A 139,449-nucleotide genomic window follows, 5' to 3' on the forward strand; every position below is an offset into this window, starting at 1 on the left:
TTTCCCTTTCTAAGAAAAAACAATCAGTCTAAGACATTATTACTTTTCCCTCTTGGCTCTTTCAACATGCAGTGTGGCATCAGTTAATTGTTCAACTGTTTATGGAGATTCTATTTATCGTATGGCCATTGACATTCAGATCATATTATGATTTAAAAGAACACAGATAAAAATATAAAATATGAAAATAAAATCTAAAATGTTATAAAGGAATGTCTAGATTACAAAATAGAATTTTTGCTTCATTTGTCGCAGCCAGGAAATCAAATTTATGGAGAAAAGCTCATTAAACAGCTTTAGGGGTTCATGGAAAGACTAGAAAATGCTGACAAAGTGCTTATTTGTTCTTTTGAGATACGTGAGAGTATTTATGGCTCTACCACAAATACTTAAATACTAACAATTAAAAGAAAAGAGAAATGCATATCTCCATGTAACAGCCTGAAGTCTCTTCTTTTTACAAGACTTATATAGCCAACAATATAGTTGTTTATATTATACAATATAGTTGTAACAATATAGTAAGGGACGTGGTGACTCAGTGGCTAAGATGCTGAACTTGTCGATTGAAAGGTCGGCAGTTCAGCGGTTTGAATCCCTAGTGCAGCATAACTGGGTAAGCTCCCATTACTTGTCCCAGCTTCTGCCAACCTAGCAGTTCGAAAGCACATAAAAAACAAATGCAAGTAGAAAAATAGGGACCACCTTTGGTAGGAAGGTAACAGCGTTCTATGCGCCTTTGGCGTTTAGTCATGCTGACCACATGACTACGGAGACGTCTTTGGACAGCACTGGCTCTTTGGCTTTGAAACGGAGATGAGCACTGCCCCCTAGAGTCGGGAATGACTAGCACATATGTGCAAGGGGAACCTTTACCTTTTATATAGCCAACATGTAAACCCATGAAAAATATGCAGATCTAACATGTACAAAACCACTATCCTAAATAAACAGTGGTTGGGTGACTAGAACTAGAAAGAATGGTCCCTATTTCAAGATCAGAAATCACGTCATTAAAAGTTCTAAGAAGTTCATACAAAAATAAACCAAATAACTTTTATAAGAATGAATGGAGTCAATTATTATTTTTTTAAAAAAAAATCATTACTGCTGATCAATAAAACTGAATATATATATATATAAGTCTCATTCGTCATCTTCAGGCTGGTGTTCTCGGCTTCGTGCTTCCAGGAGCAATTTTGCTGGATGACGAATGAGACTTCGTCGAAACGTCGCCAAGACACTTCCAATTTTACGTGGGAGAAGACCCGAATAACCAAAGACCTACATATAAACACCCGCGAAAACCTGAGAAAACAAATATATATATATATATATATATATATATATTTAAAGGCTTCTACCCACCACATCAGAGGCAGCTCTTTAGAAGATGTCATTTAAGGATGAATTTGTTTTTAAATAAAAAAGATGTTAGCCTTGTCTTGCACAATTGCTATGTGGGAGTGTTAGTAACTCAAGCAAAATAAAGAAATGAAATCCAGCCATAATCATAAAAAACAATTTACAACAGGGTTGATTCACCGGAAAGAAAACCCAGAATTAATAAGATAATATCTTTTCCAGGTTACCAAAAGTAAACTTGAGAACCTCAGAACGCTCCATCAGACATGATATTAATCTTTTTAGAAAACAAAAACTAGAGCAGGGGTTGGAGAAGACGCAAGAAAAACCGAAATCATCTCAGACTTTTCAGTCACTTGATCTACCACTCAAAATCAATCCCAGATAAGAGACTGAAGACGAAAGGCAGGAGATCCTGACAGGCCTTCTGGGAACCTGCTCACACTTTGTATTCTGGCAGAAAGAAAATGGTGGATCTACTCCACTCAAAATTCAGACGCTGGGCAACTGACTCATCTTTATGACGGCTGCAGTGCCCTGGGGTCATTTGTGATTTTCTGATAAGCAAAGTCAAAACGGGGGAGCCAGATTCACTTACGTTAGTCAGCGTTACTAATTTAATAATTGCAGTGATTCACTTAACAAGTGTAGCCAGAAAATGGAGCAAAACAACTCTCTCTCTTAGCAACAGAAATTTTGGGTTCAACTGTGGTCATAAGACGAGGACCAAGGGTGAAATCCAGCAGGTTCTGACAGGTTCTGGAGGACAGGTAGAGGAAATTTTGAGTAGTTCAGAGAACCAGCAAATATCACCTCTGGCTGGTCCCAGAGTGGGGTGGGAATGGAGATTTTGCAGTATCCTTCCCCTGGAGTGGGGTGGAAATGGAGATTTTGCAGTATCCTTCCTCTGCCATGCCCACCAAGCCACGCCCACAGAACCAGTAGTAAAAAAAAATGAATTTCATCACTGACGAGGACTATCTGTAGCATGGACCGTCAAAATGCTCTGAATAGAATAGAATAGAATAGAATAGAATAGAATAGAATAGAATAGAATAGAATAGAATAGAATAGAACAGAACAGAACAGAACAGAACAGAACAGAACAGAACAGAATTTTTTATTGGCCAAGTGTGATTGGACACACAAGGAATTTGTCTTTGGTGCATATGCTCTCACTGTACATAAAAAGACAAGATACATTCGTCAAGAATCATAAGGTACAACACTTAATCATAGTCATAGGGTACAAATAAGCAATCAGGAAACAATATCAATATAAACCGTAAGGATACGAGCAACAAAGGTACAGTCATACAGTCATAAGTGGAAGGAGATGGGTGATAGGAATAATGAGAAGATTAATAGTAGTGCAGACTTAGTAAATAGTTTGACAGTGTTGAGGGAATTATTTGTTAAATGCTCTTAAGCTATTATTAAAAATGCCTTTTTTAATTAAAAAAAATGCATTGAACACCATCCTTTTCCTGTCAAATAGAAACCAAAGGACAAGATCACATGAAGTATTAGTGCCACTTTACAGAATCCTAGTAAGGCCACACCTGGAGTACTGCAACCAATTTTAGTCACCGTACTACAAGAAGGATGTTGAGAATTTGGAAAAAGTTCAAAGAAGAGCAACTAAGATGATCAGAGGCCTGGAGACTAAACCATATGAAGAATGGCTGCAGGATTTGGGCTTGGCTAGTCTAGAGAAAAGAAGGACTAGGGGGGACATGATAGCAATATTCCAATATTTGAGGGTCTGCCACAAAGAAGAGGGGGTCAATTTATTTTCCAAAGCACCAGAAGGCAAGACAAGAAACAATGATTGGAAACTAAACAAAGAGAGAAGCAACCTGGAATTCAGGAGAAACTTCCCAACAGTGAGGACAATTAACCAGTGGAACAGCTTGCCACCAGAAATCATAGGCGCTTCATCACTGGAGGTTTTTAAGAAGAGACTGGATGGCCACTTGCCTGAGATGGTATAGGTTCTCCTGCTTGAGCAGGGGGCTGGACTAGAAGACCTCCAAGGTCCCTTCCAGCTCTATTCTATTCTATTCATAATCTGACTATCACTGTGTGGACTGTGATAGAATCGTGGTAGTAGAATATAAACATACCAAAATCACTGGTCCTTCTGAAAAGTAGGAGGATCACAGTAGTGGATTACTAGGATGGATGCTGGGGTGATAATAGGATCCTGGAAGTGCTTTCCAAGCTCTAAGATCACATCTACCTAATATTTTTTTTTTAAAGTATGTATCTATTTATGGTCCAGGACCAAGGTACAGAATTTGCAAAATACAGCATGCTATTAATACACGTATAAGTAACTATAGTACAAAATCTAAAATTAAGTTTTACTGAACTCACAATAAATTGTAATGTTTTTACAAAGCTTGCTTGTTCTCCGGAGAACAATGATCAACCAAAAAAAAAAGAAGAAGAAGACTGAATTCACTTAAATGACTTTTTTTTAAGTATAAAATGATTTTATTTGCTCATCCTTGTGGGTATTTGTCAACTTAGGTGTATACAGGTAGTCCTCAACTTGCCACAGTTCATTTAGTGACAGAAGTTACAATGACTGTTTTTCACACTTATGACCATTGCAGCATTCCCAGAATCACGTGCGGTGTCCCAGGGTCATGTGATCCCTTTTTGTGACCTTCTGACAAGCAAAGTCAATGGGGAAGCCAGATTCACTTAACAACCGTGTGACTAATTTAACATCTGCAGTGATTCAGTTAACAAAAGTGACCAGGAAAGTCGTAAAATGGAGCAAAACTCATTTTCTCACTTAGGAATGTAATTTTTGGGCTCAGTTGTGGTTATAAATCAAGGACTACCTGTACACAACTGAGTAGGAATGTGCTTGTCCCTTTAACAGAAGATTATGACAGCTATAAATTACATTTCTTTTCCTTCCTTCCTTCCTTCCTTCCTTCCTTCCTTCCTTCCTTCCTTCCTTCCTTCCTTCTTTCTGGAATAAGGACTTCTCTTTGAAGATTTTACTGGATTATTTAAAATTATTGTTTATATTAGCCACTCATCTTCCAACCAACTCTTGGGTGGTTCCCAGACTTCAAAATGAATAAAAAACGTCAGTTCTTACCAAATACAGAGATCTGTGGGTTGATTGGGACACCTAGATTTACAGATATAACAAAGAACACAACTGGTTTGTTTAGTTTCTTCATGTGAAGTTGTGATGTTGCTATTTATCTCTCAAACCCTAAAGGTCCCAAGCATCTAATTCACTGCACATTCTAAAGTTTTCTTTATAATTTCTCCTTCCAACGGAATTTTATCTGCTTTCCAGTTTTGTGCAAATACAATTCTAGCCGCTGTTATTATATGAATAATCAGATAATACAAACATGCTTAGAGGGAACGTTGCAGCAACATATAGAGTTAAAACCAGAGATATTCCAGCATCTAATTCCCTATGGAATTTACTACCGGGCAAACAGGTAGTAAAAAAAAAAAGCTACCGGTTCCTCCGGACCGGTATTTCTGACGATCAGTTGTGCCACGCGATTTAAAATCGCTAGAAAGCAGGAAATCCTGCTTTCTAGTGAATCTAAATCAAGTGGCACAGCTGATTCCCCCTCACTGCTCTACTTACCTTCCCAAGCTTCCTTTTGTGCATGTGCATGAACGCAGCGCGTTTGGCGTACAGCGTGCATGCACAGACAGCGAATTGGTGGCAAACTGGTTCAGATTTCACCGCCGCTTTGTTCCCATGTTTATGTTTTGAAAGCATCAATGAAAGCCTTGGCAACAAAGAGGCTCTCTTTTTTGATGATGAAATATTCATCAAGAAAAGTGATGGCCAGTAGTGGGTTCCTCTTACCTTCGCTCCCAGTTCAGAATCGGGAGCACGCGGACATGCGTGGCGCTTCTGCACATGCGCAGAGTGTCCTTGATGACCTCTGGACAGGTGGGCTGAGCCTCCTGCCACCGCCTGAACCCAGGGCGAACCGATAGAAATCCACAACTGGTGATGGCTTAATGCCAAACATATATTTTCAGTTGGATTTATTTAGGGATGTCAAAAAGCTTTAAGTTATTTTTAATGGCTTTTATCCATTCTAGGTAGTCCTTGCCTTACCACCGTTCGTTTAGTGAATATTTGAAGTTACAACGGTACTGAAAAAAAGTGACTTATGACCATTTTTGCAGCATCCCCCGGGGTCATGTAATCTAAATTTGGACGCTTGGCAACTGACATGTACTTATGACAGTTGCAATCAGTGGTGGGATTCAGCCAGTTTGCACCTATTCGGGAGAACCGGTTGTTAACTTTCTAAGCAGTTTGGAGAACCGGTTGTTGGAAGAAATCTTATTTTGTTTTGTTTTTTTCACTTTACAGGGCTAATCCTGTAAGGAATTACAACATTCTGGTGTTGTTTCTAGCCTAATCTTTATTGCCCTGCTTACAGAAACTGCCTCTCTGGTTAACCGCTATTACATTGTAACAGCTAAGGCGAAGTGCCTATCGATGTGAGTGACATCGAGTTGGCCACACCCACACGGTCACATGACCACTGAGCCATGCCTACCCAGATGGTCATTAGGGCAGAAAACCGGTTGTTAAATTATTTGAATCCCACCACAGGTTGCAATGTTCCGGGGTTACATGATCAGCTTTGGTGAATCCTGACAAGCAAATTCAACAAGGAAGCCAGATTCACTTAACAACCATATTAGTAACTTAAACACGGCAGTGATTCACTTAACAACAGTGGCAAGAAAGTTCGTAAAATGGGGCAAAATTCACATGACAACTATCTTGCCAAACAACAGAAATGTTGGGATCAATTGTGATCGTAAATTGAGGATGCACCTATAATATGTGCTCCCATTCATTCATTCATTTTCTGATACCAAATTGTTCCAGGACCACTATATATACAATTGAGGCAAGGTTTATTTATCATACATGCTATAGTGTTGACACTGCAAACATAAAAACATAAAAAGTGAAATAATTGACCAAATGCTTTAAGGAAGCACTGGCCCCTCAGCCGCCATGAAATTGTTATACCATATCATAATGAACTACAAATAAAGAACTCAATTTAGACATGTGTATCACGTAAATTTGGTGTGTGTGTGGCTGTGGCTTAGCAGTTAACAATGTTGAGCTTGTCAGCTGGAAAGCTGACAGGTTTGAGATCCAAGCACTGCCCAACAGGGTGAGCTCCCGTTCTTTGCTGCAGCTCCTGTCCCCTAGCAGTTTGAAAGCATGCAAATGCGAGTAGATAAATAGGTGCCACTTTGGTAGGAAAGTAACCGCTTATAGTCATGCCAGCCACATGACCACAGAAGTGTCTTTGGACAATGCTGGTTCCCTCGGTTAAGAAACAGAGATGAGTACCTCCCCCGAGAGTCTGACACAACCGGGCAGGAGAAACCTTTATCTTTATCCCTAAATCCAGCCTGTGCATTTCGTTTGTGGTTGAGCGTGTTGAGCAAATCTAGTAACCCAACAAATCCAATGTTGGATTGAGCAAAAAAATGGTAAGTCATGAGTTTCCATGGGGGAACATGGGGACATGTTTTGCCTCAAAAAACCCAGCATCCCAGAGCAGCAGGATTAACTGGTCCTATTCATAAGGCAGAAGCAACTTCAGCAGTTATGCTGGAGCAAGTCATGTGTTTTGCATCAACGTAGTAACTTACTGGTTGAAAATGAGCAGGTCTTTAACTTCAGAGAAACAAGAAACTAAACCAGTTTTATCCTGAAGAAGAACGCAAGGTAACAGAAGTTGCAGCAACTAGAATAAGGAGTGTTGAATTATGTCGCATGAAATGAATAAGAAACGCAATTTATTATCATAAATTATATAGTGCAACTTCGTAACATCTGCCTTGGTGTTTTCCCGAGCCCTGATTTCCTAAATTGGTGCTCTAAATTCAATATTAATCTTTCTTCTGTAACTTTACTAACTTAGACCTGGAATGATTGCTGAACGTCATCAAATCTTTTTTTTTTTTTTTTAATTTATATGCCGCCTTTCTCCGGAGACTCAGGGCGGCTTACAATGCGTTAAGCAATAGCCTTCATACTTTTGTATATTTTATACAAAATCAGCTTATTGCCCCCACAATCTGGGTCCTCATTTCACCTACCTTTGAAAGGATGGAAGGTTGAGTCAACCTTGAGCTGGCGAGATTCGAACTTACTAATTGCAGACAGTTGGAGTTAAATTACAATGCATTAGTCTGCTGAGCTATCCAGTCTCTTCTAATCTAATTTTAAGATTATCCCAGAATACCGAGTTACTTTTATGTAGCAAGTTCATTCGCAGGTAGTAATTGCCCCCTTGGAAAATTTCCTGAAGTCACACAAGAGCTAATCCAGTTAAGAAGCGTAGTACTTTACTCTTTCGTTTTTAATGTCTTTGTGAAGAGAGGTGTAGTTTCCTTACTCATCCACTCTAGAGGACTGATTGGTTTTAATCGCTTAGGAGGTGGCAGGCATGAAATGTTAAACAGATGAACAGGTCCCCAAAGATTGATAAGGAGAGGTACAATGGCTGTGTTATGCAGAAAAACTAGTGTATCTGGAAAGGTAACCTCCTGGAGTGGAGATGTTAAGGCAGAGTTTCGAAAGTGTAGTCAGGAAACTTATACAGAAAGTTATAGTGCAAAGAATGTTCTTTCTGCACCAACTCAGGAAGCTCAAACTGCCCAAGGAGCTGCTGATCCAGTTCTACAGAGGAATTGTTGAGTCTGTCATCTGCACCTCCGTAACTGTCTAGTTTGGTCCTGCAACCCAACCTGTGTCTCTGAAGAAAAAAGACTTCAGAGGATAATTAGAACTGCAGAAAAAAACAATTACTACCAACTGTCTTCCACTGAGGACCTATATACTGCATGAGTCAAAAAGAGGGCTGTGAAAATATTTACAGACCCCTCGCATCCTGGACATAAACTGTTTCAACTCCTACTCTCAAAACGACGCTATAGAGCACACCAGAACAACTAGACACAAGAACAGTTTTTTCTGAACGCCATCACTCTGCTAAACAAATAATTCCCTCAACACTGTCAAACTATTTACTAAGTCTACATTACTATTAATCCTCTCATCATTCCCACCACCCATCTCCTTCCACTTATGACTGTATGACTATAACTTTGTTGCTTGTATCCTTATGATTTGTATGATTGTTTCCTAGTATGATTTGATTGCTTATTTGTACCCTATGGCTATCATTAAGTGTTGTACCTTATGATTCTTGATGAATGTATCTTTTCCTTTTATGTACACTGAGAGCTTATGCACCAAAGACAAATTCCTTGTGTGTCCAATCACACTTGGCCAATAAAGAATTCTGTTCTGTTCTGTTCTGTTCTGCTGTTCTACGGAAAGTTCTACAAACCACAAGAAGTAACTACAAGGGGATGCAAATGCTTAAACATTTGCATGTAACCAACCACTCATGCGGTCAGAGTGTTAAAGCAAGCACAGGTAAGGAATCTCACCTGTGTTAGGGAACAAAAGATGCAACTCAGAAGGAAGGAGAATCCAGTTTCATTGTTTACTTCACAAAGTTATGCTACTATACTACAGTAGGAAAGCTAGGTTTAAATTCTTTTCTCCCAAAAGAATTTATGCTAGAAGACTGGCCTATATTTATGGAGAACTTTTTAAGGGAGGTAGTTGAGTTCTCTCTGCCCAATCTTCCTTTTGGGTAAGGTGATAGGAGGACATTGTTTTAAATTCAGAATTGCCTTCCCTTTTTTAACATTTGTGTTTTGTTTTTGTTCCTTCCAGTCAATTTTTAACTCCACAGCTTTTTTTTAAATTTGTGACTGCCTGGACTAACCCCTGCAGTTTTCTTGGCAACTTTAGGAAGTGGTTTGCCATTGCCAGTTTCCTAGGGCTGAGAGAGAGTGACTGGCCCAAAGTTACTCAGCCAGTTTTCTTCCTAAGGTGGGTCTGGAACTTACCTTCTCCCATTTTCTGACCTGATATCTTAACCACATTAAACTGGCTCTATGCGGTTAATAAGGGACGTGGTGGCTCAGTAGCTAAGACACTGAGCTTGTCGATTGAAAGGTCAGCAGTTCAGCAGTTCGAATCCCTAGTGCTGCGTAACTATGGGTGAGCTCCTGTTACTTGTCCCAGCTTCTGCCAACCTAGCAGTTCGAAAGCACGTAAAAAACGCAAGTAGAAAAATAGGGACCACCTTTGGTGGGAAGGTAACAGCGTTCCGTGCACCTTCGGCATTTATTCATGCCGGCAACATGACCACGGAGACGTCTTCGGACAGCGCTGGCTCTTCGGTTTTGAAACGGAGATGAGGACCGCCCCCTAGAGTCGGGAACGACTAGCACATATGTGCGAGGTGAACCTTTACCTTTATGCGGTTACTGCTAGCAACATTTGAAGATTCCCCTTTAGGTTGCTTAGGTGACTTCCATATCACTCCCAAATATACTTACATTATTTATTGAGCCTACTTACATCACAATGAGAATTGTAATATACGCCCTTAGAAGACTTCACTAGAATAGAATACAGAATAACGGAGTTGAAAGGGACTTTGGAGGTCTTCTAGTTTAACCCCCGTTCAAACAGGAAACCCTGTATCATTCAGGACACAAATTTAATGTGAATAATACAGGTCCAAATCATAGATTTCTTTAGTAAGAAGAGGGGTGGAGGGGAACCTACCATGCAGATCATGTATACTTCGTGCTTAAATACTGAAACATGAAATTCCAGGATTTCAAAGCACAGATTCACTTCAGTCAGCAGTTCGGCAATGCAGTTTAAATACTGTATCAAAGCAACAGGTATTCTGCACTTCTATTAAAGTTCTAAAGTTGAGACTTCCCGGCGGTTGCAACATAATTCAAATTGCAGAATTAGTGCAACCTTCATTTCCCTTGCAAATTCATTCTGCCCAAAGGAAGACACCACGTTAGCAGTGTCTACAACCTGTATAGGCATATATACAATGCCAACAAGTCTGCAGGTTGTAACAGAAACTGAGAAAAAAAAACCAAACAAACCATTTTAAAAAAAAAATATTTTTTTTTTGGCTAAACTTAGGGTCCAATCTACTTGTCTGGCTTGGAGCCACAAACATAACTCTGTAGAATCCAAACACAGAACCCAGGACAAATAATCAAGCCTCACTGCGGTGAGTTATTAGGACTGCAGCCAAGAAATTAAAAGATGCTTGCTCCTGGGGAGGAAAGCTATGGCAAATCTAGACAGCATACTAAAAAGCAGAGACATCACCCTGCCAACAAAAGTGCGTATAGTCAAGGCTGTGGTTTTCCCAGTTGCAATGTATGTCTGTGAAAGTTGCACCATAAGGAAGGCTGAGCGCCAAAGAATGGAGGCCTTTGAACTCTGGTGCTGGAGAAGACTCCTGCAAGCTGGGGGGGGGGGGCAAAGCAGCGGCGGCGGCAGGCAATCCCGGAACTCCCAGAGACTTTTCCTGCACGGCTTTTGCCACTGCAGGCATCAGTGACACAGGAGCAGCGGAGGGGCGTCCCGGAAATCCCCTTGGCCAGGCCCACTTGCCCGCCTTCCTCCCCCACCACCGCCTCGTTGTTTAGGATGCTTACCTTCCACGCCTGGTCCACAGTCCAGAAGGCAAGCTGACTGTTATTTTTGGCAGCCCCCAGCCAGCCGCAACTGCTGGAAAGCAGCAGGCAAAAAAGCCTCTGAAAAGGCTTCTTTGGTAGTCGCTTTCTCTGCAAGCTGCCAAAACATACCGGCAGAAAAAGCTGCTGCTGTTGCCGCCATGTTCCTCGCGCATGTGCATCCCATTGGACTTGCAAGGCAATGGGATACGCGTGCATAAAGAACATGGTGGCAACAAGCATGGCGGCCGGGGCAAGCGACTGGCGACTGGGGGAACCGGTTCAGGGGTGTGGCCAGCTGGCCACCGTTACCGGTTCTGTGACCTTGGCCAAATTTTCGCCAACGGTTTGCATGAACCGGTGTGAACCGGGAGCAACCCACCACTGCCTGCAAGGTCCCTTCCAATTCTGTTAATATCTGTATCTACTGTAAGGGCTCTTCTCCAAAAGAATACTGGAAAAATGCACCCCTGTAGACAAAGAGATGCACTCCTATTTAAAACCTTTTAGACAGGAGGAGAAAATGACGCACACACTTATATTCATAAGTAATAACATAATAGATTTCATGTTACTTCTGTCCTTCTGTTACCAACAGAGAACAATGGTCTTAGTTAGAAGAAATATCTTCATCTTGAGATCCAGGAGTTGCTATGGAAATGTTCACAGTGGCCACAGGTTACCGTGAGCGACAAGGACATATTCTTTATGTCTTACATTTGTCTGTTCAACAATCCCATTCAAGTGAAAACTGATGTCTCCCCACAACTGAAAAAGCTGTAGGCTGGGGTGGGGAACCATGGTCCTTTTATGACTTGTGGACTTCAACCAGGGGTGGGCTGCTGGGGGTTCACAGGGGTTCGGGAGAACCTCTAGCTAAGATTCTGTGCAGTTCGGAGACTATGGTGGACTTGTCCAGAAACCAAAAGGTTCTGGTCAAAAATTCGATATTGGCTTTGTGAAATAACGGGACAGGTGATAGCTCTATCTCCAGAAATCTTCCTCCTGGGTATAACTGGAGACGGCCTAAATAACAACAAAACCCAACTCATAATCCAGATTACAACTGCGGCTAGATTAGCTTTTGCAAAATACTGGAAAAACAAATCCATACCCACAGAAGAAATACTAATAAACAAAATCCTAGAGTGCGCAGAAATGGCAAAATTGAGAGTGAGATAAACGATGAGGAGAAATCTAAACATTATGAAGTATGGGGAAATTGGTACAATTGGTTGAAGAATAAGACAAAAACATGATTTCAGGATATGACTTGTTATGCACTTGAAATACGAGCTATATTGTATAGAATATTGAATAGACAAAGATGAAGTTTATTTAACGTATGATTCCGTAAATTGTATAAACACTGTACCTCTGAAGGACATAGAGATTGTATATTTTCTTTTATAATGACAAAATTTAATAAAGTATATTTAAAAAAAAGAAAAAAAAAAGAAAAACAGACCTACCGGAAGTTAAGGAAGGCTGGAAACGGGCCCGTTTCCGGCCTCCAGAGGGCCTCCGGAGCCCAGAGGGAGGCTGTTTTTGCCCTCCCGGAGGCTTGAGGAAAGCCTCCGGAGCTTAGGAGGGCAAAAACGCCCCCCTCCACCAAGGTGCAGGAGGCCGACTAGGCCACGCCCACCCAGCAACTGGGCAGAGAACCCTTTGCTAAAGTTGTCGAAGCCCACCCCTGACTTCAACTCCCGGAGTTGAAGTCCACAAGTCATAAAAGGGCCAAGGTCCCTCACCTCTGCTGTAGGCCAATATTTCTCAACCTTGAACAACTTTAAGGAGTGAGGTCTTCCAAACTAACCCAGAATTCTCCAGTCAGCCATGGAGGCTGTGAATATCTGAGAGCTGGAGGAGTCCACACTTCTTCAGGTTCCTACGGTAGAGAAACATTGTTCTAGGCAGTTTTTTCCCATGGTGCTTAGAAGAGACAGGAAGTCTCCACCGGTTTGGAGGTGGCAGGATTCTCTGCCTGATATTGCTTATGTATGAGAGCTGAGTCTTGTTTATTTCTGATTCGTGTGCAGTATCCGTTAATCTGCCATCAAGCCTGCTAAGTAATCACTCTAGTGAAACGGGTCCTTGATTTCCCCACGATGGAATTCCTGCTTCATTCTATTGGTCAGCTCCTGGGCTTTTAAAGGGAAAGATGGATTGGAGATTTTACAGCTCTTTCTCATTGGAACTGGTTTTTTCCTTCCTTCCTTCCTTTTCTTTTGCATAGAACCAGGTGTGGAATTAGGATGTGGATAAGAAGGTGGAAGCAAGTTATTCTATTTTCCTTTTTCATGGACTGAGATTTGGATTGCTGCTGGGTCTACAGCAGTATGTAACTGTAACAGGAACAAAGTTGGGCGGGACCTTGGAGGTCATCTAGTCCAACCCCCTGCTCACGCAGGAGACCTATACTAGGGATTCAAACCGCCAAACTGCCGACCTTTCTGATCCACAAGCTCAGCGTCTTATCCACTGAGCCACCTAGCCAGGTAGTACAGTGAGGTTTGCTCTTTGTCCTTGGAGTTTCAAGGTCTGAGGATTCAGTTGGAACCATTTTCAACACTGACTGCTCTTTAGAAGGCCAGATCCTGAAGATGAAACTCAAATACGTTGGCCACTTAATGAGAAGGAAGGACTCCCTGGAGAAGAGCCTAATGCTGGGAACGATTGAGGGCAAAAGAAGAAGGGGACGGCAGAGAACGAGGTGTCTGGATGGAGTCATTGAAGCAGTAGGCATGAGCTTAAATGGTCTCCGGGGGATGGTAGAGGACAGGAAGGCCTGGAGGAACGTTGTCCATGGGGTTACGATGGGTCAGACATGACTTTGCAACTAACAACAACAACACCAACACACGAAAGGAATTACAAACATCAGAAAACCTACCATTTGATCCCAGGCCACACTTAACACTGACACACTTACAGATAGAATTTCAGACGTTCTGCTAGGCTTTTGCAATATTTTTCTAATCTCCTTTTAGCGTCATCTAGCATATTCTGCAACCTGGCTATGAAGAAAATTGCACATGAGGACAGCAGTCCAGTAAGAGAGTCCTGGACAAGCACTGCATCATGTGCACAGGGAAATCTCAGCATTGCTCCCTGCTCTTCAGCATCTTTTCTGCTCAGGATACGCATCTCATTCTGTCTCATTATAGGGCCAGATCTGCAAGGATGCTAATGTTTACATTGCTTTTGATTGAGTTTATTTATTGATTAGATGCATTTTCCCTCCTATCTCGCTACAGGTTCCTCAGCATTCTTCAGAAGGAGTCAATCATTCACCTTCCAAAATCCCTCGCCTTTCACGACCAACTGAAGTGAATTATCTGAAACAGAAGAATTTGGAAAGCTGCTTTCCAGATGCTCCTTCCATAGATGATAACTCCCATGTCTCATTCTGGTTTGTTTTCCCCTTTAAAAAAAAATCAACCCAATGTTTCCAGATAAAGCCTGAATCTTTCAGGAAATTTACATTGGGGTCTCCTTAATGCTTCTACAAAATAGGAGATCCACAAATATGTCTCCAGGCCCTGTTTGCAGGCAACTGAGAAGCATCTGGATGGATAGCAGGGGTGGGTTCTACTTACCTGTACTACCGATTTGCGTCTCGCCCGTGCGTGCTTGCTCGCTTCACTCACATGCGCACGTGATCTTCTGCGCATGGGCAGAAGCTTCTGTGCATGTGCAGATCAGTAGTGGGTTTCAAATTTTTTTACTACTGGTTCTGTGGATGTGGCTTGGGGCTGTGGCATGGCTTGGTGGGCTATAAAATCTCCATTCCCTCCCCACTCCAGGGGAAGGATACTGTAAAATCTCCATTCCGTCCCCAATCCAGGGGAAGGTTACTGCAAAATCCCCATTTCCTCCCGATCAGCTGGGACCTGGGAGGCAGAGAATAGATGGGGGCGGGGCCAGTCAGAATTTTTACTACCGGTTCTCTGAACTACTCAAAATTTCCGCTACCGATTCTCCAGAACTGGTCAGAACCTGCTGAAAACCACTTTTGGCGCAGATCACCTATGACGTCCAGGTTAGTGGGCAGAGACTCCCACCGGTTTTACTACCAGTTCTTGCGAACCGGTCTAAACCGGGGGCAACCCACCACTGATGGATAGCCACTGTGAGAAACAGAATTCTAGACTGAAATGGATCTTGTCCTGAACATATGTCATATTCCTTCTCCTTGTTCTATCCATGACCATGGTACAAAAAAGAGCTGAGATAATGCTGACTTTCTATGCTGTTTTCTCATGGAAATTCTCCCACGCTTTGCAGACATTACAAATATGGAGACATGGCATCATTTCCTCCCAATCTCTGGTATTCCAACTGCTGTAATCTGCCCATTTATTCCAAAAAAACAGACACCTTTGGAGAAAAGGAAGTGCCCCTTCAGGAAAATCCCGGTGTAACAAACTGGAATGTTGCCTTATTTTTCTTTGAACAACGATCTAAAATGTAGATTTCGGAAAAAAGACAAGATGTTTTTGTCAAAAAAATGCAAGCCAGCCTATGCAATGTCCTCCAGTTTTTGACATTAATTCCGAGCACGTGTGCACAGATGCCCACATGGGTACACATGTTTTGAACACAGAAATAGTTGCAAAACTCTTATTCTAAGATAAAACTATTTTGAAGAGCCATGATGGTGCAGTGGTTAGACTGCAGCATTGCAGGTTAACTCTGCTGACTGCCAGCAGTTCGATCATGACTGGCTCAAGGTTGACCCATCCTTCCATCCTTCCAAGGTTGGCAAAATGAGGACCCAGATTGTTGATTTATAGAGTCAGCAAGATGCTGACTCTGTAAATCGCTTAGAGAGGGCTGTAAAGCACTGTGAAGCGGCATATAAATCTAAGTGCTAGTGCTATAAGGCAATCATTCCCACACTTGACATCTTTCACCTTTGTCCAAAACTACATCCCTGACAGAATGCAAATGCCCTCTCAAATATCATGCCCTAATTGTCTTTTCCCACATTGAGGACTGAGGATAATCTACTCAACGTCTACATGGATACTCAAAACTGCAAAGACATAATTAATTTATGTCTTTAATTTAATTAATTATTAATTAATTAATTTGCCTAAAATGTGTAAAGCTCAGGTGTTCTTACCATACCTTGAGAGTGAATGAATTATGCATGGTGTGAACCTCTGAATAGATGATGCAGCTGTTTTACAATAGATTCTATCTCATGGTGTGGGATGCAAGCTCTTCCTTGTGTAACGAACAAGGTAGGCAACAGGACACCAGAGGAAAGTGGTTACATTTAATGCAAATTTGATTGTTGCGGCAAGTAATGTCCAACGAAACATCTCAAGAACGTAATATCTTGATAAACTAACTAGTTTCATCACCCTTGGTTCATGCTGCTATACATTTTTCTGACAATATTTCTTCAGATTTATTAGCTTGGGCTGTTCAATGATTGTGGTGAAGATTATTATTACCTGAGTTTAGTGAAGAATATACAGTATGTATATATGTATATGAATATATGAATATATTGAGTAAGGACTTGGATCTAATCCTCAGCATATTTCTAGGTGCAACTGGAGAAACTCCTAACTCAAACTCTGAGGATTGGCTAATCATTAGTCTTGACTCTGTTGGATGAGATGGACAAACGCCACAGGCTAATGTTCTGCCCCAGCTACGGACCTCAACGAACGCTGCACACACAAAGTCTGTACAAACCTTAGTTTACTAAATTAAATAAGGGTTTTTTTTTCCAAACAAAGGCTGTTAATTAACTTTCTTAACAGCCTACAGCAGTGGTTCTCAACCTGTGGGTCGGGACCCCTTTGGGGGTCGAATGACCCTTTCACAGGGGTCGCCTAAGACCATCGGAAAACACATATTTTCAATGGTCTTAGGAATAATTTTATGGTTGGGGGTCACCACAACATGAGGAACTGTATTAAAGGGTCGCAGCATTAGGAAGGTTGAGAACCACTGGCCTACAGAAATACAAAGAATAAATAATCTTAATCTTACTATGATTGGCCAGAAAGCCCAGAAACAATTTGCAAAGAACTAAGATCCAGACGTGAAGAAGAGTGAACTAAGTTGTTTCCTGCAAATTGTCTCAGTCGTCATTCTTTAAATAGGCTAGGGGAGTGGCCAATTAGCCCCAAGCCTTACTCTTGAGGAGACCTCCTCCTGAGGAGCCACTCCTGCCTTTTGGCAGCTCTGTGCGCCCGTGCATCGAGAAGAGGCTCCTCCTCTTCGTCCTCTTCACTTACGGGAGCTTCTGAAGGTTCTGAAGGCCCTGGCTGAATCCCCGCCTCTGGCACCACATCTTCTCCAGCCTCCTCATTGTCCGACTCAAGTGCCAGCTGCACAGGCTGCTGGCGCAGCACCACACCAGCCTCCTCGTTGTCGGAATCAACCACCAGCCGCACAGGCTGCATACAGGCCACAACAGCTAAAGCAGTTTAAGTTTCTAAAGCTGGATGTTATCAGATTCAACAAGGGCATGTATCTTTCTACATAATGGTTGTATGCACGTGATAGAAACATTAGTAGGTGACCTACTGATGCAAGGAAGAGTGAAAACATTTCATGAGCATAACCCTTAACCACAAACCAGTGGTGGATTGCCCGGTTTGGACCAGTTTGCAAGAACCGGTAGTAAAACTGGCAGGAGACTCCGCCCACTAACCCGATGCCATCAGGAAGCTTCTGCGAATGCGCGCAGCCCGTTGTGAACCGGTAGTAAAGGTAAGTAGAACCCACCCCTGCCACAAATGTACTATTTCAGCTACGCTATTACAGACATGAGATCATAATGACCTCAGTAGCAAAAAGACATTCGATGTTTTTATGGTTGGATCTAAAAATTAATGTATAGAGCAGTAAAGCAAAAAATGTATTGATCTCTATCAAATCCACATCGCGCAGGTCACTTGTTGTTTCTCCATCCTTGAACTTCAATCTTTCTTCTCTAATTTTTACATTGGTCCGCTGAATGATGGCGCTAATCATTTCTTTAGAAAATAATAATCTCCAAATCTCTAGGGGAGTCAGTGAAGTTCGGAGATTTCTAGCTGCTGGCCATAGTCCAGGTCATTGCAGTACAATATTGTGGCTAGTGGTTCTGGATCAATTGCTTCCAAAAGGTGCAGAAGACCATTTGAATTCATTCTTGCCATATAAATTATTGCACGACGTAGATTATACCTGGTCATCAATTTCATTGGGAGCTTCATGATATCGTTGATGTCAGAATCGGTGGCGGCGTGTTCCTCATCATCCATTACAAAAATTTTGTCACAATCCAATTCCACTTCAGTCAGATCACTCTCTGCTTCCCCATACCATTTCAGAACAGTTTCTTCGAAGTTTGGATCACCAAATTGCACTCTTTTTGGCGGAAAACGTGGCCCCGACATTATATATATATATAAAAAACATGAACAAAGATCTGCGGTCAAAATGACTGAAACTCAAATTCAAATTTGAGAAAACAGAAAACACCAAATAACTGATGCAAGCGCGATACACTCTTATTGGTGGGGAAACAAAAACTATTTGCAACCGGAATGGTCCATTTCTAAAAATAGGGGTGTTCCGAACATTTTGGAAAACTGTTGCAGTCACTATGACTGTAGGTCTGTGGTTGTGGGATAAATCAGGGGTGAAATCCAGCAGATTCTGACAGGTTCTGGAGAACGGGTAGCAGAAATTTTGAGTAATTCGGAGAACCGGCAAATACCACCTCTGGCTGGCCCCAGAGTGGGGTGGGAATAGGGATTTTGCAATATCCTTCCCTTACCCTGCCCACCAAACCACATCACGCCCACCAAGCCACGCCCACAGAACCGGTAGAAAAAAAATTTGGATTTCGCCACTGGGTTAAATCATGAAGGCAGAAGAAAATGAAAAGAAAAAGAAAAAAGGTGGAAGCCACAAGAACACAACCACATTAAATGGCTATTACAAGATGGATATATCACTGAGAACCAGCTTGGTCTAGAGGTTAAGGAACCAGGTTAGAAAGCAGGAGATTGTGAGTTCTAGTCCTGCCTTAGCCATGAAAGCCAGCTAGGTGGCTTTGGGCCAGTCATTCTCTCCCAAACCATCTCATGGGGCTGCAGTTGTTGGGAAAATAGGAGGAGGAAGGCATGTTGGCTATGTTTGCTGCCTTGATTTATTCATAAAAAATAGGTGGGATATACATTAATTAATTAAAACATGTAAAATATCCACAAAGAGGTCATGAAAAGAATGGAGAGATGCTATTTCATGAGTACTGTGATGGATACCATTGTGTATTTTGATATTCGATATCTATATTCTCTGTCTTGGACTTTCTATATAACTTAATAATCAGGCAAGGTATGACGTCTAATTTTGGGAGACAGATAACCGAGTTCATAAAAAATGTTGAAATTAACCACAGGTAAATTGGGGAAAGAAAGGTAAGTGAGGAAAGACGTGCCTAAATCTAAAAAGAAAATAAGGTCAAGAAAGCAATGTTGCAGCTGCTGTCTACAGCCATATACTACGCCATAGCTACTTTGGTTAGAAAGTGGCAAAACCAGTTTCTAAAACAATTATTATCAACAAATGAAGGGAATGGAGGAAAGGCTATGACTGGGCTCTCCACTTTTTCAAATACTTTATGGCCTCAGATATTTCAGTGATGCTCCCTGTCTTATGTCATGTCTGGTGAAAAGAAGGACTAGAGGTGATATGATAGCAGAGTTCCAATATTTAAGGAGCTGCCACAAAGAAAAAAGGGTCAAACTATTCTCCAAAGCACCTGAGGGCAGGACAAGAAGCAATGGATGGAAACTAACCAAGGACAGAAGCAACTTAGAAGTAAGGAGAAACCTCCTGACAATGAGAACAGCCCACCAGTGTTCCTCTTGCCTTCGAAAATTGTGGGTGCTCTATCACTGGAGGCTTTTAAAAAGAAACTGGGAAGCCACCTGTCTGAAATTGTATAGGGCCTCCTGCCTGAGCAGGAGGCTGGACTAGAAGACCTCCAAGGTCCCTTCCAAATCTGTCATTTCGTTACCTTCGTTGTGCTTCATCCAATAGTAGAAAGCTTACATTCATACATCTCCTCCAAGATGCTTTTTGCTGCAGGTACTTGTTTAATGGAACAGTTTGTCCTCTTTAGTTTAAGAAACAGAGATGTGTTCTGCCCCGTAAAGTCAGTCATAAGTATGATAACTTAAAATAGCTCTCCGTCTTAATGATTTAATAGCTCCAAATGAGATAATTTACCTTCTTCCTGGTTCTACTTAACACACCCCAACACTGGACAATTTGTCCTCGATGAAAGTATTGGGGGGAACAGGTATGGGCCACAGCCTTGGCCTAAGAGAAGCCAACAGCTGATCTTTCCAGAGACACTTAAAGAGCCATCAGTAAACAGCCCAACCAAATAATCTCTACGACCTCTCCCACCCACACAGTTAAGCATTTAATCAGAATATAAACTGACAGCAAACAGCACTCCTTACTAGCACTGCTGATACTCCCTAGTTAGGGTAAAGAAACGTCTGCAAGAAAATATCCAAGCTCAGAGAGCACCAAGGACCTCATAGTCCTCCTCCTCTTCCTCCTCCTCATTTATCTAGTTTAGTCTAGTTTAATGAAGAGAAGGACTAGGGGAGACATGATAGCAGTGTTCCAGTATCTCAGGGGTTGCCACAAAGAAGAGGAAGTCAAGCTGTTCTCCAAAGCACCTGAGGGCAGGACAAGAAGCAATGGGTGGAAACCAATCAAGGAGAGAAGCAACCTAGAACTAAGGAAAAATTTCCTGACATTGAAAACAATTAATCAGTGGAACAACTTGCCTCAGAAGTTGTCAATACTCCAAAACTGGAAATTTTTCAGAAGATGTTGGATAACCATTTGTCAGAAGTGGTGTAGGGTTTCCTGCCTAAGCAGGGGGTTGGACTAGAAGACCTCTAAGGTCCCTTCTAACTATTCTATTCTATTCTATTCTATTCTATTCTATTCTATTCTATTCTATTCTATTCCTCCTCCTCCTGAAAACAAGCAAGCTCAAAGAGCACCAAGGACCCCATAGTCCTCCTCCTCCTCCTCTTCTCTGCACACCCCCATTCTCTTCTAGCACTGCTGATGTTACCTAGTTTGGATAATGAAACCTCTGCAAGAAAACAAGCAAGCTCAGAGAGCACTAAGGACCCCTCATTTCACCTCTGAGCTACAAATAGTCTCCTTTACTGGTTACGCTTAAGTCTACCTCATTTTACTTTATCGGCCTGATCCTCTGCCTTCTCCAGATGAACAGATGAAAGGAAGGAACAGAGCTCTCTGCTTGCCTTTGCTTCCTCTCAATAAAAGTGGAGGCTTCAGCAAAATGAAGAGAGCAACATAATGATGGTGGCAGGGAGAATTGTCTCCTTGTTGCTGTTAGTTGCAAAGTCATGTCTGACCCATTGCAACCCCATGGACAATGTTCCTCCAGGCCTTCCTGTCCTCTACCATCCCCCGGAGTCCATTTAATCTCACACCGACTGCTTCGGTGACTCCATCCAGCCAACTCGTTTTCTGCCATCCCCTTCTTCTTTTGCCCTCAATCAAATCGTTCCCAGCATTCGGCTCTTCTCCAGTGAGTCCCTCCTTCTCATTAGGTGGCCAAAGTATTTGAGTTTCATCTTCAGGATCTGGCCTTCTGAAGAGCAGTCAGGGTTGATCTCCTCCAGGACTGACCGGTTGGATCGCCTTGCAGTCCAAGGGACTTGTAGGAGTCTTCTCCAGCACCAGAGTTCAAAGGCCTCCATTCTTTGACGCTCAGCCTTCCTTGTGGTCCAACTTTCACAGCCTTAGGACATCCTATTTAAGTAGCCTCAAAAATCTACTACTGACATTGGTGGTGGTGCAGGGATCTCCAGAGGCTCCCCATAATAGGAGCATCCCCATATCTGTGGCTCATAATAGCAGTAGCACTTAGACTTATATATCAGCTCATAGTGCTTTACAACACTCTCTGGGCAGTTTATAATGTCAGCCCATTTCCCCCAACAATCTAGGTCCTCATTTTTACCAACCTTGGAAGAATGGAAAGCTGAGTCAACCTTGAGCCCCATCAGGATTGAACTCCAGACTGTGAGCAGAGTTTGCCTGCAATACTGCATTCTAACCACTTCACCACCAGGGCTCCTGGCCTTATCATAAGACTTCTAAGACTACAATAATGGTCTTATAACAGACTTCATTTGTAATTGCTCTAAACCATTTAAAACAGAAATAAATAGCAATGATAAACACAAGTTACTGAAAGGAGCTGCAGTTCTACACACACACACAACCTCTCGAATACATGCAGGGATCCTTTATCTTGGACTCCTAAGACTATAATAATGGTCTTATAATAGACTTCATTTGTAATTGATCTAACAGAAATAACAGGCATGAACATGAATTCGAGCACCGAATACGAATATTTAATTTAATGGGACACTTATAGCATTCAAACCTCACACGAGTCACGTTATTCCCTGCATACAAAGAGATGGATTTTCAAACGAAGGTGCATTAAAATATTTCAGCAAGATCCAAACCATCACCAGAACGAGGGGAAAGGAGCCAAAGGAGCAGGAGTGGTCCATAGTTCTCACTCCTGTCAAGTTGATTTCAAGTCAATAAATGCCACAGTCATTCAAAACCGTTCTTTTTTGGTATGAAGATATTAACAGGCGTGAACATGAATTCCAGCACCGAATACGAATAGTTGACATTCTTTTAAAAGCTGTACCTTCAATTTCTGCAATTCAGACCATCAAAGTGTTAAAAGAAGGAGAGAGGCAAAAAAATTCTTACCTCTGTGCTTCACTCCAGAATGTTACAGTACATCTGCAGGTGAGCAGTGAGCAGCTACGCCTCTTCTCTGCAGACTTCCAGATTTTTCAGTGACCCACCCATGAAAGTTGCAATTCAGGATTTCTGACTAAGCATAATCCTTGTATTGTGCAAAGTTTGAGGATGCAATTCCAGTGGAATAATACTGATGGCCTTCAAGGCTGCTTGTCCCAATATTGTAAAATGAGAAAGAGTCGATGCTTTATGGCACTTTTGATCAGGAAGGTGAGGACAACACCGACAGTAGTCAATTCTGCGGGTTTATAGCTGGGTTTCTTCCAAACGTAATGACATCAAATCGGGCAACATGAGAAAACGGCACAGCACGTCAGCATTAGAACTAGAAAACTAGAGCTAAGACTAACACTAACTAGCTAATCAAACTAACACTAGAACTAAGGAGAAATTTCCTGATAGTAAGAACGATTAACCAGTGGAATGGATTGCCTTCAGAAGTTGTAAATGTTCCATCAACTGGAGGGTTTTGAGAAGGGACCGGACAATCATTTGACAAGAATGGTGTAGGGCCATGATGGTGAATCTATGGCAAGCGTGCCAGAGGTGGCACGCAGAGCACTCTCTGTGGGCATGCACACCGTTGCCAGCTGGTCTTCTGATTTCTGGCGGGAACATGTGCTCCGGCCAGCTGGTCTTCGCGGGCACCAGAGCACCTGAAAACGGCCAGAAAAACGGCCCAAAACAGTAAAAAAACAGGCATGTGCATGTCGGCCAGCTTGGCTTCAGGTTGTCGGTGCTCTGGTGGGTGTAAAAAAATAGCTGGCCGGTGCACATCAGGGGTGAAATACTCCCGGTTCGGTCTGGATCACCCGATCCGGTAGCGATGGAGGTGGGTGGTTCGGAGAACCGGTAGCAAAAATCCCTGCCCCCCCACTCCCATTGCCCAGCTGAGCCACACAATCATCAGAGGCTTTTTTTTTTTAAAGCATTTTTTCTACAACCTCTTTGGCCGAAAAAGTGCTTTTAAAAGTAAAAAAAAAAAAGCCTCTGATGATCGCGTGGCTCAGCCGAAGAGGTTATAGAAAAAATGTTTTTAAAAGGAAAAAAAAGCCTTTGCCGATCAGGCAAATCAGCTGGGATCGTCAGAGGCTTAAAAAAAAAAGAAAGAAAGCCTCTGCCCATCAGGCAACTCAGCTGGGATCATCAGAGGCTTTTAAAAGCATTTTTTTTACAACCTCTTCAGCCGAAGAGGTTGTAGAAAAAATGGTTTTAAAAGTAAAAAAAAAAGTTGGCCATGCCCACTCAGTCATATTACCACCCTCCCACCAAGCCACGCCCACAGAACCGGTAGTAATAAATTTTACATTTCACCACTGGCGCACATGCATGTGCTGGAAACCGGAAGACCAGCTGGCTGGAGCATTTATGTGCACCAGCCAGCTGGTCTTTGGGTTTTCAGCGCTCCGGCATGTGGGCATGCACGCGCTTTCCGGTTTGGGCACTCGATGCCGAAAAGGTTCGCCATCACTGGTGTAGGGTCTCCTGCTTGAACAGGGGGTTGTTAGACTAGAAGACCTCCAAAGTCCCTTCCAACTCGGTCATTCTGCATTATCTCAGCTCTTTTTGTCCTATGGTCATGGACAGAACAAGAAGGACTATAGCAGTGATGGCTAACCTTTTTGCCGTCGTGTGCCAAAAGCGGGGGGGAGCGTGGAGCGGTCGCGCACCCGCGTGCCCACACCATTTAACGGCTCCCCACTCCCGCGCATGCATGCTCCCCCCCGCTTTTGGCATGCAACGACAAAAAGGTCACCAGTGGGCCTAGTAGGTCTGTTTTTTACCCTCCCCAGGCTCCAGAGGCTTTCTTGGAGCCTGGGGAGGGCAAAAACAGCCTTCCCAACCTGCCCGGAGGCCCTCTGGAGGCCAGAAACAGCCCATTTCCTGACTTCCGGTGGGCCCAGAAGGCCTGAAAATCAGCTGGCCGGCGCATGCATGCGTGCTGGAGCTGAGCTAGGACAACGCTCGCGTGCCCACAGATATGGCTCCACGTGCCATCACGGGACTATAGCATATGTTCAGGGACAAGATGCATTTCAATCTAGCATTTGGTTGTTCCGAGGCTAACCAGATGCTTCTCAGCAGCCTGCAAACTGGAGATGGAGACCTATTTCTTGATCTCCTATTTGTAGAAGTATTAAGAAGAGCCAGATGTAAATTGCCCATCTAAACAACGTTTTGAAGGGGGACAAATTAGTTATGGCTTCATGGAATGTGTTTTAATAAAGTCGAGGGTATTTTGCCTTTGTTTTTTTAAAAGGAAGTGTGCTTTTCAGAAACTACATTTTTACCTAAATATCGAATGAAGGATGGATATACCATTCTACAGTATGAGTGTAGACCAGAAGCAACGACCCCCCCCCTCCCCTCTTATGTAGGGAGCATTAGATGAGGAAAAAGATATGTGATGTTTGTCATTTGATTGGAAAGCTAACATTAGAAACAGTAAGGAGGAAAATGTTCAGTTGTAGAGTTTGGGAAACAGAAATAAAAAGAACTGATCAGTTCCTGCTGATTCAATATCATCATGGCTAAAACAGTTTTCAGACAACTGCTTAAACCAGTGTCTCTCAATCTTGGCAACTTGAAGATGAATGGACTTGAACTCCCAGAATTGGAGTTCAACTTGAAGATGAATGGACTTGAACTCCCAGAATTCCCCAGCCAGCATAGCTGGCTGGGAAATTCTGGGAGTTGAAGTCCATTCATCTTCAAGTTGCCAAGGTTGAGAAACACTGGTTTACACAAATGGGCATCACTAGATGGAATATACAGAAATTAAACTGATTTATCTTGTTGGCACAAGCAGGTAGAACAGCAGACATAAGGGCAGACATTGGAAGAGAAAATGAAGGATTTGTGTGCCAGGTTCCAAGCCAATCAATTTCTACAATGTCATCTTAGAGAGGGGTGGGCTTCAAAAATTTTAGCAAGGGGTTCTCTGCCCGGTTCCTGGGTGGGTGAGGCCATGGTGGGCCTGGTCTAGTCAGCCTCCTGCACCACGGCGGGGGGTGGTGTTTTTGCCCTCCCCAGGCTCCAGAGGCTTTTTTCAAGCCTCTGGGAGGGCAAAAATAACCTCCCCAGGCTCCGGAGGCCCTCTGGAGCCAGAAACAGGCCCTTTTTTGAACTTCCTGAACTTCCGGTAGGCCTGTTTTTCACCCTTCCTGAGCCTCTGCGTGCGCCCTGCACTTACCTGCATCCAAAACAAGCCACGTGGGGACTCCCAGGAGGGGCAGGGCGGGGTGGGTGGAGCCAGCCAGGAGTGGGATTTGGGGGTTCTCCAAACTGCACAGAATCTTAGCTAGAGGTGCTCCCGAACCCCTGCAAACTCCCAGCAGCCCACCCCTGATCTTAGACATCTACAAAATCTACAATGTGATCTCATTTTCAAAGGGAACACCAGGAATCCCTTGAATTCCAGAACCTCACTGGTAGGAAGCCCAAGGAATTCCGGAATGAAAGCAAAGAGATTATAACGGATAAATATCCTTAATCTGCTGGTGGCTGAGCAGACTAAAAGCATTGTGATTAACACCAGCTGTCTGCAATTACTGTAAGTTTGAATCTCGCCAAGGCTCAAGGTCGACTCAGCCTTCCATCCTTTCTAAGGTAGGTAAAATGAGGACCCAGTTTGTGGGGGCAATAAACTGACTTTGTATAAATATACAAAAGGATGAAGGCTATTGCTTAATAACATTGTAAACCGCCCTGAGTCTCCGGAGAAGGGCGGCATATAAATCAAATTTAAAAATAAATAAATAAAAATGAACAGAGAGTACTGAAGACTAAGAAACTAAAGGAAGCAAACAGGTTGTCCGAACAAATGATAACTACCAAGGAAAGAAGTGAAGTTAAAACCCCAGAAGGGCAAACAACTCCGGGTTTTAACAAAGAATTCCAGGAATTCCATTAGAAGAGGCAAGGTGTAGTATTAAAATGGCATCTGTAATGACCCCGAACATAGAAAGAGACATAGAAATTCTTCATAAAGATCTTTGAACTTCAATCTGGTATGTTAAAGAATGTCCCGGAGCACGTGATTAATTATTCAAAGAAGATCAAAGAAAGCAGTACATAGAAAATATTCCTTGCTTTTTAGAATGTCTAGTAATAGCAAATGAAATTAGATCAGCATGCCAATTATTAGCAAGGAATTAGACTAATTAGCCAGATATATTAAAGTAGGAATCAACTCCATAAGCAGGCTATAACTTTTGTGGTTAGTGGCTTTAATAAAAGGGTTTTGCAAGTTAGTTGTGCTGTACCTCCTCCAGAGGTGGTATTCAGAAGGTTCTGACCACTTCTGGAAAACTGGTAACGGAAATTTCCATTTCAAAGAACCGGTAAATACCACCTCTGACCGGCCCCGCCCCATCTATTCTCTGCCTCCCGAGTCCCAGCTGATCAGGAAGAAGTGGGGATTTTGCAGTACCCTTCCCCTAAAGTGGGGTGGGAATGGAGATTTTACAGTACCCTTCCTCTGCCACGTCACCAAGCCAAGCCAAGCAAAGCCACGCCCACCAAACCATGCCACACCCACAGAACCGGTAGTAAAAAAAATTGAATCCCACCACTGACCTCCTCTTCCCTTTCTTATCATCATCATCATCATCATCATCATCATCATCATCATCATCATCTCATCCTCCTCATGTTAGCCATTGTCTTTCCGCTGCAGATGAAGGGCTCTACCGTACGTTTCCAAACCTATATGGTCCTGAGCTTCCGTTTGCTGATTGAGCCTGCCAAACCTGATGATGTCGTTGATCCATCTTGTTTTGGGTCTCTTTTGTGGACGCTTTTGATCAAGCGGGATCCATTCTATGACCGCCTTGGTCCACCTGCCATCGGTTTTTCTTCCTATGGGACCAGCCCATTTCCATTTCAATCCTTTTACTCTCTTGATGATATCCTATCCTTTTGTTTGTTCTCTAATCCAATCTACGGTTTTTTTTTATCGTCTTGTAATGCCAAGCATGTAGCTTAACATGGTTCTTTGCGACACTTGTAGCTTTTGTATCGATTGTGATTACTGGCATATGTTAAGAGCAGGTAGCACACACTGGTCGAAAGCTTTTCTCTTCAGGCACAGGGGGAGGATATTCTTGAAAATTATGCTCAGCTTGCCGAATGCCTGCCAACCACACTTAACAAGTCGTTCAATTTCCTTTATTCTGTCACTTTCCATTGAGATCCCTTGACCAAGGTTATATGTAGCGGTCTACTACCCTACATCTAGTTCTTCTCCAGATATATATAAAAACATTTCTTTGGTGAATTTATTAAACATAACCTGGTTCCTTTTCAGGTTTACTTTTAAGCCAAATGGTTCTCCTCCTTGTGCAACTTTTTCCTTTTCTTATATTCATGTGAATTTGGGGGAAGGCCTATCTAAGTTTCTTCCATATATGTTCTCCTTGTCGTGGACTTTAAATATGTTTTTACTTACTTCACTTTGTTAACACTTTGCCTATCGCCATCAAGAGTGGTGAAATTCAATTTTTTTTTTACTACCAGTTCTGTGGGCGTGGCTTGATGGGCGTGGCAAGGGAAGGATATTGCAAAATCTCCATTCCCTCCCCACTCCAGGGGGAAGGATACTGCAAAATCTCCATTCCCTCCTCATTCCTGGGGGAAGGATATTGCAAAATCTCCATTTCCACCCCACTCTGGGGCCAGCCAGAGGTGGTATTTGCCGGTTCTCCGAACTACTCAAAATTTCCGCTACCGGTTCTCCAGAACCTGTCAGAACCTGCTGGATTTCACCCCTGCATCAAGATCATCTATCTTCCTTACTCTCCAGAGGAAGCGATGTAATGGACACAAAACCGTAAAGGTTCTAAGCAAACTATCCTAGTAAATCTGAAGAATGAGACAGTGGCCAGCTGGTTGGAAGAGATTAGACTATATGTCAACGTCAAAGAAAGAAGACTCAATAGCGCAAACTACCATGCAATCTTTTTTCTAAGCAAAATGCTTAGGTTTGTCCAATGCAGATTAGAACTCCACGTGAAAAGAAAGATGTCAAGATATTCAAGCTGGTTTTAGAAAAGATCAAGGAACAAGATACATTGGCTCCGAGGTGCTCGGGATAACTGAGGAAAATAAAGAATGTCAAAAAGAAATCAATATACAATGATTATACCGTGAGGCACATATTCTTTTTGACATTCTTATGATTGATTATACAGTGAAGAGCCAGTGTGTGCCGTGGTTAAGGCACCAGCTTAGAAACCAGGAGATTGCGAATTCTAGTCTAATGGCGGGCTGCTGCCGGTTCGGGCAAACCGGTAGTTCCAACTATCAGCTGGCTCCGCCCACCCATCCCTGCTCTATCCTGTTCTATGTTTCCTTCTTTCTGGCTCAGCTGATTCACGCAACACAGCTCATTTCGGCGCCTCCGCTGTTCTACTTACTGGGGCTGCCTTAGAAGGAAAGCAGTTGAGCTTCAAATTGCTGTATCTTGAATGCTGCACGCAAGCAAGTTAGGTGCGTGCGTTAGGCGCACGCGATCGCGATCACCGAACCAGTTGTTAAACCGGTTGCAGCCCACCTGTTCTAGTTCCTGTTCTAGTCCTTTGTTAGGCACAAAGCCAACTAGGTGAACTTGGATCACTCCAAGTCCTCTCCTTCAGTCCTAGAAAGGAAGCAATAGCAAACCACTTCCAAAATCTTGCCAAGAAAACTGCAGAGACTTGTCCAGGCAGCTGGCAGGAGTCAACACTGTGTCAAAGGCACTAAATAAATAAATGGGGGAAAAAAAACCTTTTGATTGTGCGATTATGTAAATCTGGAGAATGTTTTTAGGAAATAAAGATCTCGAGGAACAGAAAACCACAGCTTGAACGATATGTGGCAAAATGGGCTGGTTTCTGGTAGGTTGAATTGGAAAGTGATGTGCTTGGGTTTTAAAATTGGAAGAAGAAACAGCAATAATTTAAAGTTAAAGCTAAAGACACTGTTCTGAGAGCTGAAAAGGTAAATGATCTGGAAGTTCTAGTATCAAGGAGTGCAATGAAAAAAAAATGGCACTCAGATTAAATATAAAGAACACAACCGGTTCAGTGACCAGCCTCAGAACTGACTTTACTGAAATGGTGAATAGCTGCTGTCTTTTAGGATCAACTCAAGAGCAAAGGAACCAGCAATCAACAATTATGTTGCAGAATATTTAAGGTTTTATCTTAGAATAAAACTGTTGTGGCCCGCCAGTGGCCTGTGCAGCTGATAGCTGATTCTGACAGTGAGGAGGCTGGTGTGGTGATTCGCCAGCAGCCTGTGCAGCTGGTGCCTGAGTCAGACAATGAGGAGGCTGGAGAAGAGTTGGTGCCAGAGGTGGGGATTCAGCCTTCAGAACCTCCAGAAGCTCCCATAAGTGAAGAGGAAGAAGAGGAGGAGCCTCTTCTCAATGCATGGGCGCGCAAAGCTGCCAAAAGGCAGGAATGGCTCCTCAGGAGGAGGTCTCCTTGAGAGTAAGACTTGGGGCTAACTGGCCACTCCCCTAGCCTATTTAAGGAATGACGACAACTGAGGCAATTTGCAGAAAACAACTTCGTTCATATTCCTTTGGGTATTGATTCCAGAAACGTCTGATCGGCTCTTGCTTCTCTCTTGTCATTTTTCCTGCAAATTGCTTATGGGCATTCTGCCAACCACAGTAAGCTTACAGTTAACTGAAAGACTGTGCCTCAGAATTGAGTTATTATTTCTTGGACTATTGTCGGCTGTTAATGAAGTTAAATTAACAGCCCTTGTTCAGAAAAGACTGATTTATTTTATTTATTTATTTATTTATTTATTGAATTTGTATACCACCCTACTCCCGAAGGACTCAGGGCGGTGAACAGCCATAGAATAAAACATATAAATACAAAATTTAAAATAGAATAAAACGAATTAAATAATTTGGCTGAACAAATTTAAAACCCCAATAATTTAAAACCAAATTTAAAATTTCCATTTAAAAAGGGGAAAAACTTAGGTTTTAAACTGTACTTGTGTTTGAACAACTACTAAGAAAGCTCATTAGTAGTCCTTAATTAGTAAACTAAGGTTTGTACGGACTTTGTGTGTGCTGCGTTCTTTGTGGTCCGTAGCTGGGGCAGAACAAAAACCTTAATTCCATGTCTTTATCCTACAAAGGTCAGAATTGTGCAGTCAATGGTTCCCCCTGAAATACTTTATGGAAGAAAAAGTTGATGAAAAGGGTATCCTGTTTCAGGTTTCCAACCAGCAAATAAGCAATGTACTCAAGACAATGGCAGGCAAGGAAAGGAATCAAAACAGAATCTTTGGAAAAAAAAAGCTTGCCCCAGTGGTTTTGCTTTCAATGGGAACACACAGAAAGTAGTCAACATTCAATCCAAAATTCAGAGAGCCAAGTCAGATTTGTGTAAAACAAACAACTTAGCCTTTTCTTCACTTAAAGAATTCTGAATTACAGAGACTGGAAAAAATTGAATTATTTGGAGTGAAAAAAATTAGAATTAAAATATCACAAAATTATAAGTAAGCTTTTAAATTCTGTAGACCCTTCATCAGACCAGGTGGGAAGTAAAATCAGAGGCAGAAAACAGAGGAAGGAGCAGAAAAAGTAATTCATCCATTTCCTACAACTTGGGACAGCTATTGCTAACCAAATGTAGGTGGAGTGATTGAGAGTTTTGACATCATGCAATAAGTATTTTTTGAGGAGGCGGGTAACAAAACTGAAAAGAGATGACAATGAGAGTTGACATCCATCATGTTGTAGAAAGAAAGAATTATCTTTATCTCTTTCCTACAGGCCCACTAAGCATTTAAGAGGTTTGTCAGCATAATTTCCTAACTGGTTTAAAAGGCAGCAACAAGTCAATTCATGTTTTGAGAAGGTACATTTTCTGTATAATTAGATCAACAACCTTAAACCTCATCTGTGATGCTCTCTTATCACTAGTTCTCACCTATCATTATGTGGTGTCTGATTCTTGGTGACTTTATAGGCAAGTGCTCTCCATCCTACCCTGTCAAGCACAACTTCTTTCCGTTGTTGGAGGTTCATCTTTGTGCAGCCAGTGTGTTCTTTGCTTGCCCCTTCTTCTTGTTCCACTAATCATTCCTAGCATCATTGCCTTCTCCAATGAATTTGCATGCAAGACCCGGCCAAAGTAAATGACCCTCCAGAACATCTTCCTTTGAGTCCACATCATTCCTACTAAGTGCTTAGTTTCTCCTCGTGCTGGGCAAATCCTTCTGTTTCAAATGTGTTAATTGAACAATTCAATTCATAATGTTGCCATTAGTTTTGTTGTCTTAAAACATACGAAGAACAGTTGCTGGAATTGGGTGCGTCTAGTTTAATGAAAAGAAGGACTGGGGTGACATGATAGCAGTGTTCCAATATTTGAGGGGCTGCCACGAAGAAGAGGGAGTCAAGCTATCCTCCAAAGCATCCAAAGGCAGGGCAAGAAGCAATGGAGGGAAACTAACCAAGGAGAGATCCAACCTAGAACTAAGAAATTTCCTGACAGTGAGAACAATCAACCAGTGGAATGGCTTGCCTCCAGAAATGGTGAATGCTCCAACACTGGAAGTTTTAAAGAAGAGATAGGACAACCGTTTGTCTGAAATAATAGAGGGTTTCCTGCCTGGGTTGGAGTAGAAGATCTCCAAGATGCCTTTCAACTCTGATATTCTGTCTTTATATTGTATGATTCGTTAGAACCTTCGGCATTGCAAATTTTATGCCATTAAGTTTAATTTGTTAAGAAAAATCCATCTTGATGCCACTGTGAGACATCTTGCACATTTTTTTTGAATGAAGGATCCAGTTGATTTTAATAAAGCTGAAAATAATTTCTGGGGCTATTGTTTTAATTCTAGTATCTAAGCCTGAATGGGCATGAGTAGTATTATTGAAAATGTCATATACTTTAGAGTAGAAGACCCCCTTCTATAATCCCTTATAATTCTATGATTTTATGATTTATTCATTCATTCCTCATCAAGATTCTTATAAGGATCTGGGCTTGCTAACACTACAAATAAAGACTATTTTTAAATAGAAAACTCTATTGGTTTAAGGCTAGATAATATTAAAATGATTTCAGCATCATTTCTCTCATGTGGTATTGCAAAATTGACTACATAGTTTTCAATTTGTGAAATCAATCTTTTCAATTCAGTGTTCATGTGTTAAAATATAAAGTATTTCTGCCATCAAATCTGTTTCATTGGAGACATTGTTAAAACAAGGGCTATTCATTTTGGACCTTAAAAACGGTGGTTTGTTGATACACCCTGCATGGTTACTTAATAGGCTTTTTTTCTGTAAAAAGGGACCTTTGAAATTAATTAACATTGGTCAAAAACTGCGTTTGGTACACCGTTCCATCTAGGTTAATGACTGCAATATTTAACATTCTTCCCGTAGTGTGTAAAATACCGCTGTGTTTGTTTCCAAGATTTATAGTAACCCTATGACAGATACTACAGATACTACAATGATACTATGGTGGATACTACATCTGATTCACTGGACTGCTCAGTGACTGATATACTGGGAACTCAAAACTGAATGACTGTGATGTGCTTTTGTGGGGAACCAGCTTTCAAGTGCCCAGTGCAGCTGGCCCAGAATGCGGCAGTATAAAATTAAGTGGAGAGGTCTTGCATTACCTTCAATATGAAACAGCTTTACCAGCTGCTAGTTATCTTCCGAAACCACTCAAGCTTTCACAGTATATGAAATCATATGCATTTATGCTGCCACCAGCACCATCAACTCCCATACAGTCCATCCCATCTCATGCCCTTATTTATGCATCAATAAGGCAACTTGCACAGGTCCAACAACTATTTGGTAATGTGAATGCCCGCTTTGGCTTTCTCCACAGCAAAGAGCATCCTTGTGGAACAAAGTGCTGTTGATACTGAAGCAAGCCACTTCCTTTTTTTGCTGTGTAGCAGGATCCCAAAACACACTTATTTCCTCAGGCTCCTTTTTTCTTTATTGACATGTTTACTGTGTTCTGTAGGCCACAGAGAATAATTAAGGAAGTCAGTTCTAGCTACCACTCTCTGCAAACAAATAGGCTGTTGAATAACAAGTTAATAGCAATAGCACTTAGATTTATATAGTGCTTCGTAGTGCTTTACAGCTCTCTCTCTCTCAGCAGTTTACAATGTCAGCAAATTGCCCCCAACAATCTGGGTCCTCATTTTACCAACCTCGGAAGGATGGAAGGCTGAGTCAACTTTGAGCTGGTCAGAATCGAACTTCTGGCAGTGGGCAGTCAGCCTGCAACACTGCATTCTAACCACTGCGCCACCAGGGCTTAAATTGTTCTGTTTATATCATAAGCAATATAACATTAGAGCATATGTCGATAAGAGGCTGAATGCTCTTATGACCCATTTTTGAAGAAAAAACTGTAAAAGTTGAATCTTTTCTCCTTTAGCTGTGCTTTCCCAATTCATACAACTTTAAATTATTTAATCGTGACGCACTTTCCTTTCCTCAGTACGGGAACACAGAGCTATTCTCTGTTCTCTTTAAAAAGAGCTATCCTCTTTTTAAAAACAGCGACTAATTCTTTCCAAGGACATATATCCTTCATATCAAAACTATCTCAGACAGAACAAGGTGCCAAAAATAAAATTCAGAATTTGCTGCCTTAAAAAAAAAAAAACCTCTGGGGGAAAATTCACACATAGCACGGACACCCTTTTGGAGTTAAATGTATCAAGGGATTTGAAGTGACAAGTGTTTTTTAACCAAGCAGACAATTCATAAACAACATGTACTTCAATCCCAAAGAACGCATTCGGGCCACATATTTCAGAGCTTATTAATTTTCTGGAAGATCCTTTTCCAATGCTTACAAATATATGGGTTTAACCTGGAGGACTATATTTCTTTACCATCCGACTAATCTCAAACAGCTCGGCGATCGTCACTAATTAAATGAATTTGATTCAAGAGCTTCAAGAGTGCGTTTGGATTGTACGGGAAGAGACCTTTTGCATGTAGCCTAGAAATCGACTTCTGCAATTGTTGGAAACATGCAGTTGCTTTCTGGAAAGTTTCATCTGCTAATTTAAATTCCGGGGGAGATAGTTTGCTGCCGGAATCTGATGAAATATTTAAATCTTGCTCAATGAAAAGGATCCCTTCTTGCTTGGAGGTTTTTGCCTTCTCATCAAGAACTGCTTTATTTGGGCAGGCCCGATAGTTTAAAGCTTCTTGTTCTGGGTCTGTCAAACATTCTTCTCTTACGCATTCTACATCGGAATCTTCTGAGCTGTCGTAATCAACCAGCTTCTGAAAAGCCCCCAATAAATGTGGGTCACTAGATGCGGTTACAAAATCAAAACGGTTGGGTTGCATGGCTTGGCTGTCTCCCTTATAGAGGGTAGACAAATTCAGGGAGGAAGGCAAAAGGGCCTCCGTACAAGGCCGTGTATCATATGCAGTGATCTGCCCAGTCAGATCTGAGTTGGGGACCTTTTCCTGCTGGCAGGATAAGTTCTCCCCCCAAATTCTGAGATCTTTGCCAACAGTGAACTTAAAGCATTGGGAAACTTGGACGAAGTGGTGCCAGTCTTCTACGAGAAGTTTCAAATATTGCACAAAGTATTCCAAGAAGCAGGTTTCCGATGAAATCAAGAAATCCAGGAGAACCGTGGCATCAAACGTGATGCTCCCTAACAGACATAAGAAGAGGCAGTGGGGATTATAACCGTTCTGATGTGTCCGATTGTCCTGGGTTCTTTCATCTGAATGGCAGAGGGTGAAATTAACGTCGTGGCGGAACCTCCAAAATAAGCAAGAAACGTTGCAAATTACAACATCGTTTTATCAAGAACTCTTTTAACAGTAGAGCTGAATTTACATTTATTATTTTTGGCTAAATAAAGCAAGACAGTTAGAATGATCACGGCGCTCAAGCATTCTCTCCCACTGTGTGCTCTAATTCAATGCACATTGTAAGAATAAAAGGGAAGAAGGTGGACCAAGTGAAGAAAGAGAGCATGCTTGTTTTCACCTCCATCAGCTGTAATTTGACATTAACTTATGAGATGGAAAAGGCAGCCATCGGTAATTAGTAATTACTAATTAGGAGAACTTGATCACTCTGTGGGCAGAGTGGACACAAAGTATGGTTTAAGGTAAAGGTAAAGGTTCCCCTTGCACATATGGGCTAGTCGTTCCCGACTCTAGGGGCCGGTGCTCATCTCCGTTTCCAAGCCAAAGGGCCAGCACTGTCTGAAGATGTCTCTGTGGTCATGTGCACCAAAGGTGCACGGAATGCTGTTCCCTTCCCACCAAAGGTGGTTCCTATTTTTTCTACTTGCATTTTTATATGCTTTCGAACTGCTAGGTTGGCAGAAGCTGGGACAAGTAACGGGAGCTCACCCCGTTACGCGGCACTAGGGATTCGAACCGCTGAACTGCCGACCTTTCAATCGACAAGCTCAGTATCTTAGCCACTGAGCCACCACGTCCCAAAGTATGGTTTAGATATATTTAAATAAATAACAAATATCTGCATTCGGAGTATAAGACGCACCCAGATTTTCACCCCCTTTTTTGGGGGGAAAAAAGTGTGTCTTATACTCCGAAAAATACGGTATGTCAAAATTTCAGAATACAATTCTCTCTGTTTCATTGAGAGTAATTAATGGACCAGGAGATTCCTTCACTGATCTCTCTGTCAATGTTTTTTTTTGGTCTTATTTAAAGGAGAGGTGCAGATTTGCTTATCACGTTTATGATACGGAAGAATGCTGTACATCTTCTTTGTACTGCTTGTCAAATTCCTTGTATATGGAAGAAAAGAAACTCTAGATAATACCTGATTCTAAATGTGAACATTATTCATGCATTACCATATTTGAGAGGAACAAGTAAGCTTGCTAGATTTGTCCCAGGAACTGAAGGAATTGGGAATAATTTTGTCTTAGAAGAAGTGAGACGCTGGAAGCAAAATGAAACGGAATGAGTGTTTCAATTTGAACGTTGTTTGCCTGAACTGTGTGTTCACTTTCAAGATATTTATGATGATCAATTAATTTTTAGCAAATATAAGTTGATGGCTTCTGAGAAAAGGGGCACTAACCTTTCCGAGTTTAAATAAATTGCCAGTAATGACTTTACAGCTTCTACCATCTCATCATCTTGTTCTATAAACAGAGAAATCCACATGCAAGGGTGTTCAAGTAAGCAGATACTGACAGGCGGCTTCAGGTGGCTTTTTAAGACTGTCAAGAGTAGACCCATAACACTCTCCAAATGAACTAAAATGAAGAAGAAGGAAAAAAATCAATGGCAGCCCAAAATCATATACATAAATACATTTGCTTTGGATTAAAAATTTACAATATCTGAGGAACAACAATTTTTTTTAGCATTACATGTTCTATTGAAATGTTTTACAGGGAATGCAAAGGAGAAACAATAGTGAAAATTCTATTTTGTAGGGAAGTCATTTACAAAACCTATAGGTGACCAAGAATGACAATATCTTGCTTGCCAACGTCTTTTAAATCTAAAACTCAGAAAGCTCAAACTGCCCAAGGAGCTGCTGATCCAGTTCTAGAGAGGAATTATTGAGTCTGTCATCTGCACCTCTATAACTGTCTGGTTTGGCTCTGCAACCCAACAAGAAAGACACAGACTTCAGAGGATAATTAGAACTGCAGAAAAAACAATTGCTACCAGCCTGCCTTCCATTGAGGACCTATATACTGCAAGAGTCAAAAAGAGGGCTGTGAAAGTATTTACAGACCCCTCATATCCTGGACATAAACTGTTTCAATTCCTACCCTCAAAACGACGCTATAGAGCACTGCACACCAGAACAACTAGACACAAGAACAGTTGTGTCTGCTAAACAAATAATTCTTTCAACACTGTCGAACTATTCACTAAGTCTGCACTACTATTACTATTAATCTTCTCATCGTTCCTATCACCCATCTCTTTCCACTTATGACTGTTGCTTGCATCCTTACGATTTATATTGATTTTGTTTCCTAGTATGATTTGATTGCTTTTTTGTACCCTATGACTATCATTAAGTGTTGTACCTTATAATTCTTGACGAATGTATCTTTTATGTACTCCGAGAGCGTATGCACCAAGACAAATTCCTTGTGTGTCCAATCACATTTGGCCAATAAAGAATTCTATTCTATTCTATTCTATTCTATTCTATTCTATTCTATTCTATTCTATTCTATTCTATTCTATTCTATAAAACCTTTAAAGAAGCTTTTCACTTCAAATTAAAACTTGCCACAAAAGGCAAGAGCAGCAAGAAAAAAAATATCCTAAAAATATATCAACTTTACTGTCTTTTTGTTTTTATTTTTCCTTCCATGTCTCCATTTACAGTGATTGCAAGCATTTGGTGGGATCTAACCAGCTACAGGTAGGATGGCAATAAAAAAATAAATAAATTAAAAAGGTATTTTTACTCGGGTGCCAAGAATATATAATATCACTACAGATAGTCCTTGATTTACAACAGTGCCTTTAAGTGACCGTCTGAAGTTACAACAGCACTGAAAAAAGTGACTTAAGGCAGTTGCTCGCACTTATGACCGTTGCAGCATCCCTGTGCTCCTGTGATCAAAATTCAGACGTTTGGCAACTGACTTGTACTTATGACGGTTGAAGCGTCCTTGGGTCACATGATCCCCTTTTGCGACCTTCTGGCAAGCAAAGTCAATGGGGAAGCCAGATTCACTTAACAACCACGACACTCACTTAACAACTGCAGTGATTCACTTAACAGCTGTGGCAAGAAAGGTCGTAAAATGGGACAAAACTCACTTATCAAATGTCTCGCTTAGCAACATAAATGTTGGGCTCCATTGTGGTCGTAAGTCGAGGACTACCTGTAGTCTTGGGAGACAAGAAGCCGTTTTTTTATACCAGAAAACGCTACTGGTACTGACTTAAAGACTTAGTGAAACGATGCAAAGTCTGGGCTCGGGGAAGAAAGGATCCATTTTCAAATTCAACACGGCACAAGCTTTTTGCCCATGCAACAGATTAAAAGTATTCACGCCTGCAGCTTCCATAATCCAGAAAACCGATCCTGTGTACATATAATTATCCACTCCACTGAAAACTCTCCACTTTAGCTGAGCCCAATCTTTTATGGACTGTATATCGAGACTTCTGGGAGTGGGAACTTCTTAATTAAGTTGGAAGACGCAATCAAACTGAATTTCAAATTGCACACTACACTGAACACCTCAATTCTCTAGAGAGCCTTTGGATTACAACATCTGCTCAAGTTAAACACAATCCTCCCACCTCTTGTACGATGTAACTTTGCTATAGACACCTCTCTATGCCACGATGGGAATATTCTGAATGTTCTGAAGCAACATTTTACTGAAATGCCAGATGAATGAATAACTGACATCTTCTCTTAAAAGTAATTTATTTCTCCGGCGTCTGCGAAACCAAAATTTGCACACCCATTCTGCAGTCACAGTTCTTTCTGTACATCTTTATGATTTGATTCTCAAGCTCTATTATATGGGATAAAAAAAAACACCATCTTTAATATTTTCTTATTAAAATATTAATAAGCGTTGCTGACGTTGCTTAAGATTCTCTAGGCAGTGAAAGGCAATCAACTTTAAAGCTTTAGTTAATCCGTAATCTAGTAGCTAAAGCTTGTGGTTTAAGTTATGGAACAAAAAGTTCTCGAATTACTATGATAAGTCCATGGATCTGTCTGGAAAAAATATTTCTCAAAGCATGTGTAACTTATAAGTAGATAGTAAATCCTCTTCAGCATACTGGAAGGAGAAGTAGTTCAACAAATAAAGGAGAGAAAAATTGGTGGATTAACACATTTCTCCCTTCCACTCAATAAAATATTAACTTCCATTCCTCTAAATAGGGGTGTCAAACTCGATTTCATTAAGGGCCACATCAGGGTTGCGTTTGACTTCGGGGACCAGGGCATGGCCATCTTGATGTCACTTGTGTCAGGGGCATCTGTGGTTGCCCGAATGCTCTGCCAGTGAAAACTGGCTCCGGAGCTCCGTTTTTGGCCACAGCAGCCTCTTGCCATCCTCTGCCAGTGAAAACGGAGCTCAGGAGGGTGCACACATGACCCTTTCAAGCTCCATTTTCACTGGCAGAGGCACTGTGGACCGGTCTTTCACTGTTCTCAGGGCAGCCCCACGAGCCAGATTTAAGCGCCTTGAGTTTGACGTCCCTGCTCTAAACTCCTATCACTTCAAAACCAAAAAAAAAAAAAATATTCAAAAATACGGTGGCAGCCCCATTTGTTTTCACCTTGTAGGTGGTCTGCTCACAAAACACTTTCCTGTGAAACTTTGAAGACACTTTAGGAAGCAAAATTACCTTGTGATTCAGTTTTGTAGGCAAAATCCTGGATCTTCGTCTCTAACGCTTTAAGCAGAAGCAAGCTTAAGGATCTGAAGATCACTACGTCGAAGTTACCCTTCGCCTGTGCTTGAGGTTCAATTGTGCTACCATCAAAATGGCGGGTGTTTCCACTAACACACAACCTGCCCAGCCAATCAGAATTCACAAAGTGTAGCACGGTGTCAGCCAATGCTAATCGATCATTGTCAAAATGAGGGTCCCGGGGTGAGGAAGGAAGCGCCTTTGTCTTGATTAGGTCTTCGCCAGCTTTGTGAAGAATGCAGTTCTTAAGCAACGCGATCGATTTCTTCTTGATGAAACCAGGAACCGGTGACGTGGCAAGGTAGCCGATATTGTAAGAGTTCAAAAACAATACCCTCTGGCATCCAAGGTTGAGTGGCACTTGGATCCTGGAAGCTACAAGAAACTCAAAGAGATCTAGAAAGCTATTCATGTCATTTGTTGATGTTGCAGATAGTGGAACATTGTGAGCAGATGAATAATAAGAAAGGATGGAACTGTGAAAGTCTTCCAGCATGTTGTCAAGGGGAGTAAGAAGTTTCTTCAGGTCACCTATAATAACAACACCACCAGCATCAAGCAGGGCTTAAATATGATAAGAGAGGCCTTAACTAAACTATCAGTCAAAATTAGAACTTTTTTCTCATTAAAAACCTATTTCTTCCCTGAAAATTTACAAGACAAGCGATATCCATAACAATGTAAACATATCAGCAACTTTCACGAAGAGTAACTGTGCATTGATCTTCTGTTAGCTACTTGCAACGTAATGCCAATTGAAACAGTACCTTTTTTGCAAGTGTTGTCATCATTCAAAATTTCTTTTATTATATTGGTCAAAGTCCAGAGGCATTCCGCTATCGAACTATTACTGGGAAATCCTGATAAAGTCTCTAAACAAAAAGCAAGCCAGGCACTATTTAATGAATTCTGGGGAAAGAGAGAGAATGCACGTTATTGAACAAATGATGACTTCTTGGACATCTGTCTGAAGGATAACCTTTAACCCTTCTCCAAAAATAAAGACAAGGGAGAAGCATGAAAAAGGCAAAGTTTTTCGCATTGGCCGTGATGAATTTCCTCATCATTTTGCATCCTTTAGTAAGTGACTAGCTAGCCAAACCAGTAACACAAAGCAAGGTCTATATATCTTATTGCCCAACTCTTATACCTTTATTACTCAACACTTTGTTTTACCAGTCCTAAAAGCAGAAAAGCACATAGAATAGACCAAATAAATAGACAGATCTAAAGATCGGATAAATGTTGGAAGTGTAATCAAACATTAGGTTCATATTATCACATGTAATGGACATGCCCAAGAGCAAGAAAATATTGGACAAAAATACACACATGGCTGGAAAAAAATGATAAAACAACATATAGACTTGAAACCAGAGATATTTCTGCTGGGCATTCTACCAGAAAAATATGATAAAAAGACTGCATATTTGATTCTGCATATATTAACAGCAACTAAAATTGTATTTGCGCAACAATGGAAAAGTGATGAGATCCCGTCTGAGGAGAATGTAATTAAAAAATATTTGATTGTGCAGAAATGGATAGATTAACACTTGCTATTAAGGATAAAGAAGAAACTGAATATTTTTTGATAGGGGACACATTTTATCAATGTCTAAATAACAGAAACAGAAGTTAGAAAGGAGGAGATATGAAGGGAGGTAATGGTATAGAGGAGAGTCGTTAAAGAAGATGATGTTAAATGTTAAGCATTAAGGTTAGTATATTATAATGTTATTATATTATTAATATGATAGTGATGGCTAAATATAATGAAGATGTATACATATGACTATTTAAACATAATAGTACCTAGAATACGCACTGTTTGATGAAAATTGAGTGTTATTTAAATAAACCAAGAAAAAAAAAGATACATGCAAAGCAACAGAGTAATAATAAGCATAATACGATATCAATAAGAGGTAGTAGAGAAGATGAGAAGGATGATAATACTAATATTACAGCCATACATCGGTAAATATACCTAGACATAAAACAATACTGTGAGGATTAGGTATATAGGCTCCCTTACTTAATTAATCCACATATAGGCCTCCGTACTTAATTAGGATAAAATCAGTTGTATACTGAATTAATTCAGATTGAAAATTAGAACTCATAAAGCAGCAAAGTTTATCTAAATAGCAATAGCAATAGCACTTAGACTTATATACTGCTTCACAGTGCTTTACAGCCATCTCTAAGTGGTTTACAGAGTCAGTCAATTGCCCCCAACAATCTGGGTCCTCATTTTACTGACCCTGGAAGGATGAAAGGCTGAGTCAAATGGTATGCTAAATGATCTAGGATGGCTTTACTAGAAACTGACAGCACACAGTTAGGTTCACATATCTCATTAACCTGTAAGATTGACATTTGGCTTAATATGGTAGCCAGTTTTTGTAATTACAGCTTACCACCTAGTATAGGGGTCTGCAACCTTAAACACTGAAAGAGCCATTTGGACCCGTTTCCCACAGAAAAGAAAACACTGGGAGCCACAAAACCTCGGTCGGAGTGGCCAACTCGACATCACTCACTTTCACCAGTCACGACCCCCCTAGCCACGCCTACCTAGCTGATCATTAGGGCAGAGAACTGGTTGTTAAAAAACAACAGGAACCACAAAACCCTTTTGACATCTCTCTCTCTCCCTCCCTCCCCCCTCCCCCCCTCTCCCCCCCCCCTCTCTGTATCTCTGTCTCTGTCCCGGCTGCTTCTCCATCCCCTGCTGTCACCCTTACCTTCTCAGGCCAGCTGAGGAGTGACTGGGAGGGGAGGGCGAGGGGTGGGATCATCCAACAGAGAGCCAGAGCAGAGGGCCCAAAGTGCTGTATGCAGCTCCGGAGCCGCAAGTTGCAGACACCTGACCTAGTACGTTGTGCAAATCCAGCCAAAAGTGATTTATTTAAAATAGCATTGTTAGCATGATGGGTGAAATCCCTCCCTCTCTCTCTCTCTATCTGAAAAGCTGGAAACTAGCATTCTCTCCAACCTGTTTTTATATGGAAATATGAGCAGTGCGGGTAGTCCATAATGGAGCCTAACTTTTTTGTTGCTAAGCGAGGCAGTTGTTAAGTGAATTTTGCCCCCTTCAATGACCTTTCTTGCCACAGGTATTAAAAGAATCCCTGCAGTAGTTAAGTTAGCCACACGGTGGTGAAGTGAATCTGGATTCCCCATTGACTTTGCTTGTCAGAAAGTCTCAAAAGGGGATCATACGACGCCGGGACACAGCAACCGTCATAACTATGAGTCAGTTGCCAAGCGTCTGAATTTTGATCACGTGACCAAGGGGATGCTTCAACAGTTGTAAGTGTGAAAAAATAGCCATGTCCCTTTTTTTCAGTGTCGTTACACCTTTGAATGGTCACTAACTGAATGGTTGTAAGTCTAGGACTACCTAAAGCACATGTTTTTCCCTTTATGCCTTTAGCAAGCTTAGAAGAAATTTTAAGTAATGTTTTCTAAGCACTGCAGTCAAAATGCTGGGCTGCCAATGCCTCCTCATGCTGAGGCATCATTGAAGGACATTCAGGGATCTATCTGAGAACACAAATGGTCTTACTTTATCTACCTAGACCTTTGGTTAAATTCTCTACTTTCATATTCTGTAGTGCAGGCTTTAAAGTTTAATGTCAAAGAATTTTTCCACCTACCTATTCTAGCAATCACTTCTATAAAGCTTAACTTTTAAAGCTCACCCTAACCCCCGTAACGTTTTGTTCTCCTCAATCAAATGAACAGATTATTTATTCTTCTAATTTAAAAACTTCCCACATTTTCATACTGCTGTAAATACCTTCATGGCAATCTTTTGACGGCTGAAGAAAAGGGGAAGGATTCTGTCCTAAGGAAAAGTACAATGGGTGGGAAGCCATAGATTTGGGTGGGGCGCTACCATTACTTTGAGTTCAGTCAATTCAGGCTAAAAAAATCTATTTTGGAGAATAGATGACAGAAGCAAACAGTCGCTTCCATACATACACTAGATCTGCAGGAAAATCTGCAGGCATTTTGAACAGCAGAATATCCAGAATGTGATTTCTCTTGTCCTGTGAAGCCCTCTGTCTGATTATTTTAGTACTGCATTATGACACCAGTTAGCAGGAGGAAACTAATGAGGTACAGTTGCACATGGAAAAGAATCTGCATAAAAATGCAGAATGTATACAGAGTGTCTGTATACTTAACATGGTCAGCACCAACTATTTTTTTGGTATAGAAAAGCAGCAAGTCTGGAAAAAAAAAAGGCCAGCCTAACAACCTCCTTCCTATTTTTTTTTTTTTTCATATTTTAATGATATATGTAAGGAACATTCAAGCGTATCTCCACTCCCCATCTTTTAAACCAATGATATGCCACAAATAACTGAAAATTACACGCATGGACTAATAATGCATCCTATGACATAGTGAAAAAAACAAATGAGGGTGGGCTACAGAATTTTGAGATGAGCTACTAATAGCGGCAAAATTACTGACGAAATATACTTGCACTTCTTTTTATTTTTATTCATCAATGTTTTTTAACTGTTTTATTCCACAGGGTTCTAGTTTTATACAGCTAATGTTTGTAAATAATCAAACACAAACATGGCATTAAAAGATTGCAAACACAGCACAATTAGGAAAAAGCAATCAGGAATTTAAAATGAACTGAAAGATAACCAAATGACTCAAATCTAAATACACTGGAAAAGCCTCCCCCACCCCCGTGGTTTGAAAACTCAGAGCTTTTCCTGGCTGGTTTTTTTTTTTGGGGGGGGGGATGTTTTATTCTCCCACAAAAATAAGAAATGTTAAAATTCTCTTGAAATATCATATCAGGTGGGGAAAAAAAACAGGAAATCATTCACTCATTTTTAAGATAAGCTAGCTAAAAAATTGTTACTCCATTAAAATAAAATAGTGGTTGAATTAGATGCATCATTAAAAACACTTAGCTATACATAATAAAAGTAAAGGTTCCCCTCACACATATGTGCTAGTCGTTCCCGACTCTAGGGGGCAGTGCTCATCTCCATTTCAAAGCTGAAGAACCAGCGCTGTCCAAAGACATCTCTGTGGTCATGTGGCCAACAGGACTAAACACCAGAGGCGCATGGAACGCTGTGACCTTCCCACCAAAGGTGGTCCCTATTTTTCTACTTGCATTTTTTACATGCTTTCGAACTGCTAGGTTGGCAGAAGCTGGGACAAGTAATGGGTCCCTGTTACGTGGCACTAGGGATTCGAACCGCTGAACTGCCGACCTTCCGATTGACAATCTCAGCATTTTAGCCACTGAGCCACCACGTCCTTTTTACAACCAGCTATACATAATACATATCCACAAAAAGTATAGTTTAGTGGAAGAGATATTTCCTTTGATATAAATTATGAAGAATGTCTCTTTAAAGAATATGCTTTGTCATTTATGGATTTATAGTATTTACATTTTTTTTTTTAAAAAAAGCTGGCCCTCTTTTCTAAGGGCAACATTTGGGAGAAAAGTACATGGCCCAATGAGGAAGGCAGAGACATCTGTCTGGCCAGCCCAATGAGTAAAAGCAACGTAATTAGAAGGGGGTAACAGATGGCACCACCAGGTATAAGCTTACCTCTTCTTTTACTAGGAGAACAAAACAGGTGCACGAGATGTAATTAGTATTTTTGCTGGGTGGGGATTTATAACATTAAAGATTAAATTTTAACTTCTGTACTACGTGCTCAATTACAAAATCCTGAACTGTTACTGTTGCCCACTAAAGTAAAAACAAAACTACAAACAAAGCAGATACATTTGGTTAAATAGTAACTCCAAAGCTCCCTTTCTGACTTACCTCTTCTCTTAACTGAAAATGCACAAGGGAAGCCAAACTTTTAGAAGCCATGTGAGAGAGCTGTTTATCTGAACTACGTAACAGATGAATCTAGGAGAAATGGAAACAGAAGGAAGTTGTAGCTATGTGACACCTTAACAAAGGAGTTGGAGGAAAATACCACCTTTGGGAAACTTACTAATTCAGAGACAATGTTTGATTCTTGCAGGATTCTCAGGATCTCAATGTATTTCTGTTTTATTTCAGTAGCCACCTCTTGCAGATGCAGTTTGGCAAGCATCATATCGATCAAAGTTAACTGAAGCAGAATAATTTCCCGGGCATGGCACTTCAGATGGCTAAATTTTTTAGAAATATCATGTTCGTTGTTTATTGGGTCTAAACTGGAAGAGATCTGAGCATCCAACTTACGGAAAAAATGACAGGCACATAACTCACAATTTTTTGCTGATGAAAAAGCCGAAGGATTTAGAAGAGCTGCACAATTGTAACTATCTTGGGATAACAAAGCACCAGCAATTATATCATTATACGTTTTTTGAAGGAAGTGAAAGTAAGTCTCCATTATCAGCAATTTTTATATATCCAGGGATTCTTTATATATTCAAATCAGCAGGATTTGAATTGATTTTTTTTTCAGGAACTGATTCTCATATAAGATGTAACTTTGTAAAGATTCCAATTCCATTGTTTATTTTCAGGAACTGACTCTAATATAAGATGTAACTTTGTAAAGATTCCAACTCTACTGTACCTAAAAAAAAAGATGACAAGAAATGTGAGGTCAGTAATGATTCTTAGTGAAAAGTCAAAACAATTCAAGTTACGTTACCAGATAAGAAACATTTCAGTACCAAGTACTATTCAAACATGGCTACTAATTACTTTTTTTATTAGATTTATATTGCATTATTTCCTCAGTCAAGGTAGTTTACATGGAGGCGTCTGTCTTTTTCATTCTCACAGCAGCAACCCTCTTGAAGCAGCCTGAGGGAGGCAATTATTCTCTCATTTGGCCTATTTTTTTGCATTTCTCTCTCTATATATATTTTGAAACCTTATATATTTTTACTACCCCAAATTATTAAAATAATTTTGTTGTCTGAGTCTAGGCCAGAACCTGGCTTTACCTAGTTGCAGTCTAACAACCTAACCATTAACATGGTTAAGTTGAGCCTTGGTGGTGCAGCAGACTAAAGTGCTGATAAGTAGCACTTAGCTGCCAGCTGCCTGCAATTACTGCGAGTTCAAATCTCCCCAGGCTCCAGGTTGACTCAGCCTTCCATCCTTCCGAGGTAGGTAAAATGAGGACCTGGATTGTGGGGGCAATAAGCTGACTTTGTATAAAAAATAACAACGCTTTGGGGGGGGGCAAAAGCCCTACTAAGCAGGCATATACAAAAGTATGAAGGCTATTGCTTAATGCATTGTAAGCCGCCCTGAGTCTCCGGAGAAGGGTGGCATATAAATCGAACCAATAAATACATAAATTTAATCATAAGTGATGTAGATGCCATATTCTAAACTAGTTGTACTAAAAAATAAATATTGAATTATCTAAAGTACCTTCAGATTTTTTTCTATCACATGTGGTCAATTCTGCTCAAGACCTCTCAAATAACTATCCTAATCCTATCACTTAAAAATCTATTTGAAAACAATTCCTGTCTCTTCACCTGTTTTTTTTACACTTCTCCATTTTTGAAATCTTAAATACTCATGCTGCATACAGGAATGTAGTCTAGAGGAAACAAATTACTTTATTCAGAGCAGCTCCCAGTATTTAACTTAGACTTGGAAGTTAAGCATCCTAATCCGCTTCTGTATTGTTACTAGGTAAATTTCTAATGCACGAGTACATCAATGTAATTAGCAGGAGTTGCACTTTAGGATTTTTTTTTCTTGGTCCCAACAGATGGCAGTTTGTGCAGTGGTTAAGGCACAAGGTGTGTACATTGGGAGACTGAGTTTTAATCCTGCCTCAGGCACAAAACCTCAAGAAGCTTCTTGGATGAGAAAAGAAACATCTTCAAAGAAAAACACGTTGTCCTATGGTTGCATCTCTGGGACAACCATGACCTGGATGACTGAGAATCTCCATAGAACATTGAGAACTACCTGTGTAGAGGTAGTCCTCGACTTACGACCACAATTGAGCCCAACATTTCTGTTGTTAAGCAAGATGGTTAAGTGAGTTTTGCCCCATTATACGACCTTTTGGGTCACCGTTGTGAAGTGAATCACAGCAGTCGCTAAGTTAGGAATCTGGTTGTTAAGTGAATCTGGCTTCCCCATGGGCTTTTGCTTGTCAGAAGACCGCCAAAGGGGGGGGGCATCACGTGACCCTGGGGATGCTGCAACCATAAATATGAGCAAGTTGCCAAGCAACTGAATTTTGATCACATGACCACGGGAATGGTGCAACAGTATGAAAAATGGTCCTAAGTCACTTTTTCCCTCAAAACTGTCGAAATATTCACTAAGTCTGCATTACTATTAGTCTTCTCATCGTTCCTATCACCCATCTCCTCCCACGTATGACTGTATGACTGTAACTTTTGCTTGTATCTATACAATTTATTGTTTCCTAGTATGATTCGATTGCTTATTTGATCCCTATGACTATCATTAAGTGTTGTACCTTATGATTCTTGCCGAATGTATCTTGTCTTTTTATGTACACTGAGAGCTTATGCATCAAAGACAAATTCCTTGTGTGTCCAATCACACTTGGCCAATAAAGAATTCTATTCTATTCTATTCTATTCTATTCTATTCTATTCTATTCTATTCCTAATTCTATTCTTCCATTCTACTCTACTCTACCCTACCCTACCCTACGCTAGATTCTTGATGAACGTATCTTGTCTTTTTATGTATACTGAGAGCTTATGCATCAAAGACAAATTCCTTGTGTGTCCAATCACACTTGGCCAATAAAGAATTCTATTCTATTCTATTCTATTCTATTCTATTCTATTCTATTCTATTCTATTCTATTCTATTCTATTATTCTATTCTATTCTATTCTATTCTTCCATTCTACTTTACTCTACCCTACCCTACCCTACGCTAGATTCTTGATGAACGTATCTTGTCTTTTTATGTATACTGAGAGCTTATGCATCAAAGACAAATTCCTTGTGTGTCCAATCACACTTGGCCAATAAAGAATTCAATTCAATTCAATTCAATTCAATTCAATTCAATTCAATTCAATTCAATTCAATTCAATTCAATTCAATTCTATTCTATTCTATTCTATTCTATTCTATTCTATTCTATTCTATTCCTAATTCTATTCTTCCATTCTACTCTACTCTACCCTACCCTACCCTACTGAACGTATCTTGTCTTTTTATGTACACTGAGAGCGTATGCACCAAAGACAAATTCCTTGTGTGTCCAATCACACTTGGCCAATAAAGAATTCTCTTCTCTTCTCTTCTCCTCTCCCCTCCCCTCCTTTCCTCTCCTCTCTTCCCTACCCTACCCTTTTTTATTCCTATTCCTATTATTTCTATTTCTATTCCAGTGCCGCTGTAACTTTGGTCACTAAACGAACTGTTGTAAGTCAAGGGCTACCTGTGTATCATAGGTAAATATAAGATGATATATTCTAGGCATAGGTAACACAGATATGAACAGGGGAACCCTACCTTTCCATTCTTCTCGGCTACGTTCCAAGATGGGGGGGGCGAGGGAGGGGAAAGACGGTCGTATTTCCATGAGGGATGATTTGCAAAATAATAATAATAATAATAATAATAATAATAATAATAATAATAATAATAATAATAATAATAATGTCCCCTTCCCAACACTGATCCTTACATTGGAGCAAGGACACCCACCCCCACTCCTATGCAACACCCCCCATCCCCTGCCCCCACAACCACTCCAATCTTCTCGGCCTTCCGACCAGACGGCACCGTTTTCCTGAGGAGATTCAAGCTGCCAACCACCCCTCCCCCACCCCCACTTGACAGCCGTTATCAGCCAAGCTCTCCCTGGCTCGGCTATCGCTACTTCCGCTGGGACCATAGAGGTTTTAAAAAAAAAAAAGCTTTACAACTTCCGGCGGGAAAGCCGTCTTCTCGGGCAAGAGCGGAGGTGTGTTGCCTGCGTGTGGGGAGGGGGGGAAAGAGGAGGAGGAAGTGGGTCGGCGTCGTTCTGCCCACCCGCCACTCTATGGTCGAGGTTCCTTTCTCTTCCTCCCCACCCACCCCCTCCCTCCCTCCCCGGAGAGCCCAAAGAGAAGTAAAAGTTGTCGAGACGGGGCCGAAAGTGTCTGTAGTTGTGGGGAGGGGGGCGCGCTCGGAGGACTCGCATCCCTTCGGGGGAGCCGAGGAGAAAGAGAGACGCCAAAAAACAAGAAGAGGAGGAGGAGGAGGAGGAGGAAACGCCAGGAGGGAGGCGGGGAGAAGGCGGGGCCTTTCCACTCCCTCCTTCCTTCCCTCCCTCCCTCCCTGTCGCGGCGTCCAATCAGGAGCGGCGGTGGGCGTCGGCCTTGCGTCGAGCGCGCCCGCTGATTGGCCGCGCGCCGGGGTCAGCCCAGGCCCGGTGACCCCGGAGTAAAGGAGCGGAGGTGGCTCCTACTCCCTCAGGCAGTCAGTCCAGTCAGTCAGTCAGTCAGGGCAAAGTGGCTCCCTTCCTGGCTGCCTTTCCTTTCCTTTCCTTCCTTCGGCGGACGACCCGCTTTGCTCTTCCCGACGCACCGGGCAGCCCCCTTTTTCTCCCCCCCCTCAACTTCCCTTTGCTTTCCCGGCAGCCGGGAAGGGAAGCGCCCGGGGGATCCCCGCGGCTGGGCCGGGCCGAGCCCTGAAGCGAAAAGAGAGAGAAAGAAAGAGAGAGAGAGAGAGACGGAAAGACAGACAGGTAACGGCCGGCGGGGAGGGAGGGGCTTAGTGGGGCCCAGCCCCCCCCCAGAACAGCAGGAGTGGGGGGAGGGGAATGGGGGAGCCACAGCTGTTGGGGGGGCGACTCCCCCCCTCCCAGAGGCTGCCGTGGCCTGAGGTGGGGAGGGGGGGGTGTCTCTCTCTGAAACTCCCCTTCCCGGGTGGGCCCTGGTTCCCCACCACCTGCACCAGGAAGGGAAAGGAAGGGAAGTTGCTGCTCCTGATCAAGGGAGGGGCATCATCCACCCAACTTGGGGGGGGGGAGCACAAAAGGCATCAAAAGCCCACCTCACCCAAAAAAGAATAGGTTGGTGGAACTTAACAGGAGCAAGCATAGAATCCCATGGGGATGGAAGGGACCCTTGGAGGTCTTCTAGTCCAGCCCCCCCCCCTCCCTGCCCCAAGAGGTGGCTCAGCGGCTTAAGATACGGGGTGAGCTTGTCGATCAGAAAGGCCGACACTTCGCCGGTTCGAATCCCTAGGAAAAGGTCTCCTGTGTGAGCGGGGAGGGTTGGACTAGATGACCGCCAAGGTTCCCTTCCAACTCTTTTACTCTTAACTGTAACCTCTTCTTCCCGGGTTTGGGGGGGGAGGGATCTGCTAGGGATCACCCCCCCTCCCCATTTTCTCCGGTGGGATTGAAAGGTGGCAAAAGAGGCTGAGATGGGGAGTTGGCAATTGTAGGGCTTAACCCCCCTAAGCTGGAGAAATCTGGGCTGAGTTGGGACAAGCTAGCCAGGGTACGTACGGTGGGTTCAGGCTGGAGTTGATGAGGTTGGGAAGGACTAGGCTCATTTTGCAGCTTTCCTCTAGGGTGAAGGATTGAAATGCGCGATGGCAGGGGTTGTTTAGCATGTCCTATGGGCCCAGCAATGGAGGTTCTATGGAGATTCTCCATCATCCAGGTCATGGTTGTTCCAAAGGTGCTTTTCAGACTTCCCGGTGGCCCATTGAAAAAGCAGCTTTGTTGACAACTATGACCTGGATGATGGAGAATCATCCATAGATGTTGTCCCAAAGCAGCTGGACTTCCTTGGTGTTTTGTTTGAAAAATGTTTCACTTCTCATCCAAGAAGCTTCTTTAAAACTGGGAAGAAAAACTGAAGGGGAAAAAAAACCCCCATCTTTAGGACACAGCAACGAAGTCAACCAACGGATAGATCTGGAGCCTGGTGCATTGTGTGGACCTGAGTTTAGGAGTTTGTTTCAGCCTGCTGTGGGCAATCTAGGGCATTGGGTTAATTGTGTGAACCAGGGTAAAGCTAAGGATTGAGTGTTTTGGGAGGAGGGCAGAGCAGATTATCTCATGTTAAGTTGCGTGTCTGCAAAATGCTAACCCATGGTTATCTGAACAGTGATTTTTTTTCTGATTCGCTTGTATGGCATCACCCAACATACTGAACCACGTTCATGTCTGACATGCAACCTTCTTGTTTAGCACACCATTCTCCCTCCACCCCCGCTCTCCAAAAACCAGCACTGGTGTTAGTACTGATAACAGCGTGCAGGCAGTTTTCATCTGGGTACATCCTAGTAAAAGACATTTTTAATCTTTGGGCAGAACATTTGTGAATTTGGAACACTTCAGGCTCAGCACACTGGTTTCAAGTTAGAAATGCTGTGTTTTGACTCTTCCAGGTATGTTGAGTTTTAAATATTTCCAGATTGAACTCAAAACAGACGTGTTTGGGGCTTTCAGTGATTCTGGAATGCTTGAGACAGTAGAGTGCATTTCCACTAAAATTGGAAAGCCCGTTTTGAACTGAGAGTAGCCATTTAAAACTCAAAACAGGGCAATTTGTAGTCTAAACGTTATATTTTGATGTAGTGGTTAAGGCACTGGGCTAGAAACCGGGAGATACTGAATTTTAGTCCCATCTTACGTACAAAGCCAGCTAGGTGATTTTGGACCAGTCACTTTCTCTCAGCCTTAGGAAGGCGGCAATGGCAAACCACTTCTGAAAAACCTTGTTAAGAAACAGTAGGGACTTGCCAAGACAGTTTCTGAGGGTGAGACCCAATTGAATGGAAGAAAAAAATAAACTTATTTTTCCCTCATGGTTCTGTAAAGTAATAGAATATAAAGAGTAGAAATAAGTTGGATATCATGGAGTCCAAATCCTGCCCAAAACCCTGCTGTAGCATCCCTAACAACCATCCAGTTTCTGTTCAAATACTTCCTGTGACAGTGTGTTCTATTGTTGAAGAGCTCTTATCAGAAATTTATCTGAATGCCCAACTGAAGTCGTCTTCTTAATTTAAGTCCATTGTGTTTTGTCATCAGGAACAACTGCAACAGTCCTGCCCAATTTTCTACATAATCTTGTATGAGGTTTCCACATTACACATAGCCATTGACTCCAATCATTCAGTTGCTCCATTCTTAAGACTCAGTTTGTCAATATCATTCCTAAAATTCTATGGCCAGAACTGGATGCAATATTTTAGGTATGGTTTGACCAACCTTTCTTTGCTTAGCACCTTTCTCCTGAATTAATCCTGTTTAGCACCTCCTAAATTAATCCTGTTTATTGGATTAATTTATTAATTTGTTTGTATGGTTTTGCATAATACTTTAAATTATAAACTAATCAAATAGTAGTCTATATAACATGGTAAACACATACATATTCAAAACCCGTTAAGGGTTAAATTAACCATACCTAACATCTTATGGAAATGCAGCTGCTTGGTTTGGAATTGACTGTAATGTCTCTTGTATGAACTAGCATTTTTGAAGGTTTAGTGGCCCATTAAAAAAATAATATTATACAAGTATTCTGATGAAGTGTGGCCATTAAAAAGCTGCAGTGTTCTTTGAAATACATTTTCTAAGTTATACCTCAGGATTTTCTCAACAATTATGAAAACAAATGCTTTTCTTTCGACCTCAAAAAGTAAAAAAGATTTAGTTCACATTCTGTACATGTTTCTTTTACTCAAAAGTATGTTCCATTCAGTTTAACAGGATATATTCACTGGTTGGCAAATTTAAAATGGCAGTTGCAGATTTCTTTTTCTTCTGATAATGTGTGGAGAAGGAAGGTATGAAGGACATCCACTTAATTTCTGTTGCTTGGAGGAATGCAATAGGCAGAGCTGATTCTTTAAAAATATACAGAAGAAGGAATCATGATGGGGAAGAATTAATGAAAACTCATTCTGGAAGGTTGGGAACATAATAGAATAGATTAAAAATGAACCATGCTGGATCAAACTAAAGATCCATTTGATCCAGCACAGTGGCCAGTCAGATCCTTTGTCAAACCCTCTATCAGAATATGAGTTAAGTTGCTTTCTCATACAGTACTTGTGTTCCCTGGCAACAGTGATTCAAAAACACACTAGCTGTGATGCTGAAGGTAATACATAACAATTCATTGAAATCTTTATCCTCCATGTACTTGTCTATTTTTGTAGCAGTCCGGGTTGGCAGGAATCACTTTATCTTGTGATAACAAATTTCATCAGTTGGTAACATGCTGTGTGGAATATCTCCTTTTATCTGACAAGCAACTTTCACTTTTTCAGTTTCGTCAAATAACTTCAGGTTTAATATTAAGAGATTAGTGGTGAGAGTTGGGGCTAGTGATCCCAAAAGTTGAGAAATTGTTGAAAAGCACAGTTAAATCATGGCGAGTTTTTCACAGTTCACCTCTACCTCATACCTATAAAGGGGAGAATGGCTTGAGGTGGGAGAGAGAAAGATTACATGAAAAGGGAAGAAGGCAGTTTATGTTGGCATCCCCAAGGCTTGGGTTGCAGGTGGGGAGGATTAGGTCAGACAAGGAATAATGGATGGAAACTGAACAAGGAAAGATTCAACCTGGAAATAAGGAGAAACTTTCCGACAGCGAGAACAATCAACCATTGGAACAGTTTTCCTTCAGAGGTTGTGGGGGCTTCACCACTGGAAGCTTTCAAGAAGAGACTGGACTGCCATCTGTCAGAAACGGTGTAGGGTCTTCTGCTTTGGCGGGGCGGGGCGGGGTTGGACTAGATGACCTACAAGGTCCCTTCCAACTCTGTTAATCTGTTAAAAGCTCTGGGGGGAGGGGAGGAAAGGGTATCTTCTTATTCTGAAAGGGTAACAACATCGATAACAAAACAAATAGTTGGAATGGCTAAGGAAGAAATACTATATAAAATGGAGAAGGACGGGAAAACCATATTTTAAATCTTCTCTAAAGATTGCATTGGAGAGTCAGTAGAAGTTGTAACTAATTGTTACCAAATCTAAGTTAGATTTAAGGAGGTTTTCCATGATTTATGTAAGGACAATGCTTTATTCACCATAGTGCAGAGAATTGGGAGATGAATGTTGCTGATCATCTATGTTTAAAGCAGAGGGATGACCTTTTTTTTAAAAAAAAAATTATATGCTGCCCTTCTCCGGAGACTCAGGGCAGCTTACAATGCGACCTTCCTTAAAATGTATGATGAAGGATCCCATTGTTTAATACCATTATATAGTATATTTAACTTTGTGCATCACACTGAGCCACAATGTGGTTTGGTTTGGTTTGGTTTAACTTAGCAGAGCCTGTGAATTTGTAAATCACATTTTACAGGTTGGAATAGAATTCTTTATTGGTCAAGTGTGATTGGACACACAAGGAATTTGTCTTTTGTGCATATGCTCTCAGTGTACATAAAAAAAATACATTCATCAAGAATCATAAGATACAACACTTAGTGATAGTCATAAGTTACTAAATAAGCAATCAAATCATACTAGGAAAGAAAACAATATAAATCATAAAGATACAAGCAACAAGGTTATAATCATAAGTGGGAGGAGATAAGTAATAGGAAGGATGAGAAGAATAATAGTAATACAGTCTTAGTAAATAGTTTGACAGTGTTGTGGGAATTAGTTGTTTAGGAGGGAGATGGCATTCGGGGGAAAACTGTCCTGTGTCTAGTTGTTCTGGTGTGCAGTGCCCTATAGCATCATTTTGAGGGTAGGAGTTGAAACAGTTTGTGTGCAGGATGCGAGGGGTCTGTAAATATTTTCACAGCCCTCTTTTTGACTCGTGCAGTATACAGGTCCTCAATGTAAGGCAGGTTGGTAGCCATTGTTTTTTCTGCAGTTCTAATTATCCTCTGAAGTCTGTGTCTGTCTTGTTGGGTTGCAGAGCCAAACCAGACAGTTATAGAGGTACAGATGACAGACTCCCATAATTCCTCTGTAGAATAATGTGTAAGGCAAGAAGATTCCACAAATCATTAAAAATTGTGGTGTATAATTTAGTCATAATATTGAACTATCAGGAGAGGGAAGGACTAGATTCAAATTCCCATTCATTCACAACAGTTTCTGACGTTTTTGGTCAACCCATCATCTTTCACCCTAAATTATATCGCAGGCTTGCTATTTGAACAGAGTAATATTGGGGATCTGAGGCTAATAATATAAACTGCTCTGCGCTCCTTTTCGGATGATAAGGGAAAATGTAATAAAAATTGAAAGGCCTAAGGAAAGGCTCCTGTATCTATTGTAAATCTGTTCTGCTTGTTTTCCAGGCTCATGTTGCTACATAAGAAATTGGGAAACTCTGAATGCAAAATAAAAACCAAGAAGCAAAAATGTAATAGAGGAACCTAGTATCCAGGTAACTGATCTAAAATTCTACTTTTAAAAAACCTTTTACATTAGTCGGTAAAGAATATTACTGGTAGTTTTGTTGGAAGTTAGAAACAAGATGTGTCATTTGTATATTGCGAAGCAGAGAAGACACTCCATACATTGGATTCTACATAGCTTAGTTACCTTAACGAACTGTATTATCTGCTTAGTGAAGGCAACTGTTTTAATTTTGATTATACGTGCGTATAACACATTGCAACGGTCTGGTTTCTAATTCATTTGCCCTCTTTTGAGAATCAATTCCTTTGAATTAGATACACTGGCCCACTTTGGGTATCCATGTTTTGGATTAATTAACTAAGAAACACACAAGATTTTTACCCCAATTGGTCCAGTCTTCTACTTCTCTTTCCCTGTACATAGTTGGCACCCAGAAAAGGGTTCAACTGTTTTGTATTGCAGATTAAACTATGTTTTCTAGGATCCTAAAGTTGACCATGATAACCAGATCACCTGCAACTTTTATTGAAGGTTTCCCATAGTGTCTTAAAGGAAGAATGTCATGTAGACTCTGCTTACTAAGCTGAGATACATACCGTATGTTTAAAGTAAACTTCCACCTTCAAGTCCTTGGAATTAAATGTTCTCTTTTAAGTCTATTTACAGTCACAAACAGTTCAATGTGTACTGGTCCCCGTTGATAGTTTTGCAGGGAAAGAGTCAAATACTGTTTTTGTTCAGTGAGGCTCAGTATGATTTCAGGGGCTGCTTGTGATTATAAGAATTTGAAAATATGTCACTGAGAAACAATTTGCAAGGTAAACAGCAAAGGGTGGAATATATTAGCCTTGGTGGTATTCCTAAGGTGAAGTTCATTTTTAGGTTTTTAAAATGTGATGAGCTTTTAAAAATGGTTAACATTTACAGCCAAGTGATCAAATACATTTAAATATTTATATTGCTTTTGTTATTTGAAGGTTTTATGACCTTTTAGATGAATGTTTTTGCTTGTTCAAATTGCTATCTCTGGGTCAAATGTTTGTATTTTTAAAATGGTTACATTACAACCATTTATGTTGATTTTGAGAGCAAGTTTGGATATTTTGTGATACTTTGGCAATAGCATTCATAATAAAAGAACATTTTACCTTCCAAGTAGTTTGTAGAAGAGGGCAAATCTCGTCCTTCTACAAACAGATTTCATTATGTGCACGTGCTTCTAAAATGATCAAAAGCTATAAACTAGAATGAAGGTCTTAATTTATATATACGTACAATATGCCTTTTATAATAGAACCTGCATACTACTTTACACTTGGTAAGCCATTCATTACTTGGCTTCAGTACATGTGCTGTACTGAAGTGGTCATTTATACCCATTTTACAGTTGGTGAACAGCAACTGTATTTCTATGGTATACGGCATGGAATGTGGTTCGTTTATTTTTGGCTTAGCACATTATGGAAACCAGACCATTATGATTTGTAAGTGAAAAGGAAACAGGCAGCATTGGTTTGGGTCTGGGAAAGAAATCTTCCATTTCTATTTACTAGCTGTTTTCATTATGTCATTTCATGAATGCAGTAGCATGACTGACTTTTATAGTGCATAGCAACACAAGGCATTGTGTCTTTGTATCTTTATTAATTTCCTATCTTGTTTTCAGATGCAATTATTGCAGGGAGATTAAATTTGCTTTTGAAAAATGTTTTTTAGCTAAGAGAAATTATGAAGCAATGCTACTTTTTAAAAGAAAGAATTTGGACTCCCCCAAATCTGATTTGTCTTGACCACATATCCCTCACATTCTTATTGTGACATTGGTTTTAGACAACAAAATGTTGCAAAATTGATTGTCCTGCTGTTGTCATATTCACACGGGTCAATTTTTTCTTTGCAACATTTGGTAATCACCAATTGAATTCAGTAACCCACATTTTATTCAATGAGATAAACCGGGAACAATAAATCCTGCAAAAATATTGGAAGTGCTAAAATGCAGTAAGCAGACACTTTGCTAATACATAGCTTGTTTTTTAGCCTTCTAAGATTATTAACCAAAACCATAGCAAGCTGCAGCAATTAAGCAAAATAGCTAAATTCAGAGGCATTTTAAAACCATTATAAAATGTGTTTGTTTTCTTTTGTTGTGCCAACTCACGTATTATGATTAATAAACTATGGTTTGTGGCACGTTGTGATTTGGGAATTGGCCATTAGTGACTCATTCACTGAAACATTATAAAATGAATCATAGCTTAGTGTACCGTGTGAACCTCTCATTCCGTTAGAGGGACAATTTCCTGTGAGATACAGCTTCCTTAAATCTTGGTATGATACAGAAAGATCTGAATACTCATAAAAAGAAAATGCACCCCATAGATGGCCATTTTCCTTGCTGAAAATGGGAAGCAAAGCAATGGCCATTCACCTCTGTAACAAAACATCGATAGCATTAGGAGAAATGAATGGAAATCCTTGGTGCTTCTTGAGAGAAATAAGCATCCAGAGAAAGAAACTAATAGGCTGAGAATGGTGTAAAACGATAAAATGTTTCAATTGAACTCTGAAAGAGGACAACTCGGTATAGAGTTTCCAAGTCTTCTGAAGTCAGCCCATTTATGGAACAGCAGAACATTCTGTGAAGTTCTCTGGACCTCTTCTGGAACATTGTTAAGAATGGATTGTTGGGAATGGATTGAAAAAATATGTCATTCTGAAAAATATTACGTATTAATATGATATTTTGCTATATTATTATATATGAAGTAAATTGTAATTGTAAAATTTCACTATATTGATTGAAGCAGTATCACAGAAGGAGTAAACCTTCAAGTGAGGAATAATAAGAAAGAAGATAATGTTCTTGGCAGCCCTGCTGGATGCTACATGCTCTGGTATGTAGCTGTCCTACATTCATTGTAATCTTGTCCTTTGGATATATAAGGTTATTTAAATCTAGGATTGCCATTGCCATTGCATAATCTTTTCCAATTAAATAACAATTCAAAATGTACAAAATAAATGGAAGGAGTATCTTTCCTGTCCCAAAAAAAGTCTGAATGAACTTTGGATATATTTCCATGGTATATTATGAGAGGCTCCTTGTTCAGCTGTCCTTTTTGCTTTTTCTGCCTTGCCTTGTCACTCGTTTAGAAGTATCTCTATAAAAACGCACCCACAATTCTACTTTTTCTTGCAATCCAGGCAGTATCAGAGATTAGATGAACGTTTCTTGCTTCTTGCTTGCTTTGATCTAACAGACATCTTCTTTGTTTCAAGCAGAAACCATTTGCTTGCCGTATTATGCCTGCAGACAAAGTAATGTATAATGAAGACGGAAAACACAACGTACAAAAACTGACTTTTGCCTATAAGGTATTTTTTTAATAGAGGACCTTAATCATTCTTTGTGGAAAATGTTACCTGCATCTTACTAAGGAATTGTCGGTGTGGTCATCCGGGAACAGTTTTTCCAGTGCTCCCTCCAAAGATAATTTTATGACTTAAATGTCCAGTATTTGAGAGAAACATTATGAAGTTGAGCCACGATGGTGGTTAGAGTGCAGTACTGCAGGCTACCTCTGCCGACTGCTGGCTGCCTGCAATTTGGCAGTTCAAATCTCACCAGGCTCAAAGTGGACTCAGCCTTCCATCTTTCCGAGGTGGGTAAAATGAGGAGCCAGATTGTTGGGGGCAAGAGGCTGACTCTGTAAACCGCTTAGAGAGGGCTATAAAGGACTGTGAAGCGGTATATAAGTCTAAGTGCTATTGCTATTTGCTGCTTTCCCAGAATAGTTTTTATGGAAAAGTAAAATGATTTAAGAGAAAGGACACAGACATGCTGTAATTGTCACTATTTTAAAAATGGGCATCAATAATACATATTTTAAAAACATTTTAAAAAACCCAGATACAGTTTGTATATATAAATACAGTGACACTTTGGTATAATGTTTAAGGCATCTGACTAAAACATGAAAGATCAGAAGTTCTGGTTCCCCCTGTTAGCCACCCATTTGGGTGATTTTGGGCCTATCCCCCTCTCAGCCATAGGAAGAAACTGCTTCCAAAATTCTTGCCAAGAAAACATCAGGGACTAATCCAGATAGTCGCTAGGAATTCACACCGACTTGAAGGTATATGTTCTTCATCAGCGTAATCCTTGCAAAATGCATTTTTTCTATTTCTTGCTCCATTTAAATGGAAGACTTGTGTTTGCAAGACGCAAGAGGAACTGTTATTCATACGTTCTCATAATTCTCATAGACTTTAATTGGAGATGGTCAGTTATTGGTTAGGCAGTCATATTTCATTGTTTGCAATTACAGGTAGTCCTCGACTTATGGCCACAATTGAGCCCAAAACTTCTGTTGCTAAGTGAGACATTTGTTAAGTGAGTTGTGCCTCATCTTACGACCTTTCTTGCCACAGTTGTTAAGTGACTCACTGCAGTTGTTAAGTTGGTAACCCGGTTGTTAAATGAATCTGGCTTCCCCGTTGACTTTGCTTGTCGGATGGCTACAAAAGAGGATCACAATACTCCACGACACCGCAACTGTCATAAATATGAGGCAGCTGCCAGGTGTCTGAATTTTGATCACGTGACCATGGGGTTTTTGCAACAGCTGTGTGAAAAATGGTCACAAGTCATTTCAGGGCCGTTGTAACTTCAATCGGTCACTAAATGAATTGTTGTAAGTTGAGGACTACTGGCAACATGTGGGAAGGAGAAAAACACCTCCTTTTCCTTATCCACCCTGGTGGTGGATTGTTCCTGTTGACCAGATCTTTTATTTTGCCTCTTCCCTGCAAATCTGTTTTTAGCCTGTTAAAGGTAAAGGTAAAGGTTCCCCTCGCACATATGTGCTAGTCATTCCCGACTCTAGGGGGCGGTGCTCATCTCCATTTCAAAGCCAAAGAGCCAGCGCTGTCTGATGACTATTCCATGGTCACGTGGCCGGCATGACTAAACACCGAAGGAGCACGGAACGCTGTTTCCTTCCCACCAAAGGTGGTCCCTATTTTTCTACTTGCATTTTTTACCTGCTTTCGAACTGCTAGGTTGGCAGAAGCTGGGACAAGTAATGGGAGCTCACCCCATTACGCGGCACTAGGGATTCGAACCGCTGAGCTGCCGACCTTCTGATCGACAAGCTCAGCATCTTAGCCACTGTGCCACCGCGTCCCTATCTTTAGCCTGTTGCCCTGTGCCAAACATGAATTGAGCCTTGAAATGTTACTCATATATATTTAGAGACAACTTTAGAGACAATAAAGCTTTATACTCATGCAGTTTGGCCTTGCTGCCATTACCCTCTCTTACGTTACTTGTCTCAAACTAGAATAGAAGATAAGAACAGTCTTGGCTCTTTATAATACATATTTGTGGCTACTTACTTAAGCTGACACAATCACTTACATAAATTATGTTGTTGGTTTTCTGATGGTCTCTTCGTCTCCACAATTGGATTTTCCTGTTGCTATGGGCTATGGAAAACGTTGGGCTAGAGATCACTGTGTACAGCTCTTCAGTTCATCGGAATGTATGTAGCCAATGCAGTAGTTCAGCGTTTCTCAACCGTGGCCACTTTTAAGACCTGTGGATTTAAGAGAACAGCTGGCTGGGCAATTCTGGGAGTTGAAGTTCACAGGTTTTCAGGTGACCAAGGTTAAGAAGCATTGCTGTAGTTGATAGTTAAGATGATCGCCCCCCTCCTCCCCCCTTCTCTCCCGTACACAATGAATTGTGTTTCATTCTTTATCAATTTCATTAGATCAATGTATTTTTTTTTATTTAAGGTGACCGCCGAGACTTCATGACCCTTCTTTAAAAGGAAGCAGATTCTGCGAGGATGTTACATCACCATTGCCGGAGGAACCCTGAGCTACAAGAAGAGTTGCAGATTCAGGCAGCAGTGGCCGCTGGGGATGTCCATACGGTGCGCAAAATGTTAGAGCAGGGCTACTCTCCCAACGGCCGAGATGCTAATGGCTGGACCTTGCTCCATTTTTCAGCAGCCAGAGGGAAGGAACGATGCGTTCGTGTATTTCTTGAACATGGAGGTTAGTTGACCTAAGCAGAGGGATGTATGGTTGCTTGGTGATGAAATGTTTCAGACCTTCTCTTTTAATACCTTGGCTTCCTTTTTTAAAAAAAAATAGAATTTTTTTTTCTTCTTCTTTTTTTTGCTGTTTGGACACCAACGTGATCTAGATAAAATTTAATTTCTGCATTTTTAGATCTCTAATAGGGTGTGGAAAGGAGAAAAAGAAAAACAGCAGACAAGCTATGTGACTTCAGAGTCAACCACAAGATGGCACTCGTTTGTTGTGTTGTTTTGAGTATTGTACAAAAGAAAAAACTAACTCATTCCACAACATAATTCTGCACGGACTGTTCTAGTAGATGGCTAACATCTTACTCTATATTGTAAATTAAATTGTGATTAAATTTATAACCTAAACGTAAATGTTCTGACATATAAATTCATTCTTGGGTTTAGGATAACTAACCACTTCTAGAAAATACACATAAAAATGCATTTGTAATAGCAGAACAAAAGGGAAGTTTGTAGAACAATTTAGCTTCATAATTCAGTTCTGCTAAATTAATGGCCATATGGAATTGTCACTTCTGGCAGTAGCATTCAGCTTTAGATTTCCCAATATCTATCAGAGTCTATTTCTCATTGCTTTAAGCTGCACTTGTAAAAAAATGAAATGAAAATGTTCCGTAGGTATAAGAATTAGAGTTTCTGTTCTTTAATATGGGCATCTTTTCCTTAAATTTTATAAATAATGTCCCATTTATGGATGAAGTTGATGGTGTTGAATATGCAACGGGGGATAAAAGAAGAGGTCTGGTTAGGGAAATACAGAATAACAGAGTTTGAAGGGATCTTGGTTGTCTTCTAGTCCAGCCCTGCCCAAGCAGGATACCCGATACAATTCTGGACAAATATTGTACAATATTTCCACAGAGAATGACACTCTACCCAAAGATCAAGTATCTTTTGAGTTAAATTAAAGTCTAGGTGACATCGATGGACTATATGTTTTCTGGCGATATCATGGAAATAATTTGCAACTGCCTTCTTTTTTAAAAATTTCCCGTGTTTATAACCAGCATTTCTCAGAGTTATCCTTCCAAATAAAAACCAGGTCCAATTACATTAGCTTTTCAAGATCAGCCAAAATTGGCTGAATGTTGCCACATAAATCTTAAAGAATGATTTAATTTTACATACGTGTAGCACGAAGTTATGTGAAATGCCTGCCTTTATCAATAAGCAATTTCTATACATGTAGAGCCCCGGTTTTTTAACAATCAAGTGGAATATGACCAGAAGATGGCAGAAGATATTTCCAAAATAGATATGAAGCTATTGTACAGTTCTCCTCCTCTCCCAAATCATCCTTTTTCATATCTGATACTTTTAGTAAATAGCTGAATTTCTGTATCTGTGGAAATGATTTCAGATGCTCTCTGATATCTGTGATATCCTGTCCTTTTGGATTCAGAATTTGCCACAATGGTACTGTAGAGTTGGCCGGACTTAACTGATGCATTGTCTCAAATTGAGACAATTCCGATTCAGGAATATTTGTCGCATTTCTGAGCTTTTCAGAATTCTATGCAAATTCTAGACGGACCTCACATGGATCCTTAGTTGACACAGGACAATGTCGAGCTCCTTTGGTACAGGTAGTCCTCAATCTACAACAGTTCACTTAGTGGCCATTAAAAGTTAGGGTAAGTAAGTAAGTCAAGTAAGTAAATAAGTCAACGAAATTGAAGTAAGTCAACGGCACTGAAAAAAGTGACTTATGACCATTTTTCACACGGCCATTGCGGCATCCCCATGGTCACGCGATTTACATTCGGATGCTTGACAACTGATTCATATTTTTGACGGTTGCAGTGTCCTGGGGGGGTCATGTGATCCCCTTTTGTGACCATCTGATGAGCAAAGTCAGTGGGGAAACCAGATTCACTTAACGAATCTTCGCTCATTTAACAGCTGCAGTGATTCACTTGACAAATTTGGCAAGGAAAGTTGTAAAACGGGACAAGCTCACTTAGCAAAGGTTTTACTTAGCAACATAAATTATGGGCTCAATTGTGGTCGTAACTCGAGGACTACCTGTGCCTGGTTCTACTGTAGATGCACTTTCCAGAGCTAAGGCCAGTGGTATTAACTCAAGGGATCTTCTTAATGAATATTCCTGATGAAAACAGTTGACTGTTTCAGGCATCCTATTTGTGCTTAGGCCTGGGTCCCAAGTGTGCCAAAAGACCTATTTCCTAACTATCAATGATCGTTGTGGTTTTCTCAGCTTTCTGTGTATTTTAGTATGTGTGTGTCTTTTTGTGTAAAAATACTGTTTACCACATGTAGAGTCATTTATTGAGATGGGTTGGTGTTTGTTAGTTTGTGGAGGACAGTTTTGTCTGATTTAATTTACCAATTTAACATACTGAAAAACCTTAATCCCGTATTCATTTCCTGAATTTACCGTATTTTTTGGAGTATAAAACGCACCCTTCCCCCCCCTAAAAGGGAGTGAAAATTTAGGTGCGTCTTAAACACCGAATGTAGCCCTGCCCACCCACTGGCCCCCACCCTTTGGCCTCGCAGCAATTACCTCCTTGCAAGCAAACAGCAAGAAAAGACAGCTCCTTTCAGCTTCAGCACAGCTTAATTAGCACAAGTTGATTGGATCGGCCTCCCGACTCCCAGCTGATTTGCTCTCAGCTGTTTTGCGCAGGGCTCTGCTGCTTGCTGCAAAGAAGTAAATTGCTGGAGCAGATTTTTTTTCCCCCTTGTGCTAATCAAGCTATGCTGAAAACGAAAATGTAAGTAAAGCAGGTTGTTTGCTGTTTACTACAACGAGGCAAAATTGCGCAGAGGCAGAGGGAAATTTCTTTTTCTTCTTTTCCTCACCAAAAAAGTGCATCTTATACTCCGGTGCATCTTATACTTCAAAAAATACAGTATATGCTCTTATCCAAAGTGTGAACTTTATGTTATGAAAGAGCTACAGAAAACTGATTATATTTTTAATGTATTGATCATGCTTGCAAACCTTCACAGATTTTCACTCGGCTTGAATGCAAGCAATCAGGGAGATATTATGCAGGTAGCGCAATTAATTCAAAAATTAGTCCATAATCCTGAAGCAGCTTCGTATACCATATATTAATGAGGATGTCCTGAAGTTCTTAATAGCCCTATTAAGTAACTGGATAAGAAATCAAAGCAAGTCCATCTTTATTATGGTCACAGGTTACTTGTTTAAAAAAATAAAACATAAATATTACATTAGAAGCATATCATAGATGGCAGAAAAAGTGTGAGACTAATATTTTTAAGAAAAGTAGTGGACATAAACCTGCAACAAATTGCAGAAAGAAACAGTTCATTTTATATGGGACCAAGTACATCTATCGAATCTTTTCATTTGCTTTTGTCTCTCGTGAAATGAGGTTGCTTCACTTTTCCATCTGATTTTTACACAAATTATTTTTACCTTGAATTTGCTCTCACTAAGTGTAATGCAGTGGCTCAGTGGCTAAGACACTGAGCTTGTTGATCAAAAGGTCAGTAGTTCAGAGGTTCGAATCCCTAGTGCCACGTAACAGAGTGAGCTCCCGTTACTCGTCCCAGCTTCTGCCAACCTAGCAGTTCGAAAGCACGTAAAAAATGCAAGTACAAAAATAGGGACCACCTTTGGTGGGAAGGTAACAGCGCCTTTGGCATGACCACGGAGACGTCTTCGGACAGCACTGGTTCTTTGACTTTGAAACAGAGATGAGCACCGCCCCCTAGAGTCGGGAACGAGTAGCACATATGTGCGAGGGGAACCTTTACCTTTACCTTTAAGTGTAATTAGTATAATTTAATTTTCCAGATTCAGTTATTCTTTAGCTCTTGCGAGGATTTCTAAACTCTGGAATCCTTGGAGCTTTCTGAACTTGGTTGTTAGTTTGCAATAGTGGCGAATATCTGTAGCTCGGGTGTAGGATGAGAGTGAAGGTTCATTCTCCGAGCTTGTGGGTTGATTTCCGAACATTTTGTTACCAGGCTTGGTAACATCTTCAGCGGAGTTTAGGGGATGTCAGTGTCTTTGTTGTTCTGTTTATAAGGGCTTCAGGTGTGGGTGTGTCAAGTGAGGGTCTTGTGATGGATCTCATGAGGGACCAGGTGTGAGTCATCAGTGAGAGTTTTGTGATGGGTTTTGTGATAGGTTACATCAGGTCAGGATCATTGGGAGGTGAACTGCTGGTGGTGGGAGGCGGGTTGCGAGTTTGTTCGGTGGTTAGTTTGCAGATGATGTGTTATTACCCAAGTAGGTAACTTGTAACATGATGAGAGCACTAAGGACTCTACAGTTCAACCCTGAGCTACATATATTCTCTTCTGTAAATGTCTATGGCAGTGATGGCTAACTTTTTCCGGACCAAGTGCCTAAAGTGCATATGCGTGTGTGCGAATGCGTGTGTGCGTGCCCGAACCCTCAAGATGCAATGCGCGTGTGGCCCCTGTGCATGTGCCCCACCCCCATGCATGCATTTGTGCCCCCTGCATGCCCCTTGCCTCCCTGCACATGTGCGCACAGCCCCCTGTATGTGCCCCCCTGCGGATGCGTACGCCCCCCGCATGCACCCCACCTTTCCACGCATGCGCACACGGCCCTCCCGCACGCGTCCCACGCCCCGCGCATGCATGGCAGATACCTGAAGACCAGCTGGTCAGCGGGAGGCGTGCATGTATGCGCAGCGGAGCTGAACTGGGGTGACGGCTCGCGTACCATCAGAGAGGGTGCTGTTGGCACATGTGCCATAGGTTCACAATCACAGGTCTATGGGGTTTCTCAGTCATCTAGGTCAGTGGTCCCCAACCCCCGGTCCGCGGACCGGTGCCGGGCCGTGGAGTACCTGGCACCGGGCCGCGCAGTGGCCAGGGGACATGAACGCTGCAGCGCAAAGGCTCCTGGGCCGTGCGCAAAAGCTCCTGGGCCGTGCGCAAAGGCTCCAGGGAAGAGAGCCCCGCGCAGGTACGCACGTGTGGCCCAAAGCCCCCACCCCTGCGCGTGCTCAGCGGGCCACGGTAAAATTATCAAAGGCTGATTGGTCCGCGGCGATAAAAAGGTTGGGGACCACTGATCTAGGTCATGGTTGTCCCAAAGATGCTTTTTCAAGAGGCAAGAAGCTTCTTGGATGAGAAGCGAATGTCTTCAAAGGAAAACCAGAAAGTCCATTTGTCTCTTGAAAAAGCACCTTCGGGATTCTCTTCTGTAGGATTTTTGTTCTTCTTGTCTATAAATCTGGTTCAGGGACCACCTCGCCTAGATCCCACCTAACCAGTCAAGCTTTCCTCTTAGTCTTCTTTTACTCTCTACTCTCTTTGAATTAAACTTAAAACAAATAAATTTCAGATTTTACAACTAAGTGATATTAAATTTAACTACAGGGGTTCTTTTTATCTATGAAAAATGCCAAGAAAAGCAGTGAAGATACTGACATTCACTGGTGTCACAGAGAGATGTTGAATACAAGTTAATACTAGTTTATTTAAACAGAGAAAGCTTTTAAATAATTCACAGTTGGTCTGTACAAAAATTGTTAATGCAAGTTATTTTCTTTAGCTATAAAATAAGGGTTGTAATTTTAATATTTCATTGTCTTGTCACCATCTGGAAAGCAACTTTAACCACTTGCTGAAATAGAGAATATTTCTAATAAATGTTCCTTCAAACAGGAGTTTGCTTATTTACATTTAATAATATCCTGTCTTTCCACCTTAAAACAGTATTCATGGTTGAGATTTCTGTAATATTACATGATTATGTTCAAATACTGCCAAGATTTTATATCACTTTTTATATTCAAATAACATGAGCCGAAGTGGGAAGAATTGAGTGCCAGGCACCATGTAATTTGCCCATGAACAAAAAATAGTGTTAGTCATTGCATGTGACAGGATGATATTAGATCTATACATCTGGTAATTTTTAAAATATTTCATGAATCCAGATTTCTGTGGGAGAAGGAATACTTAGCTATTCCTTTTGAAATGTTGACATTTTGCCCTATCCTGCTTCCCCTTCTTCAAAATTAGATGTTTACATTCTTGCAAAGCTCAACATTTTGTGAAACGGCAAAATTAGGTTATTTTCATTTTATAGAAGACAGTTTTTATCGAGTTGATCTGAACTAGCATAGAGCTTACATGCTTTGCAACTGCATAGATCACAAAGGCCTTTCTTTACCCTATACAATATTAACCCCCTAAAATGAACTCATCTTGCCAGACCACAATACATCTGCATCTTGAGCCTGCAGATGTTGCTACAGATGCTTCTCTTTAAGACCAAGAAGCACAAGGGAAAACAAAACACGGAACCAAGGATGAAATGTTAGAGCTGAAGGAATTAGGATAGGTAGGTAGAGAGATTTTGAGAAATTGAGAAATACCTGGTGGTTGTTGGGTCGGGAGACTTGACTGCAGATAGTCCTCGACTTACAACTGTTCTGCCCCAGCTCAGTTCATTTAGTGACCGTTCAAAGTTACAACAGCACTGCAAAAAGTCACTTACGACCGTTCTTTAAACTTACGACCATTGCAGCAGCATCATAGCCACCTGATCAAAATTCAGATGCTTGGCAACTGACTCATATTTATGACGGTTGCAGGGTCCTGGAGTTTTGCGACCTTTGGCCAAGCGAAGTCAATGGGGAAGCCAGATTCTCTTAACCACTATATCACTACCTTAACAACTGCAGCGATTCACTTAACAGGTGGGGCAAGAAAAGTTGTAAAAGGGAGGAAAATTCACTTAACAACAGAAATTTTGGGCTCAATTGTAGTCATTAGTTGAGGACTACCTGTATTGGAGACAATAGGTATAGTAAATATTCATTTTTCTTTGGGTTTTTTAAATTATTATTACCGAAACTGAATTACAGGGGAAAACACCGGTTATTCAATTCATCTATCACAAACCAGATCCAAATTTTATTGAATTCTCTTTTGCTTTGGAATTCTCCCCAATAAATGTGTCTTCTGCACTTCCTTTTATATGGAACTTTGCATGAAAATATTTTAAATTCAGAAGCATGCCCTGTTTTTCAAATTTTCCATTTTTCAGTATTGAAATGTGAATGTTTAAAATGTTAAATCCTTGGTGCCTATAAAGCAATTTCCAATATGCACAATGTGGCTTAATCACTGATGCTGCTTAATGTTGCTTAATCACAGACCCAACCACTGTACACACTGATGCTTCAGTAGTATTACAAAACCTTTTGTATCAGTTGGAAAGAAGTGTATAAAAAAAAAATGGATGGCAATAATTTTACAGGTCTTTTGTAATACCTAATGAAGAATTGGGTTTTTTGTTAAATAGGTATCATCATCCTCTTTTAACGACCTCATAATCCCTTGCGGGATGGAGTCTGGGCAAACTGAATGGAGCTGAGTGTTTACTGGCCGGATGCCCTTCCTATCGCCAATGCAGAGTTATATTCAGCAGATATATTCTCACTGTACCCAGAGAGAAAAATATCTGCCTCTACCTAGGATTGAACTCACTGCCTCCTGATTGTGAGGTGACAGCTCCACCTCTAGGCCACCACACCACTTTTGTTTAATAGGTATATACGGTATCATATCATAAAAGTGCTAACGTTTGTGAGATTTCATGTCTACTGGGAAAGCTGAATTTATAGATTAACCTCGTGAGGGGAAAAAAGTTCTATTTTAAATTGCTGTTTTGTATCCTTTTTGTGATAAATAACTTCCTGCACTTTTTTAAAAACTTCAGCGGATCCTACAGTGAAAGACCTGATTGGCGGCTTCACTGCTCTACATTATGCAGCTATGCATGGCCGAGCCCGGATTGCACGCCTAATGCTGGAATCCGACTACCGCGTCGATATTATTAACGCGAAGAGCAACGACGGTTGGACTCCCTTGCATGTGGCAGCTCATTATGGAAGAGACTCCTTTGTCCGACTCTTGCTGGAGTTCAAGGCTGAAGTCGATCCGCTGAGTGACAAAGGTACTACGCCACTTCAGCTTGCCATTATCCGCGAACGGTCCAGCTGTGTCAAAATCCTCCTAGATCACAACGCCAACATTGACATTCAAAATGGCTTTCTGTTACGCTACGCCGTGATCAAAAGCAATCACACTTATTGCCGGATGTTCCTTCAGAGAGGGGCGGATACGAACTTGGGGCGCTTAGAAGATGGACAGACGCCATTGCACTTGTCTGCTCTTAGGGATGACGTACTTTGCGCGCAGATGTTGTACAATTATGGCGCGGATACCAACACAAGGAACTATGAAGGACAGACTCCGTTGGCGGTTTCAATAAGTATATCTGGAAGTAGCCGGCCTTGTTTGGATTTCTTACAGGAAGTAACAAGTATGTATAGCAGAAATCTTTTATCAAAATTTGCAGTTAGATTGGGGGGGGGTGGCAGTTTTAAGTAGTCTTCAACTTACAACACAATTGAGACCAAAATTTCTGTTGTTAAGGGAGACATTTGATGAGCGAATTTTAATTACATATGATAATGGTCAACAGTCTGACTAGCGAACCCAACAAAAGGAACCCTCGGGGTCTTTGAATCCCAAAAAGTAAAACTTTATTGAATACACCATCTCGGAACTGAAGAAGCAAAACCAGCTCTGGTTTTCCCACACAAAAGCTTGCTTAGTTAAACAATAGATTCCCTTTCTCCCACTCCTCGGATATTTGTTGCAAAACTTCTTTTTGTTATGGGAACAGTCCCATTTCTCCATTGAGCAGCTTCAGTAGTGACTTTGGCATTTTGTAGGCTTTCACGGTCCGTGAACTACGTCTTGGCATCCCGTTTCCTCCCCACACATTCCATCCCTCCCCCCTTTTCATTGGCAAGTTGAAAAGCAATAGAAGCTAGAAGGCAATAAAACGATTCAATCTTGACAATAATGCAATGAGCCAGCAACCAGATAAATGGATCTCCCTTAATGTTTAAAATAATCCTGTTTTCAATCCCTCTTTGGGTCCCTTAACATATACATTAAAAATATTTCAAACTTATTAGAGGAAGCAATCAATAATCATTACTATTGTGCTGCCAATAATAGGTGAGGCGCGGTGCCTCAGTGGTTTAAAAGACACCGGAGAAGATCTGTGCTCCGGCAGGTCGAATCCCCTGCACGATGGAGTGAGCTCCCGTCACTTGACTCAGCTCCAGCCAACTTAGCAGTTTGAAAGCACGTAAGTGCAAGTAGATAAATAGGTACCACTTTGGTGGGAAGGTAACAGCGTTCTGTATTTCGTCATATGCTTTATGCTGCAGTGTGATGTCATGCTGGCCACATGACCATGGAAACATCTCCGGACAGTGCCGGCTCAAAGAAACAGAGATGAGCATGGCCCCCTAAAGTCAGCTATGTCTAGCCGAGTAAAACTCACAGGGACTCCTTTATCTTTACTTTTACCAATAATAAGACTTTTATTGCCAGAGTAAGTTTCACCAAATGAATTTTCTTTCCAGCAGGCTCAGACGCCTCTTTATTCATGGTTTCTGCTTTTTAATATTTTGAAATGATTGATCCCATTGGAAGGATAATAAAAGGAAACGTAGGAGAAATCGTGGGGCCTGTAACCAGACCATACCCTTCCAGTCAGCCTGTGATCGGATACATTGTGCAATGATGCCATCCTCCCATCTTGCTGAAGAAAATGTCAAGCATAACAAAACACAGTTTGTCCCCTATTTCCAGACTTGGTTGAATATGGCCAAATTAGATTACTTCAGAAAAAAGATTATAAATAGGTTTTGTTTAATGTTTTGTTCAGTAGGAGAACATTGTATCCAAGTAATCAGTATTCACATGATCATTTAGGTCCATGATGGCGGTGGCATGCATAGCTATATCAGTGGGCACGCCAGCTCAGCTCTGGCGTACATGCGCATGCCAGCCAGCTGATTTTCGGGCCTTCTGGGCCCAGGAGAAATAGGGAAACAGGCTGTTTCCTGCCTCCGGAGGGCCTGGGGGGGGGGGTGAAGGCCCGTTTTTCTTTTTCACATGGCTCCAGATCCTCTCTGCATCTGGGGAGGGCGAAAACAGCCCTCCTCACCCCCTTGGAGGCCCTCCAGAGGCCTGAAACGGCCCATTTCCCAACTCCCGGTTGGACAGGAAATGACGTTTTTTGCTGCCCCCAGCCTCTAGAGCCTCTCTAGGAGTCTAGAAGGCTGTTTTTTGCCCTCCCCAGATGCAGAGAGGATCTGGAGCCAGGTGAGAAAGAAAAATGGGCCTACCGGGCCATTGCGTGCCAGGAGCAGGGGGGAGGGGGGGGTTGGACGCGCAGGGTGGGGCGCATAGAATTATGGGTGTGGGCAGGCATGCGTGCAAACCTCCCCCCCACACACACACCCTCCTGGCCCACGATGGCAAAAAGGTTAGCCGTCACTGATTTAGGTGAATTGATTTCAGAGACAAAAACCTTGCTAGCACAAATCTAAAACCAGGCATTGTTTTTAGCAGCCCAGGTTTCTCCTGGATAGTCTTCATTTTCTCATTTCTTCCCTAACCTTGATTTTTACAATGTATCACAGTTTGCTGATAGACATACATTTATAAACCTCCCTGTTTCATGTAAGAAAGGAACCATGTAGCTCACCTCTTATACGTTTGGGTTAACATGACACATTACTCACTCCCTGTGTTTAGTAGTTTAAAATTATTTAATGAGCTTCTCAGAGAGCTTTTTGCTAAAGTTTTCTGCTGTTAAAAATATAGGAGAAAAATGAAATGTGTAAAAAAATTATATTTGTAGGATATCTGGTCAGCACCACATGTACCTACTCGTGTTTCCCCGAAAATAAGACCCTGTCTTATATTTTTTTGAACCCCGAAGTAAGCACTTGGCCTTATTTTCGGAGAGGTTTTATTATTCTGGGGTGCGTGGAGCAAGATGGGACTCCACTTGCCATATTACCTGATTTCCAGCTCTGCGTTTAAATATTTTCGGGGAGGGCTTATTTTCAGGGGGAGGCTTCTTATCGGGGAAACAGGGTATCAATACTATATAAAGTTCCAAATCATTTTGCATATTTTTTAAATACGAGAAAACAGATTGTGTGTATATGCATGCAAGATTGCCCTTGAAAGTGCAACGTCGCTCTAGGGAATGCATTTTTGAATGTAGCATTTGAGCTAAGAAATGTTTTGGGAGGAAAAGCAGCGTGTTTCCGTTTGTGCTGATTGAAAGTTCTAGGAATTTTATTCAGCAAATCTGAAAAATGCCAGATTGGAAAAGTTCTCCTTGTGGTTTATTGAAACCACGCATTCACTTTTAATTTAGAAACTTGAAGCATTTTTCTCCTTTGTTTTCAACTAAGCAGTGCATTTTTCTGGCTATTTTAATCTTTGGGATTTGGAAGGAAATAATTTTGGGACTACATGCAGTATTCTCACGCACACACACACGAAAAATGCACGTGATTGGTAACACATTTTTAGGCCGTATGCTTTCTGTTCTGTGGCTAAATTCTCTCAAATCTTTTTTTCTGCAGATTTTCTTCCTATTTCTCCAGAATTTACTGATTTCATATTCAGCACCATTCTGTATTTTATATCAGGTTTGGTTTTTTTTTTTTTTTTTTTTTTTTTTTTTGCTGCACATATAAACCTATTTTTAAAAAGTGGTTGATTTCTGGTGTCTAAATCTACATATATTCAGATTCCTTAATTTAATGAAACAAGCACCTCCGGATTATAAATTGAACTTTATATTGTTGGAGGCAATGACTGATATTAAGGTGAATATTATGAATATAGCCAGTGTTAGGTGTGAATCTGTACTCATGCAAGAAGATTTTAATTTCGCTCTTCTCTCCCTCCATCTTCTGATGTATATGCCCTAGCTTTGCTATTTCCATCTTCTGGAGCAGATACGAAAGTGATGATTTAGAGCAGGAAAATCTGCTTCATTGGTGGATGCATTCTCCGTAGAGACTAATATCTTAAAATATAGTTCCACACTAGAATTAATAGAATAACAGAGTTGGAAGGGACCTTGGAGGTCTTCTAGTCTGACCCCCTGCTCAAGCAAGAGACCCTATACCAGTGATGGCTAACCTTTTTTGCTGTCGCGTGCCAGCCTTCCATCCTTTCTAAGGTGGGTAAAATGAGGACCCGGTTTGTGGGGGCAATAAGCTGACTTTAAAATATACAAAATATAAAATATACAAAAGTATGAAGGCTATTGCTTAACGCATTGTAAGCCGCCCTGAGTCTCCGGAGAAGGGCGGCATATAAAAATAAATTTTAAAAAAGGGGGGAGCAGGGGGTGTCGCGTGTGCGTGCCCACACCCATAATTCAATGCCCCCCCTCCCGTGCTCCCCCTGCTTTTGGCATATGATGGCAAAAAGGTTATCGGAGGGCCTGGCAGGCCCGTTTTCCGCCCTCCCCAGGCTCCAGGGGCTTTCTTGGAGTCGGGAGGGCGAAAACGGCCTTCCCTACCCATCCCGGAGGCCCTCTGGAGGCCCATTTCCCAACTTCCCACCCACCCCGGAAGGCCCGAAAATCAGCTGGTCAGCGCGTGCATGTGCGCTGGAGCTGAGCTAGGGCAATGCTTGCGTGCCCACAGATATGGCTCCACGTGCCACCTGTGGCACGCGTGCCATAGGTTCGCCATCATGGCCCTATACTATTCCAGACAAATGGCTGCCCAGTCTCTTCTTAAAAACCTCCAGTGATGGAGCTCCCACAGCTTCTAGAGGCAAGTCGTTCCACTGGTTTATTGTTCTCACTTTCAAAAGTTTGTTCCAATACAACACAGAACATACTTCATACATAAATATTAGTAATATTTTATTAATATTCCTCTTTTTGATGAGCTGGGGTGGGGTCTTCCTGAAGTATTTTAGTTCTCTGTTGTAGATTTTTAGTATTTTGTGCTTAGTTTTGCGTATTGTGCAGCGTCTTCTATATTGTCATGATTCCCATCTCTCTTTCTTTTCCCTCTTTCTGTGTCCAATATCTACATTGCTTATTCTGCTGTATCTAACAGATGAATGTGCACTTCTGGCTGTTATTTTTTTTAATATATTAGAACACCACACCATACTTTTATTTCCTTCAATTCCTAAAGCTCATATCTCTTCTATTTTGTTCAGTTAACTCCTTGAATTTGAATCTTGCTTGCTTAATTTATTTACCTTATAATTTTATCCTACCACTACTACACTCTTTGCACTTTGCACCGTCTTCAACCGCCCTTGCACTTTCCTGAGAATCTCCCAACAAAGAATTACAGGTAGTCCTCAATTTATGACCACAATTGAGCCCAGCATTTCTGTTGTTAAGTGAGAAATTTGTTCAGTGAGTTTTGCCCCATTTCACGACTTTTCTCGCCACCTTTCTTAAGTGAATCACTGCAGTTCTTAAATTAGTCACGCAGTTGTTGAGTGAATTTGGTTTCCCCCATTGACTTTGCTTCTCGAAAGGTCTCAAAAGGGCATTTTATGATTCTGGGATAACTCAAAACAGTTCTTACACACTGTAATTGCCAATTCTCTATTAATAATGCAAGGGGGATTATGGCACTCTGGACAGTCTCCTCCTCAAATTAACAGAGTTGAAAGGGACCTTGTAGATCATCTAGTCCCGTGATGGCGAACCTATGGCACGCGTACCACAGGTGGCACGCGGAGCCATATCTGTGGGCACACAAGCATTGCCCTAGCTCAGCTCCAGGCCGCATGCATGCGCTGGCCAGGTGACTTTTGGGCCTTTGGGGCCCACTGGAAGTCGGGAAACGGGCCGTTTCTGGCCTCCGGGGGAGTGGAGAAGACTGTTTTCACCCTCCCCAGGCTCCTAGAAAGCCTCTGGAGCCTGGGGAGGGCAAAAAAAATGGGCCAATTGGGCCCACTGTGCCATTGTGTGCCAAAAGCAGGGTCGCACGGGGGGGGGGTCGTGCGTGCATGCACAGGTGGCGGGGCGCATTGAATTATGGGTGTGGGCATGTGTGTGCTCGACCCCCCCCCCCCGCTCCTCCCCGCTTTTGGCACGCAATGGAAAAAAGGTTAGCCATCACTGATCAAGTCCAACAAGACTCTGAAAACTGTCGTAGATGTGAGTCTGATATCAAGCATCCCAGTGTAAATTACGTGAACAAGGAGATGCTGCATTGCTCATAAGTGTGAAAAATGGCCGTAAGTCACTTTTTTCAGTACCATTGTAACTTCGAAGGGTCACTAAGTAAACTGTTGTAAGTTGAGAACTACCTGTATTTAATAAACTATTCTCTTTCCTGTACTATCTAAAATTATCAAATCATAGTGTTAATCTGGCTACAGCAAAAACTAACCTATAAAATGAGATACCAGCTTGAAGGTTTTTTTTTTTTTTTTTTTTTTTTTTGGCAACACCTAATAAAGAGGAGCTTTTTGAAATGACACTCATCTCATTTAATCACTTTTTTGGCCTTCTTTAACCTTAAAAATTACATTTTCCCCTCCAATGCAGCATTCTTAGTTAAATTTAAAACAAAAACAAAAAAATAGTTTTAAAGATATTTTCCAGAACGAATGGAATTAACCCAACGATGGCAGAATTCTAGTTTTATGAAAAGATTAAAGTCAAATGTTTCTAATAACATTTAGAAACAGCATTCAGTATACACTTGGGCACAGCTAAAATTGATTATTCAGTCTTTTTTTCTTTTTGCGGTCTGTGATGGATCATAAACTTAATACCGAACCACCATTTATAAGTGCACCATTACCTTAGTTTCAAACATTCAAAGTACTGTGGGAATAAATGTCTTTTCCTCAAATATTTGGATAATGGCATTGTCAAGCACAGGCAATCAGGAGTCCAGGAAGTTCAAATGAATATAGATTTATTGTAAGCTAGAGCTCTCTACAAGAATCTGAACTACTAAAGGTCCAAGCAAATTGGTGATAGATAAGGGTCAATGGAATTCAAGGTGGGCTGGAAGGGATTCCAGACTGATGACGCACTTGACCCTTCCCTCAGTCTCAGCCTGATCTTCTTCTACAGCAGGGGTGTCAAACTCGATTTCATTGAGGGCCGCATCAGGGTTGTGTTTGATCTCAGGGTGGGGGGCATGGCCAGCTCGATGTCACTCATCAAAGTTCCATTTTTGGCTGCATCGGGCTCTTGCAGCCCTCTGCAAGAGGCCATTGGGGCCAAAAACGGAGCCTGGGTGGGTTGCATGCAACCTCACCAAGCTCCATTTTCGCTGGCAGAGGGCTGCAGGAGACCATTGTGGCCAAAAACAGAGCCTGGGAGGGCCGTGTTCCATTTTCACTGGCAGAGGCACCGTGGCCCAGTCTTTCGCTATTTCCAGGGCTGTTCTGCGGGCCAGATTTAAGCACCCTTCAGTTTGACACTCCTGTTCTAAAGACACTCCTCCATTAGTGCATTTTCAACTGAGCTTTTAATGTGTGCTTTCCATATTCAAAAGTTGAATACTGGTGAAACAATTTATATATATTTATATATGTGTGTATGTGTGTCTGTATGTATCTATCATCACACACACACACGCACAATACATATATCTATTAACTTCTTAATCACCCATTTTCCCTGTAGATTATCTTTATTATTTATGAACAATCATCATTCAATATCTGTATGACCAATCCGGGAAGTTTTAGCAAAATAGAAACTGCATCCTTTTCATAGCTTTCCGAGGTGTACTGAAGTCTTATCACAGAGACTTGTCCCAGGTAGAGATAGACAATTATTTTGGGATTCTTCCATTTCTTCCATCATCATTTTAGGACATCAAACTAAGAGCTGCTTTAATAATAGCAATAGCACTTAGATTTATATACTGCTTCACAGTGCTTTACAGTCCTCTCTAAGCAGTTTACAGAGTCAGTGTATTGCCCCCCAACAGTCTGGGTCCTCATTTTACCAACCATGGAAGGTGAGATTTGAACTGCCATATTGCAGGCAGCTGGCAGGCAGCAGAAGTAGCCTATAATGCCACTTAGAGATTTCTTAGCTCTGACTAGGTGTGTTGCGGTTAAGACATATAGTTTGCTGATGTTGCTCTTTAGGTTCATTAGTATATAATTTCCATTTTTATATAAATAGGAATCACAATTGTAATATAAAATGAGTAGGGCTTGGTAGATGGAGATGCTGAGCCCTTTTGAATAATTGGAAAATTTTTGTTTTGTTATTACAAAATGAGACCTTCTTTTTCTTACAATCAAAAGAAATCATTCGTGTCTTTGGGAAGTGCGCTGTTTCTTTAAATCATTCTACAGGTTTTATTTCAGCATAATTTCAATGCTTTGAAACCGAGACCGTCATAAAATACAGTTCTGTAGTCAGTTGCTAGATTTACCTCTAGCTTTAAGGCAATTTCCTTTAATGCGAAATATTCAGTAGCTTAATGTTACATTTTAGAATCTCGTTCTTCAGTCAAAGTTTGTGAATTTATCCTACTTTGTAATTCTAGCGTGGGATGATTATGTAGTTCAAACTTCAGTTCTGAATCTGTTACAGGTGGGTTGTTGGTTTTTTTTCAACTGAGCATTGCAGAATCTGTGAACAGCCTGGACTATATTCTCTCGTTAGCTGATATTCAAATCTCAGTTTTAAAATAAATCATATTTTATGAGTGGGACCGGCTCTTTATATATGTTGGAGATGGATCAGACGTTTTCAAAAAAGTGACATCTTAGCTTCTCTTGGGCATGGAAATTGGAAGCTAAGCTTTCAGAATGGCATGTAGTATGTTGGGTGGGTGACTGTTAGTCAAAGCAAACTCCCCGACTATCGTATTGCAGGCACATTTTCAAAGCATGCATGTTAGCCTCAGAATATAACTAGGGTTTTTGTTCAGCTAGCTTCTTTGATATTGCCGTAATGCTTTTGTGTGTTTATCCCCTGACAATCCCACTACCTCTCTTTCTCCTCCTCCTCCTCCTCTGGAGTGCCCTGTTTCAAGGGACTAAAAAAATCCTGGCTGCCTTTGGGTATGGCAAACATATAAAAGTAAAAATATCAGGTGTACAAATTGTAAATGGAGCAGTGGACTTGAACGCAGCGCAAAGAACACGGCTAAGCTGCATGGGTTAGCATTGAAGTGAAATCAAAAGGGCTTGGCAGTAAAGAGGCTTTTATATAACAGGAAGTTGGATCCAATTTTAAATCAGTCATATTCGGCTGCAGATTACCGAAACTGGGTTTGAAGTTGAACTCTTAGACCTATCAAAAAGTGTTACCTAGACATGTGCCTTGTGTAAAGCAGGCAGTTTTAATCTTTTGGGGTCCTCGGTGGTACTTTAAAATTCATGCAACTGCCACAAATGGAAGCAGGGGGCTTCTAGTCATCAAGGAAAGGTAATTTGCTCCCAAAATTAAATGGGAGGCATATCCTCCCCTTCCCCAGCAATTGCCGCTGTCTAAACAATACATTCCTCCATGAAGTCTTTTTTTTTTTTTCTTGGAAGGGAATAGTTTTCACTTTCTCCAAAATGTAAAACAGGCAGGGGAATATTCTCTCTATCTTACGGAAAGAAAATAGACCAATACTCTGGAAAACAAGGAAAATATGTACACCAGAGCAAAAACATGTATTACAGGGATGTGTGTATGTTTCTAAATACATCTATTTATGCGATTCTCTCTTCCGTAGCAAAAAAAAAGAAGATATATATTTTTTGATACATCGCCTTTCTGTAACCTGCAACCTTCATTGGCAAGCATAAACCCATTCAATCTTCACCTGATGTATCTCATCCTTGGCCTTATTGCTTTTTCTTCATCTATCTGTTCCAATCCACTCATGTTTTGTTTGCTTCACCATCTTGAGCTTTCTAGATGATCGAGAGTTTTTTTTCTAGAATTATAAAGAAACCTTCCCCCCTCCCCCGTGGAAACTGCATTCTCAAGGGGGGGGCACAAACTAATTGAAATGCCATCAGAATTTTTCCAGGTTCTGGTAGAACTTTGTGTATCGTGGAATACGTTGGAGAGATAGCATAGTTGGAATCAAGATATTCACAAATATTCCATGAGTATTGGCGGGACGGCATGGCAGTTACCATCATTGTATCATAGCAGTGCCGCTTTAAAAATATGAAGAAATCTTTTTTTTCATCTTTATTTGAATATTTGTGCATGAGAAAAGGAAAGTAAGGATACAGTTCATGCCTGAGGGTTTTTAAGTAGTTATCCTGTTGTTCAGTTTTGAATCTTAACAATTTAGGATAAATTCTATGCATGTTTAGGAGTACTGGAACATCATTCAAATCTAAATGTTTGCATTTCTGGTTGTTTGCAACAGTGTCTTTTCCCTCTGTTGACAATTGCGAAAAATCAAAAAAGCATAATAGATTAAATGTTCTTTAAAATAAAACAAAAAGCAACATGAAAAGGAGTGTCTTTTACATGGAACAAAACAATATTAGATGAAACATATCCTTATATTCCTATTAAAAGAAAGAAAGAAAATAGCCTCATGAATGTTGATGCTCCTGAATCCTTATTCAGTTACTTTGTACTGTGTTCCTTTCAAAGTTCCAAAACATTTTGTTATGCCTAACTTTGTGGCTATCTGAATGTCCAATCTCAGAAAGATAAGTGGGAAATTATCTTAATTAATATAACTCTTAGAGCAGAGAGCAAATGTACTGCAGTTGTTTATGATTTTAAAACATTTTCGATGAGGCTTTGATATGTTTTCGAAAGCAAGAGTTAAATACTTGGCTTTCCTTGCTGAAGTAATGTGCCTGGGAATAGGACAATTTTCTAAGAATAAGCTTTATTATATTGAAAAGCCACAACAGGCAATTTTCCCAACTAATATGGCAATTAGAGATATAATTTTTAATGGTTAATTTTGTACAATTATTTTGTACAATAATTTTGTACAATTTGGAACAGTCCAAAGCAAGGAAAGAAAATAAATACAATTATGAGTATGTGAAAATATAAATATTTTTCTTTGGTACTCTTAATTCCTATTATCTCCTTAATAGACAATTTACCTTTTGAAATTAGGTTTTCGAGATGCCTATCACAGGCAGAAGAAGACTGTGTCCTAGATTGTCAATTTATTTGATTGCCATCCTGTAAGAAGAACCCAATGTTATGCAGTGTTACAGTGTTTTTGTTATGCAAGCATGAAGAAACAAGTAAAAGTTAATATCTTGTTTTGGAAGGGGGAGTGGGGAGAAATTCAGTACAGTATACTAGAACTCACTTTAACATCTATGCAGTTTGCAAAATATGAAGAAAACAGCACCAATAAAAAAATACTAAGGGTTTTTGTTTGTTTGTTTTCTCATTTTGAATTTTTTGTTTGCTTGTTTTTGCTTTTGTAATTAACAAGGTTAGAATTAATCTGGGCAATGTTTTGGTAAAAGAAAACCTATAAACGCTGAAATTAGCAGCTTCGGATTCCTCCCCCCCCCCTTTGTTTGGTTCTAGAATTTTTTGCTGAACTGCTAAATTCCACGTAAAATCACAAACAGTTATACTAAAGTTGACCTGGGAATGCATTTACACCATTTAAAAATTTTTTGAACGGAATTAAGGAATGGTATAAGGCTTTATTTTACTAGTACCTGAATTTTAGCCAAAAACATACATACAGATGTTTGTATTTTGGTTTAAATATATGCATATCAGATATCATTGTGTTTCCAGAGATTTCCAGCATTGCTGAAGTTGTGAATTTAAATTGTCCAATGCACGTTCTAGAAATACTAATCCAATCCATTATATTTTAATTCTTAACATTTTTAATATCACTTTGTCCGAGAAAGTTGGAGGTAGGCACATAACCCTGTCTCCTGTTCCTTTCATCCTTATTAAACCTTAAGAAGTACTGTAAAAGACACAGGTTTAGGAGAAAATGACTTAGCTTTGAGGTTAAGTAAGGAATCTGAGCCTTCCCAATTATGGACCAGTTGGCATAGCAATTGCTACCTGAAATAAGTACCTTGGTTGAGCGTAGCTCCTTTATATGTCTTGTTCATGTTTCGGTTAAAATGTTTTTGCAAACTGGGCATGCTTCATACTGTATAGAGGGGACTATACTAGGGAACTGATTTTATTTGCTACAAATCTAAGAAGGGAGATAATTTCAAGTAGAGAATAATTAATAGAAACAAATAAACAAAAGGGTATTTAATTTTTCTGTAACTGCTTCCTTTTTGGTAGTGCAAGCATAAAGGGAATTTAAGAGTGATAAGTGTTAGTATTGCTCACGTCTTAGTACTGCAATTTGTATCTGCTACTTTGCCTCTGATTTAATTTTGTTTTGTTTTGTTTTGTTTTAAATCTTGACTCTTACCCATCCGGTTTTGGAAGAATTAAATATTTATGCTTAAAAATATTTGCGCAGTATTTCAGTCTTTTGTCAATCAGTCAGAATTTCTTTTTTCTGTTATATAGTACTACTGTCAGCCTTGTTTTTAGCAACATTTTTATTAATGTTCTACAAACCCTATTATTACTGGTCTCATGAAAACACAACTAGCAAAGGAAACTAAAGAGATCTAGTTCCGTGCTTGATCTAAAGATAAATAACCATTTATAGAAATTCTTGCAGATTTAGTGTACTGTATATTATGTTTGCCGATTACTTAAGATATTTTTTTTGGTATAGTCACATTATCAACCCTAACCCACATAAAGTTTATACATTTGTGCTGAATATCCATATGTAGCCTTCCAGAATGTTAATGTAATTTTCTACTAAGTTCGTTTCTTTTTCTCTGAAGTAGTAGAGAGCAACAAAATGGATTTTTGAGCAATTTATTATCATTCTTTTTTTAATCAGACTTTATCAGTTCTTTTCATCATCCATTAATAAAAGTTTATCACAATTATTTGACTGTTTATAGGTATGTATTACAATACCGGTTGGGCAGATCATATTTTCATATCTTAAATCTTTAATGACAAGAAAGCATACAAATATCAAAACCCTAGATTTGTAAAATTAAAAATAATAAATGAATTCATTAGTTCCTTCACAATATTAAATAATTATTTTGCATACTTACTAATTAAATGTACTAACCAATAGAATCCTACGCCCATTTATAATAGCCTAAATAAATATAAATAGTCTAAACCTTACAGTCAGAAAGCCAGGTGGTGTTGTTTTTTTTTCCCAGTAATGAAGTGAAATATAAATATGCTAATATTTGCTTTTATTATACTTCTGGTACATTGTTTTTTTCTGATGATAATTAAGACTTAAAATTGCTACTTTTACTTTCAGCAAATCTAATAATTTAAAGCAGTGTAGCCCTCACGGATATCATACATTTTGTAATTTTGATCCTTGTCTATCTGCTAATGGTGTGCTGTAGGTTGAAAATCCTGTAACTTTTATCCTATGTCAGAATTTCGAATATTCAGCCTCTTTCAATCTGTCTTTCATCTTTACTTTTATCATTTCTCCTAACTCTGGGTTAATTTTTCTTTTTTTGTATTATTCTAGGCTAATTTTTAAAACTGGATCATTCAGATTTAATTTTCTTCTCTAAAATTTATTTTTTCTCATTTCTTACGTTTTACTAATATCACTGTTTGTGTCATTTTCTTATAGTGTAAACTGCCTAATAATTTCACCTGTCCCTTATGGAACTCTACCTTCAAAATCTCATTTTTCTATGAGTATGTTTAGTGGGGTTTTACTTGGGCCCTGACTGCAAAGATTAATAATTAATAACTGACAATAACAAATCAAACTAAAGTCTAAATTTTCATTCCGCATAGCGCTGACATTGAAATCAATAACAAAATTTAAACTGCACCATCTAAACTTTACCTTCCATTCTACATTCAGATAGCATTTATGTTATTTTTATAGTTATAACCCCTTTATAGTTCACATTTTATATACCGGTATGTTGTGAATTTCACATTTGAAGTACATTCAAGAAAGATCACTATCGCAAAAAAATGTAACTCTTTTTAAAAATCCTCTATTGCTGTATTCTCAATATCACATTAGTTTGCAGCCTTATGTAAGAATATACATACACATATACATACACACACACACACACACACACACACACACACACACATACAACGGGATTTTGGTGGCAGATAAATCACTTCATTGAATAAATAAAAATGTATTCTGTGCCAGTAAATTTCTTACTAGTTGTGAAAACAGTCTCCACTATTAGCTGCCTAATAAATTCTAATAAATTGCTTTTAAAATTCCTTTTTTTAAAATAGCTGACAATACCGATTAGATTTCTGAACTCTAATGCCCTGTTCTGGCATTCTCTGGCGGTCGATACTAAGCAGCTGCCGTTTTCATGTCGATGCTTACGCTGCTGCCGCAATTTCCAACTTTATACGGTTGTTCAAACAAGGGCCACTTACGAAAATGGATCTCTGCAGCTTACTGTTGTTCCTCTTCTGTCCATCCCACCAAACAAAAAAGTTGAAAGCTGCAACAGGGACCCCTGTAAAATACCTCCCACGTTTTAGCTCTTTGAAAAAAACCAAAGATTGCTAGGCGCCCTTTGCACAGGATAGTTATAAGTACATAAAATTGCTTTTGTTGAAGAAGGGGAGGGCCGGCTTGAATGGCCTTTTCCATTGTACCCAAATAGTGGTAGATAAGGACTGACCATGCTTTTCTTTTTTTAAAAAAAAAAAAATTGGGGGATAAAGTTTACTAATGAAAGCATTCCTTAAACGTCGGTTTCAGAAATGTGTCTGGGAGCAAGTCAGCTCAGGAGTTCTCTGACTCTGACACCATTGTATTTCTGGATGGAAGGTGTCAGCTTTGGAAGCCTTTTAATTGTTTTACCTAATCTACTTTAATCCAACTCGGTTCTTTCCAGATTTAGCCGAAGCTCTCCCGCATTACCTCTTCATCATTAGGCAGCGCTTAATTCGCCGCTTTCTTTATTTTCTTTGCCTTTACCAGGTTGCTAATAACATTTTACATTTGCTATAAGAAAACTCACTGGTGTGGTCTCTTAATCCCCCCCCCCGCTCGCCCATTCAGATGCATCCAAGAATGAGTAAGTGCTGTGGACACCAAGGGGCAATAGATGTGGCAACTGGTGCTTAACACTGGAAATGTCCATTATTAGCACATTCCCAGGAAATGCTGTTCAGATTATCGGGAGGAAATGTCAGGACATTTAATAATCACCCTTGAGGAATTTAGAGTTAAGGGTAGATGCCCTTCCTCTCCACCCTCCCATTTTCTTCCAAGTGTTCCTTCTGTGCTTTTGCGTTCCAAAAACAGGCATGGAAGCTACCTAAAGCAATGCATGCTTAAGTTCTAACCTTTGTTTGGGTGTGTTATTAAAGCCATTTGTTTCTCTGCATTGCACATTTATAAACCGTTATCTGGGATTGGCACTCTTCGGGTTTTTGCTTATGTAAAGTGTGTGTGTCACATATACTTTTGTTAAAAGCATGTATTTATAATGGAGATTGACCGGGGAAATTTGTTTTTGACGTCTTTCATCTTGTTTTGCAGTTAGTGTGAGTTTGCTTTTCATGCAGTTCTGGTGTATACACCTTTGTTGTACAGTACCTAATTTTTTTGAAGGATCTCTCCGGCTCGTTCCCTGGTGTTCCACACAAATGATTCTTAGGTTGTAGCGCTGGGATCAAACTCATTCACGTTTACCACTAATGGACCGTCTCAGATAGCTTAACTAAAAAGTGAAATATTTACTACTAGGACTAAAAAAAACCTAGTTGTTCTATTTTACAGTTTTGGGACAGCTGTTCTACAGTTCGGCTTCTTGCCTGTGTCAGGGTTCCAAGTAACACCCCTAACCAAAGAAGACTCCGAGGCTAAAAGTTCCTCAAAGTTCCATTTTATTAGAGATGTCATATTGGCACATCTGGGAAAATCCGAATCTGAAAGCTTCCAGATTTTCCCCACCCAAAAGAAAATCCGAGTCTCTTTCCCCTGCACCCACATGTCCATCACATGGTCCAATCGATGCACCATCCCAACTGGAGATGCCTCTTAGTCACACCACTCCAGGTGCTGGCTGAACGTCCTTGACTCCCAGAGAAAAGAATGTTGTTATGGCTAGATATCTCTACAACTCCATGCAATCCTCCCTCCCGGTTTCCCACAGCACTAAGTGTGGCAGCCCTGAAGATCCAAAGAAAAAGATGGCTTCCAGGGTGACAGGCTGTTTTTTTTTTCCCCAATTCCTCTTTAAAAAAAAAAAAAAAACCTCACGGCCTGGAAATGACTTATTAATGCTTTTGTCTCTTTTTTTAGGGCAGCCTCGGAACTTGCAAGATCTCTGTCGAATTAAAATCCGCCAGTGTATAGGCCTTCAAAACCTCAGGCTTCTTGATGAACTACCGATTGCCAAGGTCATGAAAGACTACTTAAAACACAAATTTGATGATATCTGACAATTTGCAAGAGTTGGACAATAAGCAGGATTAGTTTGTATTCCAGATACCTTTCAAAGGCTGGTCACCTTGCACAACGTATATCCTATGCAATTTCTGATTATTATTTTTTTTTATTTTTTTTCCCGAGAAGTCAGAAGGCAGGTATACAATTCCTTTCGGGGAGTGGCGGGGTGGGCGGGGCAGGGCCTGTTTTATACCAAATGCTAGGAGGTCTTAAATTTTTTGGGGTTTTTTTTTTTTTTTTGAATTCTTGGTCCAAGTTTACAAGATTCAAGCTTTCTATTCAACGTTACAAATGGGGAAGGGGAGGGGGGGTTGGGTTTTATTTTGCAAGGGAGGTGGGGGGCATTTTTTAAGCATCGCTTTTAAGAATGAAGAAGGAACATTGCTTGTTCGAAAAGAAGTCTTCCCCATCCCTGCATAGCATGTTGTAATATTTGCAAAGTGCTGAATGAATTCTAAACCAAATAAGGGTCAGGCTTAAGAACGCCATCTAGCAGGCATTGCAATTGTTATTTCTCTGATTGGAAGAGAATCCTATAGGCGGATCCTTCTGTAGCAACACTGATTGGTGGATTAAGCCCCCCAGCACTATTCACACACAGACACACACAAACAAAAGGCCAATACGGCACCTATTTTACGCTTCATTAGTGCTGACAATTGATTGGATTCCAAACAGGGATGTAATTTTCTGCCCAGAGGGGGGTTATTTATTTTTATTATTATTATTATTATTTTTCAAAATCATGGCTCAGGCATGTAAGTAGAGTGTTCGAAGTTTATTATAGACATGACGGCTCTCTGAAAACATTGCCACCTTCATTCTTTTTTTTTTCTTTTTTTTTAAATTCAACTTTAGATTTTTTTTTGCATAATTATTGTACTTCAGATGTCCAAAATGTTCCTTTGATGCTAGTATGAGTGGACTGTTCTTTTTAATTAGGTTTTACACTGCTCGGATACCTCTCTAAAAGAGGTAAAAGCATTAAGCGAAAACAAATTTAATTTTAAAGCCGACATATCCTGTTTCCATATAGTGCCTGGAGTGCAATATATCTGTCTGTCTTATTTTTATTTCCTGTATCACACATGTGACTTTCACACATTCCTATCCTGACCTCAAATGTGATGTTTGTTACTGTTGGAATTGCTGCTTTATAAGGGTTTTTTTAATTGTTTGTTTGTTTGTTTGTTATCACCATCTTCATTTCAACGACATCCGATTTCAAATACCGTAGCCCACATCTCAGCTGTCATATTTGTTTTTTCATGCAACAGGCTAATTCGTGGTTTTCTTAGAACAAAATCCAAGCTAGCGATTTGTTTTTTTTTAATTTTTTTTTCCTAAAAAAACGGGGGTCCATAATTTGTTTCTCTGACCTGACATGCTTCCTGCTGGTTTGACGCTAAACAGAGCCTTAGGCTGTGGCAAACTTCGCCCTTAACTTATTCAGGCCATGTGAAAACCATTCACAATTCAAAATACCTGCAAATGTGAATTATACATGCACAGATCTCTGTACTATCAACAAGAAGGTCCGTAAAGCTGAGTTCATAGGCAGCATGTGAATTCTGTGCTTATAACTCACTTTTCATAGGTATGTTGAACCTCAAGTGGTCGATCATATTCAATACACCGCTAACATCATTGCTTTCCCCTTTCTGAAGACTGTATTCTTCCTGCTAGGAAAGTAATTCCTTAATATTGCTAAAGGTTATTTCTTGGAAGCTTGAAACTAATCCTTGATTACAGTTTAGTGCTAAATGTCGGCCACTGTGAATATCTTCGATGCGTCTCTTCTTTTACGGGAGTTGAGATCATTACAGAAATGGGATTCTGACGGTCCTTTTATCAACATCCATTGATCTTGAAACTTGGAGCGTTCGGATTTTAGATCAGATTTAGCTTGGATTATGTCGCGGAAACACAGCTGGTTCTCGTGCTTGAGTGTTTTGAAGTTTTCAGGCATACACGTGTACCCCCGCTCCCCATATATCCGTTTTGCCAGGTAAATCAGTCGTTCATAAGAGCAGCACAGCATCCCTTTAGGTAAGGATTTCTCTTCTTGCTTTTAGTGGATTTTTAAGGAACAGTGATAATCCAGGGATTTGTTGCTCCTAATTTAGCCTTGGCTTTACAGAAGCAAGCAAGAAGTTGATGGCTCGGTATATAAGGTAACAGGCGACTAGCACTTTCCCTCCCTTAAGTACGTCAATGTTTTTTAGAAGAAAAGTGCAACGATTGCTTGAAACGGCCTATTAATTTATTTTTCCTTTTAAGGTGCCATAGCCAAGTCAAGCATGCATTTGGTATGCTAGATGTAAATGCAATGCCATAGGCAATAAGATACCCATCTTCACATTGGCAAATAGTATTGTTAAATTCCAGTCTTCTGGGAAGCGTTTAAACCCTCCCATGGTCAATCTCTTAGGATTTTTTTTAAGGTACTTTCAATCCAGGTCCAATCCAGAAGGAAGGAAGTTGTGAACTGGCACAACAGATTTGCAGGTCTGACTTGGTGTGTTTGTTCTTATCGCGTTCTCGAACATCCGAGTTATCTCTACAGATGCTGAGATCCATTATAAGATGTCTTTTAATTCCGTATTGCTGCTGTGACTTTCGGAAAATGTATAAACGCCATGCTGATAACAAAAAAGAGCTATTTAATGGAATATGTAACTCCTTTTTGTTTTTATTTATTCGTTTCGAGGTTTATTTTTGGGTTTCTCCCCATGTTTTAAATACTTCGCTCATTTTTATGAAGTGCATATTGAGTTGTCGTTCTAAAAGTCCTAAACGCCACCCTGCCTGCCTTCCTGTCTGCGAAGCTGTGTTGGGAAAGTTTAAGGCAAAGAGGGAAGGTTGAACTTTGGGTCCCAGTTGTATAGAAAATTTAAAAAGCACTTGAGTTATTAAATAACTGGTTAGTTGCCCTCCCTCTTTAGTTTTAATGTTCAGGGAATTCCACAGCATACGTACTGTGCTAATTTGAGGCCGAGAAGAGAGAATGTACCACATACATGTATACCTCTGGGAAAACTCAACTGGATGAAAGGTTATGAAAAAGTAGACTTTTAACTTATTTGATCCAACTTACTAGACTGACAATTTGAAGAGGTGTATAATAATTTATAAAAAAGAAAATTATGAGAATTTTCTGTTAAATGTTTGGGCTTAAAATATGGAGAGAGAAAAAAAACGAGCATCTGTTCTAGGCCTGTTATCTCTTCTTGTATGTTTGTCAACTCTTAATTTGTTTTTAAAAACGAAACAAAAAAGAAGAAGAAGCAGAGATTGGCAAACACACCAAAGAAATGGACAAGCTGATGATCATTAGGAAACCACAAACCTCATTCTTCTGAAAACAGCTAGAGTTTTTTTGTAAATATTTATGTTTATAGATGTACAGCAGAGTGTGTTTTTTTCTAGATTATTTAATTATCATATTTCTAATCTATTTACAATATTAGATACCGTATTTGTTTGTTCCAAAGGCTTCTGTTTGGATTGTAATTTGTTCTCTCTCTCTCTCTCTCTCTCTCTCTCTCTCTCTCTCTCTCTCTCTCTCTCTCTCTCTCCCTCCCTCCCTCCCTCCCTCCCTCCCTCCTCTCTCTCTCTCTCTCTCTCTCTCTCTCTCTCTCTCTCTCTCTCTCTCTCTCTCTCTTTTTTGCTTAATTCATTACTCATGCAGTGAAAAACTTTGTCCTTCTGAGGATAGCATGAAAAGATAGTAGCCAAATATTTGTTAATATTCAATACTTTATACAACACCCATGCGGGAGTAAACTTCAGTCCCTACACATTGTGGCTTGCAAATAAGAGGACACTCACAAAAAGACATACACTTCCCAAAAAATTCCCAATTCCTTCCCCCATTAAGGCCTTATTATACTAATGCAAAACAGGCTTCCAGCCCTATTTCAGATTCTAGTTAAGATGTGAACCTTGGCTTACTATAAACCACACTTAACAGTTGTATAGACGTAATGCTAAGCTTCGGTTACGGCTAAGAATAGAAGGGGAAGAAAAGACTGTAAGGAGATCAGATTCCTGAGGCTACTTCCTAATGTACTAATCTTATTTATCAGGGAACCGGTGGTCTGCCTGAAGCTTTGAAAGTTCTCTTGAAGAAAATAGGTCATTTTTTCTGCTCCAGCAAGCTTCTGTTCGTTTCAGTCCTGTAGGACTTGAGATGGAAGCTTCCTCCGCGGTGTCTTCGCATGCTTGTCAGGTTGCTACAGCGAACCCAGAGAATTTGAGACCTCGAGACTGGTTTGACCAGATCAAGTCGCAGCTCTGTCACTGTGGGAAGGATAACGTACTATTTTGTCTTCTGTTTCGTCTTCCACGCAGCTCTCTCCATGTTAGCAATTTCATAATTTGTTTTTTTCCTTTTGTAATGTAAGGCTTTTCGGTTGGGTCATTTTGAATTAAAATAATTTTACCAATTCTTTTAAATTTGGTCTTCTCTCTTTCTCTCTCACCCTCCCTCCCTCCCTCCCTTCTGCCCCCCCCCCCCCAATTCATTCTTTAAACATGAAGATTTTGTATTGTAAAGATGGAGAAGTGCCATCTCAGTGCCTGTCTTTTAGAAAATTACTATTTTGGATTTATGATTTAATTTTTATTATTTATTGAACACCGATTCAGCAAAGTATGATCATCTACTTCTGAGCTGATATTTCACCGCTATGAAAATTGTGACACTCTCAGATCTGGAAAGCACTTGTGTTCAGATAATTTGAGCAATTGAATACATGAATGGAATAAACTGATTTAAATTAGTGGTTTAAATTGCCAGTATGATAAGTGAGTTCAACTACTTGATTTAAATCATGAACCATCATTTACTAAAAGCTTTCTAATTAAAATAGTGTCCTGACATGGCTGTAATTATGAAAATACTTAAAACTCACACCCAAAGTGGACTTTCTTTCCAGATTATAGATGGGATGCAGCGGTTGCATATTTTCAGAAAACAATATTGGACAAAGACATCACAACTGATTTTATTTAGCTTATTTTGTTCCCATAGCACAATGATCATCGTTCACTCACCGAGATTGCTAATGTGTAAGTCAAAGTACTCTGGTACAGAAGGTAAAATATCCATGATCTGTGAGAAATGAGTCAGTAGCAAATTTGTACTATGTAATTATAGCAACAAAAACATCAATTGTCAATTAAGGGGACTGGACAGCAATTATGATCACACTATAGATAAGAGGACAACAACTGAGCCATGGTGGAGCAGTAGTTAGAATGCAGTATTGCAGGCTGACTCTGCCGACTGCCAGCAGTTCGATCCTAAACGGCTCAAGGTTGACTCAGCCTTCCATCCTTCCAAGGACAGTAAAATGAGGACCCAGATTGTTGGGGGCAAGATGCTGACTATAAACTGCTTAGAGAGGGCTGTAAAGCACTGTGAAGCGGTATACAAGTCCAAGTGTTATTGCTATATCAGATCCTGGCTGCCACTATCAACCATGATGTAGGTTTTAGGAGTTCAGGAACTATGGCACGGTATAGTTGCTGCACATGTATTACTCTTAGTCCATAAGGGAATCATGTTCAGATGGTTCCTGGATCAATTCAGATTTCAGTTTAAAAGAGACTGCATATTGGAATTCCTCAGAGACACCCCCCCCCCAAAAAAAAGAGGGGGCATGCAAACCTCCATTTTTGATGTAGCAACTGCTCTAGAGATATATTGGAATAAACTGTGGGAGAAGGTTGCTGGTTCTCTTGGCCAGCCTTAATATGCTCCAAAAGATTTCGTCCTGCTTTACTTGCTTCCAAATCTCTTATCTTTTTGCTTTCTATCTGGGACTCGCTTCCTCATTACTTCAGCTGAAAAGGCTACAGAAAAGATGAGTCATTTTAAAAAATTATTCCCTACTTTCCCTACAGTTTTAAAAAAAAGAGATAACACCAGTATCCTGACAGTCAATATGTCAGCTGCTCAGTATCTTTGCTCTCAGCTAAACAGGTCTTCAGGTTTCCTATTTTGCAGCTCCCACCTCTTAAGCATTGTCAGGCCTACCTGAAATACTCCTAGGAATTCTCAACTGGATGGTTTCTTCTACATCGCTTTTCCCCCAAGATGGTGGTTTTTTTTTTTTTAATAGGAAATTTATATTGCTGTCATACTTGTAAAGAAAGAAACAGACATTTTTGAACTCCAGAACTAAAATAATTAAAATTTTATTTTACAATGGTTGGAGGGAGTGGAGGTTGGGGAAGATGAGACAATGGTGTCATTTGATGTTGTATCTCTTGTTTACGTCCATCCCCCAGGAGCTGGCGGCCCTAACTATAAAGGAATTATTAATGGAGAGAGAGTCACGAAACCCCAAATCTCCTAGCACAGACAACCTCCATCACTTCTTGAATTTCTGCCTTAGGACCTATTTTACATTGGACAGCCATCGGTACGAACAGATAAAGGGGATGCCTATGGGATCTCCGATCTCGGGAGTGGTAGCAGAGGCGGTCCTCCAGAAATTGGAATATGAGGCTATGAAAATTTACAAGCCCAGGTTTTGGGCACGTTATGTCGATGACACGTTTTGTCATTCTTAAAACAGCAAGATAAGACCAGATTTATGAGAATCCTCAATTCCATATATCCAGACATTCAATTTACGATGGAGGAAGAGACCAATAACACGCTGGCCTTTCTGGATGTACTGGTCAACCGCAACCCAGACGAGAGCCTTGACACAGGTGTATATCGAAAAACCATGAACATGCACCGCATTTTACATAATGAGAGCAATCACCCCATTGCACATAAAGTCAGTTGTATTCGGGCACTGTTCAATAGGATAGACACTCATTGTAGTACACCGACAGCCAAAGCCAAGGAGTGGGCATATCTTTTATCAGGTATGCAAGCTCAACTGTTATTCAGTGGACTTTATCTGAAGGTGTTCTACACCTAGAGTTTGACAGCCTATTTAAGGTGCCAGTGGAATTGCTACGTGGAGGGTGCTCCCATATATACGGGGGGTATCCAAAACTGCCGCACGCATCCTCTCAGCACACGGAGTCAGAGTGGTGCATAAATTGGATCAAACTCTGAGAATGAGAGTGATGCGCCCAAAGGAAACATTACCTAAGGAGGAGGCATCTTCAATAGTTTACCGCATCAACTGTAGTAACTGCAAGCAATTACATAGGGAAAACGGCCAAGCGGCTACAGACCAGAGTACACGAACATGAATTGGCTGTCCGACACAAGGAACAGCGCTCCCAGATCTGGACGCATATGAAGGAGTACAATCACATATTCAATTTTCAAGAAGCTGAAGTTATTGCCCACGATAGGGCTAAAGGAGGACGCCTACTAAAAGAAGCCTGGTTCTCCAATAACAATTCCATCAATAGGCATATCGAACTGCCACCGGCCTACCAGGTATTGAGACACCAGGAAAGACCTTGCAGGATGAGCAGAGACTGCTTCCCATTGGGGAGCAGAGATCGATGGCACCCTCCCCCCGCCCCTGAGCATGCAGACTCAGCCTGTGAAGGCATAGTCAGTCCTGACCAAATACAGAGCAACCCGGCAGAGCTGTCTCATGTTATAACAGACAGGATTAATGAGAAAAAAATCGGGCCGACCGCAAAGTCATGGACAAGACACCAAATTGCAATGGTTGACAGGCTAACATCATTCCCCACAGACAAGCAAGCTAGGAGGGAGGAAACAGTAGGAATTAAGCCTCCATTAACCAGCATGACAACAGCAAAAACAACATAGCTAATTACAAGTGAGAGATGGTTGGAAGGGCCTATTATGCACGCAATGGCCAAATTGGCTAATGACATATAAAGGCAGAGATCTCTGTAATGGTAGTTTAATACTCTGACGATGTCAGCAGATGGCTGACGAAAGCTTAGTGGAATAAAAAATTAATAATTTTAGTTCCGGAGTTCGCAGAATGTCTGTTTCTTTCTTTACATATATATATATATGAATGAAATATGCAAGTATGTTTTTGTTCCCATTCACACTAAACATTTTTCTAAAAACAAAAACCCAAATCCCAAGCACATATTTAAAAAGCAAAAGCATAAAATAATGAACTAAACAGTATCCATATTGCAAAAGGGATAATTCCCTGCATAATAGAAAATAAGCAGGAAGCAAAATCAGCTTTTCACTGGTTTCTAAAGTGATTGGCATGTTTTGTGCCACCATTTGATACTTTCAGCGAAAGATTACTTTGTGGAAAATATATTGTATTTCAAAGTGGTTTTGTTGCTTTTAGTTGCCCTTTTAAGATCTGTGAAGTATTGCCCCATATATTGGAAAAGGCAATGGCATTGAAGAACAATGGGGCTGAACTTTATTTAGTCAAGACATTGACATTCTATCCAAGGATGAGAAATTACAGACTAGATGTATATATATATAAAGGATTTCCATGTTAATATTTTAGATTTTCCTAGAATGAAAAATATGTAGCAGATACTTTAAGCTAGCATCCAATTAATAAACAAACTTTTTTCTTTCTTTAAAGAGTGAGCCAGAACTGTTTTGCAAAATCAAGCCTTTTTGGTTCTCTTGGCAAAATATTTACACGATTCTTACTGATTTACTAATAAGAGGCCATGAATTATGCTCTGGTTTCTATATAGTATTTCCTGTGTTCCTTTCTCAGCCAAATGCATATTGGTGTTTACAGAAATGGTAGACCTGCAAGCTACTAATGAACATTTTATCCAAATGATAGCACATTTCCTCTCATAAAGTGTATTTGGCTTCTGTTATATAGAAATTGGTTTGTTTTCTGATAATGAGTTTCTAATGAGGCATGAGTACTTCCCTGCTTTTTGCTGTAATTAAACCATTGGGGGAGTGTATTTTACGTTTGCAGATACAGAAACTTTGTTCAGCTGCTGAGAAGCTTACAGTAGTGGCGAAAATTGTGGAAACCTTTTGGGAAAAGTGTATTTTTGAGGTTTGATGGCTAATATCACCACTTTTTTTGGGAGTTTCAAGATAATCCTATTCCACTGCAGGAATGGCCTGGGAATAGCCCAGACCTTAAGCCAATTGAAAATCTATGGAGCCGACTAAAGAAACTTGTTAGCCAGAAGCGACCCAGCAATAAAACCCAGTTAATAGAAGCAGTCATTCATTCTTGGTTTCACATTAGAACAGCTGCAGAACTAAAAGACTTGGTTTACTCCATGGGAAGATGTTGTAAGGCCGTAATGTAAGGTAACCATGCTAAAGGTTACCCAACTAAGTATTAACTGACATGGTGATAATTTTTGTATATCTCTTCTTTTCTATGGTGATCATTTTTGTATGTCTTGTTTTTTCTATGTGTTTCACTTTTCTTCTTTATACTGTAACTGCTATTCTAATAGCAGATCCTTCATAAAAGTTATTGCATTACATTCTTGATTAAATTATCTTTCCATTGATACATAATTTTATGGTACTACTAAAAAAAAAAAAGTAGTGTTATTAGCTAGTTTTAGAAAATACACTTTTGGCCACTACTGTATAGACCTTAAAGCAAAGATGATCAGCCAGCCTCAAAAGCCCTGAATTTGATATCAAGCATCCGGTAACAAATATTCCAGTATTTTAAGCTTAAAAATTTCTTAGGTTTGTTTTCAATACCCAAGTCTGAATATATATACCCTTATAGTATTAATCAAGGGACGCGGTGGCTCAGTAGCTAAGATGCTAAGCTTGTTGATCGAAAGGTCGGCAGTCAGTTCAGCGGTTCAAATCCCTAGTGCTGCGTAACGGGGTGAGCTCCCGTGACTTGTCCCAGCTTCTGCCAACCTAGCAGCTCGAAAGCAGGTAAAAAATGCAAGTAGAAAAATAGGGATCACCTTTGGTGGGAAGGGAACAGCATTCCGTGCACCTTTGGCATTTAGTCATGTCAGCCACATGACCACCGAGATGTCTTCGGACAGTGCTGGCTCTTCGGCTTTGAAACGGAGATGAGCACTGCCCCTTAGAGTCGGGAACAACTAGCACATATGTGTGGCGGGAACCTTTACCTTTACCTTTATAGTATTAATCATCATTTTCAGAAATCTGAGATGGAACTCAACTCTTGGTCAAGAATAGGGGGACAGTCCTGAAGTTCTCTTGGCAACAGTGGAGAACTGGTTTTTGGTTGTTCCCTTTGGGAATTATTTTCCCCAAAAACTTCTCAGTCTAGTTCTGAGCCTTCCTGGTGATGTCCTGTAGAAATACCATAGTAATACAAGGACTAACAGAGCTTAACGATTTGGCTTTTTTCCCTAAATTAAGGAAGTGTGAGTAGTATTATTATCTCTTGCCATAAAATAATTGCTTCCATTTTTTTTGCCCATCCAAGATTCCCTGTTTCTTTTCCAGGAAATGCTGGCAAAATGTGGGCATCTTTTTTTTTTTTTTTTTTTTTTACAAAAGAGTTAATAATATTGATAGCTTTGTTATCAGTTTATTTCCAAATAGTCCCCAACATTCACTTTGCCATTTTATAGCAGCTGTGAATTGCATTAGATGTTTACACTGTGCTGTCTACCACAACCACAAGATTCTTTTCACGAGTAGTCATTGCTTACAGAAAAACATATTTCCAGTTATAATCCTTTTGTCACCCCAATATACACAGTGAAGGATCTGGAATTCTGTTCTCTCTCTCTTGGCTATTTCACTGCTCTTCCCTAGCTTCAAATCCCTTACAGGCAAGAAAAAAGCACAGAGCAGTACTTCCTTGGGGCAAATCTCTCTTGTTACCCTGTTTCCCTGAAAATAAGACATCCCCTGATTATAAGCCTAATTGGGCTTTTGAGCGCATAGTTGAGATACTACAACAGTCATAAATGAAAAAAACAGTCATAAAGACACTTTTTTCAGTGCTGTTGTAACTTCGGTCGCTAAACGAACTGTTGTATGTCGAGGGCTAGTCTGTATTTTGGTTGATCGTCCCCCCCTCACCATAAATGGGTGGCTACAGGCCCTCAAATATGGCTCTTACAGGCTTGACTTTTGTTCTTTTTGACTGTTAGGGACCACGAGAACTTTGTTCGAAAGTGGTGAGTGTAACAAATGAACTTAAAACGGAACTTTCTCGGGGGGTTTTTTTACGGATTGCCCCGCTCTGCTTTATGACAGAGGTTAATAACGCCTTTCTCCTGGTCTAATTAAAGGGGATGCTTGAAAGGGGGGGGCGTGAGTGGCTCGGCACCTTGTCCCTGAAATCTTTGGCTGGAGCCTTCAATGAGGCGCACGAAGCAAAATTGTTGTCAAGCTCCACAGGAAGCCGTCTGCAAAGAAGGGAGATTCCAGGGCTTTTGTTGTGAGATTTAAAAACGAAGACCTGTCATATGCACAAACTTTATAAGCAATTGGTTTTCAAGTGGATTGCCGTCTGAGACCGCACCGATCAAAACGGGCTGACCAAATGGCACGTGGGAGAATTCATTTCAAGTGTATATTAAAAACTGGGGAACTTGGCGGAAGAACCTAATAATTACCCAGGAGATGCTGGCGGAGTTTTATGTATGCAATCCTAGCTAAAACTGCCTCTTTTTTGTTGTATTTTACCTGCTTCCCTTCTAATGGCAAAGGCATTTGAGATGCTGCCATGTCAAGCTTATCACTCCAGGAGCAAATGTTGGATGAGATTATTGTATCCCCAGTTGTAAAATTCATGCGAGTGTTCAGAAAAAAATCGTTACTTGGGTGGATAGGGTGAAAAACATGCATTTTTCGGTAAGAAATGGGTAGAATTGTTTGGGGGGGCGTGCAGTGGTGAAATCTAAAATTTGTTACTACCAGTTCTGTCGGCGTGGCTTGGGGGGGGGGTAATGTGACTGGGTAGGCGTGGCCTTTTTTTTTTTTTTTTTTTACTTTTAAAACCATTTTTTCTACAACCTCTTTGCCGAAGAGGTTGTAAAAATATGCTTTCAAAAGGCTTGGATGATCCCAGCTGAGTTGCCTGATCGTCAGAGGCTTTTTTAAAAAGCCTCTGCCGATCAGGCAACTCAGCTTGGATCGTCAGAGGCATTTAAAAGAAAAAAAGGGTTTTTTCCTTTTAAAAGCCTTTGACGATCCCAGCTGAGCCGCGTGATCATCAGAGGCTTTTTTTTTTTTTACTTTTAAAAGCATTTTTTGGCCGAAGAGGTTGTGAAAAAAAATGCTTTTAAAAGTAAAAAAAAAAAAGCCTTTGATGATTGCGCGGCTCAGCTGGGCAATGGGGGGGGCAGGGATCTTTGCTACCGGTTCTCCAAACCACCCGCCTCCATCACTACTGGATAGGGCGATCCGGTCCGAACCGGGAGCATTTCACCCCTGGGGGGGTGGGAGGGCTAAATGTACCTTCTTTCTTTTTTTTCAGGAACTCACAGCGGGTTATTTGAAATAAATAGTGGCTAACGAATTAGGTGGCTAAGAAATAGTAAGATTAAAATGTTGCTGGATCAAGTTAAAAGTTGATCGTGTCCAGCGCTGTGTTGAACAAGATTGTGCTGGACAACCAGAAGCAATTAGCCATACTCTATTGTTACTTCCTTGTAACTGTAGTTCAACTCTGTATGGCACAAATAAATCACTTTCTGGTCCTGAATTACTATCAGTACTTAGGGTTTTAACCAGGGGTGAAATCCAGCAGGTTCTGACAGGTTCTGGAGAACCGGTAGCAGAAATTTTGAGTAGTTCGGAGAACCGGCAAATGCCACCTCTGGCTGGCCCCAGAGTGGGGAGCGAATGGGGATTTTGCAATATCCTTCCCCCAGGAGTGGGGAGGGAATGGAGATTTTGCAGGATCCTTCCCCTGGAGTGGGGAGGGAATGGAGATTTTGCAGTATCCTTCCCCCAGGAGGGGAGGGAATGGAGATTTTGCAGTATCCTTCCCCTGGAGTGGGGAGGGAATGGAGATTTTGCAGTATCCTTCCCCTGCCACGCCTTCCAAGCCACGCCCACAGAACTTGTAGGGAAAAATTTTGGATTTCACCCCTGGTTTTAACTATGTAAAGGGCATACTCTCTGAACCCACATTTTCCATGCATGATTTTATATACCCCTTTAGTCATAATGTTATGACGCGCAAAGTGGTATGAGGGACAAAGAAGCAATGGATGGAAAGTAATCAAGGGGAGAAACAACCTAGAACTAAGAAGAAATTTCCTGACAGAACAATTAACCAGTGGAACAACTTGCCTCCAGTAATTGTGAATGCTCCAACACTGGAAGTATTTAAGAAGAGATTGGCTAACCATTTGTCTGAAATGGTATAGGGTTTCCTGCCTAAGCAGGGGGTTGGACTAGAAGACCCCCAAGGTCCCTTCAACCTATTCTATTCTATTCTATTCTATTCTATTCTATTCTATTCTATTCTATTCTAGTCTAGTCTAGTCTAGTCTAGTCTAGTCTAGTCTAGTCTAGTCTAGTCTAGTCTAGTCTATCCCATCCCATCCCATCCCATCCCATCCCATCCCATCCCATCCCATCCCATCCCATCCCATCCCATCACATCACATCACATCCCATCCCATCATAGTATTTTTGTGTGCATTTTACAGAAGCTCCATGTCAGCATGTTAGAATTGTGACTATTTGAAATTCCCACATTTGAACCCACTTCCGTACTTTCATTCTTGCAGGTCTTGGATACGTACAAAACATTACGTACATGAAATGGATTTGGATTAGTTTGGTTTCTTTTGCAATTGGCTCAATCTCTCCCAACCGCCATTTTGCAGGGCTTGACGGAGCTCCCAATGAGGCAACTCCAGGAATCCACAGGGACTCCTGCCGTGCTGAACAGATAAATGGCTGAGGTTTTCCTCATGCCATTTTCCCAATCTTTGCGGGATGAGGCACTGTGGGTATGTTGTCCCTCTTCACCGACTGGGAATGAGTGTAATGCATTAGAAGCCATCCATGTAATTTAATTCTCCTGCCTTATTTCCTCTAAAGCCAATTTCCTCATTCTGAGCATTCCTCCCCTTTTTCTGGGCTGGGTGGTTAGCACCAGATGATAAGTTTCTGGAAGGAAATAAATAACCAGTCAGCTTTTTAATTAAAGGCGATGACCCATACTTTGCGGTAATGAGTAATGACCATCTCCCAGGGTCCTTTGCGTGGACTGGGAACACCCATAAGATGGCTGCTGCAAGCAGAACCATACCTCAGTGGGGAGCTTGGGGATCTCATTTACACCCTGAAGCAGGGTGAGGCAAAAAAGGAATGTTTTTATTTTATTTTATTGTTTTAGTAGGAGGTATGAAGGAGCAAGGGACACGATGGCTCAGTGGCTAAGATGCTGAGTTTGTCACTCGAAAGGTCGGCAGTTCAGCAGTTCGAATCCCTAGTGCCGCGTAATGGAGTGAGCTCCCATTACTTGTCCCAGCTTCTGCCAACCTAGCAGTTCAAAAGCACGTAAAAAATGCAAGTAGAAAAATAGGGACCACCTTTGGTGGGAAGGTAACAGCATTCCGTGAGCCTTTGGCATTGAATCATGCTAGCCACATGACCGCGTGGATGTCTTCGGACAGCGCTGGCTCTTCGGCTTTGAAACGGAGATTAACACCGCCCCCTAGAGTCAGGAACGACTAGCACATATGTGTGAGGGGAACCTTTAACTATGAAGACGCAAACAAGACTTGCAGATACTCAAGGCACTTATTTGGCTCCTGAGCATGTTCTCTTCAAATGACTTTTTGGAGAATGACATGCCAGACTGATCCTGGCATGGTCCTCAAGCTGATGAAAGTTGCATTAATTGTGTGAAGCAGCTTCATGCCTATGGATGGAGAGGTGTCTATTCCTCTTTTGAGAAAGAAAGAAAAGAAAGAGAGAGAGAAAGAAAAAAAGAAAGGAAAGAGAGAGAGAGAAAAGGGGAGGGGAGGGAAGAAAAAGAAATAAGACCAAAATAAGGAAGGAAAAGGAAGTGAAAAAGGGAGAGAAAGACATGAAAGGAAAAGGAAAGAGAAAGAGAAAGAAAGAAAAAAGAAAGGAAAGGAAAGGAAGGAAAGAAGAAAAAAAGGAAAGAAAAAGAAAAGAAGGAAGGAAAAGAAAAGTGAAAAGGGGAGAGAAAGACAGACAGATGAAAGAAAAGGAGAGGGGAAAAAAGGAAAGAAAAAAGGGCGGAAAAAAGACTCAAGATTTTCAGCCACTGGCTGCATACGATCTAACCACTGAGCTTGAACTCACACAATGTGCTAAACTACCATTCAAAGAAGTGAAACTGACTTCACGGAAATGCACGAATCCAAGTCTGTAAAAATGAGGAGAACCGGGATGAATCTTACAGAAGTAAGGAAGGCCCGTGACCATTTGACATTACAGCTTTATTGGCGGCCCAGATGTTCGCTGTTGATAGGCAACCCTGTTCTTGATATTTTAAGCTGGACGTGGGCAAGACAGGACTGCCTTTTGTAAAGAAGAGCCCCTGGTCGCTCTGGGTCCTTCCTGACAATGAGTTTCGGTACCCCTAGACAGTGATCCGTAAGTTGAGAGCTCTCATTGAGACATGACTAACTCGTGCCCAATTATGACAGCCCATACATAGACGGCTCTCGAATACAGAGTGCTTTCTTACACTCAGCCGTCCATCTCTTTTGTTTGATAGACTTAATTTGTCCTCCTCTCCCCCCCTGCCCACCCCTTCAGCCTGCTCATTTTAAGCAATGTTCCGGTCTCAATGCCTCTCCTGTTCTCTTTGCCCTTTTAATTTTGGGTATTACGCATCCTTTCTGTTTAGTCTGCAAAATTGCAGGGGGCAACCTTTGCGGGGGGAAGAACGATAAAGAAGGGTTTGTGATTGGCCTAAATGGCATCTGGGTTTTTTACTGTCTTCCCGGATGATGCGATGCTGTGTCTTTGGGAGGGCTTGCGACCGCCGCAACAAAAGACAGTGAGGAGGATCTGGGATTTCTGGGTGTCGTATCAAAAGACGGGAAAAGATGCATTTTAGAAACTCCCAACAGGTTGGATTTACCATACCATAACAATCTTGGCAAGCTTATATGCAAGCAAACCATTTTGCTAAAATGTCTAACCAGCTTAATTTTTCCCCTCCTCCCCTGCCTCCACCGAAATACAGGTGGTCCTTAACTTATGACCACAATGGAGGCCCAAAATTTCTGTTGCTAACCGAGACAGTTGTTGTGACTTTTGCCACGTTTTACAAACTTTCTCACAGTTGTCAAATGAATTGTATATCATGCCAAACCCAAATAAAGTGCATTATGGTTTAGTGTGTTAATTCTTCAACTTTTGAAGCAATTTGGATTCGCCCATGCGTCTCTCTAAACTTCTCACTAGCCCACAGCTAGTTTTTCCAACATTTTTCTTAAATAAATACAGGTAGTCCTGGACTTATGACTACAATTGAGCCATAAAATTATGTTGCTAAGTGAGACAGTTGTAAATGCTCCAACGCTGGAAGTTTTTAAGAAGGAGATTGGACAACCATTTGTCTGAAGCAGCGTAGGGGTTCCTGCCTAAGCAGGGGGTTAGACTAGAAGACCTCCAAGGTCCCTTTGAACTCTGCTTTTCTATAGATTCTACAGTTGTTAAGCGAGCTTTCCCCACCTTACAACTTTTCTTCCCACACTTGTTAAGCAGAGGTGGTATTCAGCCGGTTCGGATTGATTCAGGCGAACCGGTAACTCCGACAATCAGCTGGCCCCGCCCACCCGCCCTATCCTGTCCTTTATTTCCTGCTTTCTAGCTCAACTCAATCGCGCGGCACAGCTGATTCCCCCCCAACCCCGCCGCTGTTCTACTTACCATTGCTGACGTGGAAAGTAAGCAGCTGAGGTTCTAAATGCTCCATTTTCAGCGCGAAGTGCGCCGCTCACCAAACCGATAGTACAAAATTTTGAATTCCATCACTGTTGTTAATTGAATCACTGCAGTTGTTAAGTTAGCAACATAGTTGTTAAGTGAATCTGAACTTCCCCATTTGACTTTGCCTGTCGGAAGGTCGCAAAAGGAGGTCACGTGAGCCTGGAGATGCCACAACCGTCATAAATATGAACCAGTTACCAAGCATCTGAATTTTTTTTTTAAAAAAAAGTTTTTTTATGTTTTTAAACAAACAAACATTTAATAGATCAGTCATTCCTTCCATGTGACATCTCAGTGTTGTCTCCAATAGTTCTTCTTTTTGTTGTTTCTTCTATCTTCATTCTCTCCAAGTCCATTACAACAATTCATCACTAACAGAATATTCCAATTGTAGCATTTTTATACATAAACTAAATTTCCCAGTTATGGGAAAGGAATTATAAATTAACTATGTCCACTGCATATAAGGAAAATCAATATAAAATGTTTTACAGATGGCATATGTCCCCTGAGAAACTGGCAAAAATGTTTAAAGATAAATCAGCTAAATGTTGGAAATGTTACCAGTTACCAGGTTCATATTATCATATGTGGTGGACATGTCCAGAAGCTAAAAATTATTGGAATAAAATTAAGAGATGGCTGGAAGAAATGATACAACAACGTATTGATTTAAAACCAGACCTGTTCCTATTGGGTATCCTCCCAGAAAAAAATTAGTAAAGAAAATGTCTACTTGATTATACATGTAATAACAACTGCAAGGATTGTTTATGCACAACATTGGAAAGCAGAGAAAATACCTTTGGAAGGAGAAGTAATTAAAAAAAAATGTTGACTGTGCAGAAATGAATAGATTGACTTTGATGATCAAAGAAAGAGAAGATTCAGAATACTTTAAGATATGGAATCAATTTTACCATTGGTTAGAAAAGAGATACAAACAAGCACCTGAATTTTGATCACATGACCATGGGTGTGGGGGATGTCACAACAGTCGTGTGTCGATTGTGACCATTTCTTCTTGGACTGTGAGAAGGTCTCCTGGCAACACTGGAAGAAAGAGCTTATCGGGTGTTGCTCATCATCTGGGACTTGATATTTACATTATGATGATAATAATAGAAATGTATTCGTTCTCCAGCAAGCAGTTGTGAAAGCAACTTCTGTGGAACTTCCCCAAAGCAAAACCAGGAAGTACAGCAAGGGAACAGTATGAATAAGTGCACATCTGTACGGCAAGGTAACACCGCATCCACGTTCTTCTCCCAAAAGTAATTTCCCGTTGTCTTCATCGCTGTAGAAAATAACTTGGTCCAAAGCAAACAGAAAAATAGACAGAGGGCAAACCCCAAAGACTGAGGAAAGAAGTGACATCATCTACTTCCTGGAAACCATTCAGTGATTCAGCCGGGGCTTTGCTATCTCCTGCTCTTTTGTTAGGGAACGGGAATGATGAGTTCTGTGGAAGTTTTGTGTCCTGGGAAAGGAAGGGTATTGCACCACTTTGATACCAATTTGAAATTCTGAGACAGGAAGCATGAGTATGAAATTGGAGTTTCCCCTTGTACAGTAGAAAACCATGGAGATATTTTCAGGCACCAGGATTTGCAAGAGGAAATCAACATAAGGGAGAAAAAGTGTAGGGTTACGAAGAAAACAAAAGTGTTATGGTCCAACCAGGACTGTATCGTGGGGGGAGAGCTTACTTCAACTTAACTCACTGAAACTCACCAATTTCTTTTTTCCAAATCCAAATCTTTATTGTCAGGGCACAACATATGTACAACGAGATTGGTGGAGCTCCCTCAGTGCACACACACACCCAACACAATACAACTCACAGTGAAGACAGAAAATCCCTAACCCAATAAATCATATTAACAAAGCACCCAGTCCTATTGCACCAGTGTGAACATGTTACACGTTGCACCGGCCCTGCAAGTCCATCGTACTACGTAGTTACGGTGTTATTTCTCATTCAGGAATTTGACAGGCCATAGATAAAAACTGTTCTTCAGCCTGTTTGTGCAGCTGGCTATGCTTCTATATCTCCTGCCCGATGGTAGGACGGTAAAGAAGTGGTGACCAGGGTGAGAGTTGTCCGTGAGGATTTTCCTCACTCTTCTAAGGCAGTGAGCCCTAGCGATCTCATCTAGTGGTATCAGGGGACAGCCAATGATGTTTTGTGCTGTGCTCACCACCGTCTAATATTTTTCTATCCGCGGCTGTCAGACCGGCATGCCATACCGTGATGCAATAAGTGAGGACGCTTTCTATTGTGGACCAGTAAAAGGAGGTCATCATTTATTTATTTGCACTAGAAAGTGGAGCTAGCCCCCAGTTGCAGCTGCATCCGAGATAACGCCAAAAGCACAGCTTAAAAACTGATCCGGGAACCTTTCTGTGTCTGGTCCTTGCTCTGGCCCTCTTCCATTTCAAACAGATCTCTCTTTTTCATTGTCTAACCCAAGCATTGGTGCCAACATTTTTAAATCCTCCTGTGATGATGACTCTTCTCCCCCTTATGTCCCTTCACTGGCTTCCACTTATGAGGGTCTTTTCTAGGTTGGGAATGGAGGGGGTCCTGCATTAGGGAGGGTTTTGAAAAGGAATTTCAACCCTCTGCTCATCCCAGCATCTTTGTCTGAATTGTACTAGTTTCAGCTGCTCTTGGCCAAATGGGGTGGGGATAGTAAAAATGTACAGTAGGTGATCCAATCATAGATTCTTCTTCTTCTTCTTCTTCTTCTTCTTCTTCTTCTTCTTCTTCTTCTTCTTCTTCTTCTTCTTCTTCTTCTTCTTCTTCTTCTTCTTCTTCTTCTTCTTCTTCTTCTTCTTCTTCTTCTCCTTCTCCTTCTCCTTCTCCTTCTCCTTCTCCTTCTCCTTCTTCTCCTTCTCCTCCTCCTCCACCTTGACCAACCTTCTCACATGATATACTTGTCCAAGGAAGGATGATATGTTTGTTCTCACAAAACTAAAACATAGTAGGAGGAAATAGTGACATTAAAATTTTGCTTTTCTCCATCTCCATACAGTAGACTTCAAATGCAATGGACAGTGTCCTTCAGACTTCACTCTCATTGTTTCCAAATAAGACTGGACAATGGATGTCATTTATATAGTGAGCATCAATGATGCAAAATCAGTTTGGATGATCTTTCACTTAACCCATCATCCTTTTCCCCTCAAATGGACTATTAAATTGAGGTTCAAAAAAATAATAATACCAAATAAGATTTTATTTCTTGAAATACAAAGCCTAGAGCAAGCATAAAGCTATCTTTGAAGGCTAGAGCAATATTTTATGGCAGATCCCCATTTTAAAGCAAACACTCCTAAAAGTGCAATTTGCTTCCAGAATGATGCAAGTATCTTGTGCATTTCACAATGGCATTGCAACATCATCTGGATTTTCCCCCAAACCTCAAGAACCAGGACCAAGGCTGTTCCAGGACAGCAGCTGGACAAATGAACAACTGCTTTGTGATAAGATAAACTTCAACTTCACCCGTCCTCACTTCGCTGCTTCAAAACGTCAGCAATGAGAAAATAAGTTCCCTCTGCAAAACCAACCAGGATAGAGATTTTTCCAAGGATAACAATGATCAGATGAGGAAAATGCCAAGCCATAGTAGAAATACATCAACACTCTATTCTGTTTCAAAAGCTGCCTCTAACATGTGTGCACCCAACCAGAAGTGTGGACCTCAACTTCTACACTCAGCATAGCTGCTAATGAGGACTCAAAAAACTGAACTCTGCCAGAGGTGGTATTCAGCAGGTTCTGACCAGTTCTGGAGAAGCAGTAGCGGTTTTGAGTAGTTCGGAGAACTGATAAATACCACCTCTGACTGGCCATCTATTCTCTGCCTCCCGAGTCCCAGCTGATCGGGAGGAAATGGGGATTTTGCAGTAACCTTCCCCTGGAGTGGGGAGGGAATGGAGATTTTACAGTATCCTTCCCCTGCCACATCCACCAAGCCATGCCCACCAAGCCATGCCCACAAAACCAGTAGTAAAATTTTTTGAATCCCACCACTGAACTCTGCATATGTCAAGATTGCTCAGGTTGGGAGCATCTGGTATTATTTATTTCTAAACTGTGATCTTGGATACACCTCTCATTAGCTACTAAGTTAGTCAATTCTCAGTCTTCTAGCAGCCCAAGTCCTTGCATTTGAATAGTACTGGCAAAATTTTTATAATAGCACTCGGTCCTTTGTGTTGGTCAGAAAGCATAGCTTGAGTAGCAATAACAATAGCATTTAAGAGCCATGGTGGCGCAATGGTTAGAATGCAGTACTGCAGGCTACTTCTGCTGGCTAAACTGCCGGCTGCCAGCAGTTCAACAGTTCAAACTGCTGGCAGTTCGAGGTTCAAGGTTGACTCAGTCTTTCATCCTTCCGAGGTTGGCAAAATGAGGATCCAGATTGTTGGGGGGTGGGGGGTGGAATATGCTGACTCTGTAAATCGCTTAGAGAGGGTTGTAAAGCACTGTGAAGTGGTATATAAGTCTAAGTGCTCTTTAGGCTTATAGAGATACCACCTCGTAGACAAAAGCTAGGAGTGGCGCAAAAAGCCATGGAAAGCTACAGTACATGCTCGGCGTTACAAGACAAAATAGAAAGACTTGCACATGGCTTAGACAGCAAACAAAAGGATAGGATGCCATCAAGAGAGTAAAAAAATTGAAATGGAAATGGGCCAGTCACATAGCAAAAAGAACTGAGGGCAGGTGGACCCAGGCGGTCATAGAATGGATCTCACTTGATAAAAAGCATCCACAAAGGGAACTTAAAACAAGATGGATCAGCAAGTATGGCAGGCCCAATGGGCAAAGGAAAGCTCAGGATCGTAGAGGTTGGAAACATGCGGAAGAGGCCTTCATCCTGCAGTGGATAGACAATGGCTAAAATGATGATGATGATGATGATGATGATGATGATGATGACCTCATAGTGCTGTACAGCACACTCTAGGTGGTTTATAATGCAGAAGCATTACTTGTATATTTCCCCCAACAGTCTGGGTCCATATTTTACCGAAGGATGGAAGGCTGAGTCATTCTTGAGCCCTGTCAGGATCAAACTCCAGAATAACAGAGTCGGAAGAGACCTTGGAGGTCTTCTAGTCCAACCGCAGGAGAACCTAAACCATTCAGAGCCGTGGTGGCGCAGTGATTAGAGTGCAGTACTGTAGACTACTTCTGCTGACTGCCGGCTGCCTGCAATTTGGCAGTTCGATTCTCACCAGGCTCAAGGTTGACTCAGCCTTCCATCCTTCCGAGGTGGGTAAAATGAGGACCCAGATTGTTGGGGGCAAGAGGCTGACTCTGTAAACCGTTTAGAGAGAGCTGTAAAGCACTGTGAAGCGGTATATAAGTCTAAATGCTATTGCTATTCCAGACAAATGGTTTAAGCAAAGGGTCAAGTAAAGCTAAGAAAGGCTTTTGATGGAAATTCTAGAGAAGCTACCACCAGTTAGAAGTGACTAGAGTTGATGAGACAGTAGACCGATTTAGGATCAATCATCTTCGTATGTTGGAAAGTATTTTATCCTGTTTTGTTTTTAATTGTTTTTAATTTCAAGAGTTATACGGCATGTTGGACATACCTGGAGGCCTAGTAGGTGTTTCAATACTGAATGTACGTGAATGTACATTTACACATTTTTGTAACCTTTGACAGTCAGAAAAATCTTAGTCCCTGATGGGTCACTGCTGATAAAAGTTTTGCCCAGTTGGACTGCCTATTTGTAGACGTCTCTTCCAAATTTTTTTGTTTATAAGCCTTTGTTTAAACAAATGCATCTGTGCAAAAGGAACTCATTCTGCATCTTCTTGAGTGCCTTGATTTCATTTAGACTGACAAATTCCAGAAAGCCAGCTGTGTTGGAACATTTTGCATCTGACAAAGTGAGCTCTAAACTGGCTGTATGCTGAACAAAATTAAATTTGATGGGATATAGACTTGTGTAGCGATGAGGGAGTAGAGATCTAGGTGTTGATCAGTGTCATTTTAACCATTCCTGAACTCTTTCTGAAGATAGAAGCATAAATATTATTATTTATTACTTAGCATAGGATGAAAACATGTCAAAAAGAGAAATAAACATATACGCACAATCCACATAATTATATACAAAACTTCTACAGGGGAATGGCAGTGGCCTCATAGCTGTCCAGGCAATTCTCTCTGGCGTTGCTTCATTCAGATCTTCTAGGAAACTAGAGAACGCATGTCCTGGGCAATTTTGCACAATATTTTTACTAGTTTGCATATCAACACCACAGTCGCAACAAGGGGAATCTTTCCATCCCCTGATACAGGGCAGAGACACTACTTCCAATATCACACCGAATTCTGTTCGATTTGGACCAGAGAGAGTGAGCCAGGTTATAAAAACCAGGTGGTTTGTTAGAAGGATCACTAATGGCCAGGTAACCTTGGACCATTCCTCTCTCCAGGCATTCTTGGAGTTAAACTTGGTCACCTTCGCTACCGTTTTGCAAATGTGAGCGCATGAGCAGGGCCTTCCGCGCATGTACAGAGCGTCAAAAATGGGACGTGATGATGTCTGGGCTGGTGGGCAGAGCCTTCAGCAGCCTTCGCTACCAGTTTGCCCAAATCGGATAGAACCAGCTGAATACTGCTACTGAACTAGGTAGATGATAAGTGAACAACTGTTTTCCATGCTGGCCTGCAGGATTTCAATCTTGTGATAGACTGTGCGTTGTCCAGAGAAGCAACAATTCTTAAGCGTTGGACAACTAGGCCCCTCAGAGTTTAACTGATGCAGAACCCAACTTTCAGCTTGCAGAGAATATCTGAAATGGAGGGAAAAAATGTCGACTTGCCATGTACAGTCGTTTACAGTAATATTAACTGTTACTCTATGACAGGGGTCGGCAACCTTAAACACTCAAAGAGCCACAAAGGTCCTAACCGGAAGCCCCCATTCAATTCTGGAGCCAACCGGAAATCCAGTTCCCCCACCATAGAGTCTCCTCCTAGCACAACATCCTTTTTACTCTGCTGGCCGGATGAATGGTGATGCTTTTGTTATGTGAAAAGAGGAGGACTTATTAAGCCAAACAATAAATACAAAAGCTAGCTGAGAAAACAGCTCTCCATCAAATGTGATTTTAGGCAACATCAGCAAAATATTTCCAAATTGTTCTATTTTATTCTTTTATTCTGCATTGTTACACCCACACACCCACAAGTACCTTTGTTTAGTTCAGTTCTGGGCACCGCGTTTCAAGAAAGTTTCAAGACAATATGAAAGAGCCTGGTGGCGCAGCAGGCTAATAGCCTGTTATTATCATTCAGCTGCCTGCAATTACTGCTAGTTCGAATCTCGCCAAGGCTCAAGGTTGACTCAGCCTTCCATCCTTTCTAAGGTAGGTAAATTGAGGACCCAGTTTGTGGGGGCAATAAGCTGACTTTGTATAAATATACAAAAGTATGAAGGCTATTGCTTAATGCATTGTAAGCCGCCCTGAGTCTCCGGAGAAGGGCGGCATATAAATCAAATTTAAAAAAAAGAGAGATATAGAGGAGAATAAGAAGAATGATCAGGGAACTAGGAGAAAAAAATTCTACGAAGAGAGAAATTCTGGGAAATATTTACAGAGAAATATTGAGAATATTTAGTTTTGAGAAGTAAAAGCTGAGGGGATATGTTCATAAACATCAAGTATATCACAGAATGTCATACAAAAGAAAGCCAAGATCCTTTTAAGTAGCATCCAAGAATTTGAGACTTAAGAGTTACAGGAAAATAGACACTGGTTCACTCCTACAAATAAAAAGAAAAAAAATCCTAACAATAATAGCAAATAGATACTTGAGCCAAACAGCCAGAAAGTTTATGAAGTTTCCCTTCGTGAGTTGCAAGTCCCTGTATTTTTCTTAGCAACTTTTTCAGAAGTGGTTTGCTATTGCTTCTCCTTAGGGTTGAGACTGGCTCAAAGTCACTTCCTGACTGAAAAGTGGCATTAAAACTCACGATCTCCTGGTTTCTAGCCTTGTGCCTTTACTACTACTCCAAACCAGGAGTGGGTTCTAAATTTTTTTACTACCAGTTCTAGTAAAATAAGCGTGGCTTATTTTGTGGGCATGGTTTGATGGTCATGTGACAAACAATTATTTAGGATATAGCAGAGATACTTGTCTACCAGGCTTTTAACTGCTTGCAGAGCCATAGTGGTCTACCTATTTGTTTTTGGAGTGTTCCCGTCTACCCATTTGTTTTTGGAGCGCACTGGTCTACCACCACATTACCTTTTACCACTGATCAGCTGTAGGGCGGCCCTTTGAAGCACCGCAGCAAGAGTTTAAACAGTTTTTTGCCGTTCTGCCACCACCAAGAGCATCGGAAACCGCTTTTAGGCAGCTTGGCCTCAATTGCCAATCTACCACCACCGAGCGGTTTACAAGGAGCGGATCGGTTCTAGCCGATCAGTTGGGAGGCTTCTTGGCTTCTCAATTTAAAGCGGCGGTGTCTTGTTTTTTTTCTCTTTTCTTTGTCAAGTGAGCCCTGATTTTTTCCTTCTAGCCAATCAGCTGGGACTCGGGAGGCAGCGAATAGATTGGGGGCAGGGCCAGGCAGAGGTGGTATTTACCGGTTCTCCGAACTACTCAAAATTTCCACTACCGGTTCGCAAGAACCGGGGAGAACCGGTAGCAACCCACCACTGCTCCAAACTAACTGCCAGCCAGCAGTGGGATTTGGGGGTTCTCCAAACTGCACAGAATCTTAGCTAGAGGTTCTCCCAAACCCTTGCGAACCCCCAACAGCCCACCCCTGCTCTTACTTCTGAAGGACTCCAAGTAGTATCCAACCAATGCAATGGAACATTACTTATTAAAATAAAGAATTGCATGAGTTAAGTAAGGCAATCTACAGGAAAAACAATCTGTCCTGAAACAAAACCATAAAAGAAACAATCAATTAAAACAATGTTGGTTTTACAAGCAATCTAACAGCCAGTCTGTTCTTGTGAAATTATTAGCCTGCAAATGTCCCTGAAGACATTTTGGTGAAATTATCACGTCAATAGCATGCAATTTTGGCCTTTCTTTTAATTATAGGATGATAAAAAGGAGGTTTCTGTCAGTGCTTTTCATTGCACAATCTTCTTTCCTTCTATCTACAGCAGGGGTGGGGAACGATGGCCCTTTTATAATTTGTGGACTTCAACTCCCAGAATTCCTGATCCAGCAATTGTTGAAATCCATGGGTTATAAATGGGCCATCATTCCCCACCCCTGATCTACAGCAGGGGTGTCAAACTCGATTTCATTGAGAGCCACATCAGGGTTGTGTTTGACCTTGGGGGGGGGTGTGGCCAGGGGGGCGCATGGCCAGCTCAACATCACTCATGTCTGGGGCGCCTGCCCGAGCACTCTGCCAGTGAAAACGTGTTCCCAAGCTCTTGTTTTCGGCTGCAACAGCCTCCTGCAACTCTCTGCCAGTGAAAACAGAGCTTGGGGGGGGGGGCACGTGGAGCCCTCATGAGCTCTATTTCTAGATGTGACGGCCTCCTGCAATCCTCTGCCAGTGAAAATGGAGCTTGGGGAGGGGGCGTACGTGGCCCACCCAAGCTCTGTTTTTGCTGAAAGAAGCACCACAGGCCAATCCTTCGCTGTTTCCAGGGCGGCCCCGCAGGCCAGATCTAAGCACCCCATGGGCCAGATCCAGTCCCTGGCCCTTGATATGACACCCCTCATATATAATCTCCCTACTTTCCTGTGCTTCCAATAAAGTCTCAAAGGCAGGCACTGCAAGGGGATTTCCCCATGATTGTTTCCCCCCCACACACACACACAAATAAGAAGTCCGAGGGTAATCACATCACCCGTTATCTTGCAAAAATGAAGCTCAGAATTACGGTATTACCAATAGAGACTTGAAAGCATCTGGCGAATCCGAGAGAAAAACAGAAGCATCTTTTGCCGTGGAAGAAACTTTGCCAGACACCGGAGGATTTATTTCAGCACAGTATTAATACAAATTCTCTAAAACATCGATTTTGAAAGTTGAAAGCAAGTGGCAGCTTTCCCCGAAAAGCCAGCTGTGTTTGTCTCTGGACAAAGTATACAAAATGCTATATGGACTGCTGTTTTGAGAGCTAATTTATTTCAGCAGTCATAATTTAAGAAAAGAATTTTCTTTTCTTTTCTTTTCTTTTTTTTTTTTTGCCTAACGCTAATGAAGAGGGATTGTGGTTTTTGTCTTGCAAAAAATATGTAACGTATGGCAGATACAAGAGTTACCGAGGAGCCAATGGAGAGATTTTCTTTTGTTCCTGAGAGATGTTTTGGGGAGCAAAATGTGGATGATGGACCTTCTTGGCCATCTGTGCTATGGATTTGGTCTTCGTCGTTCTTCCTCAAAGGGTCTGACCAACTTTTCCCAAACCAGCTCTCCTTTGAAGCTCTTTTCTGGGTAGGGTTCTGGTTTTTGTTTGATGGAGGCTTAAATCCATTCCAAACAGTAAGCCTGGTTTTATTTTATCTGTTTACCACAGTCTTCCTCAAACTGGCATCCTACAGATGTGTTGGGACTGCAACTTCCAGCGTTCCCAGCCAGTTAAGGCCTTGATAAAAGCCATGTAACTTGGAATTCTCTTGAGTTGTAAATCTCAACATCCTGAGAATGTGCCAGGCTTGGGACGAGCTGGTCTACAACATCAGGCTGGGACGAGTTGGTCTACAACAAACCACATGTGAGTTGATCATGTCCATATTTCCTTTCCATTACAACATCCTAAGCACAAACAGAGAGCTGGCATCTTTTCATACGGCAGGATATACTTAAGGAGAATGTACGCTGCTTAGTTTCTAATTTCCATGCTAGCGGAACGTGGGTAGAGAGGGACTTTGCAAATTAAATGCAAATTGAATTGTTGGCTTTATTAATTAGTCCAAATGTCAAAGAAAATTCTAGACGCCTTTGACTTTCCCCCAAGTTTTTTTCAAGTAAGAGGTTACCAAAGTCAGGAAATCTAAAATTAGGAGAGAATTATAGGCAAAAGAGAGATTGAAGTAAGGAGAAATTTCCCGACAGTGAGAACAATTCATTAGTGGAACGGTTTGCCTTCAAAAGGTGTGACTGTTCCATCACTGGAGGTTTTCAAGAAGAAAGCTGACAGACATTTGTCCAGGATGGTATAGGACAGGGGTCAGCAACCCGTGGCTCTGGAGCCGCATATGGCTCTTTCATCCCTCTGTTGCGGCTCCCTGTTGCTGGTTGGCTCCACAATTGATAGGGCTTTTGGTTAGGACAGGGAGAGGAAAAAGGACACCATACTAAGAGGAGACTCTATGGTGGGGGAACCGGACTTCCGGTCAACAGAGGAAAAAGGACGCTGCTCTAGGAGGAGACTATAATGGGGGAACCCGACTTCCCGTCAGCTCCAGAATTGAATGGGGGCTTCCGGTTAGGACTTTTGAGGCTCTTTAAGGTTGCCGACCTCTGGTACAAACCATATAATAATTTCAGCCAGTGGTGAAATCCCCCCGGTTCTATCCGGCTCACCAAACTGGTAGCATCAGCAGCGGGAAGCTCCACCCACCCACTGGGACGTCATTACGTCCCATTTTTTTTACCATCTGCCCATGTGCAGAAGGTTCTGTGCTCCCACGCACTCCCGTTCCCGAAGTGATAGCAAAGGTAAGTGGATTTCACCGCTGATTTCAACTATAGTTTGTCAGAGACGGACTATCCCAATCACATAGACATTAATTTGGCCAATTAATCTAAAATATAAATAGAGGCTCCCAAAGTCAGCCTTGTAGCTATGTGAGAAAAGGAGCACTCACATCTAACTGTTAAAACAGCTTATTCTCATAATCTCCAAGATTTTTTTCATTACGTGCCAGAGTATCATAAGATTATGGTATTCACTCTGTTTTCATTGCTGATATCTGTTCTTTATAATCCTGTCATTAAGCAAAAAATTTGCCTCTTTTATCTAATATTTATATCAAAAAATAAAAAAATAAAGCAGTTTAAAAGCAATTCAGAATCCAATCTGTTTAAGATCCGTGGAGGGGTAGTTCTCATGCATTGTCTTCATCATTATTTTATTTGGAACCAGCAGATTTTTCAAAACCGAGAAAGATTCCTAGGGATCTTGCAGAGAGTAAAATTGAAATCTACAATGACAATGATAGAGTGAATGAAAATGTCTGGCAAACTGAAAGCAGCAATATACAGTAGCTTTATGGGAATGTACAAAAGAGCGATTCAGAAAAACATACAATCCAAATTGATACGTTTCCTAAAAAAAGGAAGATTTTCACAATTTTTAATGTACATTTCCTGAAGTCCATTGACTTAACCAGGGTATAAATGATCACACAATAAATAACCAATCTACTGAATTAAATAGAACATACTTTCAAAGAAGGAGATCGTATCTTTGTCTATCAGCATCTGGGCAACCAATAGATTGGTGGATGGAGATAAAGAAATACAGAAAAGTCTTTGCTGGTAATTATGGAATTGGATTTTTGTATCCTAGTAATGACCACTTTCTTTTAGATCAGCAAGTTTTGATTGACAGATACCTGCCTTATTAACCATCTGTGCAAGTTACTGAGCCATAACTTAAGTGCAAGCAGTGGAATTTTGGCATTATTTGCTGCGCAGTTATATAACCTTTTCTAACTTGTAAGATTTCCTACGAGCTCAGTTGTCACTTGTGTGTGAGGTGGACATGTGTTTTCTCTTTGTGTAAGCTATTAGAAATGGCAATTCTTGAATCAAGTCTTCTTCTGAATAGCATGGAGTAGACATTAATGCAAGGTAGCCACCTCGAGCAATCATCTGAGTAGCAAAGAATGACTAACTCAAGGTCCAAGACACACAGCTGAGATTTTATTTCTAGTTGTTAGATTTTCTTTTTAAGAAAAGGAAAAGTGAATTTGAAACATACGAAACCTGATCTAGGCGGCAAAGCTTTACATACCTGAAGGACAGAAGCATCTGTCTTCACAACTGCTACTCCTGATGTTAACCTGACAAACTGAATCCTGGCGACACAAGGCTAACGGGGCGGGGGGGCACACAATTCTTGAATTAATTACTCACCCCCCAGATCTTCTCACACATGACTTCACTTGGAGAATGCACCCATCTTAGTTTTCACCTTCCCCCCCCCTTCTTCTTCTATATTTTGGATCCTCTAGCTTTGTTTGAGAGTTTTTGAAGATTTTTCAAGGATGCCTAGCACAAGATCACTTATGTAACTAAGGGGAGTAAAGCTATTTGTAAAGCTATTTTCCCCCCCAGATCACCAATAAAAGGGCAAGAAAAGGTAATGGAAGTTTTTATCAATTTCTGCTCCAGACTTTAGCTGACACCCGTCCTTCAAGATTTCTGTTTAATGTTAAATGGTAGTTTTGTAAGAGTATACACCCTACTGATAAATTGCTGCGTGTTCATGTGTTTTCTGCCCCACTTCCTAGATCAGGGATCAGCAACCCGCGGCTCTGGAGCCGCATGTGGCTCTTTTACCTCTCTTCCGGTCGGCTCCACAATTGATAGGACTTTCGGTTAGGACAGGTAGAGGAAAAAAGATGCCACTCTAGGAGGAGATTCTATGGTGGGGGAACCGGACTTCCGGTCGGCAGAGGAAAAAGGATGCCACGCTTGGAGGAGACTCTACGGTGGGGGTGGGGGTAACCAGACTTCCGGTCGGCTCCAGAATTCAATGGGGGGGCTTCCGGTTAAGACCTTTGTGGCTCTTTGAGTGTTTAAGGTTGCCGACCCCTGTCCTAGATCCTTAATGTAGCAGAAACCACCATACATTTATGGAGGGAGTTTCTTTGCCCTCATCAGGAACCTCCATTGATCCAGATTTTACAGTGACTGGGTTCACTCCGTGAATGGCTCAGCCATGAACTAGGGGTCTCTAGCTACAGCACCCAGATTCACACGATGCGATCAAAGTATATTATGGTATGTGTGTAGCCACCTTGACCAGGAGTCATTAACAGGGAAACGAAGCCCACTGATTCCATTACCCACCACAGCTTCTCCCAAATTAATGCTTTCAAATTCAGTTCAAAAACAAACTCATGAAACTCAAACCCTTGTAAAATCTGTCCCAAAGGTGCTTTTTCAGGAGGCAACTGGACTTTCTTGTTTTTCTTTGAAGGACAACCATGACCTGGATGACTGAGAACCTCTATAGACATTTTATAAAATCTATTCTTGACAAATAATCTGATCACTATAAAGGTAGTCCTGGATTTACGACCCCAATAGAGCCCACAATTTCTGTTGTTAAGTGAGACATTTGTTAAGATGAGTGTCAACTTGCAAAGCATCCCTGGCCTGCTCTTGATTTGCCATAGGCCCGGTGGGGATGGGAAACCGGCGAAACGGCATGGCAGCCAAAGACAGATACACATTCCAGACTTTTCTCTCTCAAGGCTGTGTCCCAGGGTTACTCATAGCCGCCGGAGGGGAGTGATCTCTACAACCCATGAAATTGCTCCATTGGCAAATGTGATTGATGACACAACCTGGGGGGAGAGGTGTAAACAGGGTCATGATTGGAATGTAAATTACCTAGGGTAAAATTCCTGTTATTCCCCAAAACAGAAACATCTGCTGAAGAGTGTAAATTGACACTTAGAAATGGTGTTTACCAGTGAAGCATTGGCGTCAGATCTCTTCAGGACCTGGGCAGAGAAAGCTGGCTCTCTGCCCCATGGAATGACTGGCTCAGTGGTTCCTTCCATATTGCTGCCCCAGGGATTTTTCTCAGTGTAGCAAAAAGCTTATTCCACGATGGCCTTGGGTTTTTCACATACCAAGGAGACGTCTTCCACATCTGGCTGAGAAAAATCCTGCAAGGCTGTGGCTGACATGAAGAGCTGTTTCCAATAACGAACGTTATGCAAAATCTAGCCTGCAACACTCAATTTGCATGCTAATTCTTAAAAAAAAAAAAAGAAACACCAACCTATCTGGGAAAGCAAAGTTGAGGAAACATAAGCTGGGTTTTGTCAAAGGGTTGGGATGAAGTCATAGCAGAGGCTCCAGAAACATCTTTGGAGTAGAGCGGAGCACACCCTGACCAGCCTTGAGTCTAGCAGAGCAGGGTGAGCTTTCTTCAGATTATTTTGAAAATTGGCTGAGGTTTTTTTTTGGTAAAATGTGGAAAGCTCAAATATGTTTTTCCAATATCTCAAATCTCTTACATCTCCGGTAATTTGTCCCAATTGGAAATTATGGAGGACTTCGCAATTGTCCGGAACTTGAAGTGAATTTTGTAATCTGATGTTGTAATCTGTAAATCTACAATGTTTTGTAATCTGATGTTCTTCTGTAGGAAAAAAAAAATGCTAATTTATATCTTACCTGTCCATAAATGATTCAGAGTATCTTCTCTTCTCTTCTCTTCTCTTCTCTTCTCTTCTCTTCTCTTCTCTTCTCTTCTCTTCTCTTCTCTTCTCTTCTCTTCTCTTCTCTTCTCTTCTCTTCCCTTTCCATCTCTCTGGAAAATAGAAGAACAGCTCTTCCGGTTTGTGGCACTGCCGCACGCATAAAGGCCAGCTGATCCTCATGTGCGCATGCGTGGCAGAAACCCAGAAGAGGAACAGGTGATGCTGCGTGTGCCAGGCGACTTGGTTCCGCGTGCCACTTTGGCTCCGCGTGCCATAGGTTCGCCATCACAGGTATAGGACCTTCTGCTTGAGCATGGAGTTGGATTAGAAGACCTCCAAGGTCCTTCCAACCCTATTATTTCTATATTCTATTCTGTATTCTGTAGGCAGGGCATCGTACCTTACCTATTTTCTCTGTGGCATGTTGTGGTCCGCCAGCAACCTGCGGAGCTGGCAGCGGAGTCAGACAGTGAGGAGGCTGGGGAAGAACATGGGGCAGTCCTGGAGTCTGGGGAAGGCCTGGATGAGGGCTCTGCGTCGGAGGCAGAGATGGGGCTAGGGTCATCTGGGAGTATTGCGCAGACTCTGGAGCCCCCAGAGTTGGACAGCAGAGAGGAACAGGAGGAGCCTGTTCCTAGTGCAGGCATCTGCAGAGCTGCCAGAAGGCAAGAGAGCTAAAGCAAAAGGGACAACTTGAGAGTAAGGCCAGGAGATGATTGGCCCCTCCCATAAAGCTTAAAAGAGAAACAAAGGCACTTGGGCCTTTTTGCAGGAAAGCAACGATGCTAACTCTGATTCCAGTTGGCATCTCTTGATGTCATGGGGCTTTGCCAAATAAGGCCTTTGGCAGAGTGTCAAAGAAGATAAAGGTTGGTGATTATCCCTAAGGACTTCTTCCGAAGGTCTTATTTTGCAACTAATTGGGACTCAGCTGGGAATGAACATAATTCTCAGCTGTTAATAAAATAGGTTTATTTGGGACTAATTGTGTTGTGTAATCACAACATGGCAGTACCTGTTTATACTTCGGTTCCTGGGTTGGTTAGTAAAGGAATCACGTTCAATTAAACAGAAAATGATGTTTAAATGTGAACATATACCTTACATAAAGGTTGGTAGAATGATTTGCAATTCTGGGCTTACACCAATGAAACTGAGACTGGTTTGTTTTTTTTAAAAAAAAAAACTTCCCCAAAGTCTGAGTATGCAAAAAACCACAGGTATTCACGCCAGCGCGAATGAATTAATTTATGATATTGACGCCAAGAATTACTTTGGCTGATACACCTCAACAAATGAGTTACTTTGGTAGTCTCAAATGCTCCACTGGCTCCAGCAGAGACCCCCCCCCCAAAAAAAACCCCAACAACCCCAAAACAACAACAACAACAAAAGGGATTCCCTATGGGAAAGGGAACCATCAGGTGATACAAACCAGCCCAACTCGACTGCTGGTTTCAATTGAACAGCAGACATCAAATGAAACGTGGTTCTGTTTGCGAAGGAACCGGTTGAAATATTTTTTGCTTGCGCGTTTAAGCAGGAGGTTTTCTTCTTGCCAAACAAATAGGCACAAGCGCTGGGTTTTTTTGCCAGTGGTTTACTGCTAAACATCTGTTCTTGCTGCATGTGTTAGTCTGTAAGACTGTGGAGAATTAGAGCTAATCTGTGTGTTCGGGAAAACCATATGATACAGCTTTAGAGGATCGGTACTATTCCAGAAAGCAGCTGGAAAAATGGCCGTGTTTAATTCCCAGTGTCCGTTTTATTTAACATATGTTATTTGTACGTGTGTGCGTGTTTCTCTGTGTGTATGAGAGATGGATTTTGGGAAATGATGAGATGGGGTTCATTGGTGTTACAGAAGGCTCCGTCTACCCTAACAGAAGTGGCTGGTTTCGAAGTCACTTTAAAACTGGATTCTCACACATCTCACTTTATGTCATGCTGTTGAACAGTAAAAGAAATGAGCTTTACCAAATAAATATAGGAAGCCAAAACTAAACCGACTATATTATGGAATGGCTTGTTTTCTAAACTTATAGACGCCCTAACACACAATTAATCGAACGATAATTTATTGAATTAATCCAACTGCCAAAGTTCATACTCTGCACTGAGCTAACAGCTAGGTAGCTGCACTCCTTCCTTCCTTCCTTCCTTCCTTCCTTCCTTCCTTCCTTCCTTCCTTCCTTCTTTTTCTTTCTTTCCTTCCTTCTCTTTCTTTCTTTCTTTCTTTCTTTCTTTCTTTCTTTCTTTCTTTCTTTCTTTTCCTTCCTCCCTCCTTCCCTCCCTCTCCTTCTCCCTCTCCTCCTCCTATTTCCTTCCTTCCTTTTTCTTTCTTTCTTTCTCTTTTTTCTTTCTTTCTTTTCCTTCCTCCCTCTCTCCCTCCCTTCCTCTCCTTCTCCCTCTCCTCCTCCCTCTCCTCCTCCTATTTCCCTCCTTCCTTCCTTCTTCCTTCCCTTCCCTTCCCTTCCTCTCCCCTCCCCTTCCCCTTCCTTCCTTCCTTCCTTCCTTCCTTCCTTCCTTCCTTCCTTCCTTCCTTCCTTCTTTCTTTCTTTCTTTCTTTCTTTCTTTCTTTCTTTCTTTCTTTCTTTCTTTTCCTTCCTCCCACCTTCCCTCCCTCTCCTTCTCCCTCTCCTGCTCCTATTCCCTTCCCTTCCCTTCCCTTCCCTTCCCTTCCCTTCCCTTCCCTTCCCTTCCCATCCCTTCCCTTCCCTTCCCCTCCCCTCCCCTCCCCTCCCCTCCCCTCCCCTCCCTCCCTCCCTCCCTCCCTCCCTCCCTCCCTTCCTTCCTTCCTCCTTCATTGTTGACTCCTGGCAATTGCCTCTCTGCAGTTTTGCCTTGGTTTTTCAGGAGGGGTTTGCCATCACCTCCTTCCTAGGGCTGAGAGAGAGAGAATGGCTGGCCAAGACCACCTGCCTTTGTGCCCAAGGCAGAACTAGAACTCACAGTCTCCTGCTTTGTAGCCTGATGCTTTCACCCTTACACTTTAAACTGGCTCACTTTAAAGCTGCACTTTAGCTTAGTATATTATGCACAGTCAGATTATCTGTCAATTAGGTTTTTTTTTTTTTTTGCAAGATCATTTTCCATGGGCTAGGCTTTGTATTTAGTAGATTTAGTCATACTACTAAGCTTTGTTTTTAGTAGTAGAGTAGAAATACTCAAATGTGTGACATCCGCACATCCTACAATCTGGAACGGGGCATTACAGGAAAGGTAGGACAGTTTGGTTTCTGCTAATTTAGTCCTTTGCAGGGTCAACCAAAGGAAGACAAGTGATATTGCACGTCATGTTCTCGATACAATCTGTATTGTTTATGTGATTTCATGGTGCATAGGATGACGACATGGCTTGTCCCGAACATCTGTGTCTACTGACCTAAACTGCTGCTAAATGATCACAGGTGATGTTGATAACTTACCATATTTTTCAGAGTATAAGACACACCTTCCCCCCTCCCCCCAAAAATAGGGTGAAAATCTGGGTGCGTCTTATACTCTTAAATGTAGCCCCGCCCAGCCTCTCAAATGGAGTTTTCAGAGGCTAAAAAAAGCCTCCAAACAGAGCTTCAGAAAAAAAGCCTCTGAAAGAAGCTTCAGAAAAAAAGCCTCTATTTCAGAGGCGTTCAGAGGCAGAAAAAAATGTCTCTTAAAGGGAGGTTTCAGAGGCTGAAAAAAAAGCAAGGCACAGAGCTCACAACCAAGGAACCTGTTGCTAAAATTCACCTCTAGGAACAGGTGATTGGTGGTATTCTGGGCGGCCGATCCACCCGCCAATCAGTGTTTTTCTTATTTTCCTCCTCAAAAACTAAGGTGCGTCTTATGCTCCAAAAAATATGGTATTCCTCAACCCCATTCATGTCAGAAATATGCCAACCTGAGGATTTTTTTATTGATTTATTTTATTGATTAGGAATTTATATGCCGCCCATCTCACTATCAAGTGACTCCGGGTGGCTTACAATATCATAAATGATATGACACCGTATGACAGTATGAACGATGTAGACAATTAGAAATATCAAAACATTAAGCATTAAAATTAAAACGTTAACATCAAAAGTAGATAATATGTCAGAAGGCGATGCTTCTCGTGAAACATGCATGATACTCTATACGGTACAATTCATTTTAACAGACATCAATCCAATTTCACTTGATCTGTGGAATGGCTTGCCTCCAGAAATTTTGGTTGCTCCATCACTGGAGGTTTTCAAGCAAAAAACTAGACAGCCATCTATCCAGAATGGTATAGGACAGAGATGGCTAACCTTTTCCAGACCGGATGCGCAAAGCCACACAAACCCCCAAAATGCAATGTGTGTGCAGCTTCCACATATGCGCCCCACCCCTGCGCATGCACGCATGCCCCCATATGCATCCCGCTCCCCTGCACATGTGCGACAGAGACCCGAAGACTAGATGGCTGATGGAGGCATGTGTACATGCGTGGCAGAGGTGAACTGGGGCAACAGCTCGCGTGCTCACAGAGAGGAAGCTGCATGCCACCTCTAGCACGCATGCCATAGGGTTGCCACTACGGGTATAGGATGTCCTACTCAAACAAGGTCAAGGTCCTACTCAAGGTCCCATCCAACCTTATTATTCTATGTTCTGTTTTCTATGTTCTAACAAATGGCTAAATATATGGTATGAGCATAGTCGTATTTGAGTTTCACCCTTCAGATGTACGGTTCATCTACAGCAACAGAGAGGGATGAAGGAAGGAAAAGAGAGATGGAAGAGAGAAGGAAGGAGAGAGAGGGAAGGAAGAGAAGGGAGGGAGGAAGGGAAATTAGAGTAGGAGTGAAGGTAAGAGAGGGAGGAAGAGAGGAGGAGAAGGAGAAAGGAAGGGGAAGTAGGGAAGAGAAGAGGAGGGGAAGAGAAAGTAAGAAGGAAAGAAAAGAGAGAGGTGGTAGGTTTGAGGAGAAAGATTGATGTACAATAAAAAATATGAAATGGAAGAAAGGCAATCCCGAACAAATATAAATATAAATATAATGTTTGTATTATGTGTATTTTACTTTTTTGGGTGTTCACCGCCCTGAGTCCTTCGGGAGTAGGGCGGTATATAAATTTAATTATAAATAAATAAATAAATAAATAAATAAATAAATAAATAAATAAATAAATATATTAAGATAAAGAATGAATTGTTTAAAGAATAAAAGAGAACAAATATGAATAAATAGCAATAATTAGAATTTAAGGGCAAATGAAGATGTTGTTTATGTAAGAAAGCACAGAAATATTGAGACATGATTTAAAAAGGGGGAAAAAGATTTGGCAAAAACTGTAATTGAGTAAAATGTATTTATTATTATTATTGTTTTATTGATTTGATTTATATGCTGCCCTTCTCCGGAGACTCAGGGCGGCTTACAATGCGTTAAGCAATAGCCTTCATACTTTTGTATATACCTGCTTAGTAGGGCTTTCGTCCCCCCCCCCCTCAAGCGGTGTTCTTTTTATACAAAGTCAGCTTATCGCCCCCACAATCCGGGTCCTCATTTTATCTACCTCGGAAGGATGGAAGGCTGAGTCAACCTTGAGCCTGGTGAGATTTGAACTCGCAGTAATTGCAGGCAGCTGGCAGCTAAGTGCTACTTAACAGCACTTTAGTCCGCTGCGCCACCACGGCTCCTTAATTGTTAATTGTATATGATAAGATATGGCCAATGCTCCGTTCAAAAAAGTTGTGGGTAAATGTGTGTGTGTGGAGGCAGGATCAATAAAACTTGTTTTTTTTAAAAAAAGATGTACAAGTTCATCCTTGGCAGCTTTTCTGCTTGGACCATTTTTTAACCTCCCGTGGTTAGATGTGAAGAGAAGGGAAAAAAAAAAGAGAGAAAGGGGGAAAAGGGAGTCTTGGGTCATAGGAAGTGAGAGAGGTGTGAGGTTAAAAGAAAAAGCTTTGTCAACTTAAGAGGATTAAAGTCTTTCCCCATGTTTTTTAGGGAGGTGGGAAAACCTCTGTGTTGGGGTTGTGGGGTGGATTAAGTTCTGTGTCACTACAGAAGATGTGAAAACAGCTCATTTAGGAAAGGATTAATAGAAAAAGGTTCAGCTGTGATGTTTTGTGGCCCGCCAGCGGCCTGCACGGATCATGGCTGATCCCAATGAGGAGGCTGGTGTGGTGTCGCGCCAGCAGCCTACGCAGCTGACGCTCGCATCGGACAGCGAGGAGGCCGAAGAGGATGTGGTGCCAGAGGCAGAGACTCAGCCAGGGCCTTCAGAACCTCCAGAGGCTCCTTCAAGTGGAGAGAGCGAAGTGGAGGAGCCTCTCCTCAATGCTCGAGCACGCAGGGCTGCCAAAAGGCAGGAGTGGCTACTCAGGAGGAGGAGGTCTCCTCGAGAGTAAGGCTTGAGGATAATTGGCCACTCCCTTAGCCTATTTAAGTCACACGCCATTAGTAAGTTTCTTGCTAGAAACAACTTGTAATTATCATCAGAGCATTTTTGGAAAAGTCTTATCTTGCTTTCTGGCTGGTTGCCAACCTTTGCCAGACTTTGGTTTATTCTTGCTACTTAATAAATTTGATAAGGACCGTTGGTGTGTGTCTATATCCTCTGGAATCCAGAGCTGGGGCAGAACAGGATGTAGCCCCTTGCCTTCACTTAGACATTGCCCTGGGCCCCTCACACAGAGCGGGGTGGGTGGGGGGCTCCTAACTACAGTATATGAACCATCCAATAGACTGATGCTGTCCCTTAAAGACAGGTCAATCCATGGGTTGAACTCAAATTCCAATAAATTAGTTTAGTATTGACTTCAGGGGAGAAAGAAACAGAATCACATTGATGTAAGAAGTAGGGAGAAAAGTGGCTGAGCGTCTCATGAAGACTTTATTTCTGGAGTTTTAAAAAAAAGACCCTCTCCATCCCATCTTCTGTACCAAAATGTAACAGTAACTGTCCCAAAAAGATGCTTTTTTTTCAAGAGGCAACTGGACTTTCTGGTTTTTCTTTGAAGATGTTTTGCTTTATTTATTTGTTTGTTTGTTTATAGTATTATTTGATTGCTTATTAGTAACCTATGACTATCACTAAGTGTTGTATCTTATGATTACCTATCTCCTTCCGCTATGACTATAACCATGTTGCTTGCATTTTTACGATTTATATTGTTCTGTTAGTTTCCTAGTATGATTTGATCGCTTATTAATAACCTATTTATTGGTTCGATTTATATGCTGCCCTTTTCCGGAGACTCAGGGTGGCTTACAATGCATTAAGCAATAACCTTCACACTTTTGTATATACCTGCTTAATAGGGCTTTCGGGGCTCCCCTAAGCCGTGTTCTTTTTTTATATACAAAGTCAGCTTATTGCCCCCACAATCCGGGTCCTCATTTTACCTACCTCGAAAGGATGGAAGGCTGAGTCAACTTTGAGCCTGGTGAGATTTGAACTTGCAGTAATTGCAGGCAGCTGGCAGCTAAGTGCTACTTAACAGCACTTTAGTCCGCTGCGCCACCAAGGCAATTTCCTATTGGGAACATGGCTAAGAGAACAGAAGCTTCCTTACAAGCACCAAGTGATATTATAGTATCAGCCTCGTTGTTTTTAACCCATGTCTGGTATTCACTTCTTGGCAACACTAGGACAAAATCCGATGTCTGAAGTGTGAACCATGTTATATGTTTTGCTTTGATCTGTTCTTCTCTTGGCAGAGGACGTTCACTTCCATATGGAGAACAGAATCATTGTCCTCTGGCATACAAGTTTGGGGCTTAACATCTTGCCAATGGAAAAAAATGGCACTCCAAATCTTTTTTTTTTTTTTTCTGACAGCAAGAAAAAAAGGAGCCAGAAAGGGTGGGATGGAAAGGAAACATTTTTGCCCAAAATGAAACATCTAAACAAATGTGCTGGATGGAAACAATACATAAAAATAACCCCTGGGAATCAAGAGTGGGTGATGATGGTATAGATCAGGGGTCTGCAACCTTAAACATTCAAAGAGCCATTTGGACCCGTTTCCCACAGAAAAGAAAACACCGGGAGCCACAAAACCCCTCCCCTGCCTGACTATTTCCTGAGCGGCCACAGAACTAATATATGTAGTTGAATTAAACGTTCTGTTTTCTTCTGAAACTTTTCTTTTCTTGGATTTATCTATGGTTGGCCTACCCGGGGTCGAAAATCTCAATAAATTGTGTGCCGGCAGGTATCACACATTGGCAGTTGTAATCTTTTGAGCAACAGGGAGCCGCAGCAGAGGGGTGAAAGAGCCACATGCGGCTCCAGAGCTGCAGGTTGCTGACCCCTGGTATAGATAGTCAACAGAAAAAACAAGCCTAAATTAGTCATGGCGGAAATGATAGGAGCATTTTGAGGGACCATTTAAGGTTCTATCAGAGAGACTTATTACTAGCCTGACTAGGTGGCTCAGCGGCTAAGACACTGAGCTTGTCGATCAGAAAGGTCCGCAGTTCGGCGGTTCGAATCCCTAGTAAAGGTCTCCTGCGTGAGCAGAGGGTTGGACTAGATGATCTCCCAGGTCCCTTCCAACTCTGTTTAACAGTAACAGTTCAAAGTTCTTAAAAACTTGACCTAAAAACATCCCAAGTGACTGGATGTTTTTCTCCTTAACATACCAAATCCAGGTGAAGAATGTCCCGCTTGCATGAAATGTTAAATCTCTCAGAATTTTGCATCCTTGATAGACAAGTGCTTTTTCCTATGACACAGTACAGTGGTGGGTTTCAAATTTTTTTACTACCGGTTCTGTGGGTGTGGCTTGTTGGGCGTGGCATGGCTTGTTGGGCATGGCTTGTTGGGTGTGGCAGGGGAAGGATACTGTAAAATCTCCATTCCCACCCCACTCCAGGGGAAGGATACTGCAAAATCCCCTTTCCCTCCCAATCAGCTGGGACTTGGGAGGCAGAGAATAGATGGGGGCGGGGCCAGTCAGAATTTTTACTACCGGTTCTCTGAACTACTCAAAATTTCCACTACCGGTTCTCCAGTTTCCTGTTGAAACCCACCTCTGACACAATAGTAGTAACAATAGACAAGACTGCTTCTAGCTCAGGGTTGAACTACAACCAGTAGTAGGGCCCTTAGTGCTCTCTGAGCTTGGTGGTTTTTCTTCCAGATGTATTATGACCTAACCTAGCACACATCATCAATACAGGTACTTGCAACAGTTCATTTTAGTGACTGTTACAATGGCACTGAAAAAGTGACTTATGACCGTTGCAGCATTCCCATGGTCACGTGATCAAAATTGAGTCACTTGGCAACTGACTCATATTTATGACGGTTGCAGTGTCCCAGGATCATGTGGTCCCCTTTTTGCGACCTTCGGACAAGCAAACTCAATGGGGAAGCCAGATTCACTTAACAACCGTGTTACTAACTTAACAACGGTGGCAGGAAATGTTGTAAAATGGGGGCAAAACTCACTTAACGAATGTCTCACTTAGCAACAGAAATGTTGGGCTCAATTGTGGTTGTAAGTTGAGGACTCCCTGTGCACTGATGAAGTGACCTAGTTGGGTGATGAAACATCTGTAGGAAAACAACCAAGCTCAGAAAGCACCAAGGACCCCACATACAGCAATAAAGCAGAAGATGGTTGCTCTAGAACCGTGATGGTGAACCTAGAGCATGCGTGCCAGAGGTGGCATGCAGAACCCTCTCCGTGGGCGTGCGCGGCATCACCAGCTGGTCTTCGGGTTTCCGGCACTCCGGCACACACAAAGAACAGCTGGCTGGCATGCATGTGCACCAGTGGTGGGTTGCCCCTGGTTCGGACCGGTTCGCAAGAACCGGTAGTAAAACCGGTGGTGGGTGGGGCGTGTGCGTGATCCCCTTGCGAACCGGTAGTAAAGGTAAGTAGAACTCACCCCTGATGTGCATGCCAGAAACCCGAAAACCAGCTGGCCGGCGCGCCCCAGCCAGTTCATCTTTGGGTTTCTGGCACTCTGGCACGCGTGAAGAACATCTGTTCTTTGGGTTTCTGGTGCTCCAGCGCATGAATGTACACGCATGCACACACACACGCACGCACACACATTCCGGTTTGGGCACTCGGTGCCGAAAAGGTTCGCCATCACTGCTGTAGAAGGAAACATTATGGAAATGCATGGAACAATGATGTGTGTCTTTGTATTTCCTTAACAAGCCATGTCTGACCATGAACTGAATGAACTGAGCCAATGACGATGCACGATTAAAGGAGCAGCATCTTCTCTAAACCCTGAGCAAAATCTACCCACCTCTAGGCCACTGTTTCAGACACATTCCTGCTTGTGGCTCAGCCCCCTGCCAGGACGATGTTACGCCTCCCCCTCTTTTCAGACGGCTTCCCAGAAATTACACCTATATCTAACCACCCTATAAGCCACAATTAAATGAACAGGACATGGATGGATGCATTGTGGCATAAACAATGTGATTTTATTGCTTTACATCTGCCTAGGGTATACGCCAACATTTCTTCTCCCCAAGTCTGCACATAGGGATGAATCATCTGAAGCCACAATCGGAGCTGAGTCCACAAAACAACACAAACAGAAACAAAGACGGGGGGGACGGGGGACGGGACACAAATTCAATCAAGGGACAAGTGTGGTTTCTGGTAAGTTAATTGATCAAAGGGCCATAGGCTGTCTGACTCACCTGAGAATCATCTTCCTTTTGGGCTGATCTTCTGATCTTCTCCTGGTGGCGGCGTCCATCTTGATTTCACGCCTTAAATATTTGTCATTTGCTTATTAATGAAGGATAAAGTTAGGGGTGGGCTTCAAAAATGATAGCAAGGGGTTCTCTGACCGGTTGTGGGGTGGGCGTGGCCTAGTCGGCCTCCTGCACTATGGCCAGGAGGGGCGTTTTTGCTCTCCTCAGGCTCCGGAGGCTTTTCTCAAGCCTCCGGGAGGGTGAAAATGGCCTCCCCAGGCTCTGGAGGCCCTCCGGCCTTCCTGAACTTCCAGTAAGCCCATTTTTGCCCTCCTTGAACCTCCACACACTCCTTGCACTTAACTGCATCCAAAACAGGCCACTTGGGGACTCCTGGGAGGGGTGGGTCTGGACGGGGTGGGGCCCAGCCAGGAGTGGGATTTGGGGGTTCTCCGAACTGCACAGAATCTTAGCTAGAGGTTCTCCCAAACCCATGTGAACCCCCAGCAGCCCACCCCTGAATAAAGTGTCCCCGAAAGACCCTGCTGCTCTTAATTTATCCCGCTCTTTCTTTTTCCCCCATTAAAAGTTCTTGTCCTTAAAAAAAAAAAAAAGTGCCTCAGGAAGATCTATCAGTTCTGCTCTCTTTCCTGTACAATGAATAAAGTCAAGCAAAATAAATTAGTTAAGCATGTTTTCCTGGCTCTGATGTCATCTGTTGTTATCACCAGCCTGTTATTGTAACTGAAGACATCAAAGAGTGTTTTAATTTATCAGGGGTCCCTGGGCCAAACTGAAACAGGTGCTGGGTAAGGACCAGGTTGCTGTGGTAACACCTTACAACAGGGACCCCCAACCCTGTGTTCATGGACCAGCACCAGGCCACAGCATGCCAGAAACCAGGCTGCACAAACAAGCAAAGCCCCATCCACGGGATGCAGGCATCACACTAAACCACATCCCCACTGGTCCATGGAAAAACCTCTCTCCACGGAACCGGTCGCTGGTACCCAAAGGGTTGGGGGCCACTACCTTAGAAAGAAAGTACAGATACTGTATGTACAGATTAACGGAGTTGGAAGAGACCTTGTAGGTCATCTAGTCCAACTCTAGTTTGTTTTATGAGAAATAAAAATAAAAAACTTTTATATAGATATAAAAAAAAGTATGTCCAAGCTTTGCAATTAAAGCAATTCATGTAAAAATTGGCACGAACAAGGAAGAGCAATAAACCACATTGCTTCCCTCCTCAGTGGCTGCTCTATGTTATTTTCTAAATTTTATCTCTCTCTCGATACCAACCTATAGACCAGAAGCAAAATTATGCTGGGTCAGGAATCTAATCATTTGCATGGATTCCAGCTGTCCCAACTTCCCCCTGGTTGGTGCCAAAATAAATTCTTCTCCAGGTCGTAGATAGACAAACTGTACCAGCAAATATTGTGGCTTGCTCCATGAGTTTTCAGAAAATGTCATCACTTTTATTTATCATGCTCTTTATCCAGGAAGGGCAATGACATTGAGCTATCACATTACACTTGCTGTTAAGTGGTCTGTGCCTTGAGGAATTACAGTCTAGCATTTGATAAAGGGGCGATGACAGAGGAAGGAGCAAGCGCATTGGAAGTGTGGCTCGGGTTGGGAGGTAGTTTGGGTGCCCTCTCGGAATATTCCTGTCCCTTCTGTCAGTAAAGTCACTATCAGCTCTCTCTACCTCTTGAAAGCTCATTTCTCTTTAAACGTAGTTTAGTTCTAAGAGCCATAGGATCACCCCCTCCCCAGGGGTGAAATGCTCCCGGTTCGGACCGGATCGCCCGATCCGGTAGCAATGGTGATAGGTGGTTCGGAGAACTGGTAGAAGAAATCCCTGGCCCCCTTCCCCATGCTCAGCTGAGCCGCGCGATCATCAGAGATGTTTTATTTTTTACTTTTAAAAGTATTTTTTCTACAACCGCTTCGGCCGAAGAGGTAGAGAAAATGTTTTTAAAATTAAAAAAAAAAAAAAAGTTGGCCACGCCCACCCAGTCACATTACCCCCCTCCCCATCAAGCCATGCCCACAGAACCGGTAGTAACAAATTTTACATTTCACCACTGAGTTGAGGGCTCCCTGAAAGGATGGAGGAAGATTGGCTGCTTTAACTATTGGGTGATCTATTTATTTATTTTTTTCTTATTTGGGGGGGGCAAATGCTAACCATCCCTCTTCACACTACTGCTCCTCTGTCACTTTAATAATAATGTTCCCCCACCCCTCAGTGTCCCTTCCCGATTATTCTAGTTGTTGGTTTGGGGAAGCCAGGAACAGAATCACATATGTTAAGGAACAAGGTTATGTCATTCCATCTTCAAAGCTTTCAATGGGCATTTAAGTGAAACGGAATGACAGATTCATAAACAAACAACGGTTTCAACAGCCAGGAAAATGTTCTTTTATGCCAGCTGCACATGAACTCACCCATGGATGGATCAAAATAGAATTGTGGAGGGTGGGGGGGCTGGCCATTTATTATTATATTTTTCTGCCTTTTTGTATTGGATAGGGGTGGAGATGTTTGTTGTCTTCTGCATTAGCTTAGTTGCGTAGGGCAGAGAATACGAGATATTTTCCATAATATTCCTCCTGTTGGTAACTGAAGAGGACCTAGCTGATAGTTCGTCCTCTCCATGTGTTCCCTGAATATTGAGGCTGGCAGCAATGAAAACAATTGTGGAACAGTTTCAAACTGCTTTGGAGCAATCTGGAGAATAAAAGAGTAACAGAGTTGGAAGGACCTTGGAGATCTTTTCGTCCAACTCCCTGCCCAAGCAGGAGATCCAATACCATTTCAGACAAATGGCTGTCCAGTCTCTTCTTAAAAACCTCCAATGTTGGAACACCCATAACTTCTGAAGGCAAGCTATACCACTGGTTTATTGTTTTCACGGTTAGGAAGGTTCTCCTTAAGCTTTAGGTTGCTTCTCTCCTTGATTAGTTTTCATCCGTTGTTTCTTGTCTTTCCTTCTGGTGCTTTGGAGAACAAATTGTCCCCCTCTTCTTCGTGGCAGCCCCCTTAAATATTAAAACACTGCTTTATCATGTCACCCTCTCATTGAGATATCATATCTATCATTGAGATTCTCCATATAGCACTTTCATTTTTCGAGGCAGGTAGGAGACTTAGAAACTTAGAATAACAGAGTTGGAAGGGAGCTTGGAGGTCTTCTAATCCAACCCCCTGCTTAGGCAGGAAACCCTACACCACTTCAGACAAATGGTTATCCAACCTCTTCTTAAAAACTTCCAGTATTGAAGGCAAATTGTTCCACTGATTAATTGTTCTCACTGTCAGGAAATTTCTCCTTAGTTCTAAATTGCTTCTCTCCTTGATTAGTTTCTCAGCTAACTACCCAATCAGAACAGTCAGAACTCCCGCTTGTTTTTAGCCACTCCCCCTAGCCAATCCCTAGTCAGCGTTCTTGTTGTCAAGCCTCGGCAAATCACAACAGTTTCCACCTATTGCTTCTTGTCCTGCCCTCAGGTCAGTAGTCACTAACGGTTCGCTTGTGCGCACGGGTGGGTGGAGACTCCCGCCACCGCTACCGGGTAAAACTGGTAGCAACCCACTATTGCCTCAGGTGCTTTAGAGAATCGCTTGACTCCCACTTCTTTGTGGCCGCCCCTGAGATATTGGAAGACTGCTATCATGTCTCCTCTAGTCCTTCTTTTCATTAAAATAGACATACCCAGTTCCTGCAACCGTTCTTCATATGTTTTAGCCTCCAGTCCCCTAATCATTTTTGTCTCACTTCTCTGGACTCTTTCCAGAGTCTCAACATCTTTTTTTATATTGTGATGACAAAAATTGGATGCAGAGAGAGGAAACAGGACCACATATTCCATAAGATTACATTGCCCTTTTTTTTTAACGTGAAGCTGAGATAAAATACACATGGGGGTACTATCTCAAGAATAACCTGTTTTCTTAACCAACATAAAGTTTATTCATATTTTCTTTTTCCTCTTTTAATATTTGTGGATGTTGCACCATATAACAATCAATTACCTCCCAAAGACATTTTCTTTTCAAATAGTTCAGGTTCTGGATTCAATTAGTACATCTTTCCTCACCCTCTCACTCCCTTTCTTTTCTTCCAGCGTGTTCCTAGTAAATGTTAAGCTTGGCTGATGAATTTCTGGAGAGCAACTTCCCTTGTATAATGAAGAATCAGACCATCAGATGACTGGCACAAATCAACGGCGCAGTATTGTTTGGATAAATAATAATAACAAACAACAACGTAAGTGAGAAATTGGTATCTTTCAGGTATTGCCAGAACGAAACGCCAGTCCATTTTTGGCTCCTGCCAGAAACTTCATACTTTGCTCTTTTCTTGTTTAATACTGTTGGCAAATATTCACATGGTGTCTGCATTTTGACTGCGGTTCAATTTTCTGTTGGGGTCTGTACGTGTGTGTGTGTGTGTGTGTGTGTGTGTGTGTGTGTGTGTGTTTTAAAGCTAATTCTGATTATAGTTGTAAGCATGTGTTTCTTTTGGCTGTGTTCTCTAGTACTAAAGTGAAAATAACCATGCAGAACTTAAACCAGATTGCATAACAAATCATGCAGCCTGATGAAGCTGCTTAATACTGGAGGACACTGTTGATCCATCTAATTTAGGACTGGTGCTTCTTCCTGGGGTCTGCAGACTTGCATGAAATGATTGAGATTATCCTATGTCCAAATCCTATGTCCATCCTCATAACTTCTGAACATACATCTCAGATGTCACTATTGGGGGAGCATTGTCCCCAAAACCTCAAGAAGACATTGAGAGTCTCTTAATGTTCTTCATCCATCACTCGTATTCTTTAGCTGACATTTGAGGTATATCTCCTAGGACAGGGGTCGGCAACCTGCAGCTCTGGAGCCACATGTGGCTCTTTCATCCCTCTGCTGCGGCTCCCTGTTGCTGGTTGGCTCCACAATTGATAGAGCTTTTGGTTAGGACAGGTAAAGGAAAAAGGATGCCGCGCTAGGAGGAGACTCTATGGTGGGGGAACCGACTTCCGGTTAGCAGAGGAAAAAGGATGCCGTGCTAGGAGGAGACTATGATGGGGGACTTCCGGTTGGCTCCACAATTGAATAAGGACTTCCATTTAGGACCTTTGTGGTTCTTTGAGCATTTAAGGTTGCTGACTCCTGTCCTAGGAGAGCTTTTACACTTGCTAGGCACAATGATCTGCTCTCCAGAAGAAAGACCAAATAACACTTTTGTTTACAAAAGGGTTCTCTCCAAATTCGGCAACTTTAAGACTTGTGGGCTTCAGCTCCCAGAATTCTTCAGTCAGCAGAGTGGTTGAGGAATTCTGGGAGTTGAAGTCCACAAGTCTTAAAGTTGCCATGGTTGGAGAGTCCTGATTTACAAGGAGAAATAGAGACTGTTTCATACCTGTTCTTGCATTCTTTTCTTTTTTTTAATTATTATTATTTCTGATGGGATGCTCCAGTATTACCCCTTTTAAACTACAATTGTTCAGAATAAGAAAACCTCCTCCTGCTTTTAGCAACAGATCTTCTCTGATTTCTAGAAGGATAGCCAAATTTGTTTCAAAGGCCGTTGCTATCCATTCTTCCATATTGTATCTACTTTCGTGATGATCTATGTTCCTTTGGTGTAATCAGTGAAACGAGTTGCTTCCAGTTGTCCTAGGTGCTCCATCACTGGTGGATTTTAAGAAGAGATTGGACCAGGGGTGAAATCCAGCAGGTTCTGACAGGTTTTGGAGAACCGATAGCGGAAATTTTGAGCAGTTCGGAGAACCGGCAAATACCACCTCTGGCTGGCCCCCGAGTGGGGAGGGAGTGGGGATTTTGCAGTATCCTTCCCCCAGGAGTGGGGTGGGAATGGAGATTTTGCAATATCCTTCCCCCTGGAGTGGGGTGGGAATGGAGATTTTGCAGTATCCTTCCCCTGCCACGCCCACCAAGCCACGCCCACAGAACCGGTAGTAACATGTTTTGAAATTCACCACTGTCCCATGCCATCAACTTATCCCCATGCCATACAACATTGAACGGCAGCAGCAAACTTACTATGTTGCCTAAAACCAAGAATGGCTGCCTTTTCGGCTTTACAGAGACTTCTTCTTCTTCTTCTTCTTCTTCTTCTTCTTCTTCTTCTTCTTCTTCTTCTTCTTCTTCTTCTTCCTCTTCCTCTTCCTCTTCCTCTTCCTCTTCCTCTTCCTCTTCCTCTTCTTCTTCTTCTTCTTCTTCTTCTTCTTCTTCTTCTTCTTCTTCTTCTTCTTCTGCCATGTCCGTCATTGCACACTGGCGATCATGTTGGCAATCCTATTTTTGTCAACAGCCGTATGAAAAAGTGCTGCTGAGTTTTGTCCAAACCAGTCCCTAAGGTTTTGAAGCCATGATATTCTTCTTCTGCCTGGATCTCGTTTGCCTTCAATCTTTCCCTGGAGGATTAAGTGAAGGATGCCGTATTTTTCTGGGTGTTGCATCACATGTCCAAAATACTCTAACTTTCGCTTTTTTTAATGGTTTTGAGGATTTCCCTTGGCTTTCCCAGGCAGCTTATCACCTCCTCATTTGTGATTTTGTTAACCCAGCTTATATGTAACAGCCGTCTGTAAATCCACATTTCAAATGCTTCTAGTCTCTTCAAGTGGTTTTCTGTCAGAGACCAACTCTCTACTCCGTAGAGCAGGATAGAAAAGATGTAACATCTGACAAGCCTGATTTTCAGTCTTAGGCTTATGTCATGACTGTAGAAGACCTTTTTCATTTTGAAGAATGCTGTTCGAGCTTTCTCTATCCTTGTCTTTACTTCACCGATCATGTCCCAGCTTTCATGTAAATTAAAACTGAGGTACGTCATCCTTTCAACTTTTTCAAATGGTATTCCTTCCAAATTTATCAGTGGTAAATTAATGGGTTGTTACAGAGACTAGGATTTGAAATACATGACATTACTTGTTTATTTGAGTTTGTTTATTAGCTTGATGTGCATGGAGAACCCGTTCGTCTCTAAGCCATGTAGTGTTTTACCCATGATTTTAGTAAGTCATCTTCCTGATCCTCACATATCGCCTGAGGCCATAAACCATCGTGTACATACCACAGTGACCAACTTCATACAATGTGCCAAAAAAAAAGGAAACCACATTGCAATTCAACATGATAAATGCATCAAGTTTTCTTGAAGACGAGGGTGTCACATTTGATTAACTCCACATACACAGATATTCGGGAATCTAAAAATTTATAGGGTGGGAGGATTACCTTTTCATTGGCTGCCTAGGAAAATGTATACGGAATCCAGTCTTTTTGATTAATGCTTTAAATAGTTTACTCCCATCCCTGTGCTCACAGTAATGTTGTTACATTTATTATGCCATTTCCTGGATAGCATTTATTGTTCTCCAGTGAATAAGGAAATATTTTCTCCATGTGTATCTCAGCTCTTACAGCTGGATAGCTGTTAACTGTGGACACGATACTGCTGGTGTGCGTGGAGAATTTTTTGAAATAGATTAATGTGTTTTTGGCAATAGAAGGAAAGAGAGAGAGGATCAGCTCCAAAGAAGGTCAGAAGTCATGGATGGAGAGTCTGGCCTCCGTCCAATTTTACGTCTCTGCGCAGGAAAGTTTTCCTTTGTCCCTTAAGACCCAGACAAGTCAGTGGCAATAGCAGCAGCTCTGAATGTCATTTTTCTCCATCCCATCTTGGAAAAATCCTCTTTGGAAGAAGATTTTCAACTCTGAAGCTGACCTGGCCAAAGCCATTTTCTTTTTTTAAAAAAAATATTTTCTTTTAATACAAACATTCCATCTTTCATTAAACAGTGTGTCATCTGGGTATAAAATTCTTTATGTCTTAACAATTAAACTTACCACCATATTCATTTCTTACATTCATTCTTATATTAATACTAAATACTGATAAAGTAACATAAACCTAACATTTCTCTTCTTTAGTTATCTATTTTTACAATACATTGCTTTCATATTTATTCTCTAACCCTTCATAAAATAACTCCCATATATTATAATAATCTGATTCTTCCTTTTCTTGAATTGCAAGTGTTAATCTGTTCATTTCTGCACATTCTAATATTTTCTTAATCACTTTTTCACCTATAGGGATCTCTTCACTTTTCCAGTTTTGTGCAAATACAATTCTAGCTGCAGTTATTACATGAATAATCAAATATACAGTTTCTTTACTATAAATTCCCAGTAAAATCCCCAACAGGAACAATTCCAATTTTAAATCAATATGTTGTTGCATCATCTTCTCCAGCCACATATGAATTTTTGCCCAATATCTTTTTGCTTCCACACATGCCCACCACATATGATAATACGATCCCAGTGTCTATTGACATTTCCAACATTTAGTTGATTTATCTTTAAACATTTTTGCCAGTCTTTTGGGTGATAGGTGCCATCTGTAAAACATCTTATATAAGTTTTCCTTGTATGCAGTTGACAATGTTAATTTGTAATTTCTGTCCCATAGTTGCTGCCATTTATCTAGCTCTATCGTGTGACCAAAGTTTTTCAACCATGCTATCATTGTTTCTTTGACTTGTTCTTCAAAATGGCCGAAGCCATTTTAGAGCTTCAGTGTTGCCACACTGGAACTGAGGGTTAGCGAGGGGTAATAGAGATAGATGGGGTTTTGTAGCCAAAACAAAATACTTTCTCCTGAGAACCAAGGACATTCTCACACCTGGTCATAGACAGGAGTGATGTTACCAGGCAACCAGACAGCACCCTGATTGGACCATGTGACTTATAGTTTGGGGAAGGGGAAAAACTTTTACTTTTAATTAGGTGAAAACTGTGGGAACCTTCAGAGTTGGTTTTCACCAGAACTGTGCCAATATGATATATCCAATAAAACTATTCCTTGAGGAATCTACCAGCCTCGGAGTTTTGTTTGCTATCGGTGTATTACTTGGTACCCTGACAAAGATCTCAGAAGAAGTGCCCCAAGGAGACCTTTGTTGCTAGGATCTCTGATTATGAAATCCAGTCCTTAGAAGCAAAGCGTACCACTTCTAGTTTGCAAAAGGTGCATCACTTATAATCAGCAACCTGGAACTAAGGAGTCATTTTCTGACAGTGAGAACAATTAATCAGTGGAACCACTTGCTTCCAGAACTTGTGGGTGCTCCATCATTGGAGGTTTTTAAGAAGAGATTGGACAACTATTTGTCTGAAATGGTACAAGGTTTCCTGCCTGAGCAGGGGGTTGGACTAGAAGACCTCCCAAGTCCCTTCCAGCTCTGTTATTATTCTACTCTGTTCTAAAAGATTTGGATATGATCCTCAATCATCACTGCGACCAAATTGATGTGTAATGTTGCAAAAGAAAATAATATGAAATAGATGCCTGAGGAGTGTGCATGTTAATTGAATTTCATTTGAGTTCATTCTAAATCTAGCTAAATTTTGTCAGCAAAATTTTGTTTTTTCTCCTAGACTCACCCACTACTTTGGGACTACGACTCTGGAATTCCATGCA

The 139,449-nt window shown here is 41.3% G+C and overlaps 2 protein-coding genes across 3 annotated transcripts; one reads left to right on the forward strand and one right to left on the reverse strand.

The window, feature by feature from the left end:
- Positions 1-33,570: 33,570 nt before the first annotated feature.
- Positions 33,571-46,699, reverse strand: LINS1 (lines homolog 1). The gene is made up of 6 exons (XM_070953455.1): positions 46,310-46,699; positions 46,132-46,221; positions 41,068-41,209; positions 40,235-40,831; positions 36,960-37,137; positions 33,571-35,654 (listed from the first exon to the last, which is right to left on the reverse strand). Exons 1-6 carry the CDS (start codon positions 46,694-46,696, stop codon positions 34,775-34,777), a joined length of 2,274 nt encoding a protein of 757 aa, XP_070809556.1. The 5' UTR covers positions 46,697-46,699; the 3' UTR covers positions 33,571-34,774.
- Positions 46,700-50,759: 4,060 nt separating this feature from the next.
- ASB7 (ankyrin repeat and SOCS box containing 7) lies at positions 50,760-91,522 on the forward strand. 2 transcript variants are annotated; one of them, XM_070953487.1, is made up of 8 exons: positions 50,760-51,009; positions 56,556-56,644; positions 59,427-59,516; positions 59,905-59,997; positions 62,422-62,685; positions 70,450-71,055; positions 86,918-87,201; positions 91,153-91,522. In XM_070953487.1, the coding sequence occupies exons 5-7, from the start codon at positions 62,475-62,477 to the stop codon at positions 87,055-87,057; spliced, it is 957 nt and encodes a 318-aa protein (XP_070809588.1). In that variant the 5' UTR covers positions 50,760-51,009; positions 56,556-56,644; positions 59,427-59,516; positions 59,905-59,997; positions 62,422-62,474; the 3' UTR covers positions 87,058-87,201; positions 91,153-91,522. The 2 variants fall into 2 exon arrangements, with proteins under 2 accessions (XP_070809588.1, XP_070809587.1); XM_070953486.1 differs by lacking the exon at positions 59,427-59,516.
- Positions 91,523-139,449: the final 47,927 nt, after the last annotated feature.

This window comes from Pituophis catenifer, unplaced genomic scaffold (genome assembly GCF_029215685.1).
Source record: "Pituophis catenifer annectens isolate HBS135680 unplaced genomic scaffold, rPitCat1.0.hap2 SCAF_14, whole genome shotgun sequence".
Classification (NCBI taxonomy): domain Eukaryota; kingdom Metazoa; phylum Chordata; class Lepidosauria; order Squamata; family Colubridae; genus Pituophis; species Pituophis catenifer.

Coding starts and splice junctions, on each gene's coding strand:
- LINS1 (XM_070953455.1), bottom strand. CDS start 46,696: ATGGAGACTTACTTTCACTTCCTTCAAAAAACGTATAATGATATAATT. Junction 46,222..46,309: donor CAAACATTGTCTCTGAATTA/GTAAGTTTCCCA, acceptor CATTTCTCCTAG/ATTCATCTGTTACGTAGTTC. Junction 37,138..40,234: donor CTACAAAACTGAATCACAAG/GTAATTTTGCTT, acceptor TCTTCATTTTAG/TTCATTTGGAGAGTGTTATG.
- ASB7 (XM_070953487.1), top strand. CDS start 62,475: ATGTTACATCACCATTGCCGGAGGAACCCTGAGCTACAAGAAGAGTTG. Junction 62,686..70,449: donor TGTATTTCTTGAACATGGAG/GTTAGTTGACCT, acceptor TAAAAACTTCAG/CGGATCCTACAGTGAAAGAC. Junction 71,056..86,917: donor TTTCTTACAGGAAGTAACAA/GTATGTATAGCA, acceptor CTCTTTTTTTAG/GGCAGCCTCGGAACTTGCAA.